This window comes from Vipera ursinii, assembly GCF_947247035.1.
Source record: "Vipera ursinii genome assembly, chromosome: 1".
Lineage (NCBI taxonomy): Eukaryota > Metazoa > Chordata > Lepidosauria > Squamata > Viperidae > Vipera > Vipera ursinii.
In genome coordinates this window covers 350679035-350823213 of record NC_139512.1, presented here as the reverse complement: position 1 = coordinate 350823213, position 144179 = coordinate 350679035, and the positions used below count along the sequence as shown (strand labels likewise).

General features: G+C 43.7%; 1 protein-coding gene across 2 annotated transcripts; it reads right to left on the bottom strand.

Moving 5' to 3' along the window:
* Window positions 1–22976: 22976 nt before the first annotated feature.
* Window positions 22977–120302, bottom strand: HNF1B (HNF1 homeobox B; the record flags this gene model as incomplete). Of its 2 annotated transcripts, none has more annotated exons than XM_083379760.1 (9): window positions 22977–22997; window positions 30332–30450; window positions 33076–33252; window positions 34361–34493; window positions 40914–41083; window positions 73349–73587; window positions 77376–77640; window positions 82857–83056; window positions 119911–120302. In XM_083379760.1, the coding sequence occupies 9 exons, from the start codon at window positions 120300–120302 to the stop codon at window positions 22977–22979; spliced, it is 1716 nt and encodes a 571-aa protein (XP_083235886.1). The 2 variants fall into 2 exon arrangements, with proteins under 2 accessions (XP_083235886.1, XP_083235887.1); XM_083379761.1 differs by having other exon boundaries at window positions 77376–77562.
* Window positions 120303–144179: the final 23877 nt, after the last annotated feature.

Sequence of the window (144179 nt, the reverse complement as noted above, 5' to 3'; positions counted from 1 at the left end):
ATTCTCCCAAGCACCTGAAAGCAGGACAAGAAGCAATGGATGGAAACTAGTCAAGGAGAGAAGCAACCTAGAACTAAGGAGAAATTTCCTGACAGTGAGAACAATTAACCAGTGGAACAACCTGCCTCCAGAAGCTATGAATGCTCCAACGCTGGAAGTTTTTAAGAAGAGACTGGACAGCCATTTGTCTGAAATGGTATAGAGCCGTGTTGGCGAACCTATGGCACAAGTGCCAGAGGTGGCACGCAGAGCCCTCTCTGTGGGTACACGTGCCATCACCCCAGTCCTAGGCTTTCAGTTGGGTTTTATAAAATCTTTTCACTTTAGGCCTCCGCCGCCGTGTGCGGGGGAAAAAAGGTTCAATCAATCAATCAATTTCAACTTCTCATGGAAAAAAAAGATCTCACAAATTTAGAATTGAGTGATTGAACTTTTTAGTCCCACCCAGTCTGCTTTTACCACTGCAGCCATGCCCACTCAATAGGCCACGCCCACCCAATGGGCCACACCCACCCAATGGGACACGCCTACCTGGCACCCAATGACACATAAGTGACTTTAGGGTTGCAGTTTGGGCACTTGGCCTTTAAAAAGTTCACCATCGCTGGTATAGGGGTTCCTGCCTGAGCAGGGGATTGGATTAGATGACCTCCAAGGTCCCTTCCAACTTTATTGTTGTTGTTATCATTTGAAGTTACAATAGCACTGGGGGAAAAAACTTATGGCCAGTCCTCACACTTATGACCGTTGCAACTTCCCCTTTGTGATGGGCAGTGGTGGGATTCAAATATGTGAATAACCGGTTCTCTGTGTGGATGCCACTTCCGGAAGTCCGTTCTGGGCCTGGGCAACAAAAAATTAGCTACCGGTTCTGCCAAACTGGTGCAAACCAGCTGAATCCCACCGCTGGTCATGGGATCAAAATTTGGGTGCTTGGCAATCAAGCATGTATTTACGATGGTTGCAGCATCCTGGGGTCATGTGATCTCCATCTGCTGGCTTCTGACAAGCAAAGTCAATGGAGGAAGCCAGATCCACTTAACGACTGCCTGATTCACTTAACCACTGAAGGGATTTGGGCAGCAGCTGTGGCAAAAAAGGTTGTAAAATCAGGCATGACTCATTTAACAACTGCCTTGCTTAGGGACAGAAATTCTGGTCTCAATTGGGCCTAGATGCAGACTCCTACCAGCTCATCTGGCTTGTGATCCACCACTCAACTTGCCTTCTATTTATTTGCAATCAAATGCAAGTTAAAGGGATCTGACAAGATGGTGCTCTAGAGGATGTGGTCAAAAAAGTTGAGAGGGTGGCCCCAATGCTGCATTGCCCATGCAAATTACCAAAGTTTGATCACAACAGGAGAGTTGCCATCCTGACATTTCTTCTTTATTCTTGCATCATTAGTATCTTATGTCTAAGTATATTTAGCCATGTAGTATGGCTGTATTACTATTGTCCTGCTCATCCTCTTTACTATTTATTTATTTATTTATTTATTTATTAGTTTTTTATAAACCGCCCTTCTCCCGAGGGACTCGGGGCGGTGTACAGAGGAAGGAAGGTATACAGATTGAACAATAAAGATAATAAGAAACACTAATGAACACAAACTGGGACCCCAATTAACGCTATCATGCCAGGCCAGCCTGCTGAAACAGGAAAGTTTTTAAGTCGCGACGGAAGGTACGGAGGTCAGGGGCCATCCGGATTTCTGTTGGTAAGGTGTTCCAGAGGGCTGGCGCACCCACTGAGAATGCCCTCCCCCTGGGGGCCACCAGCCGACATTCCTTGAGCGGTGGCACCCTGAGGAGGCCCTCTCTGTGGGAGCGCACAGGACGGTGGGGTGCTGACATCGGCAGAAGGTGCTCCCGAAGGTAGTCCGGACCCATGCCATGTAGGGCTTTGTAAGTCATCGTTAGCACCTTGAACTTCACACGGAAGGCAGCCGGAAGCCAGTGCAGCGCACGGAGGAGAGGTGTGATATGGGAGTATCGGGAGGCTCCCAAGAGTGTCCGTGCCGCCGCACTTTGCACCAGTTGAAGCTTCCGAGTGGATCTCAAGGGCAGCCCCATGTAGAGAGCGTTACAATAGTCTAGGCGAGATGTCACAAGGGCATGGGTGACTGTACGTAAGGAATCCAGGTCCAGATAAGGCCGTAGTTGGCGAATTAGCCGAACCCGGGAGAAGGCCCCCTTGGTCACAGCTCCAATGTGGTCTTCCAGGGAGAGCTGCGAGTCTAGGAGGACACCCAGGTTGCGGGCCCTATCAACAGGGGGAAGTAACTTGTCCCCAATGTTAAGCAGTGGGACGTTCTGGATCTCCTGGCTTCCCGGTACGTACAGCCATTCAGTCTTGTCCGGGTTCAGTTGAAGCCTGTTTCTCCCCATCCATTCCCGGACCGCTTTCAGGCAGCGGGACATCACGTCTAGGGCATCACTGATATTGTTTGGAGTTGAGATAAAAAGCTGGGTGTCATCAGCATACTGATGGTACCCTACTCCAAAACTGCGAATGATCTCACCCAGCGGTTTCATGTAGATGTTGAACAGGAGAGGCGAGAGGACCGACCCCTGAGGGACTCCGCAAGCGAGAGGCCTTGGGGTCGACCTCTGTCCCCCTGTCAGCACCGACTGCGAGCGACCCTGGAGAAAGGAGGAGAACCAACGCAGAACCGTGCCTCCCACTCCCAGTCCCCTGAGGCGTCGCAGCAAGATACCATGGTCGATGGTATCGAAAGCCGCCGAGAGGTCTAATAAGACTAGGACAGAGGAATGGCCCCTGTCCCGGGCTCTCCAGAGATCATTCATCAGAGCGACCAATGCCGTCTCCGTGCTGTAGCCCGGCCTGAAACCCGATTGGTACGGGTCTAGATAAACCGCTTCATCCAGGATCTGAGGAAGTTGGTGCGCCACCACGCTCTCAACAACCTTCGCAAGGAAGCGAAGATTGGAGACTGGACGAAAGTTATTCAAAGAGGATGGGTCCAAGGTGGGCTTCTTGAGGAGAGGTCTCACCACCGCCTCCTTCAAGGCGGTGGGGAAGTGACCCTCACTCAGAGAAGCAGAGATGACTGCTAGGAACCAGCCTCGTGTCGCCTCTCGAGCTGCATAGGCCAGCCAGGAAGGGCACGGGTCCAGTAAGCATGTGGAGGAGCTTAACCTTCTCATAATCCTGTCCACTTCCTTAGGAGTTACAGGATCAAATTCTTCCCAGATGACGTCGACAAGACTGTCCATGTCTTGTTCTTCCATCTCAGCCCAGTTGGAGTCCAGACCAGTTCGAATCCGAGCGATTTTATCCAGCAGATATTGACCAAATTCCTCGGCTCGACCCTGCAAGGGTTCCTCCCTCACCTCTTGGTTTAATAGGGAGCGAGTCACCCTGAACAAGGCAGCTGGGCGATTATCTGCGGACGCGATGAGGGTGGAAAAGTAGTTGGATTTTGCCACCCTTATCGCAGCGAGATAAGACCTGGTGAGGATTCTTAGTCGCAATCGGTCGGATTCGGATCGACTGGACCTCCAACGGCTCTCTAGGCCCCGTCTCCGACGCTTCATCTCCCGGAGCTCCTCGGTGAACCATGGGGCTCGCTGGGATCTGCGCCGGGTCAGAGGCCGCAAGGGTACAACTCGGTCCAGAGCCTCCGTGGCTGCCTTTTCCCAGGCTTCCACTAAGGCTTCCGCCGAGCTGTGAGCAGGGGGTGCATGCGAGTCCCTAAGCGCTGCCTGGAACTTATCAGGGTCCATTAGGCGCCTAGGGCGGTACCATCTGACTGGCACCGTGCACCCACGGTGGGGGGTGGCAAGGGGGAAGTCTAGCCGCAGGAGGTGGTGATCGGTCCATGACAGGGGCGTAACAGTTGTGGCACCCCCACCGACATCATCACGCCACCGTCCAGACAAGAACACCAAGTCTGGGTTGTGGCCTCTCTCATGAGTCGGCCCAGAAATTATTTGCAACAGGTCCATGGCCGTCATGGAAGCCATGAACTCCCGAGCCAGTTCGGACGATCCTCCCAGGGACGGTAGATTAAAGTCGCCCAAGACCATGAGTCTTGGGAATTCAACCACCAACCCTGAGAGGACATCGAGTAGCTCGGGTAGGGCCGCCGCTGCACGATTAGGTGGTAGGTACGCCAGCAGCAGACCCAGCTGCGCCCCTGGGCCGAATCTCAGTAGGAGAGACTCACACCCGACCATCTGAGGGACGGTGGTCTCTCGCGGGCTAAGGGATTCCCTGATGATAACTGCCACTCCCCCGCCCCTCCCATGAGCCCGGGGCTGGTGCAGTACCTGGAAACCTGGCGGGCAGAGGTCAACCAGAGGAACACCCCCCTCTGGGCCCAGCCAGGTTTCCGTGATGCAGGCCAGGTCCGCATGCTCACTCTCCAATAGGTCACGAATGAGGTGAGCTTTGTTGGCTGCGGACCTTGCATTCAGGTAGACCAGCCTCAGCATGGGAGGGTGCGCACCTTTGCTCCCGGGTCCTCCGGGGGAGAACAGAGGGTCGGAGCGTCTCACCGCCTTTACAGAGCGGAGATGACACTCCCGGTGACGATACGGCCCTCTGTCTGTGCACCTTCTGCCATTCCCCACCATCCTAGGGATGGGACGTTCGTCAGTACGCCACTGGGTGTTATCGGCGACTGGCCCTCGTTGTACGCCGTCGCGAACGGCCGTGGGCCTGGCATGCGTTATGGTGGTTGGAAGGTGTGCCTTTCCCGCGCAACCATAGTCTCCTCCCTCCCCCCTCCCTAACCCCACAAAAAACTTAGCTAAGAACTTAATCAGGGGCCTCTTGATGGGAATGTGCTGGAGGCCCCTGACCCTGCCCGGCCATCTCTCAGAGGCCCAGTGGTTGGGCCCGTCATCAAGATTGGATGTGATGCAGGCGGGTCGCACCCAGGAGAGTGGGGAACCCCTGAGGGCGTGCAGTGCTATGCTAGAGTATTGAACGGGCATAGTCACAGGTGGTTCCAGGAAGGCTGTCCCCTGGATGGTGAATTTGCAGGAGGGTCGAGCCGGGTAGGTGCGTATCTGGATCGTCGCCCTGCCACTGCCACTTGGCCGGGCGAACCCCCAGAAGCAGGCCACTCCTCATCCTCTCACGATGGGTTGTGTCTCTGCTTCCGGAGGTGGTCCAGAACGTACTCTGGGTGAGGCATACCCCATAGAGCTCTCACCACTATGGGGTAGCAGGTGTATGGCCCAGCCACTCTGCCACCGTGGCTAGCACCCAGGCCCGTTATGTCCTGTGGGGAAAGAATGGGCAAAGATGGGTGAGAATGGGCAGAAGGCAGGATGGAGGGATCCATTAATTGGCGTCAGCTCCGGTGGTTCAGCCGCCCCAAACAGTTCCCTCCCTGATCCTCTGGGCGTTGTTCCCGGCCGCAGTTCCATGGCCCCTATTGGTTGGGGACCGTCCAGAGCGTGGCATCTCAGAGGTACGGGAGTCCCTGGTGTCATGCCCCTGGTTTTGCCGTCTCCGATCAAGATGTTTCGAGGAGGTGGGTCGGGCCGTCGCCTCCATTGTCCAGCGTCTCCTTTGGTGCGCATCTTTCGGAGGCACCGCCGTCCAGGGGCAGCCCACGGTGGTCGAGACGCCGCACCGCTGCTCTTACCGCCGAAGATGCCGCCGCCATCCGGGAGCCGGTCAGGGGCAGAGCAGAGCCTTCGGCCCCTCCTGTATGGCTGCGAGGGCTGCCGTGGTCCAGGGTTGTTGTGGTCCAGGGGCGGTCTCTCACCTCCGGCGCCGCCGATGCCTCCGCCTCCGCCACCCAGCTGGTCCAGCTGGTCCGCGGCGTCTCCGCTGATAACCTGGAGACGCCGCCGTCGCCCGGGAGCCGGTGGGGGGGGGCCGGGGCAGAGCAGAGCCTCCGGCCCCTCCTGGATGGCTGCGACGGCTGCCGTGGTCCAGGGGCGGGTCTCTCACCTCCGGCGCCGCCGATGCCTTCGCCTCCGCCACCCAGCTGGTCCAGCTGGTCCGCGGCGTCTCCGCTGATAACCTGGAGACGCCGCCGTCGCCCGGGAGCCGGTGGGGGGGGCCGGGGCAGAGCAGAGCCTCCGGCCCCTCCTGGATGGCTGCGACGGCTGCCGTGGTCCAGGGGCGGGTCTCTCACCTCCGGCGCCGCCGATGCCTTCGCCTCCGCCACCCAGCTGGTCCAGCTGGTCCGCGGCGTCTCCGCTGATAACCTGGAGACGCCGCCGTCGCCCGGGAGCCTGTGGGGGGGCCGGGCAGAGCAGAGCCTCCGTCCCCTCCTCGATGGCCAGGGGGGGGGCCTGGAGGCGCCCCGCCGCCACCGCCATCGCCGTTGCCAGCCTCCCTGGATCCACGACCAGCCTGGGGGCTTGAAAAAAAAACCGTCGCAGCCGCTGCCATCCTTCCCGCCGGGGCCTCCGCCGCACAGCTGATCGGCGGAGGCGCCGCCCTTGCTCAGCAGTTGACGGCGGCAGAGGCAGGGCGGAGGGTGCTGGCTCCGTTATAACGGTCGCCAGCGGCCCAGGCGGCGGGGCAGGGGTGTCCTGGCACCCCTGCAGTTGTTCCGGGAGGCAGCGGGCGGCATAGATTGCCCAGCTGTTTTGCCCGAAATTCTTGCCCCACCCCAGGGGTCCATTGACGTCCCTGGGGGGCTCCTGGGGGGACGCCTTACTGTTGGGGGCTACGGAGCTCTCCCCAGCGCGTCCGCCATCTTCGGAGCCGGCAAAAAAAAAAAAAAAAAAAAAAAAAAATTAGTATCATTAGTATAATTATTATTACTTTGTTGTTTCGTATGTACACTGAGAGTTTCTACAACAGGATAAAATTCCTTAGGACGCTGAGCTTGTCGATCAGATGGTCGGCGGTTTGGCAGGTCGAATCCCGAGTGCCGCGTAACAGAGTGAGCGCCTGTTACTCGTACCAGCTTCTGCCAACCTAACAGTTCGAAAGCACGTAAAAATGCAAGTAGAAAAATAGGGACCACTACGGTAGGAAGGTAACAGCGTTCCGTGCACCTCTGGTCATGCCGGCCACATGACCACAGAGACGTCCTCGGACAAGCGCTGGCTCTTCGGCTTTGAAACGGAGATGAGCACCGGCCCCTAGAGTCGGAAATGACTAGCACACATGTGCGGGGGAACCTTTACCTTTACCTAATCACAGTTAGCCAATAAAAAATCTATTCTATTCTATTCTATTCTATTCTATTCTATTCTATTCTATTCTATTCTATTCTATTCTATTCTATTCTATTCTACAGGTAGTCCACAACTGACAGTTAGAACAATTAACCAGTGGAACAACCTGTCTCCAGAAGTGGTGAATGCTCCAACACTGGAAGTTTTTAAGAGGAGACTGGACAGCCATTTGCCTGAAATGGTATAGGGTTTCCTGTCTGAGCAGGGGGTTGGACTAGATGATCTCCAAGATCCCTTCCAACTTTATTATTATTATTATTATTATTATTATTATTATTATTATTATTATTATTATTATTATTATTATTATTTACAACAGTTCATTTAATGACTTCTAGCCATTTGTTTAATAACTGTTCAAAGTTACAACAGCACTGAAAAAAAAAGTGACTTATAACAGATTTTCACACTTATGACCGTTGCAGCATCCCCATGGTCACATGATCAAAATCCAACTGATTGGCAACTGACTCATATTTATGACGGTGGCGGTGCCCTGGCGTCAGGTGATTCCGTTTGGCACCTTCTGACAAGCAAAGTCAATAGGGGGAAGCCAGATTCACTTAGCAACCATATTACTAACCTAGCAATTGCGATGATTCACTTAACAACTGTGGCAAGAAAGGTCATAAAACAGGGCAAACTTCACTTAAGGAATGTTTCACTTAGCAACATAAATTTGGGGCTCAACTGTGGTCATAACTTGAGAATTACCTCCTATTCTATTCTAGACTATTCAAGCCTATTCTGTTCTGTTTGCCCCCAAACTGCTTTACTTCAACCAGATTCTGTCCTCAATTTAAAAAGAAGCGTTAATGTATTTAGGACCAGATTGCGACAACACGATTTGTTTCTGCATTCTTATTATTCTTCCTTCGGATGGCCCTAAGCCGATTGCCTCCGATTTTTCTCTCCATCCTGCTTTTGCTCCTCCCCAACACCCTGTTAATTGTTGTGAGTCTGTTAATTCATCTCCATTATTGCCCTGGTGACCTCTGACCCCTGCTGTGCCCCCCTCATCTCTTTACTGGTCCCTGGTCCTTGGCCCTCAATGTGTATTGATGTCCCTTCCATTCTCTTCTCGGCAAAGGAACATGCTGCCCTGTATTCACTGCTCCCTTCCTCCATGCAGTGTCCTTTGTCTTGCCCTGCTGTTTCCCTTCTTGCTAACCCATCTTGCTGCTTCTTGACCTCCTGTCCTCTCCGGAGGAGCTCAGGATCGGCTTCGCTGTGTGGGGGGGAGGAGGCGGAGGGAGGGTGGAGAAGAGACTCTTCCACTGCTCTTTTTTCATCTGCTTCAATTCCCTTTTCAAAGCATCCTCTGCTCTTAACATTCCAACTTTTCCGCCCCTTCCTTCCCTTCCTCTTCCATGTCCTCCCCCCCCTCCCTTCCTTCTTTCCCTCCATTCTTCATATCCTCTTTTTTTTTCTTTCCTTCCCTCTCATCCTCTTCCGTGACCATCTTTCCTTCCTTCCTTCCTTCCTTCTTTACTTCCTGAAGGCTGTTGACAGACTCGAACACCGGGCGCTATCTAACAAAATGAAATTCAATGGTGAGAAAAGTAAGGTTCTACATTTAGGCAAGAAAAACCAAATGCACAGGTATAGTATAGGTGGTACCTGGCTCGATAATAGTAACTGTGAGAGAGATCTCGGAGTCCTAGTGGACCATCACTTAAATAGGAGCCAGCCGTGTGCTGCAGCTGCCAAAAAAGCCAACACAGTCCTGGGCTGCATTAACAGAGGGATAGAATCAAGATCACACGAAGCGTTAATACCACTTTATAAAGCCTTAGTAAGACCAGTCTTGGTCGCCCCAATGTTAAAAAAATATTGAGACTCTAGAAAGAGTACAGAGAAGAGCAACAAAGATGATTAGGGGACTGGAAGCTAAAACATTTGAAGAACGGTGGCTGCAATTGGGAATGTCTACTTTAATGAAAAGAAGGACTAGAGGTGACATGATAGCAGTCTTCCAATATCAAAGGGGCTGCCCCAAAGAAGAGGGAGTCAAGCTATTCTCCAAAGCACCTGAAGGCAGGACAAGAAGCAATGGATGGAAACTAATCAAGGAGAGAAGCAACCTAGAACTAAGGAGAAACTTCCTGACAGTGAGAACAATGAAACAATGGGATGACCTGCCTCCAGAAGTTGTGGGTGCTCCAACACTGGAGGCTTTAAGAAAGAGTGGACAAAACCATTTGTCTGAAATAGTATAGGGTTTCCTGCTTGAGCAGAGGGTTGGACTAGAAGACCTCCCTTCAAATCTCTTGTTCTCCTTCCCTTCTTGTCACCCAGCCAGCTTCCATGCCTAAGGTGGGACTAGAACTCACAATGTCTAGTGTTTTAACCACTAGATCAAACTGTGATCCTTCATATCTATCTGTCTGTCTGTCTATCATCTATCTATCTATCTATCTATCTATCTATCTATCTATCTATCTATCTATCTATCTATCTATCTATCTGTCTGTCTTGCTCTCTATCATTCCACCTTTATTAAGCTTATATACCTAACAAAAATAATACCGCTAATATTCATACAGACATACCTAATACTCCTTCCTCCTCCTCCTATTTTCCCCAAGCATATAATATACATAAACCATGCAAAATAATGGGGTTTTTTTGGGGGGGTTGGGGGAAGGGCCATAGCAATAAATAATTCAACGTATAGCCGCAGGAATCCTGTTTGGAGAGGGCTAAGTCTAGGTGCAAAATAAGAGAAGGCAGATCCTTGTCCCAGAAAGCTGACTTTCTAAAAAAAAGCTCCCTATGCTATGAAGACAAAGCAAAGACTCTCGTGTAAAAAAGATCCCGGGGGGGGGGGGCGGGGAGGGGTGATTCAAAGGAACTCCATAGGTGCGCTGAGGCTTTAGGGGGAAACAGGGACAAAGGATTTGCGTAGTCATGTAAAAAAAGACAGCCTTGCTTCCATGCCACTTTCCTGAGCCCCAAAGAAATCTGTTGAGTAAGTGCTGAGCTGGCAAGAAAGAAAGACAGGGTTCTCTTTTTTTCACGAGAAGCATGGCCTAAAACCGGAGAGATGGGCATCGCTTGTGTCCAGGAAAGAGTGTACAAAACACAAAGGAGAAGAATAAAACAACCTTCCTCCCCTCCACACACACACACACCCCAATCCCCTTTGAAGAGACCTGAAACTTCCCCAAATTTAGATTTTATTCCTTGCCTCTCCTTAACTCTAAGATTCCCAGAACTGGGGTTGTAAATGAGATAAGAATAATTTATCTCCTTCTCCTTCTCCTTTTCCTTCTCCTTCCTCCTCCTCCTCCTCCTCCTCCTCCTCCTCCTCCTCCTCCTCCTCCTCCTCCTCCTCCTCGACAGGTAGTCCTCGACTTACGACCATTCATTTAGTGACAGTTTGAAGTTACAACGGCACTGAAAAAAGTGATTGATGACTGGTTTGTCACATTACCGTTGCAGCATTCCCCATGGTCATGTGACCAAATTCGGGCACGCAGCATCTGGCATGCATTTACAATATTTGCAGCGTTCCTGGGATTATGTGATCACCATTTATAACCTTTCCCAGCTGGCTTCTGACAAGCAAAATCAGTGGGGAAAACTGCCTTTGTTTAACGACCATATGATTCACTTAACAACTCTTGGCAACGGTGGAAAAAAAAGTGGTAAAATGGGGCAAAAATCTGGGGCTCAGTTGAGGTCGTAAGATGACGACTACCTCTAGTAAGGAATATCGATAAGGGAAGGATGAGAAGAACTCCATGAGGCCTCCAATTTCATCTCTCAATTCACTTCAAAAACCCAGCAAGGCTAGAGTACAGAAAGTCCTCGACTTACGACAACTGACCCCCCCAAAAAATTTATGTTGCTAAGCGAGACATTTGTTAAGCGAGTTTTGCTCCATTTTACAACTTTTCTTGCCACACTGATGAAGTGAATCACTGCAGTTGTAAAGTTAGTAACACGGTTGTGAAGTGAATCTGGCTTCCCCATTGACTTTGCTTATCAGACAGTCGCAAAAAGGAGATCGCATGACCCCGGGACACTGTAACGGTCATCACCCCACAAAAGCATTCCTTCCTTCTCTCCCCCCACTCCAGACCACCAAACCCGAAAAACTGGGGGAACACTGCCTGAGATGTCCTTCTCTTTCAAATCCACTTGCAAGGTTAGGAAGCCTTCCTCTTATGTGTTCCAGTTGTTTATCCAAAATGTACTTAACCCCACTGCTGTGCTCATACAAGCTGCAACTTTGATTAATTTACCTCTTTGGGGTTCCATTCACCATCTTTCTGGATATGAACCAAACACTGGACTCTATGAGGATTGGTGACTAGTGGTTAGGGAAACATGGGAATGCAGACTTTTGAGCCAAGCCCTGTTCACTGGAGAAGCAGGGAGCAGGCCTTGAAGTTTTTTTGGGGGGGTCCTTGCTGCTGTCTGAGCTTGGTTGTTTTCTTGCAGACATTTCCTTACCCATTTCCTTGGTGGAGCAGTGGGCTAATGCCTCCTTAAGTAACACCAGCTGCCTGAAATTAGTGCAGGTTCGCATCCCACCAGGCTCAAGGTTGACTCAGCCTTCCATCCTTCCGAGGTAGGTAAAATGAGGACCCAGATTGTTGGGGGCAATAAGCTGACTTTGTAAAAATGCCGCTGGGGGGGGGGCGAAAGCCCTAATAAGCAGGCATATACATAGAATGAAGGCTATTGCTAAGCACATTTGATTTGTGCTTAGATTGTAAGCCGCCCTGAGTCTTCGGAGAAGGGCGGGATATAAATGGGATTAAAATAAAATAAATAAAATAAAATTAGATAATATCAGTGCTGGTGGTTTGAGGTTGTTCCTGGGAAGTAACAATGCTGTCACAGCACCTGTTCTCTGGAAAGAGGTTTCCCCCAAAAATAACAGAGTTGGAAGGGACCTTGGAGGTCTTCTAGTCCAACCCCCTGCTCAAGCAGGAAACCTATACCATTTCAGACAAATGATTGTCCAGTCTCTCCTTAAAAACCTCCAGTGTCAGAGCACTCACAATTTTTTTTGGGGGGGGGGCAAGTCATTCCACTGAATAATTGTTCTGTCAGGAATTTTCTCCTTAGTTCTGCTTCTCCCCTTGACTAGATTCCATCCTCTGCTTCTTGTTTTACCTTCAATACTTTGGAGAATAGATTATCCACGTCTTCTTTGTGGCAACTCCTCAGATATCGCAAAATGATATGATGTAGCCGCCTAGTCCTTCTTTTTATTAAGCTAGACATACCCAATTTTCTCCTTCTTTTGTTCCTGAAATTGCCCATCACTAGTCTGATTTCCTCCTAAGCTTCCAGTTTGCACTAACATCCAACACTTCTTGGCAATGTGAAAACAGCAAAATGTCCATTTTAGTGTGTGGAGGGGGAATTAAGAAGCCTTTTACTGGGGGCAGGGTGTCCTTGGTGCTCTGTAAGCTTGGTTGTTTTCTTGCAGACATTTCATTATCAAACTAGATAACGTCATCAGTGCTAGAAGAGAGTGGGGTTTCCAATTTATTAATAGGCCAATGGCTTGCCCTGTTGGTGTTGGTGGGAATATTCTTGTTGCTTTCTTGATTAGGCTGCCAATACCTTGATTGGGGTATTGTTTACCGTGTGATTGTGTGACTAGTTTTTAATCTTGGGGTTAATCTCTGCTTACCTGGGTGTTGATTGTTAGTGAGGACATGTTGTGAACTTTTTGTTTCCTCTTAAGCTTTTTCTGCCTCTGCTATGTATTAAATGCAGCTGGACTTTCTGCAAGGGAAAGCAGCTTAACTGGGCTGCCTGCTTTTTAACCATCTTCACCCGCTTCCTCGGAGAGGAATTATACAAACACCGCGTTCCGGAATTATACAAACACAAATGGTTGACTAGACTAAAATAAGGGGCAATAATTTGTGTTTGTGTATTGTGAGAAGCAGTCTTTGCCTTAGAAAGTTTGTCTCCTTAAGCCATTATTTTAGGCAAAGAAGGTCATGTGAACATTGCAATTCTCCTCTGCTAACACAGGTTGTGGGATTAGCGGGGTCTTCAAACTTGGCTCTTTTAGGACTTCTGGATTTCAATTCCCAGAATTCCTCAGCCAGCGTGCCTAACACTAACTCCTGGCGTATTATATGAATCCTGCCCCAGGGGGAGGGCATTCTCAGTGGGTGCGCCAGCCCTCTGGAACTGCTTGCCAACTGAGATCCGGATGGCCCCCGACCTCCGCACCTTCCGGCGCGACTTGAAGACTTACCTGTTCCAGCAGTCCGGCCTGGCCTGATAGCTCTAATTGGGGTCCCAGTTTGTTTTGTTTATTGTTTTTCAGTACTGTTTCATTATGTTTGCCTACCTTACTCTGTACACCGCCCCGAGTCCCTCGGGAGAAGGGCGGTTTATAAAAATAAATAAATAAATAAATAATAATAATAATAATAATAATAATAATAATAATAATAATAATAATAATAATAAAGTTGGAAGGGACCTTGGAGGTCATCTAGTCCAACCCCCTGCTAAGGCAGGAAACCCTATACCATTTCAGACAAATGGCTGTCCAGTCTCTTCTTAAAAACTTCCAGTGTTGGAGCATTCACCACTTCTGGAGGCAGGTTGTTCCACTGGTTAGTTGTTCTAACTGTCAGGAAGTTTCTCCTTAGTTCTAGGTTGCTTCTCTCCTTGACTAGTTTCCATCCGTTGCTTCTTGTCCTGCTTTCAGGTGCTTGGGAGAATAGATTGGCTCCCTCTTCTTTGTGGCAGCCCCTGAGATATTGGAACACTGCTATCATGTCACCCCTCACCCTTCTCTTCATTAAACTACACATACCCAATTCCAGCAACCGTTCCCTATCTGTTTTAGCCTCCAGTCCCCCAATCATCTTTGTTGCTCTTCTCTGTACTCTTTCTAGAGTCTCGACATCTTTTTTACAACGTGGTGACCAAAACTGGATGCAGTATTCCAGGTGTGGCCTTACCAAGGCATTGTAAAGTGTTATTAGTACTTCATGTGATCTTGATTCTATCCCTCTGTTAATGCAGCCTAGCACTGTGTTGGCTTTTTTGGCAGCTGCAGCACACTGCTGGCTCATATTTAAGTGATTGTCCACTAGGACTCCGAGATCTCTCTCACAGTTACTACTATCGAGCAAGGTACCACCTATACTATACCTGTGCATTTGATTTTTCCTGCCTAAATGTAGAACCTTACTTTTTTCACAATTGAATTTCATTTTGTTAGATAGCGCCCAGTGTTCGAGTCTGTCCAGATCCTCCTGTATCTTAAGCCTATCTTCTGGAGTATTGGCTATTCCTGCCAGCTTGGTGTCATCTGCAAATGTGATGAGTTCCCCATCTATCCCCTCATCCAAATCGTTAATGAAGATGTTGAAGAACACTGGGCCCAGAACAGAGCCCTGGGGCACCCCACTACACACTTCCTTCCATGTAGATGCAGTTCCATTGAGGACCATACGCTGAGTACGGCCTGTCAGCCAGCTACGAATCCATCTCGTGGTGATGCTATCTAACCCACATTTTTCTATCTTATCAAGTAGTAGGTTGTGATCTACTTTATCAAATGCCTTACTGAAATCCAAGTAAATTATATCTACAGCATTTCTCTGGTCCACTAGTTTTGTCACTTGGTCAAAGAATGCAATAAGGTTTGTCTGGCATGATCTGTTTTTGACAAACCCATGTTGGCTTTTAGTGATAACTTTGTTTGCATCAAGGTGTTCGCTGATTTGTTGTTTGATTATCTTTTCCAGAATCTTCTCAGGTATTGAGGTCAGGCTGATAGGTCTGTAGTTTCCTGGATCTATTTTTTTCCCTTTTTTGAAGATGGGAACTACATCAGCTCTCTTCCAGTCCTCTGGTAGTTCCCCAGTGCTCCAGGATCTTTGAAAAATATAGTTCAGTGGTTCTGAGATCACGTCTGCCAGTTCCTTGCGAACCTTGGGGTGTAATCCATCTGGTCCTGGTGATTTGGACTCGTCTAGGCTGGACAGGTGTTCGCTTACCATTTTTTTGCCTATCTTAACTTGCGTTTCTGTTCTGTTTTTTATGGCACTGGTTTTGGTAGGTTGGACTGTTTTTTCCCTTTGTGTAAAGACAGATGCAAAAAACGAGTTACAGTAAATAGTTCTGCTTTCTCCCTGTTGCTTGTCACCTTCTTGCCACTTTCCCCGACTAATGGACCAATCATTTCCTTAACTTTTTTCTTGTTTCTTATATGTTGAAAGAAGCTTTTTTTGTTATTTTTGACTTTGGTCGTAAGCCTTAGTTCATTTTCGCAAGCCTTAGTTCATTTTAGGCAAAGCATGTCATGTAAACCCTACAATTCTCCGTCACTCACCCACGTTATGGAATTAACATACAGGTAGTCCTCATTTAGTGACCATTCAAAGTTACAATGACACTGAAAAAAGTGCCTTATGGCCATTTTTCACATTTACGACCTTGGTAGCATCCCCATGATCATGCGATCAAAATTCAGATGCTTGGCAACCGATTCATACTTATGACCGCTGCTGTGTTCCAGGGTCATGTGATCATCTTTTGCAACCTTTTGATAAGCAAAATCAAGGGGGAAGCCAGAGTCACTTAACAACCAGGATACTAACTTATCAACTGCAGGGATTCAATTATCAACAGTGGCAAGGAATGTCGTAAAATGGGGCAAAACTCACTTAACAAATGTCTCACTTTAACAACAGAAACTTTGGGCTCAGTTGTGGTCGTAAGTCGAGGACTACCTGTACTGTAATAATGTATGGATCCTACTTCAGAGTTGCTCTGAGCCTCATGGCTGATGGGCTTTGTAACTCTTCCAGATTGTTCAAAATCTTCCACGCCCACCCTGAATGTTTCCCTTTTCAGGAAAACCTTGAAGCGACTCCATTTCTTATCAAGCCATCCCAGAGAATCACCCCTTTTAGACATGCCACGTTCATTAGCATAAACTTGTCAAACAATTAAACCCCAAATGAACTGAAAAAACTCCCTTAAAGAGAGAGAGAGAGAGACAGATTGTCTTCTCCTGCTAATCTGATGTATAAATCTGACCCACTTAGCAGCCCTAGAGGTAAGCGAAGGAAAAATAGCTAAGTCATCCTGGCAGGATATTCAGATCAGCCTTAGCAGGTAAACAGAAGAGATGGGTGAGAAAGGTTTTACAAGGTTTACCCAGAAAGTCTGCCTTGTGATTTCGGGATATAATAAAATGAAGCTTAAGCGAAGGGAGTCAAGAGCTGTCCAAAGATGAGGGAAAAGATACATTTAGGAGACCAAAAAAAAAAAAAGGATGAGGCCCACAGAGTTTGGAGGAATCCAGAGGCAGGCTAGATTAGCACAAAGCAATGTCCCGATTGCTATAGAAACAGGGGTGTCAAACGGGCGGCCTGTGGGCCAGATGTGTCACATGCAGGCCACACTCACCCCGGCTTCCCAAAGGCAAAAAAGTCGCGATACGTCATGTGACGTGATCGAGTTTGACACCTTTTTTCTAGAATAGGGGTCTTCAAACTTGGCCCTTTTATGACTGGTGGACTTCAACTCCCAGAATTCTTCAGCCATGCATGCTGGCTGAGGAATTCTGGGAGTTGAAGTCCACCAGTCATAAAAGGGCCATGTTTGAAGACCCCTGTTCTAGAACATAGATTAGTAAGAGTTGGAAGGGACCTTGGAGGTTTTCTAGTCTAACCCGCTGCTTGAGCAGGAGACTCTGTACCATTTCAGACAAATGGTTGTCCAGTCTCTTTTTGAAAGCCTCCAGGGATGGAGCACTCACAACTTCTGAAAGCAAGCTATTCCATTGATTGCTCTCACCATTAGGAATTTAGTGACCATTCAAAGTTACGACAGCACTAAAAAAGTGACTTAATGCCCCGTTTTTCACACAACCACTTCAGCATCTGCATGATCACGTGATCAAAATTGGGATGCTTGGCAGCTGACTCAGATTTATGACGATTGCAGTGTCCCAGGATCATGTGATCCCCTTTTATGACTTTTGGACGAGCAAAGTCAATGGGAAAGCCAGATTCACTTAACAACTGTGTTACTAATTGAACAACTTAGTTCTAGGTTGCTTCTCTCCTTGGTTGGTTTCCATCCATCGTTCCTTGTCTTGCCTTTTCGTACTTTGGAAAATAATTTGACCTCCTGGTCTTTGTAGGAACCCCTCAAATATTGGAACACTGCTGTCATGTCTCCCCTCGTCCTTCATTTCATTAGACTTTTGTAAGATAAGGCCCAGTGTTCAAGTCTGTCAAGATCCTTTTGGATCCTGAGCTTGTCTTGTGGACGTTGGCTGTTCCTGCCAGTTTAGTGTTTTCTCTGCTTATTCCTAGCTGATCCTCTACCTTGCCATGCTGGGTCATGATAGTCTCTGACAGGGAGTCCTCAACATAGGACCACCAATTTCTGTTGCTAAGCAAAGCCGTTGTTAAGTGAATTTTGACACATTTTATGTCCTTTCTTGCCACACAGTTAAGTGAATCACCGCAGTGAATCATGTGGTCATTAAACAAAGCTGGCCTCCCCCCCCCCTTGACTTTGCTTGTCGGAAGCTGGCTGGGAAGTTTAGAAATGGCGATCACGTGACCCCAGGACAGTGCAGCTGTCATAAATACATGTGAATTGCCAAGCACCCGAACTTTGATCACGTGGGGATGCTGTGACAGTCGGAAATGCAAGGACTGCCCATAGGTCACTTTTTTCAGTGAAGTTGTGACTTTAAAAGGTCACTATACAAACAATTGCAGGTCGAGGATTACCTGTATTGTGTTCTCTCATTGTTGCCCCTATTTTACGATTTGAACGTTTGAGGCTTATGAATAAAGTTGAACTTAGCTGATAGGCTTTAATTTTTGTATTCCCCCCCCATAGTTTTAGGTTTTGCAAATTTTGTAAGGGTTTCTTTGGTTATTTACTTACTGCTTCCATGAAATGGAAGCTAAAGGGTGTAATAAGCAGACAAACAAACAGAACAATGGCCGAAGGTTTTGCAAAAACTCCCCATTGTTTTATCTCTCTTTGTAATGCACTCTGAAAAACTCCTTATTAATCCTTATCTTCGTTTCCTGAACTCATGCTGAGAAATACCCAGGAAATTCCTTGCCACTCACTTATTTTGGTATAAGGAGATCCTAACGATAATGCTTTTGGGCTAGGTCAAACAAATGACTCTTTAAATGCTACTCATCTTCCTTGGGAGAAGAAAAAACAAACAAAGAAAGGCTTACATAAATCAAGAAAATGCATATGGACTACACAGTGGTGGGATTCAGATAGGTGAACAACCGGTTCTCTGTGTGGATGCCGCTTCCGGAAGTCCATTCTGGGCCTGAGCAACAAAAAATTAGCTGCCGGTTGTGCTGAAGTGGTGCGAACCGGCTGAATCCCACCACTGGGACTACAGCAGAGGTCCCCAACCTTTTGGGCACCAGGGACTGGTTCTGTGGAGAGAGGTTTTTCCGCGGATCGGAGGGGGCGTGGTTTTGTGTACTGCCTGCATCCTGTGGATGGGGCTTTGCTTGTTTGTGCGGACCAGTTGCTGGCATGCTGCAGCCCGGTACTGGTTCACAAACCGGGGGTTGAGTACCCCTGGACTACAGCAGAGTTTCCCAACCTTTCTGGATTGGCGGCCCAGAGGGGGGAAAGAGGGAATGGTTTTGTGGGAGGAGTGTGCGTGTGCATGTGCATGCGCATGTACTCGTGCAAGTGAGGCCGAGAGCACCCGTGATGCTTGCATGAGGCCTCGAGTGCTCACACGAGTGGGCCGTGAGCACTTGTGACATTTCTGCAAGTGGGGCCGCAAGCGCTTGTGATACTCGTGTGAGAGGGGGCCCAAGTGCACGCAATGCTTGTGTGAGTGGGGCTGTGCAAGCATGTTCGCGCACCTGACAGCCACCCACACAGCCCAGTTGCAAACAGGCCATGGACCAGTAGTGGACTGCAGCCCAGGGGTTAGGGATCCCTGGACTACAGGTAGTCCTTGACTTACAACAGTTCGTTTAGTGACTATTTCAAAGTTTCAACGGCACCAGAAAAGTGACTTATGCCCTGTTTTTCACACTTACAACCACTTTAGCATCCGCATGGTCACGGGATCAAATTTGGGATGCTTGGTGACTGACTCAGATTTATGACGATTGCAGTGTCCCAGGGTCATGTGATCCCATTTTATGACTTTCGGACAAGCAAAGTCAATGGGAAAGCCAGATTCACTTAACAACTGTGTTACTAATTGAACAACTTAGTGCTAGGTTGCTTCTCTCCTTGATTAGTTTCCATCTATTGTTTCTTGTTCCTGCCTTCAGGCGCTTTGGAGAATAGGTTGACCCCCCTGTTCTTTGTGGCAGCCCCTCAAGTATTGGAAGACTGCCATCATATCACCCCTAGTCCTTCTTTTCACTAGACTGGACATACCCAACTCCTGCAACCGTCCTTCATATAGTCTTCATAACTCAACTATCTCTCTCACTCCTATCAGTTGTTTGGGATGATTGGGGTCTCCAGAAATTGGCTTGGAGACCTGATGGATACAGGGTCTCGTTTCCAAGCCTAGAGAGCTAAGTTCTAGGTTGGGAGAGGTGGTGGATAAATGGAGTGCAATTTCTGACTGATAGATAAATCTGTGGGTCTGCTCATCTGTCAAAATATTGCTGATTACAGCAGCGCTGGTGGCATTGAGCAAATGCCCTTCCTGGATAGGAAGACACGATCCTCCAGCTGTAAGCCAGAACAGAGACCACGGGGAGAGCAAAACTATACCAATTTACATTTCTCTCCATAGCTGGAAGAAGAATATGGTAACTAAGCTGGAAATAAGTGCCCTAAAATTACCATCTAACCCAGTGTTTCTCAACCTTGGCAACTCTGAGATGGGTGGACTTCAATTCCCATGGCTGGCTGGGGAATTCTAGGAGTCAAAGTCCACCCATCTTAAAATTGCTGAGATTGCAAAACTCTGTTCTAACCTATTCCTTGCATCAGTGAGAAGACAGAAGGATGAACACATGCAAAATGCCTTGTGTGAGCAAACAGGAAGGTCCAGGATCGGGCCAAATTATCTTGGAGTTTTCAGCAACAGGGACCCAAATCTGTCAACCAGGATTTGGGTCTGAGTTTGTTTGGTTTTTTTTTTGTTTTTTGTTTGGTAAAACAGGACTGTGTTTACATAGACTACTCAAAGCTGAGTTTTCTCTCCCATCACAGGAAGGGATGAGAGATCATATGAGAGTCTTTATCACGTCTGTATAGAATAGAATAAAAAGGGATGTGGTGGCTCAGTCGGTTAGGACGCTGAGCTTGTTGATCAGATGGTCGGCAGTTTGGCGGGTCAAATCCCGAGTGCCGCGTAGCAGAGTGAGCGCCTGTTACTCATCCCAGCTTCTGCCAACCTAGCAGTTCGAAAGCACATAAAAACGCAAGTAGAAAAATAGGGACCACTACAGTGGGAAGGTAACAGCGTTCCGTGCGCCTTTGGCATCTAGTCATGCCGGCCACATGACCACGGAGACGTCCTCGGACAAGCGCTGGCTCTTCGGCTTTGAAACGGAGATGAGCACCAGTCCCTAGAGTCAGAAACAACTAGCACGCATGTGCGGGGGAACCTTTACCTTTACCTTATAGAAGAGAAGAGAAGAGAAGAGAAGAGAAGAGAAGAGAAGAGAAGAGAAGAGAAGAGAAGAGAAGAGAAGAGAAGAGAAGAGAAGGTACCTTGGAGGTCTTCTAGTCCAACCCCCTGCTCAGGCAGGAAACCCTACACCATTTCAGACAAATAGTTGTCCAATCTCTTCTTTAAAACTTCCAGTGTTGGAGCATTCACAACTTCTGGAGGCAAGTCATTCCACTGATTAATTGTTCTAATTAATTAATTAAGCATAATTAGAAGACATCAACAATGATGGCTGAAATAGGGACTGACATCTTTTAGGAGCTGGTTAACACAACACACTAAGCCATAACATGTTGGCTTGGATCTTAGCTTATTGTGTAAAGTTTGTAAATGTAGCTTGTGGCATAGTTAGTACATTGTATAAGGCCACAATCAACAGATTATTCAACAAACAATGGATAAGCAAACCATGGTTTAGTGCAAAGTGTGTACCAATTCATTACTTGTGTTTAGACAATACAATTCAATAAAGACATGGTAGATTCATTAAGGCAAATACAGGTAGTCTTACAACTATTTGTTTAGTGATGGTATGGAGTTACAAAGCCACTGAAAAAAAGTGACCTCTGACTGTTTTCACATTTATGCCCATTGTAGCATTCCAATGGTCACATAATCAAAATTCAGATGTTTGGCAACTGATTCATATTTATGACGGTTTTACATGTCCCGGGGTCATGTCATCAATTTTGGTGACCTTCTGACAAGCAAAGTCAATGGGGAAACCAGATTCACTTAACTATTGCAGTGATTCACTGCTAAGTTTGTAAGCCGCCCTGAGTCTTCGGAGAAGGGCAGGATATAAATGGAATTTAAAAAAAAAAGAACTGTGGCAACAAAGGTCATAAAATGGGGCAAAATTCACTTAACAAATGTCTCACTTAGCAACATAAATGTTGGGCTCAATTGTGGTCGTAAGTTGAGGACCACCTGTATGCTAAGCTGGGGTTTGTTTGTGGCCTTCCCAGACAGCTTGGGACAAGAATGGGAGAAGCCCGATTTTCTTAACACGCAATTTAACTTAATAACTACAGTGACTCACATAACAAAATAGGTTGTAAAATTGGCTGTGATTCACTTAACAACTGACTTGCTTAGCAACAGAAACTCTGGTTCCAATTGTGGTCATAAGTTGAGGACTACCTGCATCCACTTGCCTAGCTTATGTTACGCACACTCCAAAAATGGATTACAATTTTGTAACCAGGTTAAGTGTGCAGCCATTAAATACTTATGCCTTGTTTCCAAACATCCAAATTCTGCTTCCTTTTAAAATCAGCCAGCCCAAACTTCACCCCCCCAAAAAAAGGCACTGACCGATGGGCCGAATTTATAAAATGCCGATAAATCAATGTTGCTTTGCCAAAAGATTTTGTTGTCTTTCGTTCTTCTGATTCGTCAATCCAAAGCATTGCAACTTAAACCCTGTCCTTACAAAAACGAAGAGAGAGACATAATAGGAGACTTTGTGATCCTATGTACAGGTGGGGGGTGGGTGGGGTGGGAAGAGGCATTGCACTTAATTTCTTAATACATCCATTAGATAGACAACATTCACTTTTCTTTAATATAAATCTCTGCGGAGAGGTATGGGGGAGGGGGCAGCCGGAATATGGAGCTCCTCTATATACACTTCATTTGGTTCAGTTCATCAGCACGGTTGGTTCCTCCTTTGCAACCTGACGTAACAGCCCCAAGTCCTCTCTCTGGTCCTCTTCGGGAGAAGCGTGTAACTTTATAAATACGACTGATCTCCAGCTTTCGAGGTTCTTGCCAAGCTTCTCTCGTTCAGCATCCGTTTTGTTCTTGGTGTTGCGGGCTGGAAACGAACGTCCTCCAGAAGGAAAATAACTTTGGCATTCCTTGAGGCAAAAAGTCTTGGAGAACAACTACGGGGAAACGCTTGGTGTGACGGACCCCTTTCTGGACCCCCTCCCCCCTTGAAGGAAGCCACAGCTGCTGCTGTCTTTGGAAACTTCTAATCTTCTTTCTAGGCTGAGCAGGATCTATTTGGGATCAGGCTCAGCAAGCTACTCGGGCTTTGCTTGCAGCGGCCTCACAATCTCATTCCGGTCAGGCAGGACTTTGTGGAAAAAGAATTTCCAAGTTGCTAAAGGCACAGGGGACTGGATAGAGTATCACCAGGCTTGTAACGGACACTGTGGGGGAAAAAAACAAAGAAGGTTACAGAGATTAGAATATGAGGAAGTGTCTTAGGTCAGGAGAGAATCTAATCAAACTAATCAAGGAGAGAAGCAACCTGGAATTAAGGAGAAACTTCCTAACAGTGAGGACAATTAACCAGTGGAACAGCTTGCCTCCAGAAGTCGTGGGTGCTTCATCACTGGAGGTTTTTAAGAAGAGACTGGACAGTCGCTTGTCTGAAATGGTACTGTTGTGATTCAGGGTCAGCCTGTGGGTTCGGCAGTTGGGTTGGAGGACTCAGAGGAGGAGGAGGGGGGTGTTGAAGACCTTGCTGAGGGGGTTGAAGATCTTGCTGATGAGAGCCCTCAGCCAGGCCCCTCCCACTTGGTCACCACGGAGACCCAGCTGTGTGAGCCTGACAGCGTGGATGAAGATGACCCACAGCTGGCCCTGTTCAAGGACGCCCGACGCAGGAGGCAGTCAATCAGGAGTAAACAGAGGAAGGCAATGGGGCTTCTCGGAAGGAGGCAGAGAGAAGCCACGCCCTGAACTCTATATAAGGGGAATGTGTGGGGAGGGCTGGTTTGCTGAAGGCAACGGCTTGGATAGTTCGTGTTTCTTAAAGCTCCTGTTTCTTGGTTCGTGTCTTGTTTGTTTTTGTAGCTATAAATTTGGCAGGCGTAATTCCAGCCTCTTGCCGTTTGTAAAGGGGTTGTCCCTGCCTTTTCTGCAGGGCCGGTAGCAGGCTGGTACAGAACAGGTACAGGGTCTCCCGCTTGAGAAGAGGGCTGGACTAGAAGACCTCCAAGGTCCCTTCCAGCTCTGTTCTGATTGATTCCAACTGATTTGAGGATGGACAGACTAAGGCCTTTGCGGGTGCTTGTAACTCATCAAACATTCTCTGAATTGACTGTGTTCCCCTCATTTTGAGGCAGGAAAGACAACACTGAAATATAAGATCTAACATAATACTGGTCGTCCTCGACGTACGACCACAATTGAGCCCAAATGTTCTGTTGCTAAGCAAGACAGTTTTTAAGTGAACTTTGCGCCCTTTTATGACTTTTTTTTTTCCAAGCCAGTCACTGCATTTGTTAAGTGACTCGTGTGCTGGTTAAGCGAATCAGGTTTCCCGTCATCGACTTTGCTTATCGGAAGCTGGCTGGGAAGGTTATAAATGGTGATCCCAAAGGTGCTTTTTCATGAGGCAACTGGACTTTCTTTTTTTTCTCTTTGAAGACATTTCGCTTCTCATCCGAGAAGCTTCTTTAGCTTTGTCTGGATGATGGGAAGAAGCTGAAGAAGCTTCTCGGATGAGAAGTGAAACGTCTTCAAAGAGGGGGGAAAAGCAAAATCTAGTGGCCTCGGACAGCCAGAGGGCAAAGTTCACTTAACAAGTCACTGAGAATCTCCACAGATGTTGGAAATGGTGAACACATGACCCTGGGATACTGCAACGGCTGCTGGAATTGGGTATGTCTAGCAGTTTAATGAAGAGAAGGACGAGCGGGGAATATGATAGCAGTCTTCCAATATCTCAGGGGCTGCCCCAAAGAAGAGGGAGTCAAGCTATTCTCCAAAGCGCCCGAAGGCAGGACAAGAAGCAACAGATGGAAACTAATCAAGGAGAGAAGCAACCTAGAACTAAGGAGAAACTTCCTGACAGGGAGAACAAATAACCAGTGGAACAACCTGCCTCCAGAAGCTGTGAATGCTCCAAGACTGGAAGTTTTTAAGAAGAGACTGGTCAGCCATTTGTCTGAAATGGTACAGGGCAGTGATGGCGAACCTTTTAGAGACCGAGTGCCCAAACTGCAACCCCAAACCCACTTATGTATTGCCGGGTGCCGGGTGGGCGTGGCCCATTGGGTGGGCGTGGCTGCGATGGTAACTGGAGACTGGGTGGGATTAAAAAGTTCAATCAATCAATTCCAACTTTTCAAGATCTTTTTTTTCCCACGAGAAGTTGAAATTGATTGATTGATTGAAACTTTTTTTTTTTGCACACAGCAGCAGAGGCCCAAAGCGAAAAGGTTCTATAAAACCCAGCTGAAGGCCTAGGACATGGGCAATGGCGCGTGTGCTCACAGAGAGGGCTCTGCGTGCCACGCGTGCCATAGGTTCGCCACCACGGGTATAGGGTTTCCTGCTTGAGCAGGGGGTTGGACTAGATGGCCTCCAAGGTCCCTTCCAACTTTACTATTGTGATTAGGATTATGAGCCCCAATTTGAGACACTTATTAAGTGAATTTCCCTCCATTTTATGACCTTTCTCCCACAGCGGTTAAGTGAATCCCTGCAGCTGTTAAGTTAGTAACATGTTTGTTAAATGAACCTGGCTTCCGCACCATTGACGTTGCTTGTCGGAAGCTCACCAAAAGATGACCACAGGACCCCGGGACGCTACAACCGTCATAAATATGAGTCAGTTGCCAAGCGCCTGGATTTTGATCACACGACCATGGGGATGCTACAGTGATCAAGAGTGTGAAAAACGGTCATCAGTCCCTTTTTTCCAGAGCTTTTGTAACTTTGAACAGTCACAAAATGAACGGTTGTAAGCCAAGGACTATCTGTAAGGCAAGAATTTGCCTCTTTTCCCCTCTTCAACTTTCGGTCCCATGTTGTGCCGTTGCGTTATTTTTTTTACCTTGTCAACCGGCGTGCAGAGATCTAACTCTGAGCTGACCGAAAGCCTATCTGGTGAACATCAAAGCAGAAATGCCCAAATGTTGACCGCCATCAAGATAATGACCTTTTTTTAAAAAAAAAAAAAAAGCTGAATTTTCTTCCCTGCTACTCAGGATTGCCAGCAAAGCGCAGCAAGTCGCGTCTTGCTAGGTTTTGATGAAGGAAAACGCTTCCTGAATCGAGGCAGGCTTGTTTCAACAAGCCACCATCAAAGTGAACGGGTGGCGCAGAAAGCATCATCTATCAAGGGCAAAGTTAGGGTTGAATGCATGCTAGATGAATCAGCAGGGCTTTCTAAGGAAATGAGCTCCTCCTGGAGTCTGGATGCGCGTGACTGCCTGACTGATGGAGATAGGCAGGTTAGAGGTTTCTAGTGCTCCATCCATTGGGTGAAAATATTGGATATTGCATTTACTGGATATATTACCGAGCCACCCAGAATCTACATTTTTGGGTCTGTGAGTCAGCGTCGAGTCCTGACAACTGCCTGGATGACTTCCTGTGATTTGCTTGCCAAGGTTTTTCCGAAGCGGTTTGCCATTGCTTGTTTCCTAGGGCTGAGAGAGTTGGACTGGCTCAAAGTCACCCAGCTGGCTTGGTGCCTAAGGCAGGACTAGAACTCGGAGTCTTTCAGATTCTAAACTGGTGCCTAAAACCACTAATCCAAATGTTATCTTTCTTTCCCTCTTCACATCCATATCCGTATTCTGTGGAGTCTTTGGTGCTCTCTGAGCTTGGTGGTTTTCTTGCAGACGTTTCATTACCCAACTAGGTAAGGCAATCAGTGCTAAGCGACCCCATAGTTCAGTAATCCCCCAACCTTTGCGGCTCCGTGGCCCGGCTGGCGGCGGGGGAGAGGAGAACCAGGCCTTATGAGCGGTGAGCCCGTAGGTGCATGCAGCTTGACTCACGTGACTGGCGGACCAGCATCCACACACATGCACACGCAGCTCGACTAGTTGAGCTGTGTGGACACCGGCCCTCTTCCCCCCAGTCGTGTGAGGTGCAATGTGCAAGCTGTGAGCACAGGAGTGCATGCCAGCCCACCATTTATGCTAGTCCAGCTGTGTGTGTGCATGCACACTGCCCTGCCACTCGCACAGCCCGGTTGCAAATAGACCGTGGTCTGGCAGTGAGACACAGCCCAGGGCTTGGGAACCCCTGCCATAGTTCAGCTTTGAACTACAAATGTAAAAAAGATGTTGAGACTCTAGAAAGCGTACAGAGAAGAGCAACAAAGATGATTAGGGGACTGGAGGCTAAAACATATAAGGAATGATTGCTGGAATTGGGTATGTCTAGTTTAATGAAGAGAAGGACGAGGGGGGACATGATAGCAGCCTTCCAATATCTCAGGGGTTGCCCCAAAGAAGAGGGAGTCAAGCTATTCTCCAAAGCAGGGCAAGAAGCAACGGATGGAAACTAGTCAAGGAGAGAAGCAACCTAGAACTAAGGAGAAACTTCCTGACAGTTAGAACAGTTAACCAGTGGAACAACCTGCCTCCAGAAGCGGTGAATGCTCCAACACTGGAAGTTTTTAAGAAGAGACTGGACAGCCACTTGTCTGAAATGGTATAGGGTTTCCTGCCTGAGCAGGGGGTTGGACTAGATGACCTTCAAGGTCCCTTCCAACTTCTTCTTCTTCTTCTTCTTCTTCTTCTTCTTCTTCTTCTTCTTCTTCTTCTTCTTCTTCTTCTTCTTCTTCTTCTTCTTCTTCTTCTTCTTCTTCTTCTTCTTCATCCTCCTCCTCCTCCTCCTCCTCATTATTATTATTATTATTATTATTATTATTATTATTATTATTATTATTATTATTATTATTATTATTATTATTTCGCTTCTATCCAGATCCATATTGATGTCCAAAACCCCAGTGCGAATAATGAGTCTTGGGAAGAGAATATGTTCAGTTTTACTACTCAAATCACATTTGTACTCTCCCAAGTATTGGAGGAGACAGGATGCCCAGATAACCAAATCACCCAGGATAGAGAAAAATCCATGTTTCTGAAGAAACAAATTCTCAAGAGTATTGGTCACACTGCTGTAACTGAACCTCTAATCTTTTTTTTTTTTTGGTTAATGTGTGCTGCTTCTTTCAGCAAGGAAGAAACCATAATCCAATCAAGGATGTATATGTAAATAAAAATTAAAAAAATGAGCAGAGGTTCAGTTATATCACTGTGGCCAAAGCTTCTGAGAACTTTTTCACAAATATGGATTTTTCCTATCCTGGTTAATATATATGTACAGGTAAACCTCAACTTACAACCATAATTGAGCCCCAAATTTATGTTGCTAAGTGAGAAATTTGTTAAATGAGTTTTGCCCCATTTTATGACGTTTCTTGCCACGATTTTTAAGTGAATCACTGCAGCTGTTAAGTTAGTAACACGGATTTTAAATGAATCTGGCTTCCCCATTGACTTTGCTTGTCAGAAGGTTGCAAAAGGGGATCACATGACCCCGGGATTGTCATAAATATGAGTCAATTGACAAGCATCCAAATGTAAATCACATGGCCATGGGGAAGCTGTAACGGTCGGAAGTGTGAAAAATGGTCATAAGTCACTTTTTTCTGTGTCGTTGTAACTTCGAACAGTCACTAAGCAAACTGCTGTAAGTCCTTAATTTATGGCTATAATTGAGCCTGGCGGTTAGGTTCCTAAGTTGTGATGGTCATAAAGCGGGCCACTACCCCCACTGATTTTGCTTGTTGGAAGCTGGCTGTAAAGGTTGCAAATGGTGTTCATATGACCCACGACGCTGCAACTGTTGTAAATTCACACTGGTTGCCAAGTACCCAAATTTTGATCATCTGACCGTGAGGATGCTGCAATCGTCATATGTAGGAGGACTGGTTGAAATTCACTTTTTCCAGTGCCATTGTAACTTCGAATGTTCACTAAACGTAACGGTTGTAAATTGAGGACTACCTGTTTATTGTCCACGGATACAATGACTTAAGAAAATATTGATCTGAAGCCTCTGTCATTTGTGCAGAACCTAGTTTGAGAGGTTCACAAAGGCCTCCTCACTGGATTCCTGAATTTTTAACCCATGTCTGGTAGTACTGGACTTGTACAGATAGTCCTCAACTTACAACCATTTGTTTAGTGACTGTCCAAAGTTACAAGCACTGAAAAAAGACTACTTTTTACACTTACGACCATTGCAGCATCCTCACGGTCATGTGATCGAATTTGGGATGCTTGGCAACTGGCGTGTACTTATGACGGTTGCAATGTCCCAGAGTTAAAGTCAATTGGAAAACCAGGTTCACTTTGCAACCATGTCACTACCGTAACGTAACAACTGCAGTGATTCGCTTGACAACTAGGGCAAGACAAGGTCACAGAATGGGGCAAACTCACTGAACAATAGAAAGGTTGGGCTCAGCTGTGGTCGTAAGTTGAGGACTACCTGTATCAGAATTCAGAAGTGCATTCCAAACGTTGGTGAACACACCCCATTATTACGATATTTGGCACAAGTCTCTCAAAGAGGAAAAAAAAACCCCACATGCCAGCTTATCTGTTGAGAAGTTCAAGGTTTTCTCTTCTAACTATCTAACAATCGATAGAGGCCACATATTTCCCACAGTCTGCAAAGATGCCTTTGAAAAATGAAAGAAAGGAAGGCTTTTTAAAAATCTGCTCTGCAACGATTTTTCATCGCAAAAAAAGAGAGCGGACAGGTTTACACAAAAAGGACTCTCGGGTTTATTTCTCATAGAGATGCTAAAGTGCTACAATATCAAGAAGTGTAAAAACCAGGATGTCCCAACGATGCTTTTTCGCGAGCCAACTGGACTTCCTTGTTTTTCTTTGAAGACGTTTCGCTTCTCATCCCAGAAGCTTCTTCAGCTCTGACTGGATGGTGGGGAACGGAAGGATTTATACTCCTTGCAGACAGCTGGTCATTTGCATTCTTTTAGAGCAGGGGTCCCCAACCTTTTGGGCTCCAGGGACCGGTTCCGTGGAAGGAGGTTTTTCCGCGTACCAGAGAGGGCGTGGTTTTGTGTGCTGCTTGCATCCTGTGGACGGGGCTTTGCTTGTTTATGGAGCCCATTTTCTGGCATGCCAAGGCCCGGTGCCGGTCCACGAACCAGAGGTTGTTTTAGAGAGTCATTGAGGCCACTTGGAGTTGTATCTGTGAACCCTTGGTTATAGACATTGTCCTTTCAGCAATTCCAAGAGGGCTCCACATCCACTTGCATTACTCAGGTGATGCTCAAGACACAGAGAAGCCTCCAAGTGGCCTCAACGACTCTCTAAAAGATCAACCCAAATTCTCCTTACAACTAGTCCTTGCACTTTTATAGCCATGTGATCAAAATTTGGGCGCATGGCAATTGTTTGGGCGCATGGCAAAATTTGGGCGCATGGCAATCACCATTTGCGACCTTTGCAGCCAACTTCCATCAAGCAAAGTCAATGGAGGAAGCCAGATTCGTTTAACGACCATGCAATTCACTTAACGACTGCAGCGATTTGTTTAACAATGGTGGGAAAAACAGATGTAAAATTGGGCAGTTGACTCAGTTAACAACTTAACAACCACCTCGTTTAGCAACTGAAATTACTGATCCCAATTGTGGTCGTAAGTCAAGGCCTGCCTTTTATTAATTTTCCCCAATAACATTAAATCTGTTTACCTGTTTATTGGAAGACATGTTGGTTAATGAACTGAGGCTGCTGGTATCCGTGACCACCATCGCTGAGGGGAACCGTGATGCGTGAGAATACTGAGGAGGTTCTTGCTTGTGAGCGTACACTATGGAAAAAGGTCAACAGTCATTCTTTAGTGTGTATGTGTGTTTGTGTGTGAAAGTGAGTGACAGAGAGAGAGAGAGAGAGAGAGATGGAAGAGAAAGAATGACAACAATTTTAGAGTACAGCCATAAATTGCTCTCCCACTGAATATCTTATTTCCAAGCATCACAGAACCAAATTGCCAGAACCTTCAAGGGGTAAATCAGCAACTTTTAAAAGCTTCAACTTATTTATGGCTGGCTGAGGAATTCTGGGAGTTTTATTTATTTATTTATTTTTATTACATTTATATCCCGCCCTTCTCCGAAGACTCAGGGCGGCTTACAAGCTTAGCAGTAGCCTTCATTCTATGTATATGCCTGCTTGTTAGGGCTTTCACACACACCCCAAGCGGCATTATATAAGTCCCATTAATAAATAATAAATAAATAAATAAATAAATAAATAAATTATTACAAAGTCAGCTTATTGCCCCCAACAATCTGGGTCCTCATTTTACCTACCTCGGAAGGATGGAAGGCTGAGTCAAGTCCACAAGTCATAAAGTTGCCAAATTTGGACACCCTGTCCTAATCCATTAAATGCTGAATATCCTACCAAAGGAATTTTTCCTTCCTTTCCACCTAGGGATTTCTACCTGGGCACGGGGGTGGGGGGCACTAGACTAGAAGACCTCCAATGTCCCTTCCCATTCTATAACTCTGTAATCTTAAGTCCAACCTCAGAGGCCTTTGTGCTGATAAAAGAGCTAAGCAGGAGTCAGATCAGGAATAAAGCAACTTTTATTAAGACTAAAACATTTGAAGAACAGTTGCAGGAATTTCATATCTCTAGTTTAATTAAAAGAAGGACTAGCGGTGACATTAGCAGTCTCTCAATATCTCAGGGGCTGCCCCAAAGAAGAGGGACTCAAGCTATTCTCCAAAGCACCTGAAGGCAGGACAAGAAGCCACGGATGGAAGCTAATCAAGGAGAGAAACAACCTAGAACTAAGGAGAAACTTCCTGACAGTGAGAATCAGCGGAATGGCTTGCCTTCAGAAGTTGTGAGTGCTGGAAGTTTTTAAGAAATGATTGGACAGCCATTTGTCCGGAATGATATAGGAATTTCCTGCTAGAGCAGGGTGTTGGACTAGAAGATCTCCAGGTTAACTCTGTTATTCTGTGATTTTGAGGACAGGTTCTCTCCAATAATCCAGGTTGGCATCCTTGAAATTCCCACACTTCTTTGCAACTGACCTCTGATGTTAGGCTCAGAAACAGTGATTGTTCTGAAAAAGTTTTTGTAAACTTGGGGGGGCTAAATAAGACCTGGAATCTGAGTCCCCTTGGTTTAAGTCCACTGCTCCGATCTAGCTTTCATCATACCCTTCCTGCACAGATATTTTGGACTGCAACTCCCATCCCCATCTCAAAAGAATACAGTTGGTTGTATTCAGACATACAATCTAGGTTGAAGAAAACTGCCATTTCCTGCTGTGTTTATCTCCCCATATTCTTGCCACACTGCTAGGATTTAACTTATGGTTTAAGACAGGGGTGTCAAACTCAATTTCATTGAGGGCTGCATCAGCATTGCGGTTGCCCTCAAGGGGCCGGGTGGGTATGGCCAGGGTGGGCGCGGCCTACTGGGTGGGCGTGGCTAGAGTGCGTATGGCCTACTGGGTGGGCATGGCCAGCTCTACATCGTTTGCATCAAGGGGGCCTATGGGGGCCTGGGCAGGAGTGGGACAGATCTCAGGGTCTCTAGCAGAAGGAGGGTCTCTGTGCCAGGGCCAAGGCAGTGGGGGCCGCTCCCTCACTCTTTCCAGGATGGCTTCGCAGGCCACATGAAACCACTTCGCGGGCCGGATCCGGCCCCCGGGCCTTGTGTTTGACATGTCTGGTTTAAGACATCAAGTATAACTAAAGTACTCAAGAATACTTTGCTAACTGAAAAAAAAAATTCTCCAGATAAAGAAGAAATTATGAGGAACTAAATATTGCAAGAAAGGGACGTGGTGGCTCAGTGGGTTAGGATGCTGAGCTTGTCGATCAGAAGGTCGGCAGTTTGGCGGGTCGAATCCCAAGTGCCACGTAGCAGAGTGAGCGCCTGTTACTCATCCCAGCTTCTGCCAACCTAGCAGTTCGAAAGCATGTAAAAATGCAAGTAGAAAAATAGGGACCACTACAGTGGGAAGGTAACAGCGTTCCGTGCGCCTTTGGCATCTAGTCAGGCTGGCCACATGACCATGGAGACGTCCTCGAACAAGCGCTGGCTCTTCGGCTTTGAAACGGAGATGAGCACCAGCCCCTAGAGTTGGAAACAACTAGCACGCATGTGCGGGGGAACCTTTACCGTTACCTAAATATTGCAAAATGCTGGTCCAAAATGCTCTTGGCTTACAAGCAGTCTTTTTCTCATAAATAGATGTTTGAAAAAGCAATTAAACCAATAAAACTGCCTGTGCATGAGAAAAAGGACTACAGGTACATGAGGAAAATAGATGGGGTTTGGATTGTACAGTTGCAATTATACCCTGATTGAGACAGGGACAAATATCTTGCTGTACTTATGGCCTCTGTTACTGTCGCCTCTCCCAGCTTCTGTTCTTCTGTCCCAGTCAATACCCCAAAAAGATCCTTACTGTGTGAATTCTGCAGCTGTGTCACCGCCGCCATGAACGGCTGTTGAGCCATCGGATTGGTCGACTGCTGCATGATTGACTGCTGGTGTGGGCTGTGCAGCTGTTGGGAGAACTGGACCGGTTGTAGGGCTACGCTGTTGATAACGGGGACGCTCTGGGCCTGCGAACTGTTTAGGCCTGAAAGAGAGAGAGATAATCTGAGGCCTTTGATTACAACGCTCTACAAGGTCTTTAGATTTCTTTCCCCTGTAACACCCACAGCCTCTCTACAATTTCCAAGATGAAAATTCACAACTCTTTCCATAGTCTGGAACCTGATTTTCCAGGGCATTTGTGTGATTGTCTTTTTGTTTGTTAAAGATGTTGGGTTGCTTCTGGCTAAAGATAATTAAAAGACAATCTCTCCCGCATTGGTTTTGAACCATGGTGTGACCGTTTTAACCGAGAGCCCTCTTTGAAGTTATGACAGCACTGAAAAAGTAACTGTCCTCACATTTACAACCATTGCAGCCACCCATGGTCATAGGATTGTGATTTGTGACCTTCACAACTGGCTTCTGACAGGCAAAGTCAGTGGGGAAGTCAAGTATTGTCTTTCTTTCTTTTTCTTTCTTTCTTTCTTCTTTCTTTCTTTCTTTCTTTCTTTCTTTCTTTCTTTCTTTCTTTCTTTCTTTCTTTCTTTCTTTCTTTCTTTCTCTCCTCCTTCCTTCCTTCCTTCCTTCCCTCCTTCCCTTCCTTCCTTCCTTCCTTCCTTCCTTCCTTCCTTCCTTCCTTCCTTTCTTTCTTTCTCTCTCCCTTTCTTTTTCTTTCTTCTTTTTTCGGTCTCTCTCTCTCCCTTCCCTCCCTCCCTCCCTCCCTCCCTCCCTCCCTCCCTCCCTCCCTCCCTTCCTTCCTTCCTTCCTTCCTTCCTTCCTTCCTTCCTTCCTTCCTTCCTTCCTTTCTTTCTTTCTCTTCACAAAGCCTCTTCGGATCTCATCGCTAATTCATTTTTTAATCTCATTTTTCCTTTTTGTTTTCACAGTGCACCAAAATCAATATTTCTCTCTCTCTCTTAATATTTACTGAGCAACTGGAGGCCAGCACCAATGGAAGTCAGTGCCATGCTACAACAATTGCAAGAAGAAAGGAAGAGATAGTAAATATTCTGCAAAGTCTCTCAGACAGGTTCCTGCCCTTTTGGACTCTGTAAAACTCCTTGTTTCCTGATGGTGCTATACAAGGAAAGAGGTAATCAGGAACAATTCTAAGAACAAGAAGACGTTTGTGTAACTCATTAAGCACTTACTTTGTGTGATAGCCATGACTCCTGATAAAGGCGTCATAATGAGATTCTGGGATTGTTGTGGGGCGTGATGGGAAAAGCTGTGGATGTTGGTGAGGGTACTGACTGGCGGAAGCCCACCGCCAGAAACTGTAATCTGTCAAGGGAAAAAAGAACAAAAAGTCAGAATTTAGGAATGGACCATTAACAGTGCAATATTATCAACCCATTGTAACAGTGTGCCAAAACAGAACCTATAATGATTTCGCTGCCTTCCTGACAGCGACAAATTAAAAATTATATTTCTAACTTAGATCTATGTTTGTAAACTTACTGGTAAGATTTCAAATTTTATATTCTGTGTCTTTGATTTTACCCCTGTGTTCCTTTTTACTGGTATATGATGTGAAAGTGCCATACAATAAATAAATGAATAATAAAAAAACACAATATTATCCATCTTGTGCCACTCTTGTTAATGCAGAGTAGCAAGAACCAAACTTTTTTAAATCAACAAGTATTTGATTTATTCATCCAAAATTTTCGGAGTGTGCCCGTGGGCCTCAGATCATACAGACAACTGTGCGGTGTCATCTTTGCCCTATTTACAGGAAGTCCTCAACTTACAACACTTCATTTAGTGATTATTCGAAGTTACAACGGCACTGAAAAAAGTGACTGATGGCCGTTTTTCATACTTACGACCATTGCAGCATCCTCTTGGTCGTGTCATCAAAATTCGGATGCTTGGCAACTGACTCATACTTACGATGAGACAATGGGAGAAGCCGGCTTCATTTAACAACCATGAGATTTACTTAAGGACCGTGGTGATGACCACAGCAAAAAAAGGTCTTAAAATTGGGCACGCCTTAATTAAGAATTGTTTTGCTTAGCGGCTAAAGTTCTGGTCCCAAGTGTGGTGGTAAGTCAAAGGCTACCCGTAGATCAGGGGTCCCCAAACTTGATAACCTTGAGACTTGTGGACTTCAACTCCCAGCATTCCCCAGCCAGAATGGCTGGCTGAGGAACTCTGAGGGTTGAAGTCCACGGGTCTTAAATTTGGAGATCCCTACTGTAGGTGAAAAAGGCCATCCAAACATGGCTTGCATTTTGCTTTAATTGAAACCCACCACGATATTTTGCTAAGCACGATTCTAAATTCCTTTAACTTTGTAATTCCTACAGAGGTTTCACTTGAGAAAAAAAAGACTGTCTTGAAAATATGCCTCACATTTCATTTAAGTGGGATGGTGGTGGCGGGAATCCTTGGCAACTGGCTGTCTGGAGGCCCAGCTGACCCTGGCTTCAAGAGTCAACAAATGACTTTCTGGATGGAAGGCCAGGCTGTCTCAGTCAAGAACTATGCATCCCCAACCAGGCAGAGAATAAAAAAGGAAGGCCATAAAAACCATCTAGTGTGACATGAATCAGTCAAGCTAGGCCAAGAAAAATAACCCCACCAGATGAATTGCTAAAATATCCTGAGTCTGCTGCCACTGAGGGCTGGCAGAGCCCAGACAAAGAAGGAGGAAACAGATACATTACAGGGAGTCCTCGACTTACTACCACTCATTTAGTGACCATTCATAGTTACAACGGCACTAATACTACCATTCGTTGAGTGACCGTTCAAAGTTACAACGGCATTGATGCAACCATTTGTTTACTGAGCGTTCGAAGTTAGGACGGCTCTGAAAAAAGTGACTTATGACCAGTTTTCACACTTAACGACCGTTGCAGCATCCCCATGGTCATGTGATCAAAATTTAGATGTTTGGCAACTGGCATGGATTTATTATGACAGTTGTGCTGTCCTGGGGTCATTTGATCTCCATTTGTGACCTTCCCAGCTGGCTTCCGACAAGCAAAGTCAATGGGAGAAGCCAGATTCGTTTAACGACCACCTGATTCACTTAACAAATTCAGTGATTCGCTTAACAACTGTGGCAAAAAAGAATGTAAAATGGGACAGCACTCACTTAACAACTGCTTTGCTTAGCAATGGAAATTTGGGGTTGAGGGGTGTTGGTATGTCATACAAAAGAGTTTTAAAAAATATAGATAGATAGACTTCAGATGAAGAGATAGATCAGGGGTCTTCAAGCTTGGCCCTTTTATGACTTGTGGACTTCAACTCCCAGAATTGCTTAGCCAGAGTGCCTGGCTGAGGAGTTCTGGGACTTGAAGTCCACAAGTCATAAAAGGGCCAAGTTTGAAGACCCCTGAGATAGATGTTTGAAATTGACTGTATTTTGCCAAGTGTGTTCACAGGAAAGGTTTTTAGGCCATCAGAGCATTGATTGTCCTTGTTGTCGATTCTAGCAATCTGGCACTGTGGCATCTTTCTATTTTGAAAGTACATATTTTGCTCACACAGAGGGCAACGGTCAAGGATGGGTCTCCATTCAACTTGCCAACTGGCGGATGGGAAGATCAACAGTGGTGGGAAAACTGTTTTCTAGAGAGATTCATGAGACTTGGTGCCACCAACCTCGTTGCCTCAGATTCTCCTGTTAGGCTGTAGGCCAATGTTTCTCAAGCTTGGGGACTTTAAGATAGGTAGACTTCAACTAACCAGAATTCTCTAGCCAGCAGGACTGACTGGAGAATACTGGAGGTTGAAGTTCACCCGTGTTAACGTCCCCAAGGTTGAAAAACACTGCTGTAGGCAATTCCATGATCTATCCTGCCCCCACAAAGTCTGGGTGGAAAGAACAGTTTCATAGTTCAGGCTAAGGGCTGGTGACCTGTTCCCATCTTTGTATCAAAACACACTACAAAATACTTTGCAGCAGTGTTTCTCAACCATGGTGACTTGAAGACCTTTGGACTTCAGCATAGCTGGCTGGGGAATTCTGGGAGGTGAAGTCCACAGGTCTTCAAGTTGTCATGGTTGAGAAACACTGCATTAGAAGACCAGAAGAGAGTTTTGTGCACATAAAGATCACTCTTATATATACAGTTACCAAATACTAGGCAAAAAGGCAACATCTCCTATTTGTCCTCATGTCCTCTGTCTGGCAGGCATAGCTGTAACATCAAGTCCAGATAGCCCTTGACGTATGATCCCAGTTGAGTCCAACATTCCTGTTGCTAAGTGAGGCAGTTGTTCAGTGAGTTTTGCCCCATTTTACAACCTTTCTTGCCACATTTAAGTGAATCACTACAGCTGATAAATTGGTAACACGGTTGGTAAGTGGATCTGGCTTCTCCATGGACTTTGCTTGTCAGAAGGTCTGAAAAGGAGATCACATGACCTTTGGACACTGCCACCGTCATAAATATGAACCAATTGCCAAGCGGCCGAATTTTGATCACATGACTGTGGGGAGGTTCAACAGTTGTAAGTGTGAAAAATGGTCATAAGTCACGTTTTTCAGTGCGGTTGTAACTGTGAACGGCAATTAAACAAGTGGTTGTAAGCTGAGGGCTACTTATACCTAGTAACCCTACATTCATACCAACCTCACAAAAACCTCTAAGCAAGATTGATCCAAGACATTTGCTTCCAGTGGCAATAGACAGGATGGCACTGCTTGTTTATGGGTACAAAGATTATTGACTGAAGTGAGCCCTTCAATCAACTCTGGATTTTTAGAGATCTATTGCTCTCCAAGAAGAATAGCTGAACAACCAAAGGAATGTCAACGTAATATCCACAATTTACAAGGGGAGCTGGTTGTTTCACTACACCCACTGTAGAGCTGTCTTTCTTTCTAGGAACCAAACTCCTGACCTGGGATCATGGAATTGGGTATGTCTATTTTAGTGAAAAGAAGGACTAGGGGTGACATGACAGCAGCCTTCCAATATCTCAGGGGCTGCCACAAAGAAGAGGGAGTCAAGCTGTTCTCCAAAGCACCTGAAAGCAGGACAAGAAGCAACGGATGGAAACTAATCAAGGAGAGAAGCAACCTAGAACTAAGGAGAAATTTCCTGACAGTGAGAACAATTAACCAGTGGAACCACCTGCCTCCAGAAGTTCTGGGTACTCCAACGTTGGAGGTTTTTAAGAAGAGATTGGACAGCCATTTATCTAAAATGGTATATAGGGTTTCCTGCCTGAGCAGGAGGTTGAACTAGAAGACCTCCAGGTTTTCCTTCCAACTCTGTTATTCTGATCAGACATTCATATTTCACGCCGTAAACTGCCCATAAAATGTAAAGAGAATGAAAATGTTCCTCCGCACAGAACATTGTTCCTTGTCCTCTTCCCCCAAGGAAGGAGACATTCCTCAGTTTAGCTAAGCCAGGCATGCATATATAATAAGTTGAAAAAAAATATTTGCAAAAAAGCCAGGATTAGGCTTCAGCTCATCTTGGAAAAACAATTAGGACAGAAAAAAAATGAATTAATACGGCAAGGGAGGGGAAATCACCTGACTGGGAAAGAATTTAAACCCTGTGATAAAACACTTCACAGGTCCATTATGGCATTCTCTGGAATAATGGCCCCTGAGACATGCTAGGAATTAAATAATTCATAGGTCAAATTCTGGTCTACAGTATTTACATTTTTACCTGCTATTGTATTAGGAATACATTTTAAGTGATAAGTTGTGTTTTGCTATCCCAACAGTACAACCCAAACCATATTTGCTTAGGACAGGGGTCTTCAAACTTGGCCCTTTTATGAGCTGTGGACTTCAATTCCCAGAATTCCTCAGCCAGCATGCCTGGCTGAGGAAATCTGGGAGTTGAAGTCCACAATTGAAGACCCCCCTGGCTTAGGAGAAAGTCAAATTAAATTTACTCTGAAATGAGCGTGCACAGGACAATGGTGTAAAGCGCTGTGCACGTTCACAGCTGGTTTGTGATCCTAAGTAAAAAAAATGCCTATGCAATTTTCCTCCAATTAAATCAGGGAACAGAGATTGTAGGTAAGACGCTTGCCATTAAAATACAAACAGAAAAAGCAGAAACACCTATTCACGCTGGGATTATTAAGAGGGAGAAATTGACACGTAAGCTCTGGAATCCTTTTGTGTTGATTTTGTTTCTTTTTTCAACCCTTTAACTTTATTATTAAGGCAGCAGCAAGGTTATAAACAAATCAAAATATATATGTCCTCTTCTGAAAAATAAGAAGCGAGAGAAAGGGAGAAAGTTTGCCTGAAAATGTGGGAAAAGAAGAAAATAACCGACAGAAAAGAATATTTGTAGCTCAGGGTTGAAATGAGGGGTCCTTGGTGTTCTCTGAGCTTGGTGGTTTTCTTGCAGACATTTGATTATCAAACCAGGTAACACCATCAGGACCCAGATTGTTGGGGGCAATTAAGCTGACTTTGTAATAATGCCGCTTGGGGTGTGTGTGTGTGAAAGCCCTAATAAGCAGGCATAGACATAGAATGAAGGCTACTGCTAAGCTTGTAAGCCGCCCTGAGTCTTCGGAGAAGGGCGGGATATAAATGGAATTAAAATAAAAATAAAATAAATAAATAATACTCCCTTACTAGCACTGAGGATGTTTCCCTTGCTTGGTAGTGAAACGTCTGCAAGAAAGGCACCAAGCTCAGAGAACACCAACCCTGAGGTATTTCAACCCTGAGGTAAAATACAAAACCAATGAAACCATCCTTTGGAGCTGAAGGTGTTGTAGAGAAGGCTAAACAGCTACTACTTGAGGATGGCTTCCTCTGTTTTCCTATATATCACAGAGGTGTGGGGGTGAAACCACCAGTGGTAATATCACCTAGTTTAGTAATAAAACGTCTGCAAGAAAATCACCAAGCTCAGACAGCATCAAGGACCTCACAGAAGAAAACAATTTATACTTTTATCTGCCCAATAACTAAACAGCAACTAAATAATAACTAAACTAAAGACAAAAGATATTTTTTCCTCTTTTTATTTCCTGTTTATGCAGTTCTTCAGGACAACCCTAATAAATTTGTTATTGTAAATCAGGTACCAGGCTGGGATGTCTTATAGCCCCAAACTCAACAAAACCAATTTTTCTATTATAGTAGAATATGATACGGCTTGAACAGAAGAATTCAGCCCAATCTTACAGCAAATGCTAAGTTATCAACGGCGCTATCCTAATAAAAGTATTTTTTATCACTGTATCTTTCACCCCATCTGATGTCTACATTTGTAGAACTAAAGAGAGGTGGGGGGAAAGGATGGTTGAAGCTTGCTAAATAAAATTATAAAATTTGAAGAGCTGAAGTGGAATCCGGGATGACTTAATCAAGTTTTTGTTGGGCTGGTTTAAAAAAAAAATAATAATCATGGGGAATGTCATCAGCAGCCAAGAGCAAACAGTGATCCACCCTCTTGTGCCAATTCAAGAGGCATTCGATCAATACCCTGAGAACAGTTTTTATTGGCATGTTTCAATGCCTAAGCAGGGAACGGGAAGGTCAGAAGGCTATTTTCCCTGACAGCACTCAGGCCTTTACCCTCCTCATGCCTACAAGCCTTTCATTGTTTAATGCTGGTCTTTTGGGGGGTGGGGGAAGAAGGAGAGTTTTAACATGTAGGGAAAAAAAAGAAAGTTCTGTTTGTTTTTTGCCTCCTAAGCCAACTTATCTTATCAGCACCGGAGGTACAATAGCCCAGGTGTGCTCACCATTTTGCCGTCCGGGGACAGCAGGCTGTGGCTGTGACCTGGGTCCAAACTGGCTGGAGATACTGGCTGGAGAATGGACTGGCTGCTGGTCATTATTGAGTTGTTACCATGATGGCTGATGGAAGCTGAAGAAGTGACTTCATTGCCACCTGGATGGCTGTAGCGGACCCCTGTGAAAATGCAACCACACAGAAGAAATCATGGCAGTTTTAAGGTTAAATTATACTATATAATATAACATAATGATAAAGTTGGAAGGGGCCTTGGAGGTCATCTAGTAGTCCAACCCCCTGCTCAGGCAGGAAACCCTATACCATTTCAGACAAATGGCTGTCCAGTCAATTAGGAAAAATGTAGGAGTGCATTTGTTATTTATTTATATCCCACGTTTATTACTTTTATAAGTAACTCAAGGCAGCGAACACACATAATACTTCCTCCTCGTATTTGTCCCACAACAACCCTGTGAGTTGGATTGGGCTGAGAGAAGGGGACCAGCCCCAAGTCACCCAACCAGCTTTCATGCCTATGGAGGAAACTAGAACTCACCGTCTCCTGGTGATTGGCTCAAAATCAACCACCCAACTTTCATGCCTAGGGCGGGACTAGAACTCAAGTCTCCTGATGATTAGACCAAAGTCACCCAGCTGGGTTTTATGTCTAAAGCAGAACGAGAAATCACAGGTTGCCAGCAATATGTCTCGACTTAGGACCACAACTGAGCCCAAAGTTTCTGTTGCTAAGCAAGAAAGTTGTTAAATGAATTTTCCCCATTTTATGACCTTTCCCTGCCACAGCTGTTAAGCGAATCACTGTGGTAGTTAAGTTAGTAACATGTTTGTTAATTGAATCTGGCTTTCCGACTGCATAACCGATTCTTAGGTGGGGGGGATCCAGCATTTGGGGTTCAATCCTCCAAAAGGTATTCAGAGGGGCACATAAGTGTTGTTTCACATTCTGCTGAAACCAAGATTTCCAAGGCCTGAGATCAATATATAGAATAGAATAGAAGATAGAATAGAATAACAGAGTTGGAAGGGACCTTGGAGGTCTTCTAGTCCAACCCCCTGCTCAGGCAGGAAACCCTACACCAGGGGTAGGCAACCTTGGCTCTTTTATGACTCGTGGACTTCAACTCCCAGAATTCCTGAGCCGGCTGGCTCAGGAATTCTGGGAGTTGAAGTCCACGAGTCATAAAAGAGCCAAGGTTGCCTACCCCTGCCCTGCACCATTTCAGATAAATTGTTGTCCAGTCTCTTTACATAGCAGTTGCAGGATTTAGGTTTGGCTAGTCTAGAGAAAAGAAGGACTAGGGTTGACACAATAGCAGTCTTCCAATATTTGAGGGGCTGCTACAAAGAAGACGAGGTCAACCTATTCTCCAAAGCACCATAAGGCAGGACAAGAGAAGAGAAGGGTGAGGGGTGGCATGATAGCAGTCTTCCAATATCTCAGGGGCTGCCCCAAAGAAGAGGGAGTCAAGCTATTCTCCATAGCACCAGAGAGAAGGACAAGAAACAACGGATGGAAACTAATCAAGGAGAGAAGCAACCTGGAATTAAGGAGAAACTTCCTGACAGTAAAAACAATTAACCAGTGGAACAGCTTGCCTTCAGAAGTTGTGGATGCTTCATCACTGGAGTTTTTTAAGAAGAGACTGGGCAACCACTTGTCTGAAATGGTATAGGGTCTCACTTGAGCACGGGGTTGGACAAGAATAGGGGTCTCCAACCTTGCCAACTTTAAGACTTGTGGACTTCAACTCTCAGCGTTGCTGGCTGAGGAATTCTTGGAGTTGAAGTCCACAAGTCTTAAAGTTGCCAAGGTTGGAGACCCATGAACTAGAAGACTTCCAAAGTCCTATTTTATTCTGTTCTGTTCTGTTCTGTTCTATATTTCCATTCCGTTCCATTCCATTCCATTCCATTCCATTCCATTCCATTCCATTCCATTCCATTCCATTCCATTCTATTCTATTCTATTCTATTCTATTCTATTCTATTCTATTCTATTCTATTCTATTCTATTCTATTCTATTCTACTGAATATAAATATTGCACAAATATTGCATATAAATACCGTACATCCCATACTACCTTGCACTGATTTATCTGTGTGTCTATTGATTGCTAATTTGTCTGAAAACCAAGCTGGCAGAGGTACCCAATCTTGGCAACTTTAAGACCTATGACTTCGATTCTCAGAATTCCCCAGCCAGGCAGCTTCCTTGTTTTAAGATTCCAACTTTTAAATTTGTCGCAGAGATCACAACTTTCATGTTTTGGGCAGAGTGAAATAAACATCAAATGTTTCCTCCTTCCCGAGAAAAATACTCACCAAGGTTATTTAATATTCCTTATTTGCTACATGAGTGTGGCTCCCAGTTGAGTCTGTCTTATATTTTTCAACATGCTTTATTCCTGTCTTTTCAGAAAGACTATCCTGCAAATGACTATTTTTTAACTACTTGAAACTTTATATTTCACCATTGCTTCTTTATAATCATCGTAGGATTTGCTTTCTCACAATTGGGTATATCGATATACGATGGACAGTCACTTGTCTGAGATGGTATAGGTTCTCCTGCTTGAGCGGGGGGCTAGACTAGAAGACCTCCAAGGTCCCTTTCAGTTCTATTCTATTCTATTCTATTCTATTCTATTCTATTCTATTCTATTCTATTCTACTCTACTCTACTCTACTCTACTCTACTCTACTCTACTCTACTCTACTCTAATCTATTCCTGCCTAAATTATTCTCTTTCTTTCTCCTTCTGTAACTAATCCTCAAACCAGGGATTTTAGCATCAATGGCTGTCATTTGTCCTGGATCAAGACATCCTACAATGCACTCTGAATGGCTAATTTAACTTTGTGGCACCTTCCAACAGCCCTGTGAGTTTAAGTGGGTGAATTTAGCCTTTTCTATTGTCTAAATAGGGCTTCTGCCTTTCTCTTTCCTTTTTCAATCACTTCTTCTGCAACCTTTTTCCTTGGAAAACTAAACAAGAACAGAGAATAGAATAGAATAGAATAGAATAGAATAGAATAGAATAGAATAGAATAGAATAGAATAGAATAGAATAGAATAGAATAGAATAGAATAGAATAGAATAGAATAGAACACTTAGACTTGTATACTGCTCAAAAAAATAAAGGGAACACTTAAACAACACAATGTACTGTATTTAATAGTAGGATGTCTTATTTTCTGTTCCCTTTATTTTTTTGAGCAGTACCGTATTTTCCAGTGTATAAGACGATTTTTTAACCCATGAAAATCACCTCAAAAGTTGGGGGGTCGTCTTATACGCCCAGTCGTCTTACACGCCGGAAAATATGGTATATATCACTTCACAGTACTTTAAGCCCACTCTAAGCGGTTTAGAGAGTCAGCATCTTGCCTCCAACTATCATTTTAACGCTGGCTGAGGAATTTTGGGAGTTGAAGTCCACAAGTCATAAAAGGGCCAAGTTTGTGGACCCGGTTCGAGATCTCTCTTGCCAGACGCTGAGTGGAAGCAGAATACATTCTGCAAAACGTCATATGTATTCTTTATTTGCTTAACTTATATAATACATTGGTATCTCTTCAGAGGTGGTTGCTCCATCACTGGAGGCTTTTAAGAGACTCGACAAGCCATTTGTCTGAAATGGTATAGGGTTTCTTGCTTGAGCAGAGCGTTGGACTAGAAGACCTCTAAAGTCCCTTGAAACTCTGATGATGTTCTACGTTCCATGTTGTTCTCTTCCCGTGTCACTATCGGATGCTTCTCATGAAACACATATTAAGGTTCTGCAGTCCAGCATCCTTAGACCGATTGCTCGTTGCAGCCACTAGCAATAGCGAAGAAAAACAGACATTGCCTCTCGCTCAACAGGTGCACCGAAGTAGGTATGGAATGATTCATTGCAGAGGTGTGTAACTCGGTGAAAAATAAATGTCCCAAGCCTTCAGAGACAACCCCTGGATGCCATACTGGCAAGCACATTAAGCAGATCCGAAATAATTAACCAAGGAGCTCAGCTTGAGAAACAAAACGTCTATTATCAGTTCTGGGATTCCAGAGTGATTTGTTATAAAATGCCATATCCCATCCACCAAAAATGCTGCCTGTCCGCCATCTCCGCTAATTTTGGGGAAAGCCTCGAAGAAAGCAAAATAACACAACCGTGGAAAAGGATCGTTGGCTGTGTTTAAGCAGCCAAAGCAATCAGGCCAGTCTGTGGGTCTCTGCAGAAGCTTTCTGGTTTTGTTCAGATGGTGAAAGCACCATTGAGCCACCAGCTTCACCCCCTTCACACATGCGTGACATGACCCCAGGATGCTGCAACCATTCATACATACATACATGCCAAGTTCCTGAATTTTGATCCCGGGTCCAAAGGGGATGCTGCAATAGTTGTAAATGCAACGATTAGAGGTAGACACAATTGAGCCCCAGATTTCTGTTGCTACGAAAGACATGTGTTCAGTGAGCATGGCCCCATTTTACAACCTATCTTGCCACCATTGTTGTGGGTTTAGTTAGTAGCACGTTTGTTAAGAAAATCTGGCTTCCCTCATTGACTTTGCTTGTCAGAAGGTCGCAAAAGGGGATCACATGACCCCGGGACACGGCAAGTGACATAAATTACATGGCATGGGTCCGGAGTACCTCGGGGACCACCTGCTGCCGGCGTCAACTTCCCTCCGCCCTGTGCGTGCCCACAGAGAGGGCCTCCTCAGGGTGCCTCCGGTCAGAGAATGTCAGCTGGTGGCCCCCAGGGGGAGGGCCTTCTCTGTGGGTGCTCCGGCTTTATGGAACCAACTGCCGGTTGAGCTCCGGACGGCACCGGACCTTCGCTCCTTCCGGCGCGGTCTGAAGACCCATTTATTTGAACAAGCTGGCCTGGCCTGATGGGGGATGTCAGGGTTTTTAATGGGTTTTTATATTGTTACTGTTTTATCTGGGCGATTATTTAATTCTCTTTTAATTTTTGTATTTTCTATTTATATATGCCCTGTTCACCGCCCTGAGTCCTTCGGGAGAAGGGCGGTATATAAATTTAATAAATGAAATGAAATGAAATGAAATGAAATAGGAGCCTGTTGCCAAGCATCCAAATTTTAATCACTTGGCTGTGGGAGTGCTGCATCGGTCATAAGTCTGAAAAACAGTCCTAAGTCACTTTGAACAGTCACTATATGAAGTGTTGTTAAACCAAGGACTACGTAGTTGTACGTCATTTTATTCAGTGCCATTGTACCTTCAAATAGTTGCTGGACAAATGGTTATAAATCAAGGACTACCTGTATGTCAGTCCTAATTTTAGAAAAAGGTGGAGGGCAACCTCATCAGCTGCTCCCTGGTAAATGGGACTGCCCTCATTTTTTAAAATCAATACTTTCTCATGACCTTTGATCTCCGAAATTCCTTCCAAAACTTCCATTCTATTATTCTATATCCCAACACTTTTAGGAATCATCAAATGTTTCCCAGGAGTGTGCCCATCACAAACTCTCAAACATTTCAGCGTTCCCTCTCCCTGCTCCGTTATGTATATTGCTGTAGTAGCCATCCCTTAAAGCAAGGGGATAATATTTCATTTTTATTGAATGCCACTTTCTCCTAGGTTTAATTTTCTGGGGTTTGTACGCTGGCAATGAGCCAGGACTGCATAAAGTTCTCTTTCATCCTTCTCTATTTGCCTCCCTTTTTCCTCTGTCTCCAACACCCCCCCTCCCAAAATATTATTCCATTCTGTGCAAAGGGGAAACACTGCAATTGCCAGATGTTGGGACTGCTTACTTGAAAAGGTATTTGGAAATTAAGCTAAGGGCTGCACAGAAGTAGTCAAAAAGCAGCGTATGGGGCATCCACCAAACGTATCCGTGTGCAGCCCAGTAAATCCAGTTACAAAACCCAGAGGTGCTTTTTCAGGAGGCAACTGGACTGTCTTGGTTTTTTGTTTTGTTTTTGAAGACGTTTCGCTTCTCATCTCAGAAGCTTCTTCAGCTCTGACTGGATGGTGGGAAATGGAAGGATTTATATTCCTTGCAGAGAGCTGGTCATTTGCATTTTTACAGAGTCGTTGAGGCCACTTGGAGGTTTATCTGTGTCCTGAGGGAGACCTGAGTAGTACAAATGGATGTGGAAGTGCTGAGTAGTACAAATGGATGTGGAACATCGTCTACAACCTGGAGGACAAAGATAAACCTCCAGGTGGCCTCAACGACTCTCTAAAAGAATGCAAATGACCAGCTGTCTGCAAGGAGTATAAATCCTTCCATTCCCCACCATCCATTCAGAGCTGAAGAAGCTTCTTGGATGAGAAGCGAAACGTCTTCAGAGAAAAACAAAAGAGTCCAGTTGCCTCTTGAAAAAGCACTTTTGGGACACCCTGAGCTGGATGACTGAGAATCTCCACAGAAAAATTACAAAACCAGAAAGCAGGAGAGACTCCTGCTTGGATTGGACCAGAGTGTGCTTATCTTTCATCTTCCAAGTCACCTGATGTTACAATTAAAATAAAATAGCCCTTGAGTGAGCATTTTAAAGTTTTTGGCTATCTGGAAGCAGCCGGAACAAGGACACTTTCACCTGTTTGCGAGTCTGCAATGTTTGCAGCAAGGCAAAAATCCATCGATGTGTATATTTGTTCGTTGATACAGGTAGTCCTCGACTTACGACCACAATTGGGCCCAAACGTTCTGTTGCTGGGACATTTGCTAAGTGAGCTTTGTCCCATTTTACGACCTTTCTTGCCAAAGGTGTTAAGTGGATTGCTGCAGTTGTTCAGTTAGCAATCCGGTTGTTAAGTGAATCTGGCTTCCCCACCGACTTTGCTGGTCAGAAGGTTGCAAAAGGGGATCACGTGACCCCCCGGGACACAGCAACAGTCATAAGTATGAACCTGTTGCCAAGCATCTGAATTTTGAGCATGTGACCATGGGGATGCTGCAGAGGCTGCAACTGTGAAAAACGGTCATAAGTCACTTTTTTCAGTGCCGTTGTAACTTTGAATGGTCACTAAATGAACTATTGTGTTTTTTTTATTATTAAAGAGTTTTACAAAAACAAAATTTTACAATATATCCCCAAATCCCTCCCACCCCAAACCCACCCCCTTCCCCCCCACTTCCCAGAGCTAAATACAGGATTATAGTTACAATAATCATATTCTAAATAAAAATTATGCATAATATACAATTAACCAAATTCATAATGTGCTTTAACTCCCCTTTAACATAACTACAAACAAAGTACTAAATGAACTATTGTAAGTTGAGGACGGCCTCTAGTCTGCTTCCCGCCGCCCGAGGAGCTCAAAATGGCTTTACTTGGAGCTCCCCTTCATTTCATTCTTCGTGCATGCCCCCCTACCCCCAAACAGTCCTGCTAGAAAAATTAAGCAAAAAGAGGAAGACTGGGTTCAAGATCATCTAATGATTTTTTTTATGAACTTAAACTGAGCCTCCTAGTTCTATGTCATCATTTAACCTCTACATTGCATTGGTACAATGACAAGTTTTCCCTTCCGGCCAAGAACTGAGCACAGAGATGTCTCAGCTAATCAGACCTCATTGTAAGGCAGGGGTCTTCAAACTTGGCAACTTTAAGACTCCCAGAATTCCTCAGCCAGCCACTTGGCAATTTTAAGACTTGTGGACTTCAACTCCCAGAATTCCTCAGCCAGCCACTTGGCAGCTTTAAGACTTGTGGACTTCAACTCCCAGAATTCCTCAGCCAGCCACTTGGCAATTTTAAGACTTGTGGACTTCAACTCCCAGAATTCCTCAGCCAGCCACTTGGCAATTTTAAGACTTGTGGACTTCAACTCCCAGAATTCCTCAGCCAGCCACTTGGCAATTTTAAGACTTGTGGACTTCAACTCCCAGAATTCCTCAGCCAGCCACTTGGCAGCTTTAAGACTTGTGGACTTCAACTCCCAGAATTCCTCAGCCAGCCACTTGGCAGCTTTAAGACTTGTGGACTTCAATTCCCAGAATTCCCAGAATTCCTGGCTGGCCGAGGAATTCTGGAAGTTGAAGTCCACAAGTCTTAAAATTGCCAAGTGTGAAGACTCCTGTTGTAAGGAGTATCTCATCCCCACCCCTCTTTTGCACTTACTACCAATCCTTTTATTTCCTCTCTCCATCCTCCAAAATCCCCCCAAAAGAACCATACAACCATCTTGTCCAATTCCCATGACATGGAGGGGTGTGCATACAGCCAGGCTAGCTTCCCCACTATGGCGAAATGGCCACTTCAAGTCAGTTTGGTCTAGTTAGTTAAGGTAGAAAGCGGCAGGCTGTGAGTTCAAGTCCTGACTTAGCCATGAAAGCCAGCTGGGTGACCCTGGGCGCTCTCTGTCTCAGCCCAACCCACCTCACAGGGTTGTTGTCATCGTGGGGAAACTGGGAGGAGGAAGGTGTGTTGGATATGTCCCTACATGGAGTTCTTTCTAAAAATGATAAGGGAGGGATATTAAATAAATAAATAAATAAATAATACAGGTAGTCCTCGACTTACAACGGTTCATTTAGTGACCATTCAAAGTTGCAACGGCACTGAAAAAAGTGACTTATGACCGCTTTTCACACTTACAACTCTTGCAGCATCTCCATGATCATGTGATCAAAATCTTGGCAACTGATTCATACTTATGACAGTGGCAGTGTCCCGGGTTCATGTGATCCCCTTTTGCGACCTTCGGACAAGCAAAGTCAATAGGGAAGCCAGGTTCATTTAATAATCATATTTTTAATTTAATGACTGCATTGATTCACTTGCCACAACTGTGGCAAGAAAGGTCGTAAAATGGGGCAAAACTCACTTAACAAATGTCTCGCTTAGCAATGTCAAATTTTGGGCTCAATTGTGGTCGTAAGTCGAGGACTATCAGTAAGACCAAGCCAAGCAGATAGTCCTTGACTTACGACCATTCATGAAGCAACTGTTCAAAGTTACAATGACAGTGAAAACAGACAACTGGTCCTTGAACTTACAACCTGCAGCGTCCCCATGGTTATGTGATCAACATTTGGGTGCTTGGCATCTGGCATGTATTTAGGATGGTTACAGCATCCTGGGATCATGTGATCGCCTTTTGTGATCTTTCTAATTGGCAAGCAAAGTCAGTGGGGGAAGCCAGATTCATTCAATGATTGCATGATTCACTTAGCCCTGGGCAGAGGTAGGCAACCTTGGCTCTTCTATGACTCGTGGACTTCAGCTCCCAGAATTCCTGAGCCAGCCATACTGAGGAGAAAGGGAGAGGTTTCCATGCTGAGCCATGGTGGCTCAGGAATTCTGGGAATTGAAGTCCACGAGTCATAAAAGAGCCAAGGTTGCTTACCCCTGACTTAGCCACTGTCATGATTTGCTTAACAGATGTGGCAAAAAAGTCATAAACTTAGGCACAACCCACTTAACAAGCCCCTTGTTTAGCAATGGAAATGTCGGTCCCAATGGTCGTTGCAATACGAGGACTACCAGTGCCAAGTGCCCAGCAATGGTATCAAGTGATCATCAGGAGTAATGGTTATGTTCTTGAGGTCTAATCCTACATCTTGTAATGCTAGTTGAATCGCTCCTGCCCTAGAGCAGCGGTCTCCAAACTTGGCATCTTTAAGACTTGTGGACTTCAGCTCCCAGAATGCTCCTGGGGAATTCTGGGAGTTGAAGTCCACAAGACTTACAGTTGCCAAGTTTGGAGACCCCTGCCCTAGACTTCACTGCATATGGCAGTCCATTTAAGACAGGCGTGGGCAACTGCAGCCCCTTTAGCACCTATCGACTTCAACTCCCAGAATTCCTGAGCCAGCCATGGCTCAGGAATTCTGGGAGTTGAAGTCCACAGGTCGTAAAGGGGGGGTCATAGTTGCCTGCCCCTGATCTAGGATCTAGGGCTGTTTGCATAGACCCAACCTTACAGGGTCAAAGGTCTCAAGAGGCTTTCTTCTGAAGAGGCCTTTCACTCCATTTTCCCATCCCTTCTAATGGGAAGGACACTCTTTGAAAAATGGACTCTGGCCAGGAGAAGCGGAGGTCGCAGACAGGAACAGGGTAAACATTGCTCAAGTAGAAACCTTGTCACCACATTCTTCAGCTGTATTTCTAAACTCATGCAAAGGGTGCCCAGGCTGGGGCAGGTCAGAAGAGCTGAAGCATTGTTTGAACAATGGGAGGGAAGATCATAAGAACAAAGGTGCCGAGTTTTAAGGGCCGGGCTTTTATTTTCCTTTTTAAAATAGAAACATAAATAGATGAGTAATTTATTTTGCTCCTCTCCAGCACGGGCATAGAGATTTGCCTTTGAAACGGAATGTTTAAGGAACCTTGGTTGTTTGGTGGAGAAAAATCTTTAAAAGCAGGATGTTTTAATGGCCTACAGGTAATCCTCAACTTATGACAGAGCCCAGAACTACCAATGTACAGTATGTCATTGTGGTTGTAAACTGAGGCACCTGCATAACCAATCTGATTTTATGACACTTTTTTGTGGCAATCGTTAAGCAAACACCACCTTGAAACACAAACGCTGCCGTTATTAAGTGAATGCTAAGGTTGTGAAGTAAATCCACTGTCTACAAAGGGCTTTTTTTGTGCCAGAAACCAGGAGTAAATGCTGGTTTCCAGCAAAAAAAAAACTTATAAATTGCAGTCTCTGCAAATGGTCATAAATGCAGGCCGGTTGCCAAGTGCCCAAAATGTGATCATGTGACTGCGGGCGGGAGGGGTTACATAACTTCAAATCCAGTTCATAAATACCTTCTGGGAGATTCATCATAACTTTGAATGATCACTTAAGTGAACTGGTTATAAATTGAGGACTCTCTGTATTTTGCCTTATTTATTTCATCCTGTATCGTTATTTCATTATCATATTTCTATACCCGCTAAGGAAAAAGACTCTTGGCAGCTTACACAGAATAAATTACACTATTAAAATATCCACGGTACAATCTGAAAAGCCATTATATTGGTACAGATAAATTATATTAAAACTGGCTGTATTTAGGCCTAGGGCTATACCTGTGGAACTGACTTTCCAACCTGCACACAGGAGTATATTTTGAGGTGTCCTTAAGTGATCATTTACACAGAACTGACTTACGGTTTGTTTAGTAACAGGTTAAAGTTACAACAGCATTGAAAAAAGTGACCTATGACCGCTTTTCACACTTACAATCGTTATAGCATCGCTGAGGTCACATGATCAAAATCCGGAAACTTGACAACTGGTTCATATTTATGACGGCTGCCATGTCCCGGGGTCATGTGATCCCCTTTTGCGACCTTCTAACAATGGGGAAGCCAGAGTCACTTAACAAAAGTGTCATTAAGTTAACAGCTGCAGCAATTCCCTGAAAAATTGTGGCAAGGATGGTTATAAAATGGGGCAAAACTCACCGAACAACTGTCTCACTTAGCAACAAAAATCTGGGGCTCAGCTGTGGTTGCTAGCCAAGAATTAACCGTAGTTCTGTTTAAGCACAGATTTTATTTTTTAACCATTGGATGGAGAGAGGGAGATGCAAATTGGTTTTTATCTAAATGTTTCTTCCTACTTCCTGCAGAAAAAGGTGTTTTGGGTTTTTTTTTAAAGGGTGTTATATTTCAGAACTTGGGGGGGGGAAATGGACTTCTGACCTCAAAGTTACAACCATCACATCACCTCCCCCTCCCCCACCACAGTCACATCCCTGTAATTTGAGTGCTTGGCAACCAGCTAACATTTATGACAGAGGCATAAATTGAAAATTTGGGAAGCCAGATTCGTTTAATGACCACACAGTTCCATTAACAACTCTGGTTAAAAAATGCTCATAAAATCAGGTCCAGTCACGTGGCGGTTCACTTTATGACTTTACTGACTTGCAATGGAAATTCTGTTCACAATTATGGTTGTAAGTCAAGGACTACCTGTATTCTGATTTCTCTGTTTTTTAAATTGCAATTGAAAGCTATTGTGACAGTTTTACTGCCTTGCATACTTTACTTTTTTCCTAGTGTTTAGCAACAAACCCATCATAAAACCTTTTTAAAAAAATGCGGCACCCAGAATTGGCAAGATGCTTCCTATAGATTTGGACCAGTGCAGAATAAAGTAGAACGATTACTCCCTTTGTTTCAAAAATTTATTTCAGGTAATATTGCAGTTGCTTGTTTAGCAGTCACATCACCAAGCTAGCTTCATATTCAACTAACACTGGAAGTTTTTAAGAAGAGACTGGACAGCCATTTGTCTGACATGGTACAGGGTTTCCTGCCTGAGCAGGGGGTTGGACTAGATGACCTCCAAGGTCCTTTCCAACTTTATTATTGTTGTGGTTGTTGTTATTGTTGTTGTTATTATTATCTAACAGATTGATTGCTTCATTTTAGAATGTGTGTTAGGTAAAGGTAAAGGTTCCCCCGCACATGCATGCTAGTCGTTTCCGACTCTAGGGGCCGGTGCTCATCTCCGTTTCAAAGCCGAAGAGCCAGCGCTTGTCCGAGGACGTCTCCGTGGTCATGTGGCCGGCATGACTAGACGCCAAAGGCGCACGGAACGCTGTTACCTTCCCACCGGAGTGGTCCCTATTTTTCTGCTTGCATTTTTACATGCTTTCGAACTGCTAGGTTGACAGAAGCTGGGACGAGTAACAGGCGCTCACTGTGCTACGTGGCACTCGGGATTCGACCCGCCAAACTGCCGACCTTCTGATCGACAGGCTCAGCGTCCTAACCCACTGAGCCACCGCGTCCCTGAATGTGTGTTAGCAGAGCCTTATTCCAAACAGCTTTCCATGCAAGACCAGGTGTGGAAGCTTGGAACCAACTTCTAAAAGAGGTAGTGGATCAATCATCAGTTAACTGAGTTAAAAAATGCTTTGGACAAATGCATGTCCATCATCCAACCAAAATTACGAAATAAAAAAAAATAAAATAAAAAATAAATAAAATATAACAATAGTAATTAAAATAATTAATAAATTTAAAAGAAAACAAAAAAGGAAAAACTGAAAAGGGCAGACTCAATGGACCACTAGGTTTTTTTTTTCTGCTGTCAGTTTTCTGTGTTTCTATGTTTCTATTCTCTGACCGTCATTAAGTTGTTTTTTTTCCTCCCTATTCAGAGAGCCCTCAGCATTACACCAGGTCTGGCTTGACTTTACTCATAATCTGGTTTACAAAAATGTCCATCTCCCTATTGCTGACTGTCAGTTTGATAAGCCAATTCCAAGGGATCACTTTTTGAATCTACTGCCCATCCATGTCGCTGGATCATCTTGATTTCTAGAGTGGAAGACCAAAGTTTCCTACCTGTATTTCTTCATACCATGGTATTGTATAATAAATCTGAGCAATTGATCCTCTCCTTAGTTTGCTGATTTATTTGCCATTTAGATTCTACCTTTATTCACAGAAATTTATGGCAGTATGTGCCATCCTTCCCCACTTCATTCCCCCCTCCCAATAGGGGGGGGAATAGATCAAATTTAAGGTGTAGTTTATGCAATACACTATAGCATAAATGCAGTTTACTAAGATTTGACTAGTTCTAACACACCTTAGCCATAAAAGCCAGCTGGGTGACTTTGGGCCAATCACCAGGAGACTGAGTTCTAGTCCTGCCTTAGGCATGAAAGCCAGCTGAGTGACTTTGGGCCAATCACCAGGAGACTGTGAGTTCTAGTTCCACTTTAGCCATGAAAGCCAGCTGTGTGACTTTGGGCCAATCACCAGGAGACTGTGAGTTCTAGTCCCGCCTTAGGCATGAAAGCCAGCTGAGTGACTTTGGGCCAATCACCAGGAGACCATGAGTTCTAGTTCCACTTTAGCCATGAAAGCCAGCTGGGTGACTTTGGGCCAATCACCAGGAGACTGTGAGTTCTAGTCCCGCCTTAGGCATGAAAGCCAGCTGAGTGACTTTGGGCCAATCACCAGGAGACCGTGAGTTCTAGTTCCACTTTAGCCATGAAAGCCAGCTGTGTGACTTTGGGCCAATCGCCAGGAGACAGAGAATTCTAGTCCCACCTTAGCCATGAAAGCCAGCTGGGGATTTGGGGTCAATCATCAGGAGACTCAGAGTTCTGGTCCTGCCTTAGACACGAAAGCCAGCTAGGTAACTTTGAGCTAGTCCCTCTTTCTCAGCCCAACCCACTTCACAGGGTTGTTGTTGTGGGGAAAATAGGAAAAAGAAGGAATATTAGGTATGTTTGCCGCTTTCAGTTATTATAAGAATAATAAAGATGGGATTTAAAAAATCTAATACATAAATAAATTAAACAAACAAATCGTGGTTTGCCATATGTTTATAAACCCTGGCTGAAGCTTTGTCATAGCTAACTTTGGCATTTCATAGCCAAAGGGAGTTTAAATTCAGGTCTATTTTCTCGTTAACTATTGCATGTCCATTTGGGAAGCGCGAAATCAGAACTGAATGCAAGCATTTCGCTAAAAACTCTTCACCCCAGATTTAATTAAAGGCATGAAAGTATCTGAGGTTATTTTTAATTCCTAAAAAAGTGCAAGCTGTTTTGTTTTTTTTAATCAGTTGGGAAATAATATGTTGTAGGCTGAATCCAAGTCAGTCTGTCTGGTGGGAGACAAGCTTTTTGCCTCAAAAGTCAGTCGATGAAATAAACTTTCTGTCTTCCTCATACGGTGCTTCAGGACCCCTCTGTGCCTCAAACACAACACAATTATTCAGAGACACAACAGCTGCCTATCAAAAGTGCTCGAAAGCGTTAATGTCCTTTGGGTGCACGGTGAATTGGTGAATCGTTTATGTCTATTATAAACCAGTTTATTGTGACTGCCCCTTGGCCCCCTGCAGCCACTCGGATGATGCCATAAAGCTCTAATTATCCCCCATAAAAGTCCCTAAACACCCTGTTGGCCTGGTAGAACACAATGAGGAGTAAGAAAGCATAAAATGGAAACTGTAATGAGTTTAGGACCACTGGGCATTTGAATCTGGCAAACTTTGCCTTTAGGAGGAGGAAGCCAAAATGGGCGCCCTCAAGTCCAATCTCACTGCCTGTCTCCCAGGATATGAAAATCTGAGTTTGGAGAGCCCAGAAACACATCAACATTATAGGGTCTCTTCAGTGGGTGGGGTTCAGCTGGTTCGCACCACTTTGGCAGAACCGGTAGCTAATTTTTGGTTACCCAGGCCCAGAGTGGACTTCCGGAAGCAGCATCCCCCAAGAGAACCTGTTGTTCACCTATTTGAATCCCACCACTGGGTCTCTTGCTTGAGCCTGGGGTTGGACTAGAAGGCCTCCAAGGACCCTTCCTACGCTTATTATTCTATGTTCTATGATTAAGTACAGATACACATCAATGATGCTTCTTGTCCTGCCCTCGGGTGCTTTGGAGAATAGATTGAGCCCTTCTTCTCTCTGATAGTCCTTCAAGACAGAAAGACTGCTATCATGGCACTTCTAGTCATTCTCTTTAGGAGACTACCATGTTTCCTCGAAAGTATGGCCGGGTTTTGTATTAATTTTTACTCCAAAAGACGGGCTTATATTCAGGGAAATTCGGTAATAAATGCATCGGTCTGGCTGACAGTCTTTTAACTGGGGCTTATTTTGGGGGGAGGGGCTTATATTATGAGCGTCCTGAAAAATCATGCTACGGCTTATTTTCCACTTGGTTCTTATTTTCGGGGAAACACGGTATTTCCCTTAATTGCTCATTGTACGGTTTTGCCTGCAAACCCCAAATCATCATTGTTGCTCTTCTCTGCACTTTTTCTAGAGTCCCAACATCTTTTTTATATCGTGGTGACTAAAACTGGATGCAGTATTCCAAGTGTGGTACTATCACTTCACATTATCTTGAAACTACCCTTCTGTAAATAATAAATAATAATAAATAATAATCAATAATAATAATCAATAATAATAATAATAATAATAATAATAATAATAATAATAATAATAATAATAATAAAGTTGGAAGGGACCTTGGTGGTCATCTAGTCCAACCCCTTGCTCAGGCAGGAAACCCTATACCATTTCAGACAAATGGCTGTTCTTAAAAACTTCCAGTGTTGGAGCATTTACAGCTTCTGTAGGCAGGTTATTCCACTGATTAATTGTTCTAACTGTCCCTAACCGTGATTATAATCATAATCACGATTATCCCTAATCATGGACAGTTTGTGTGCCTTTGTATGGAAAGGTCTTAGCTGCTATACTTAGGTGGTCAATAAAGCTTCATTTCAAGAAAGAGAAAGATGGTCGACTTGTGATAAAGCAAAGAAATACTGGGGTAAGATTCATATTTTAATACAGAAGATTCTCGAAGTGAATATTATTTTTATTTTATTATTTTAATTCCATTTATATCCCGCCCTTGCAGACGCAGGGCGGCTTACAAGCTTAGCAGCAATATAAATCAATCAAACCAGAGATTTTTCTTTTAGGTCTAACTTTTAAAAAATATTGGAACTTTGTTGTTATACATGTTGATTAATTTACGCTCAAAAATGGAAAGATACTCTTAATTCCCACAATGGGCTCAAAAAGCTGATGGAACTAGCAGAGATGGCCAAATTAACAGCTCCAATCAAAGAAAAGAATACATCCAACTTTGTTCGCTTCCGTATTTGTTCTTCAGATAGTGAAAAAAATGAAGCTTTGACTTTGGGATTTGCTGCTTGGACAGGTTTGTTGTTATAGAAATGGCTAGTACATATTAAGTACATAAAGGTAAAAGGTTGAGGCTGTAATGTTATTATTTTATGCTACTGTCCCCTTTATCCTACACTTCTCTCTCCCACCCTTTTCCCTTCCCCATCTTTCCACTATTTTCATCTTCAGTTGAATTTTATATTCCAATAGGTTTATTAAAAATTATTGATTAAAAACAAGAGAGAAAGATGGCTGGATAGATCACTGTTGGGAAACACCTAGTTCTCTTACCTTAAAAAAATCCCTAACTCTGGTGTCTCTTGAGTATTTATTTATTTATTTATTTATTTATTTATTTATTTACTTACTTACTTACTTACTTACTTACTTATTTATATTTCTACATTGCCCATCACACTTGTGTGCCTCTGGGTGTTTCTAGCTTTCTAACTGGTTTGTGCTGAAGAAGGAAAAAGAATGCACTTTATATTTCTTTAGAGAATCCCCTGTCTCTCTTATACAGATAGTCCTCAACTTACGAACGCAACTGAGGCCAGAATTTCTGTTGCTTAAGCAAGGCATTGGTTAAGTTAATTTTGCCCCATTTTATGACCTTTCTTGCTACCATTGTTAAGCGAATCACTGCAGTTGTTAAATTAGTAACACTGTGAAGGGAATCTGGCTTCCAGATTGACATTGTTTGTCAGCTGGTTGCAAGAGGTGATCACATGACCCCGGGACACCACAACCGTCATAAATATGGGTCAGTTGCCAAGCATCTGAGTTTTGATCGTGGGGATGCTACCACGGTTGTAAATATGAAAAACGGTCATCAACCACTTTTTCCGGTGCCATTGTAACTTTGAATGGTCACTAAATGAACTGTTGTAAATCAAGGACTGCCTGTACAACTGCACGTAGAAAGCAGATTGCTGAAACGAGAGGATTTGCAGCCCACTAGGGTGCACGATGCATTAAAAAACAGAGTTGGACAGTCCAGTTCAAATGAAGGACACCTCAGATTATCGAGAGAAGGCCCGATGCCAATCTTAAGGCTTGTCTGAATTCATAAGTAACAATGAGCCTTGATGCACAAGTCGAATGGGATTCACAAAAGGAGATCCTTCGGATGACGCGGGCTGCGATTTGCAAAAGCGGCGGGCGAGTAAGTGGGTTCATTTTTTTTAAAGGTGCCACAAATCTCTTTGTTCTTTGTTACAAACAATTCATACTCTCTTCAATGAGCTCATTAGACCTCTAGCAAGGCATTATTTCTCAGTTGCTTTCACATCATCATCACTGCCGTTCATCCCCTTATGTCCAACCTTTAGAGAAAGGTCTCGACAACACCCGAGGGGGCGTGACAGCAATGGCTCAGGGGATAAAGACAGTGAGCTTGTTAGTCAGAAAGCTGACAGTCCAGGTTTGAGACCCAAGCTCTACACAACGGGTACGTTTCCGTTACTTGCCTCAGGAAATCCCCACCTAGCGATTTGAAAGCATGCAAATGCGAGTAGATAAATAGGTACCACTTCGATGGGAAGGAAACAGCGTTCCGTGCGCTTTTGGTGTATAGCCATGCTGGCCACATGACCACAAAAATTGCCTTCTGACAATGCCTGGACAGGGAAAACCTTTACCTTTACAATACCTGAGGAGTTTCTCAACCTCAGCCAAGTCCCAGGATTTTTGGGAGCTGAAGTCCACACATCACGTTACTGAGGTTGAAAAACAGTTTTTTTAGGCAGGGGGTGTGATACAGCTCAAACACCATTGCTTTCCCTCCTCCCCCTTGAGAAAGAAGTATTAATGCACTTGGAGGAACCTGAAGGATTGTAAAAACAATCACACAGGTGATCCTGAAAGTAGCCAGCTGGGGACTCAATAGCCACAAAATGAAAAACCAAGTGGAAATCACGAGCTGATTTGCTGAAAAGTTCTTCCTCCTAAACTTTTTTAAATGTAGCAACGGATGCATTTAAAGCAGGGGTCTTCAATCTCGGCCCTTTTATGACTCATGGGCTTCAACTCCCAGAATTCCTCAACCAGGCATGCTGCCTGAGGAATTCTGGGAGTTGAAGTCCATGAGTCATAAAAGGGCTGAGTTTGAAGACCCCTGATTTAAAGCATCTAAAGTCTGTATTAGGGATTGCATGTCATGATAAATAGCACACATAAAGGCTCCAGATGCCACAAGTTATCTTAAGTTAGATCTGCACTACTACCAGTACTAGCTTTGAACCTCTGGATCTTCAGCTCCGTTTGTAAAACCAAGTCGCTAATATACTGTGGTGGTTGGAATGATAAACATAACAAAGATGGCCAGATGGCCTTTGCCGAAAATAAATGACGCCCTTCTTCCCCCCCCCCCTTGTTCTGGAGGATGCTACAAAAATGTATTAAGTATATACTGTATCAATAAAAAAAGTCCTAAAGTTTCTCCTCTGATTAAAATCTTTCTGTGTCCTGCCAATGCAGATAACTTTTAATGAGTTGCAATTGTTTGGAACGAAGGTGGGCGGAGAATCTTCTGCCAATCTACTGTTTGAGGCACGCTATTAAACTCTTAAGGAATTTAGTGCTCCAGACCAAAAAACCCCTACCAAACCAGTGCAAGGACAGTTCAGATCCCAGCATGAAGAATCATCACTGGGGTCAGAAAACAGCTGGCGTGGAGAGTTGGAAATTCACCATAGGCCCCCTCAATCAGTCCTGGTTCACATGGTGCATGTGAGGATAATTTTAACAGAATAAGAGAGTTGGAAGGGACCTTGGAGGTCTTCTAGTCCAACCCCTGCTCAAGCAGGAAACCATACCATTTCAGACAAATGGTTGTTAAAAAGTTAAAACAAACGTCCAGTGTTGCAGCAGCCACAACTTCTGCAAGCAATTTGACCCACTGATTAATTGTTCTGTCAGGAAATTTCTCCTTAGTTCTAGGTTGCTTCTCTCTTTGATTAGTTTCCATCCGCTGCTTCTTGTCTTGCCTTCAGGTGCTTTGGAGAATAGCTTGACTCCCTTCTTTGGGGGAGCCCCTCAAATACTGGAACACTGCTATCATGTCACTCCTAGTCCTTCTCTTCATTAAACTAGACATACCCAATTCCTGCAACCGTTCCTTATATGTTTTAGCCTCCTGTCCCCTAATCATCTTTGTTATTCTTCTTAAAGCTGGGGAATTTCCAGTGATGATGCTGAAAAAGTTTTCAGCAGATATCTTGAACCCCACATTTTCTGCAATGGAAATGGTGCATGCATATTACAGAGAATTACCCTTGCAATTTAGAACATTAAATCAAGGGTTTGTTCTATTCATTTATCGGGGATTTAATGGATCTATTTATTTGCAGCCCTTTTCTCGTGTGTTGGTAAAAAGAAACAAAAATGTACCAAAATTAGGAATTAAGGAAAATACCCACTGTTGTACACATTTGATTCTAAAATGCACATATGGGTGCCCCTCATGACAAGGTACACGTTTTCATATGCAATACGCATTTGTGTATTTGTGGGCCTGCGCATAGGTGTGAGAGGTTTAGCAGCCGTTAGATGCAATATTAAACTAAATAGATCAATGGTCCTTTGGCACAATATAAAGCAATAAAATAATGTCCTCATTTCCCAGAAAAAGACCATAGTACTGGCTCATATTTTCCTTGTAACGTTTATAGTGTTTCTTACCTTCAGTTGATGACTTATTCAAGAGAGTCATCAACTCTTTTGTAAATTAACTTTTGAGGCTGTACAGTCAGCAACAAAGGGTAGATGCTTGCTGACTCATGCTCTAGACCTAGATCAGGTGAAGTGTTAATACTACTCTGTAATGACTTGGTAAGACCACACTTGGAATATTGCATCCAGTTTTGGTCGCCACAGTGTAAAAAAGATGTTGAGACTCTAGAAAGAGTGCAGAGAAGAGCAACAGAGATAATTAGGGGACTGGAGGTTAAAACATAAAGAACGATTGCTGGAATTGGGTATGTCTAATTTAATGAAAAGAAGGACTAAGGGTGACATGATGGCAGTCTTCCAATATCTAAGGGGGCTGCCACAAAGAAGAGGGGGGTTGAGCTATTCTCCAAAACACCTGAAGGCAGGACAAGATGTAACAGATGGAAAATAATCAAGGAGAGAAGCAACCTAGAACTAAGGAGAGATTTGCTGACAGTTAGAGCAAGTAATCAGTCAAATGACTTGCCTACAGAAGTTGTGGGTGCTCCAACGCTGGAGATTTTTAAGAAAGAGATTGGACAACCATTTGTCTGAAATGGTGTAGGGTTTCCTGCTTGAGAAGGGGGGTTGGACTAGAAGACCTCCAAGGTCCCTTCCAACTTTGTTATTCTGTTCTATTACTCTGCTAAAGTAAAAGGGAGAGAAAGGGGGGTATAGTGGACCCAAAGGTCTAATCTTAATGCCCTTATTCTACCTCCTGTGAATCAAATGGATGTTGGTTAGCACAATCCCAGCAGCCTCTAATAGAGAAGACAAAAGAACATCCCTAGGATAACTCTATAGATGCTGAAGGAAGATAGAGGACACTTGAAAGATACCCAGGATGGTCCAAACACCCATTTTAATTGTCAGTTAAGGATGCATAACTGGGGAGAGGGGGGGGAAAACAAATCCATGACAACCCCCCAGACACCATGCTGGTGTATTATTGTAAAGCCAAGCGGGAGAAACAGTGAAAACAGCTGATTTTTGCTGACAATGTGTTCATAGGGCATCTTGTAAGCAATCAGACCTTGACAGAAGGGAGCGGGCTCCTCAGTCAGGCACTAGCATTGTCAGGACATTCCACCTCAAGGGTCATGTTGTGGTCAGTGAGAAGAGGGAACCAGATGAAGGCAAGGGCTGGGAAGCACATTCAGATGTTTATGTGGCTTCTCCAAACGAGCCCAGGCTGACTTTTGTCTGCATTTGCCAGGGTCTGATAAATCACAAGACCTATTTGTCACTTGGAAAAGGCGCTGCTAAAAGTTAGGCCAGGAGCTTTGTATTTCCTAGCTCGTCCCATAGGTGCTTTTCCAAAAGACAACTGAATGTTCTTGGGGGTTTTTTTTCCCCCTTGGAAACGTTTCCCTTCTCATCCAGAAAGCTTCTCCAGAAATGAAGAAGCTTTTTGGATGAGAAGTGAAATGTTTTCAAGGGAAAAAACAACAACCCCAAGAAAGTCTAGTGGCCTTTTGGAAAAGCACATCTGGGACAACCATGACTGAGAATCTCCATTGATGTTTCCTAGCTTATACTTCTCCTGCTTTTCCATAGTCTTAAGAAGGTGTCTCTTGGAGAAGGGAAATAAGATTGCCCTGATAACAGGGTCGTGGCTTCTAGTCTCTAGTCTAGTTTAATGAAAAGGACTAGGGGTGACATGATAGCAGTGTTCCGATATTTGAGGGGCTGCCACAAAGAAGAGGGGGTCTATTCTCCAAAGCACCTGAAGGCAGGACAAGAAGCAACGGATGAAAACGAACCAAAGAGAGAAGCAACTTAGAACTAAGAGTTTTCCTGACAGTTAGAACAATTAACCAGTGGAATGACTGGCCCACAGAAGTTGTAGGTGCTCCATCAGTGGAGGTTTTCAAGAAAAGATTGGACAACCATTTGTCTGAAATGGTATAGGATTTCTTGCCTGATCAGAGGGTTGAACTAGAACAGGGGTGTCAAACTCAATTTCATTGAGGGCCGCATCAGCATTGCGGTTGCCCTCAGGGGGCCGGGTGGGTATGGCCAGGGTGGGCGTGGCCTACTGGGTGGGCGTGGCTAGAATGTGTATGGCCTACTGGGTGGGCGTGGCCAGCTCTACACCGTTCGCATCAAGGGTGCCTATGGGGGCCTGGGCAGGAGTGGTACAGGTCTGAGGGTCTCTGGCAGAAGGAGGGTCTCTGGACCAGGGCCAAGGCAGTGGGGGCCGTTCCCTCACTGTTTCCAGGATGGCTTCGTGGGCCGCATGAAACCACTTTGTGGGCCGCATCCGGCCCCCGGGCCTTGTGTTTGACATGTCTGAAGTAGAAGATGTCCATGGTCCCTTCCAGCTCTGTTATTCTGTTATTCTACTACATGCCTACAAATTAATATCCATGTATCTTGGATTGGTTTACATATTTGTGCAGTTTCTACAGTTGTGCATCTCAATCAATGACTTTAGCAAAACAGATTATATTTAATACCGGTAGTAATCTTAATAATCTTACTTGCTAGCCTTCTCTAAACTACTACTTTCATATGTGCTGGATCTTGTTGAATGAATCACTACAGTTATTCAGTTAGTAACACATGGTTGTTAAGTGAACCTGGCTTCCCCATTGACTTTGCATGTCAGAAGGCCGCAGATAGTGGTCACACAACCCCCGGGACACTGCAACCGTCATAAATATGAGTCAGTTGCCAAGGGTCTGAATTTTGTTCATGTGACCATGGGTGTGCTGCAACAGTCATAAGTGTGAAAAACGGTCATAAGTCCCTTTTTCAGTGCCGTTGTAACTCTGAACAGTCACAAGCTATTATAAGTCTAGGACTACCTGTATTTTTTTCTCACTGATGGTCACATCATACAAGGACAATCTCAAGGTGAATAAAATCTGTAGACATTATCACCTTTACCTTGGAGAGGATCAGAACTGAGTAGCGGCAAAGGCAGCCGAGACTGGATAAGGATTGACAATGGGGTCAGCACACCATTTTTTATGCTAGTATTCTTTTTGGCAGACTCCATCAGTGAGAAATACCTAAAGACAAATGGAGCACCAGGCTGGTTGGATCCAACTTGATGTTCTGTGTAGTTTTCCTCAAAGAAAGTAAGTTCTTTGAGTCCATAAAAACTTATGCCACTATTGGCATAAGGAATTGTTGAGTCTGTCATTTGCACCTCTATAACTATCTGAGTTGGCACTGCAACCAAACAAGATAGACAAAGACTTCAATGTATAATTAAGGTAAAGTTTCCCCCGCACGTGCGTGCTAGTCGTTTCCAACTCTAGGGGCCGGTGCTCATCTCCGTTTCAAAGCCGAAGAGCCAGCGCTTGTCCGAGGACCTCTCCGTGGTCATGTGGCCGGCATGACTAGATGCCAGAGGCGCACGGAACGGTGTTACCTTCCCACCATAGTGGTCACTATTTTTCTACTTGCATTTTTACGTGCTTTCGAACTGCTAGGTTGGCAGAAGCTGGGACGAGTAACAGGTGCTCACTCTGCTACGCGGCACTCGGGATTCAACCCGCCAAACTGCCGACCTTCTGATCGACAAGCTCAGTGTCCTAACCCACTGAGCCACCGCGTCAATGGATAATTACAACTGCTGAAAAAACAATTGCAACCGACCTGCCTTCCTGTGGGCGACCTGTACAATGCACAAGTCAGAAAGAGGGCTGTGAAAATATCTAAAGACCCCTCACATCCTGGACATAAACTGTTTCAACGTCTTCCCTCAAGACAACACTATTGCACACCAAAACAACTAGACACAAGGATAGTTTTCCCCCCCCACGCTGTCACTCTGCTAAACAACTAATTCCCACAACATTGTCAAACTACCTAGTAGGGCTGTATTACTATTATTCTTCTCATCTTTTCTATTACCTATTTCCTTATCCTCTTATGACTATAACTTCGTTGCTTATATCTTATGATTTATGTTGTTTTATTCAGTATCCTAGTATGATTTATGCTGATTGATTATTTAGTATCCTATAACTATCACTAAGTGTTGTATCTTATGGTTTCTGATTAATGAATCTTATGGTGATTATGATCATGATTCATCACTAGTTGCTTATATGTACACTGAGAGCTTATGCACTGGAGACAAATTCCTTTTGTGTCCAATCACACTTGACCAATAAAGAATTCTATTCTATTCTATTCTATTCTATTCTATTCTATTCTATTCTATTCTATTCTATTCTATTCTATTCTATTCTATTCTATTCTAGTCTAGTCTAGTCTAGTCTAGTCTAGTCTAGTCTAGTCTATTTCTTCTTTTCTTTAGACTAGCCAAACCCAATTTCCACAGCTGTTCTTCCTATGATTCAGTCTCCAGGCCTTTGATCATCTTAGTTGTTCTTCTTCTCTGAATTTTTTCCAAAGTCTCAATTAGTTGAGGTTTATTGTTTAAAATTATTTTATATGGTGTTATTTTCCTTCAGTTTTTTCATTGTGAGGCACCATGAGTTGGTTGAAAGAAGGGCAGCTATATAAATCTTTTAAATCAATTTTTAAAAAAGTAAATAAATTTGAGGATGGCAGCCCTGTAAAGGAATTTTGCATCACTTCGAGCCTGTCTGGTGGCCTCCGGTTCCAAGTTAGGGTTGGCTTGCATGCCTGGCCTTTCCCTCCACCCCCTTTTAAAGAGGGTGGGGCCCTCAGGGGATGCTTCATTGTTTAAGGAGTCAGTGGTGGAAGCCGACATGAAAAGGCTGGTGACCCCACACTGACCCCCTTTCAACCCTAGTGCTTGTCAGAGGGCTGATTTTGCTTTCGCTCAGGGACTTTGGTGTGTAGATTACAGGTAGAAGAACAATGCGGATTGTTCTTTGCAACAATGCTGGGTGCTGCACACCACTCCTTGCAGATAGCTGCTCTCCAGATTAAGCTGAGTCCTGCCTTTGTCCTTTTTACTGTATCTAACTTAGCTGGGCCAGCAGTCCTTCGAGACAAGCCTCTCGGGTCCAAAGGAGAAAAATGTTATCGTGCATACGGGACCCTCCGGTTATTTCGTTCCCCTCTCGAAGGAAAAATACTTGCGCCCAGCAAAAGAAACGATTTCATTCCAACAGGTACTCTTACCACTTCTAGGGCAGACCTGAAGTACGGGTATTCCTTGACTTACAACCTTTCGTACGAAGTTACAGCGGCACTGAAAAAAGTGACTTAGGACCATCTTTCACGCTTACGACCGTTGCGGTGTCCCCATGGTCGTGTGATCAAAATTTGGACGCTTGCCAACTGGCTCAGACTTACGATGCTTGCCATGTCCCGGGGTTATGCGATTGCTTTTTGCGACCTTCTGACAAGCAAAGTCAAGGGCGAAGCCAGATTCACTTTACAAGCAGGTGGCTAACTTAACAATTGCAGTGATTTGCTTAATAACTCTGGCAAGAAAGGTTGTGTACTGGGGAAAACCCGTTTACTAACTGTCTCGCTTAGCAATGGATGGAAACTAATCAAGGAGAGAAATGGTATAGGGTTTCCTGCCTGAGCAAGGGGTTGGACTAGAAGACCTCCAAGGTCCCTTCCAATTCTGCTATTCTATTCTACTCTACTCTACTCTACTCTACTCTACTCTACTCTACTCTACTCTACTCTACTCTACTCTATTCTATTCTATTCTATTCTATTCTATTCTATTCTATTCTATTCCATTATTACACTACTCTACTTCTATTATATTCTATTTTGGTCACCATATCACAAAAAAGATGTTGAGATTTTGGCAAAAATTCAGAGAAGAGCAACAAAGATGATCAAAGGCCTGGAGACTAAAACACATGAAGAACAGCCACAGGACTTGGGTTTGGCTAGTCTAAAGGAAAGAAAGAATAGGGGAGACATGATAGCAGTGTTCCAGTATCTGAGGGGCTGCCACAAGGAAGAAGGGGCCAGGTTGTTCACCAAAGACAAGAAACAATGGTTGGAAACTGATCAAGGAGAGAAGCAACCTGGAATTAAGGAGAAACTTCCTGACAAGTGAGGACAATTAACCAGTGGAACAGCTTGCCTCCAGAAATCATGGACACTTCATCACTGGAGATATTTAAGAAGAGACTAGACATTCACCTGTCTGAGATGATATAGGTTCTTCTGCTTGAGCAGGGGGCTGGACTAGAAGACCTCCAAGGTCCCTTCCAGATTCTATTCTATTCTATTCTATTCTATTCTATTCTATTCTATTCTATTCTATTCTATTCTATTCTATTCTATTCTACTCTACTCTACTCTACTCTACTCTACTCTACTCTACTCTACTCTACTCTACTCTACTCTACTCTACTCTAGCCTAGCCTAGCCTAGCCTAGCCTAGCCTATTGGAAATTGTGGGCTCAGTTGTGGATGTAAAGTGAAGGAGTACCTATATCTGTTATTCTGTATTCTGACAAGACCAAGGGGTTACAGCAGTTCTGATCAGTGTAGCTCTAGATTATTGATTGGTTATACTTTCTCCTGTAGCTCAGTGTTTCTGAACCTAATCAAGTTTAAGATGAGGAGAAAAATAAAGTTTACGTCTCTGCTAAATGATAAAGCTGACTGGATGCCTTGGGCTACTTATTCTTTGGCAGCATTGATACAACACGCTCAACCTGATTGACTCAAAGGTTCTTCTTCAGATGAGAGAAGAAGCTTCTTGGATGAGAAGCTAAAAATCTTCAAGGAAAAGCAAAATTGCCTTCTGAAAAAGCCCACCATGACCTGGATGACTGAGAATCATCAGAGAAGCTCAACTTGATTATTGCATTGATCTAAATTTCTGGCTTGCTCTACACAACTTTAAATCATAACTTAGCAGAGAATACATGCCAAGTTACAAAACAAGCTAATCACAAGGAATATAATGTACACTTAGCGTGCTATGAGAATGCAACCACCAATATTTAGTTTATCTGAGTGAACCTATTGTGTGAATGCAGCCACTTTGTTCCCACGACACATTTAACTGAGGCAATGTGTTGTAGACAATGGCATCCACACTAGACCTTAAAAAAAAGTTAAAATGACAATAAGGACCAGGGACAGCACCCAATTTCTGATCATGTGACTATGAGGATCCTGCAAAAGTCATAGCAATAGCACTTAGACCAGGGGTAGGCAACCTCGGCTCTTTTATGACTCATGGACTTCAACTCCCAGAATTCCTGAGTCAGCTGACTCAGGAATTCTGGGAGTTGAAGTCCATGAGTCATAAAAGAGCCGAGGTTGCCTACCCCTGACTTAGACTTACATACCACTTCTTTCTGCTTCACAGCCTTCTCTAAGCGGTTTTACAAAGTCAGCATTATTGCCCCCAACAATCTGGGCCCTCACATTACTGACCTCAGAAGGATGGAAGGCTGAGGCAATCTTGAGCTGGTCAGGATCGAACTCCTGGCTGTGGGCAGTGAATTAGCCTGCAGTGCTGCATTCTAACCATTTCGCCACCGTGGCACAGTCTGTGGACCAGTTGTAGATTTTTTTTTTCCAGTGACACTTTGGTCACTAAACAAATATTGTAAGTGGAGGAGTACCTGCAATCAAACCCCACCCCTTCTTTATACAGATTGTTATATTTTACAGTACTTCTGAATGGATGCCAATGATTGTAGGAACGCCAAAACTAGACAACTAGTTCATCTCAACTAGACTCCTTCATGCACTGAGGTAATTAAGTCTGTCCAGACAATTGTTTGCAAGAACATCTAAACTCGGTCGATTAAATCCATTGTGTCCACACTGTTGAAAGAGTAAGAGATGAAGAGAAGGTCTATTCCTAGCACTGATTGGTTGCGGTGGCTCAAATGCCACTCACTATTGGCTGCTTGATACCATGAAGTCTTACCCGGAATCTTATGGTACAAATGCTCATTAGAAACCAGATAGAGCTACAAAATCCAGACAATCACTAAATGGCAGCAAAGGGGGCTGGAAAATTCACAATTCCTGCTATTGGTTTTGATTATGTAGATTTTTGAAGCCTACAGCATTAAGGGTAGGCACTTCCTAAAACTGGAGGACTCTTATGTCCAGAATTGTAGTTCTTTGCTCAGTTTGAGAGAGGGTGGGCCATCACAACCACCAAGAATGAACAAAGAACACAGAATAATAGATTTGGAAGGGGCCTCGGTGGTGGCTAATTGCTCTCACCATCAGGAAATGGAGAAGTTGCCACAAAGAGGAGGGGGTTCAACTTATTTTCCAAAGCACCAGAGAGAAGGACAAGAAACAATGGATGGAAACTAATCAAGGAGAGAAGCAACCTGGAGTTAAGGAGCAACTTCCTGACAGTGAGAACATTTAACCACTTGAACAGCTTGCCATCAGAGGTTGTGGGTGCTTCATCACAAGAAGTTTTTAAAAAGAGACTGGACAATCACTTGTCTGAAATAGAATAGGGTCTCCTGCTTGAGCAGAGGGTTGGAGCAGAAGACCTCCAAAGTCCCTATTCTGATTCTGATTCAGCTACGCTATTTCTTTAAAAAAATTCTCCTTAGTTCTAAGTTGCTTCTCTCCTTGATTAGTTTCCATCCATTGTTTCTTGTCTTGCCTTCAGGTGCTTTGGGAAATAGTTTGACCCCCTGAACTTTGTAGGAGTCCTTCAGATATTGAAACAGTGCCATCATGTCTCCCCTGGTCCTTCTTTTCACTAGACTAAGGTAAAGGTAAAGGTAAAGGTTCCCCCGCACATACGTGCTAGTCGTTTCCAACTCTAGGGGCCAGTGCTCATCTCCGTTTCAAAGCCGAAGAGCCAGCGCTTGTCCAAGGACGTCTCCGTGGTCGTGTGGCCGGCATGACTAGACGCCAAAGGTGCATGGAACGCTGTTATCTTCCCACCGTAGTAGTCCCTATTTTTCTACTTGCATTTTTACGTGCTTTTGAACTGCTAGGTTGGCAGAAGCTGGGACGAGTAACAGGCGCTCACTCTGCTACGCGGCACTCGGGATTCGACCCACCAAACTGCCGATCTTCTGATTGACAAGCTCAGCGTCCTAACCCACTGAGCCACTGTGTCCCTTTTTCACTAGACTAGACAAACACAATTCCTGTAACCATTCTTCATATGTTTTAGTCTCCACCCCACTAATCATTTTTGTTGCTTCTCTGCACTCTTTCCAGAGTCTCAACACCTTTTTTTACATTGTGGTGACCAGAACTGGATGCAATAGTCCAGGTGTGGTCTTACTAAGGCTTTGTAAAGTGCTACTAGAGCTTCATGTGATCTTGATTCTGTCTCTCTATTAATGGAAATGCAGCTGGTTAGGGGATGACTGGATGGTGTGTATTGTCGGAAGAGGGCCATTGTCTCACACCTCACTGAGCTGCCATAGGATAAAATAGTGTGACTGGAAGACAATATATGTCACTAAGCTCCTTGAAAGTGGGAGATAACAGTTACAAAGAAATAACAATGCAAACCAAGTTGTATTCTCCATTCCTTCTTATTTCTGCATTGTTTGGGTTGTAAAATGAACGTAGATAGGAAAATAGCCCCTTACAATCTCTTCCTTTCTAGACTGAAAACCTCAAATGTCACATTCTGTCATCATAGGAAAGCTGTTCCAGCCACTCAATCATCTTAGTTGATCTCCTCTCTAGCTCCACAGTCTCCTTTTGGAGGTGCAGTAGCTAAAAGTGCACGCAATACAGACATGGCTTATGACGGTAAGGGAGTCTACCCATTACATTTGTAAGTCATGATACAAAAATCATTAATGTCAATAGCACTTAGACTTATATACCACTTCATAGTTCTTCATTGCCCTCTCTAAGCAGTTTACAGAGTCCACCTGTGACCCCCAACAATCTCACTCCTCATTTTACTGACCTCAGAAGGATGGAAGGCAGAATTAACTTTGAGTCGGTCAGGATCGAACTCCTGGCAGTAGGCAGAGTTTGCCTACAATACTGCATTCTAACCACGGATCCACCATGGCTTCATTAAGTGAATGTCATGGTCCTTAAGCAAAACAATGGCTCAGCAGGGGCATGGTTTTGCTGAAAACCCGAAGGAAATGTTGGTTTTAGGAAAACTATCATAAAACGCGCTCGCGTGAACGTGAGACACTGCAAACAGCTATGAATGTGGTCACGTCACTGAATGCCCAAAGTTCAGTCACAAGATTGGGGGTGGGTGGGAGAAGAGGGCGAGTACAGCAACCATCAGAACCTCAGGTCCGTCATAACTTTGAGCAGTCAAAGTTGGTCATAGGTGGAGGGCTACCTGTATTCCAGATGTGGTCATACAACAAATGCCATATCTCTTCTCCCTAACATGCTGTTGGCTATTTTTGTAGCTGGCTGTTTTTATACAGCCTGTGTTGACTCTTCATTCAACTGTTTACCATTATGTCAAAATCTCTTTCTTCAACAATCACCGAAAAAGAAGGGAAACGTCAGAAGTTGGTTGGGGATACAATTTCCAAGAAAAACAACGATATCTTTAAGGGGGAAAAACTAAAGAGGAGAAGAAAGCTTCCGAGCTGGTGAACACCTCAGTAGAGAGAGAATGAACTAGAAATCATGGGTAGGCAACCTTGGCTCTTTTATGACTCGTGGACTTCAACTCCCAGAATTCCTGAGCCAGCATGGCTCAGCATGGAAACCTCTCCCTTTCTCCTCAGCATGGCTGGCTCAGGAATTCTGGGAGTTGAAGTCCACGAGTCATAAAAGAGCCAAGGTTGCCTACCCCCGAACTAGATGCTAGAACAGAGGTTCTCCACATAATAGAGGCAGTTCTCAACTTGCAACAGTTCATTTAGTGACTGTTCAAAGTTACAACAGCACTGAAAAAAGTGATGTATGACCAGTTTTTACACTTGTGACCGCTGCAGCATCCCCATGGTCACCTGATCAGAATTCGGATGCTTGGCAACTGGCTCATACCTATGATCGTTGCTGTGTCCTAAGGTCATGTGATCCCCTTTTGTGACCTTCTGACAATCAAAGTCAATGGAGAAGCCAGATTCACTTAACAATTGTGATACTCTCTACATGGGGCTGCCCTTGAAGACCACTCGGAGGCTTCAACTGGTGCAGAATGCGGCCGCGCGAGTTGTAATGGGGGTTTCCCGATACTCCCATGTAACACCTCTACTCCGCGAGCTCCATTGGCTTCCGGTTGCCCTCCGGGTGAAATTCAAGGTGCTGGTTATCACCTATAAAGCCCTACATGGCCTGGGTCCGGGATATTTGAGGGAACACCTGCTGCCGGCATCAAACGCCCTTCGCCCAGTGCGCTCCCACAGGGAGGGTCTGCTCAGGGTTCCGCCGGTGAGAGATTGCCGGCGGGTGACACCCAGGGATAGGGCCTTCTCAGTGGGAGCGCCTGCCCTGTGGAACCAGCTGCCGGTGGAGCTGAGGACTGCCCCCGACCTCCGATCATTCCGCCGGGGCCTGAAGACCTGGCTCTTCGAGCTCTCGGGCCCAGGCTGAGGAGAAAATTTTAACTGGGGTTTTTAAGTGTACAGGGTGAATTTAATATTTTTTAACTGGTTTTTAACTTTTGTATGTTTTGATTTTTAATTCCCTGTAAACCGCCCTGAGTCCTCAGGGAAAGGGCGGTATACAAATGTAATAAAATAAAATAAAAATAAAATAATACTATCTTAACAACTGCCATGATTCGCTTAACAACTGTGGCAAGAAAGGTTGTAAAATGAGGCAAAATTCACTTAACAACAGTCTTACTTAGCTTCATTTTGGTTGTAAGCTGAGGACTACCTGTACAGGTAGTTGTTAAATGATTCCCCCCCCCCCATTTTATGACCTTTCTTGCCACAGTTGTTAAGTTAGGAACATGGTTCTTGAGTGAATCTGGCTTCCCCCCCATTGACTTTGCTTGTCAGGTCACAAAAGGGGATCCCATCACCCTGGAACACGGCAGCCGTCATAAATGTGAGACAGTTGCCAGGCATCCGAATTTTGATCACGTGGCCATGGGGATGCTACAACAGTCGTAAGTACGAAAAACAGTCATGTCACTTTTTCCAGTGCCGTTGTAACTGTGAACGGTCACAAAATGAACTGCTGTATGTCGAGGACTGCCTGCAATGTGTTCTAGCATCTGCCCCTTGTAAAATGTGTAATCACGTCTGACCTCTTTTGCAAACAGGAGATACTAACTCTGACTTACCTGGCATTTTGCTGGGCGGAGAAGAGCTGGGTTGAGCATGGTGCGGTGACCCATGGGACAGCAAGAGGTTCATGGTGTGAGGCTGACCTGTACTGTAGGCATCCATTGCAAGCTTTTGCCGAAAAGCTTCTTCTTTCCTCCGGTTTGCAAACCAGTTGTAGACGCGGACTTCTGTGACCAGATTTGAACCCAAGCCGTGTGCTTTAGAGGGTGACACACCACGCTGGAGGCATTCTGCCCTAGAGGAGAGAATTAAGCAAATTCCTAGAGAAAGCTTGGTTGGACCCCTATGTTGGACTAACACAGGAGAAGAACTTGCTAAGAACATAACCAGGTTAAAAATTGGTCTAACTAGCTCAATATTAATAAGAATAGGATAGGATAGGATAGGATAGGATAGGATAGGATAGGATAGGATAGGATAGGATAGGATAGGATAGGGTAGGGTAGGGTAGGGTAGGGTAGGGTAGGGTAGGGTAGGGTAGGGTAGGGTAGACTAGACTAGACTAGACTAGACTAGACTAGACTAGACTAGACTAGACTAGACTAGAATAGAATAGAATAGAATAGAATAGAATAGAATAGAATAGAATAGAAATCTTTATTGTCACTTTAAATATACACTAATCAGCATACATTAAAATGAAATTTTGTTGCTGAGGAATTCTGGGAGTTGAAGTCCACAAGTCATAAAAGGGCCACGTTTGAAGACCCCTTATCTAAGAGATGATGCCCACATTAGGGTTTAACAACAGGCTCCAACAATGGCCAGATTCCCACAATACACTCAGCTGAAAATCACCCAAATCCCATTTTAAGCTACATTTTGTGCAAACCTAGCCTCATTTGACGCTAAGGACCACAGGCATTAAGCCAATTAAAGTATGCTAATTATTTAATGTTGCAAATCAATGTTGCAAGTATCAGATGAATTTAGCTGGAGAAATCAGTTTGACTGTGACTTTCACATTCTGACATTTGACTAGAAACATTTCTGAATTTCTTTTGGGTTTAAATCAGTGGAGAAAGTCACAAAAAGACCAAGATTGCAATAAATTCCAGAAAACAGATTTTTTTGTCTCTACCTGCTGCATTCCTCTCAGGCATAAGAGGAAGTTTAAGCATAAGTGTGAAGTTTAATTTACAGGCTGCTTTTCTTGCTGTTGATTCTGTCCTGCGTTGTGGGTATTTAAGATCCATCCTTTCTAAGGTAGTGGGATACCGGTACTTATTTACAACAGCTCATTTAATGACTTACAACAGTCCATTTAATGACCGCTCAAAGTTACAATGGCACTGAAAGAAGTGACTTAGGACATTTCTTCACACTTATGACCGTTGCAGCATCCCCATGGTCACATAATCAAAATTCAGATACTTGGCAACAGTCTCATATTTATGATGCTTGCAGTGTCCCGGGGTCATGTGATCCCCTTTTGCGACCTTCTGACAAGCAAAGTCAATGGGAAAACCAGATTCACTTAATAACCTCGTAACTAATTTAAGAACTGCAGTAATTCACTTAACAAATGTGGCGAGGAAAGTTGTAAAATGGGGCAAAATTCACTTAACAAATTTCTCACTTAACAACATAAATTGTTGGCTCAGTTGTGGTCATACGTTGAGGAGTACCTCTATCTCTGAGAAGATTAAATTCTAAACCCCTGCCCACAGCCAGGAGTTCGATCCTGACCAGCTCAAGGTTGACTCAGCCTTCCATCCTTCCAAGGTCGGTAAAATGAGGACCCAGATTGTTGGGGAGCAATAGGCTGACTCTGTAAACCATTTACAGGGGCTGTAAAGCACTGTGAAGCGGTATATAAGTCTATGTACTAAGTTTGGACCGTTTTGGGATCCTTTTATCAGGATTGTTTGATCAAGCAAAGCAGAGCAGGAATTTATTTTTTAAAAATGAACTTAAAAATAACATCCAGAAAACTCGAATGGAATCTCAAATAGATGGCAGCCAAATCATACGTGAATTAGAACTTGCAAGGAATGATTAAAAAAAAATGTTAAGATGACGGTTTTGACAAGTAGTTGAGGCTCACGTTTTTTTTTATCTGCGTGGTGGTGACACATATTAAAGGCGAGAGGGGTCAGCTACGTGATTGTGATTACCATCTTGACATTTTTTGACTCCCCCTACAAATGCCCCCCCCAAAAAAACCCCTTCCCTTACTAAAGGCATGTGGCCTCAATCTTAATCAAAGCTGGTCAAATTCATTTAATACAGGGATGTCAAACTCAATTTCATTGAGGGCCGCATCAGCATTGTGGTTGCCCTCAAGGGGCCGGGTGGGTGTGGCCTGGGTGGGCGTGGCCTACTGGGTGGGCGTGGCTAGAGTGCATATGGCCTACTGGGTGGGCGTGGCCAGCTCTACATTGTTCGCATCAAGGGTGCCTATGGGGGCCTGGGAAGGAGTGGGACAGATCTGAGGGTCTCTGGCAGAAGGAGGGTCTCTGGGCCAGGGCCAAGGCAGTGGGGGCCATTCCCTCACTGTTTCCAGGATGGTTTTGTGGGCCACATAAAACCACTTCGCCGGCCGAATCCGGCCCCCGGGCCTTGTGTTTGACATGTCTGATTTAATCAGTCCTTGCACTTACTTTATGGTACATTAGCTGCTTCTTTTAAAGCAGGACCTTTAAATCAGTTGCTCTAAGATGTGGAATAATCTCCTAGGCGATACACACACACACACACACACACACACACACACACAGTCCTCACACTTAACAACTATGAGTAGTGTGTATGGAGATTCTCAGTCATGCAGGTCATGGTTGTCCCAAAGGTGCTTTTTCAGGAGGCAACTGGACTTTCTTGTTTTTCTTTGAAGATGTTTCACTTTTCATCCAAGAAGCTTCTTCAGCTCTGACTTTCCCACCATCCAGTCAGAAGCTTCTTGGATGACAAGAGAAAAAAGAGGGAAAAAAGAAAGTCCAGTTGCCTCCTGAAAAAGCACCTTTGGGACAACTATGAGTAAGAGGTAGGTTTTGGCAAAACTCGTAAAATGCACTCATGTGATTGTGGGATGGTGCAAACAATCATAAATCTGGCTGTTTTGCCATGTGCCCAAAATTCAGTCACCTGACTCTGGAAGGAACCCAAATGTCTGAACTTTGGAACTAGGCCCTAGGTAGCCCTAAGGTAGATCCAGTGCGACTTCAAATGGTCTTATCATGTCAAGGATTAACTGTACTCAAAGCTTGCACAAATTGTGACCACCATATTGAACAAATTCAGTGAAGCAATTATTCTCTTGAATCTTGTTAAACTTCCATGGATGTTGGGAAACTGTCAGCTAGGCTGGAAGGAGGAGTCAAGTGAGGGCCTAGCTTAGAGTCCTTGCACAGCTGCAAGTGGTATAAACGTGACCTCCCCCAAGAACCACAAAGCCTATCTGGTCATTCCCAGGGGAAGGCAAGCAGTCTGGGGAGATTCTTGTAACATAGGTAGAAGCCAATAGAGTTGTTTACTTCAGCTATTTGCAAGTGAACAACTGATTGCTCGTGCGTGGTAGTGTTATGCTTCCTTTAATGGCAAGTGCAGACTCAAATTGTGCTGGCCTCTTACACACAGAGAGAGAGAGAAAGAGAGAGAGAGAAAGAGAGAGACAGAGAGAGAGAGAGAGAGAGAGAAAGACAGAGAGAGAGGGGAGGACAGAGAAAGATAGAGAAAGACAGAGAGAGACACAGAGAGAGAGAGAGAGAGAGAGAGAGGGACAGAGAAAGATAGAGAAAGACACAGAGGGAGAGAGACAAAGTGTGTGTGTGTGTGTGTGTGTGTGTGTGTGTGAGAGAGAGAGAGAGAGAGAGAGAGAGAGAGAGAGAGAGAGAGAGAGAGAGAGAGAATATTGTTTGCTTAGTTAGATGGTGAGGATAGCAGGGTTTTTTTCCTTTGACCCAGAACACGCTAGACCCTTCACACAATAGAGATTTTGGTTTAGAACAACAAAAGCTGCATTCTCTGCCAACAAGCTGGAGCGGCAGAAGGAAAAAAAATCTTTTGTCCAGAGTTTTTTACCTGTTGCATTCCTCTACCAAAGCTTCCCTCTCTTCCTTGCTGGGGTTCTTTTGCCGGTCGTAGGCCTGGTACAAGATCTGCTGGGAAGCAGGACCCCACTTAAAGCGATTGCGTCTCATCTTCTTGCTGGGTGTTTCAGCACAAGAGTCGTCTATCTGGCCCACACCCTGGTTTTGCTGGTTAAATTCTGGAAAGAGAAACAGCAGCTGATCTTGACTGCCTTTTTCTGTCATATTTCCAGAACCCTGGACTGTCTGGTTGAATTCTGAAAGAGAAAGGAGTAGATTTTTCATTGGGCCTGTTGGTCGGGCTGTGCAACACACACACCTGTAGGAAGAGAGTCAGTTGACTTTAAGGAATGTCTCGGGGCAAGAGAACCAGGTTTCTTTGCCTGTATGGTTGGGTTCAGTCAGAGGCCTTCAAACTTGGCCCTTTAATGACTTGTGGACTTCAACTCCCAGAAGTCCTCAGCCAGTGTGCTTGGCTGAGGAATTCTGGGAGTTGAAGTCCACAAGTCATAAAAGGGCCAAGTTTGAAGACCCCTGGGTTCAACCATCCGCTAGGCCAGGGTTCCCCAACCTGTGGCCTATTGGGAACTGGGCCACGGAAGAGGTGGGCCGTTGCACACGGGCGCTCACACAGCTCGATTTGCATGAGCGCCGGGCTGGCTCATGTGCACATGCACACACAGTGTGCCAGCCCATCGCTCACATGGCCCAGTTCCCCTCTCAGCTCCCCCCCCCAGTGGGGAGCCAAGCTGCAAAGGTTGGGACTGCTGCTCTAGGCCAGGGATCCCCAACCCCCGGTCTTTGGACTGGTACTAGGCCGCAGCATACCAGCAACTGGGCCACGCAAACAAGCAAAACCCCATCCACGAGATGCAGGCAGCACACAAAACCATACCCCCTCCTGTCCGCGGAAAAACCTCTCTCTGTGTAACCGGTCCCTGGTGCCTAAAAGGTTGGCAACCTCTACTCTAGCCTGTCTTTTCCATGCCTGTTTTTTAAGGTTGCACTATCTGGGGTGCAAAAATCTGGACCGTCATGAGATGGGAGCCAAGCATTAGAGGTTTCTACCTCTCTTTGGTTTTTCATCTAGAAGTTGTTTAGATTTTGTTGCCATGATGAGAGACGTTGGCAATTGCCTCAATAGGGGGATGACTTTCTCTCAGTGCAAACAAATGTCAACCAGGAAGCGAGCGGAAATAGCCACTGGAGTCTCGAAAAAGTCAATAAAGGGAGTCTTTGATTTACAACCATTCGTTTAGTGTTGAAATACTTATTCCAGCATGCCAAATTCAAGTAGGGGAGTCTGAATCCATGTGGTTGTTAAGTGAATCTGGCTTCCTCCATTGATTTTTACTTGTCAGAATTTGGCTGGGAAGGTTGCAAATGGCAATCACATGACCCCAAAACAGTGCAACTGTCATAAGTACATGCCTGTTGGCAAGCACAGAAATTTTGATCATGTGACTCCAGGGATGCTGCAATGGTCGTAAGTATGAGGGCTGGACATAAGTCACGTTTTCCAGTGCCATTGTAACTAGATCCCGTTTGGAATAATAATAATAATAATAATAATAATAATAATAATAATAATAATAATAATAATAATAATAATAATAAAAAGTTGGAAGGGACCTTGGAGATCATCTAGTACAACCCCCTGCTCAGGCAGGAGACCCTATACCATTTAATAATAATAATAATAATAATAATAATAATAATAATAATAATAATAATAAGAAGAAGAAGAAGAAGAAGAAGAAGAAGAAGAAGAAGAAGAAGAAGAAGAAGAAGAAGAAGAAGAAGAAGAAGAAGAAGAAGAAGAAGAAGAAGAAGAAGAAGAAGTTGGAAGGGACCTTGGAGGTCATCTAGTCCAACCCCCTGCTCAGGCAGGAATTTCAGACAAATGACTGTCCAATCTCTTCTTACAAACTTCCAGTGTTGGAGCATTCACAGCTTCTGGAGGCAGGTTGTTCCACTGATTAATTGTTCTTTCAGGAAATTTCTCCTTAGTTCTAGGTTGCTTCTCTCTTTGGTTACTTTAGTGACAGCAGGTTTGGTCTAGTGGTTAAGGCACCAGGCTAGAAAGCAGGGGACTGTGAGTTCAAGTCCTGCCGTAGCCACGAAAGCCAGCTGGATGACTTTGGGCCAATCACCAGGAGATTGAAAATTCTAGTCCCAGTTTAGGCTTGTAAGTGAGCTGGATGACTTTGGCCTGTCAGTCCAAATTTTGATCACATGACCGTCCATGGGGATGCTGTGACAATTGCCAGTGTGGGAGGACGAGTTGTAAGTTGCTTTTTCAGAGTTGTTATAACTTTGAATAGTCACTAAATGAATGGTTGTAAGTCAAGGACCACTGGAACTGTTTTACAGTTAAAAACTCTTAAGACTAACATATTAGAAAGGAAAACAGTGATCAAAAAATCTGCGATATTCTCCAGTGTTAGAGAGAAAGGGAAATCCACAACACAACAAACCAATAAAAACCACATAACACAGACTAATAAGCTGCCTTCAGTGATACTCTGAATGAATAATACAGAATGTCAGATTTGGTAAAAAAGCAAGCTCCTGTATAGAGAGTGAGAAACACCCATATGACTGTCTCTAATCATAACTTAGAGCAGGGGTCTTCAAACATGGCCCTTTTATGACTTGTGGACTTCAACTCCCAGAATTCCTCAGCCAGGCACCCCTGACCTAGAGCCATTTTGGTCTAGTGGTGAAGGCACCAGGCTAGAAACCAGGACACGGTGAGTTCTAGTTCTGCCTTTGGCAGGAAGCCATCTGGGCAGCCTTAGGCCAGTCAGTCTCCCTCAGCCCAAGGAAGGATACAAGGGTACATCACTTCTGAATTCTTGCCAAGTAAACTGCAGGGATTTTAAAAACTTATTTATTTGAACAATCTGGCCTGGTTTGATGGGTTTGGGGTTGGATCTAATTTTAACATAGTTTTAATCATTGTATTATATTGGGCATGATTATTTAATTCTTTTAACTTTTGTATTTATATTCTGATATTTATTGCCCTGTACACCGCCCTGAGTCCTTCGGGAGAAGGGTGGTATAAAAATTTAATAAAACTAATAAAATTTCACCAGGCACTTGCCAGGAGTCAACACTGAGTCAAAGACAGACAGACAGACAGACAGACACACACACACACACACACTTCAAATGGGAGAGAAAAGTATCAGCTGAATCTAAGAAAATGATTACAGGTAATCCTTGACTTACAATTGTTTGCTTAGTGGCTACAGTATTTGAAGTTACAACAGTAGCTGCCCAGAACTCACTCTCTCTCTCTCTCTCTCTCTCTCTCTCTCTCTCTCTCTCTCTCTCTCTCTCTCTCTCTCTCTCTCTCTCTCTCTCTCTCTCTCTCTCTCTCTCTCACACACACACACACACACACACACACACACACACACACACACACACGTCATGCGATCACATTTGAGGCACTCATCAACCAGACTGCATTTAGCATTGTTTGCAGAGTTTCAGTCATGTGACCGTGATTTAGGATCCTTTTGCCCGGAAACCAACCTTTTATCGGCAGTCCTCGACTTATCACAATTAATTTAGTGACTGTTCAAAGTTACAGTGGCTCTGATAAGTGACTTCTCTCCCTTCCCTTCTCTTCCCTTCCCTCCCTTCCTTATTCTCCTTCCTTCCCCCTCCCTTCCCTCCCCTCCCTCCCTTTCCTCCTTGTACTCTCCTTCCTTCCTTCCTTCCTTCCTTCCTTCCTTCCTTCCTTCCCTACTGTTCCCTTCCTCTTCCTTTTTCTCCTTCCTTACCCCTCCCTCCCTTCCTTTCCCTCCCTTTCCTCTTTGTATTTTCCTTCCTTCCTTCCTTCCTTCCTTTTCTTCCTTCCTTCCTTCCTTCCTTCCTTCCTTCCTTCCTTCCTTCCTTCCTTCCTTCCTTCCTTCCTTCCTTCCTTCTCTCTGCTTCCAATCTCTTCTTTCTCTCTGCCTGGCCTCTTCTCCCTTCCTTTCCCCTCCCCTCCCCTCTCCAACTGACCTAAGAATACCCCAGAGATTCAACAGAAAAGCTTCTTTGGGAAAAGAAAATTGCACTTGTGGGGGAAAGCTGACATTTCTAAATTCACCTTTTCTGCTGCTGATAAAAACCAAGAAGCTGGTTTACAAAAGGGAGGGGGGGAACTGGCTGGGAGGCGGAGAGCTGATACGTGCAACCCTACCTCAAACTCATCCATCAAAGCAGTGATAATTAGAGTATGCAACACCTTGTGGTATCTCACACTCCGCTTAAATCCTACACCATAAAAAAAAGTCAACAAGTTTATCTTGGGATGTGCAAGACTGTGGCCAGCTCACTGGATCACTTTGTCCTGACCACATTGTTCCCCCCAAGGAGAGCCAACTGCATTGCATTTGACACAATAGCCCATTCGGCTTTATCCATAATTTGGAGACAAATTTCTAAGAAGGAAATCTCCTTTCTACTATTCTGCAAGGTAGGAAAAGAAATAGGAAAAAGGATAGGGAGCAAATGACAGCTTCCAAAGTTAAACCATCTCTAAGTTACAAAGAATTGAGGGTCAGTTTGATGTACAGGTAATCCTCGATTTATGACAGTTCATTTAAATGTAACTTGGAAGTTACAACGGCACTGAAAAAACGTCACTTATAGCTATTTTTCACACTTATGACCATTGCAGCATTCCCAGGGCCATGTGATCAAAATTCAGACGCTTGGCAACTGGCTCATATTTATGACGGTGGCAGCACCCCAGAGTCATGTGATCCCCTTCTGCAAACCTCTGACAAAAAAATGCAATGGGGAAGCCAGATTCATCCCAAAACCATGTTATTGACTTAACAACTGCAGTGATCCTCTTAACAACTGTGGCGACAAAAGCCATAGAACGGGGCTAGGCTCACTTAACAACTGTGTTGCTTTGCAACAGAAATTTTGGGCGGTCGTAAGTCGGGGACTCCATGTAAAAGCAACTTCAGAGTTCAATTTTTGAGGACATCCATCGGAAGAGACTGACAGGGGATCTGTGCCCACAAATACGTAGAGGTAGTCCTCCACTTACGACAGTTCATTTAGTGACCATTCAGAGTTACAACAGCCCTGGAAAATGTGACATATGACCATTTTTCACACTTAACGACCGTTGCAGCATCCCCATGATCAAAGTTTGGACTTTTAGCAACTGGAATGTATTTAAGATGGTCACGGTGTCCTGGGATCATGTGATCAACTTTTGCAACCTTCTGACCAGCAACGTCAATGGGAAGCCAGATTCACTTAATGACCAGGTTACTAACTTAGCAACTGCAGTGGTTCATTTAACAACTGTGGCAAGAAAAGTCGTAAAATGGGGCAAAACCCGCTTAACACATGTCTCGCTTAACAACAGATATTTGGGGCTCAATTGTGGTCGTAAGTCAAGAACTATCTGTACAACATCCATCCCAACCTGTCAAACCGTAGTGCTACTTACGCCGGAGGATCTCTCTCTGTTTCCGGACATACCACGTATAGAGGGCTGCCCGCTTCTGCGTTTTCATCGGCGTCCCCTTGTTGAGATGCTGGGAAAGGTGCGACTGATTCAGTCCAGTGACATCCACCACCTCCCTTTGGGGGATGTTGTGTTGTTGCATGTAACCCTTGATCATCTTTGCAGCTCGCCAAGGGTCTTCACTAAAAGGAAGGAAAGAGTTCTAATTAGTGTTTAGTCAAGGAGAGATGTAGAAGGAACAGGACACTGAAGCATGTCAGACAACTGGAAAACTAGGAGGAGGGGATTAGAGACATGGAAGGGGAATTAAAGTTGCTTCTTCTATTCTTCCATCCATGAAAAGTATATGTGTGTGTGTGTGTGTGTGTGTGTGTGTGTGTGTGTGTGTGTGTGTGTGTGTGTACATTTATTTGAAAATGACTACAGAGTCATAGAATCAGAGACAGACACTTTGATCTAGTAGTGGTTAAGGCACCAGGCTAGGAACCAGGAGACTCTGAGTTCTAGTCCTGCTCCAGCCCTGAAAGCCTGCCAGGTAATCCTGGGCCAATCACCAGGAGACGGTGAGTTCTAGTTCTACTTTAGCACCTTGGAAAGAGAGCAGAGAAGAGCAACAAAGATGATTATGGGACTGGAGGCCAAAAACATATAAAGAACGGTTGCTGGAGTTGGGTATGTCTATTCTAGTGAAAAGAAGGACTAGGGGTGACATGATAGCCATTTTCCAATATCTGAAGGGCTGCTACAGAGAAGAGGGGATCAACCTATTCACCAAAGCACCTGAAGGGAGGACAAGAAGCAGTGAAAGGGAAATAATCAAAGAGAGAACTAAGGAAGAATTTCCTGACAGTCAGAACAATTAATCAGTGGAAAGACTTGCCTCCAGAAGTTGTGGGTGCTCCATCGCTAGAGGTTTTAAGAAGAAACTGGACAGCCATTTGTATGGATTGATATAGGGCAGGGGTAGGCAACCTCGGCTCTTTTATGACTCATGGACTTCAACTCCCAGAATTCCTGAGTCAGCACTCTGGGAGTTGAAGTCCATGAGTCATAAAAGAGCCGAGGTTGCCTACCCCTGGTATAGAGTTTCCTGCCTGAGTAGGGGGTTGGACTACAAGACCTCCAAGCTCCCTTCAAACTTAGTTATTCTGTTATTCTTAGCGATAAAAGCTAGTTGGGTGACTTTGGGCCAGTCCCTCTCAGCCCAACCCACCTCATAGGGTTGTTGTGGGGAAAATAAGAGGAAGAAGGTCCGTTGGATATGTTCCCCTTTGAGTTATTTGTAAATAAATAAATACATAAATGCATAAAAATAAAGGCAGAATACAAATGAATAAATATGGTTGGAAGGGACCTTGGAAGTCCTCTAATCTAACCCCTGCTCAGGGCAGAAGACCAGGCAAATTGTGGTCCAATCTTCAGTGACGGAGCACCCACACCTTCAGAAGGCAAGCTGTTTCACTGATTCCATGTCCTTGCTGTCAGGAAATTCCACTTTGGTTCCAGCTTCCACCCACTGTTTCTTGTCCTGCCTGCAGGTGCTCTGGGTAATAAATTATGAGGGCCTTGGAATAAAATTACTTACAACCTGTACTTGCACTTAAAACTCTTGCACCACCCCCACAATCATGGGATTGCAAGCCAGACAAATGCAAGCCAGCTCACATTTTATGACTGCTTGCAGCAGCCTGTGGTCACATGATTGCAATTTACAACCTGGTTTCCAGAAAAAAAAGCATCCATTTAGGAAGCTGGATTTGCTTAACAACCATATTATTTGTCTAACCATCATGATATCAACTGTTGTAAAATCAGATCCAACTGATTGCATGCAAAATAAACGTACAACAGAAATTATGGTCCCAGTTGTAGGAGATTACCTGTATAATGGAAGTTCATGGACAAAATCTATGTATGTCTAGATCTACTAAATCTGCTAATCTACTAAATCTAATTCTATTACATCTACTAAAATCTACAAAGATCTAGAATCTTACTATTCCTATGAATAATACTAGATCTAAGATCTAGCTCTGTTAAAAACTGCTAAGAGTCAATACCAACTTGATGGTGCATAATCTATCAGTGATGGAATCCACCATGAAGGACAAATTTATAATCTACAAACTCAGGGCACTAAAAGACAAAGCAAAGCAAAAATTCATTTGATATTGGTTAGAGTTTGTGCAGTGTGCAAGTCCTATTACAAAGTAATTTGGGTATTAAATTTTGTATCATTAAACATAGCACTACATGGATAAATGGCTTTAGATTTATGTCTCTAATTAAAATGAATATCAGTTAATTTTTATTAAACTAAATATTTAATTAAATAATTAAATTTAAATTTAATTAAATATTTAATTAATTTTTGTCTAACAAGTTGATGGGCCACCCAGCTCCATCATGGCTCTGTGCTGAGTACAGCATGAAAGAATAAAAATAAAATAATATAAACCAGGGAGGGAGGGAGGGAGGGAGGGGGGGAGGAAGGAAGGGAGGGAGGAAGGAAGGAAGGAAGGAAGGAAGGAAGAACATAGGAGGGGAACTGTTGGAGTGAGGAAGGCAGGAAGGGAGGCAAAAAGAAATGAAGGAGAAATAAAAGGGAAGAAAGACAGGAAAGGAAAGGAAAGGAAAGGAAAGGAAAGGAAAGGAAAGGAAAGGAAAGGAAAGGAAAGGAAAGGAAAGGAAAGGAAAGGAAAGGAAAGGAAAGGAAAGGGGGAAGGGAAGGGAAGAAGGAAAGGAAAGGAAAGGAAAGGAAAGGAAAGGAAAGGAAAGGAAAGGAAAGGAAAGGAAAGGAAAGGAAAGGAAAGGAAAGGAAAGGAAAGGAAAGGAAAGGAAAGGAAACCCAAATACCACACATACATCAATAATAAAAACCAACAACAGAATTTTATATTTGCAGCTTTTATTGAAATGCCTTAAAACAGGGGTGTCAAACTCAATTTCATGGAGGGCCGCATCAGCATTGTGGTTGCCCTCAAGGGGCCGGGTGGGTGTGGCCAGGGTGGGTGTGGCCTACTGGGTGGACGTGGCTAGAGTGCGTATGGCCTACTGGGTGGGTGTGGCCAGTTCTACATCATTCACATCAAGGGTGCCTATGGGGGCCTGGGCAGGAGTGGGACAGATCTGAGGGTCTCTGGCAGAAGGAGGGTCTCTGGGCCAGGGCCAAGGCAGTGGGGGCCGTTCCCTCACTGTTTCCAGGATGGCTTCGCGGGCCGCATGAAACCACTTCGCGGGCTGGATCTGGCCCCCGGGCCTTGTGTTTGACATGTCTGCCTTAAAATGAAGGCAAAGAGGCAAACATGCCTCCATCTCTGAGGAAGGGGACTAGTGCAGAGGTCCACAACTTTTTGGGCACCAGGGACCGGTTCTATGGAGAGAGGTTTTTTCGTGGACTGGAAGGGGTGTGGTTTTGTGTGCTGCCTGCATCTCGTGGATGGGGCTTTGCTTGTTTATGCAGACCAGTTGCTGGCACGCCACGGCCCCAGTACTGGTCCATGGACCGGGGATTGGGGACCCCTGGACTAGAGCACAGGTAGGCAAGCTGTATCCGGAGGCCTCCTGTGACCCCCAACCATCACTTTCAGCATCCCTGAAGCATCCCCACCTTTTCTATTTTTCCCTTTTGCTGTGGGGAGCCACGTGGATCAAGAGCCAAAAGGAAAAGTTTAAGGCTGTAATTTCACACTTCCGTTTCTCTCTCTCTCTCTCTCTCTCTCTCTCTCTCTCTAATCACCCCCAAAATTTAGTCCTACTTTCTCCATTAATGTCACAATTTCTGTGATTCATCACTTGACTGACACTCTAGGACAGGGGTAGGCAACCTTGGCTCTTTTATGACTCGTGGACTTCAACTCCCAGAATTCCTGAGCCAACATGGCTCAGCTTCGAAACCTCTCCCTTTCCCCTCAGCGTGGCTGGCTCAAGAATTCTGGGAGTTGAAGTCCATGAGTCATAAAAGACCCAAGGTTGCCTACCCCTGCTCTAGGAGGAGTGGCAAAGAAATCAAGGGTGTCTGATAGGTAGCCCCTTTTCTGAATAATACATTTTATTAAAAGCATAAACTTCCATGTGCTCAGGTAATACTGGGCATCATTTGTTTTTTGACTTCACTGAAGCTTTCTGAAGCAAAATACTACCTAAATATCTTTGTACATCCGTCCGTCCACCCATCCATCCATCCATCCATTGAAAGTATCTATTAACAGTCCATTTATCCATCTATCTAATTTAACTTCTATCAATCAACAGCATCATCTATCCATCTCTCTCTCTTTCTCTCTCTTTCAAATTTATTTGCTTCTTATCTCACCCTGGGGCTACTCTAGGCAGCCTGTAACAATAAAAAGGAAAAAATGAAAAGAATGTGAACAGAAGTAAGCTAATAGAGCAATAAAAATCAATGAAAAAGAACACAATATTTATAAAACTGTCATCTATCAAAAGTATATATTATCTATCCATCCATCCATCCATCCATCCATCCATCCATCCATCCATCATCAACAGTCTATCTATCTATCTATCTATCTATCTATCTATCTATCTATCTATCTATCTATCTATCTATCTATATCTATCTAGCTCCCAAACTTTCTAAGCATTGTTCTTAGCTAAATGAGAGGCAGCAACTATTTACTCCCAGTATCTGTCTTGCCATATAAGAATTAACTCAATTAATGCTCTGGCATCGTTTGTCACCTCCCACTCCCTCTCCCCAAAATGAGCAAACAAAATCTCCTGTCACAATGGATGTATTAGTCATCGATAGAGGCACAACATTCTTGTGTTGCTGTTGTTGCCACATATTAGTATGTCTGCTCTTCACTCAGCCATGTGTGGGCTCGGAGAGGAGATGGGAAGAAATGACAGGCCAGGTCCCCATCTGAGCACAAAACCAGGGTCAACACCTCCTGTGGCCCAGGTTAGACTGTGTCCTTTTTAAAAAAACACAATGGTTGCCTTTCTTGCATATAAGTAGTCAGTCCCCAACTTACAACAGTTCATTTGCAGTAGTCCTCGACTTGCAACAGTTCGCTTAGTGACTGTTTGAAGCTACAGCAAAACTGGAAAAAAAGTGACTTATAACCATTTTTTACACTTATGACCATTGCAGCATCCCCGTGATCACGTGATCAAAACTGAGGTGCTTGGCAACATTTATGATGGTTGCAGTGTCCCGGAGTCACATGATCTCCTTTTGCCACGTTCTGCCAAGCAAAGTCAGATTCACTTAACGACCGTGTTACTAACTTAACTGCGGCAAGAAAGATCATAAAATGGTGCAACACTCACTTAACAACTATCTCACTTAGCAACTGTGGTCATAAGTCAAGAACTACTTGTACTCAGAGTCCTGGATCAAAGTTAGATGTTTGCTGAGTCACCAAGACACATGTTTGCTTGCATGCTCAGTGTCACAAAAACACAAAAAACGGTCTTTCGAAAATGTCCCTTTCAGTACTTTTTTTGTAAAACAAAAAGGTGCCGGAACTCACACATGTTATACAACCTGCCTTGCTTACCCTACAAGGTTCCATCCAAAAAAGGTGCCGGAACTCCGTTCTGGGCGTTCTATGAGAAAAAAAGCCCTGGTCCCTTTGGTGTGGAAGTTTACCTGGTCCCCTCTTCCCCTCTCCATTCAACCATCCTTGGAACAGTGGGTAAATAAAAACTGAGTAACATCCTCTGAGAAGTATGCCAAGAATTTATTCTCTTGGATTATAAAACCAGTGAAAACAAACAATCTAATCTGTACCTCTCTGTACACACACAAAGGCGATTCTGCTAGGCCCCAAATGGCCCACCCACTTCACCTGCCTGCTTCCAGGGTCCTGTTTCCCCATAACTTGCATGCATCTAGGGACAAAAAAGTTAGCTTCTGTGTTGTGCCATCAGGTTCTGACCAGTGCTACAGCAGGGGTGTCCAACCTTGGCAACTTTAAGACTTGTGGACTTCAACTCCCAGAATTCCCTAGCTGGCAAAGGTAATCAGAGTAAGCAGAAAGCATCTAAGGAAGTTCTCTTTGATTAAAGGTTCTCTCTCCGTGATTGGTTTCCATTCATTGCTTCTTATCTTGCCTTCAGGTGCTTTGGAGAATAGGTTGAGCCCCTTGCTACAAAGAAGAGCAGGGTGGGGTCAATCTATTCTCCCAAGCACCTGAAGGCAGGACAAGAAGCAACAGATGGAAAGTAATCAAGGAGAGAAGCAACCTAGAACTAAGGAAGAATTTAACCAGTGGAATGGCTTGCCTCCAGAACCTGTGGGTGCTCCATCACTGGAAGTTTTTAAGAAAAGATTGGACAACCATTTACCTGAAATGGTGTAGGGTTTCCTGCCTGAGCAGGGAGTTGGACTAGATGACCTCCAAGGTCCCTTCCAACTCTGTTATTCTGAAGCAAGAGAAAGAAATAGGAAGCTCATTTTGTTGTTTTTTAAGAAATGTTTTCTTGATTTTTTACAATAACAATCCTTAGTGCCTAGTGTACAGCGTGTTGCCTTGGTTCAAACAATAGTAGTTAATTAACAGTCAATAATAATTTTTGTAATTCCATAATTAGTATATTAATTGATAATGTATTTCTTTGATCTTCCCTTCTCCCAATAGTATTCTCCTTCTTCAACCTTAAACTAATATCAATATTTTCAATGCATAAATGGTTAAATATAAACATTGTTTCATGTTTGTACAAATAACAATAATGTCCATGTATCAGTGGCGTAGCGTGGGTTGTCAGCACCCGGGGCAAGGCAAGTAATTTGCGCCCCCTAACCCGTGGATTTTAGCACTCGAGTCTCTTCCACTAGATTAGTTAAAGAAACCCTTACCCCCTAAGCACATGTATTGTTTGTTATGAAAATACTGATGTAATTAAAGTAAAATGCATCTAATGCGCCCCCCCAGATGTTGCGCCCGGTGCGGCCGGCCCCCCCTGCACCCCCCACGCTACGCCACTGCCATGTATAACATTTTTTCTTATCAACTTGTGTTATTTTTATAAAAATCATCTTATTAGTTCACCATGTATCCTATTCTCATAGTTCTTATTTAAGCTTAAAAGTAAAGGTAAAGGTTCCCCTGCACATGCGTGCTAGTCGTTTCCAACTCTAGGGGCCGGTGCTCATCTCTGTTTCAAAGCCGAGGAGCCAGCGCTTGTCCAAGAACGTCTCCATGGTCATGTGGCCGGCATGACTAGACGCCAAAGGTGTTACCTTCCCACCATAGTGGTCCCTATTTTTCTACTTGCATTTTTACGTGCTTTCGAACTGCTAGGTTGGCAGAAGCTGGGATGAGTAAAAGGTGCTCACTCTGTAATACGGCACTCGGGATTCGACCCACCAAACTGCCGACCTTCTGATCGACAAGCTCAGCGTCCTAACCCACTGAGCCACTGTGTCCCTTTATTTAAGCTTAATTTCCCCTTAATATTCAAACAATTCTTATCAGTCATAATTTGCTCAATATTAATTATCTAAATATCTAGATTTTCCACTTAGATACACCATCCCAATGTTTTCATATTTCATGCATTATAAAAATACTATACTGCTTATCTAACTTATGACATCTACCTATAACATCTTCTCTGATCAGTTTATATTACACTTATATTTGTAAAAGTTAATTTGTTAAATCACTATATATCTTATTTTCAAAGTTCTTATTTAATCTTAATTTCTCCTCAGTATTTCAGTTATTCCTTAGCTTAATTTACCTTTAAATTTCAAACTTTTCATTCACATATATCTTCCTAATATTTTTACATTTTATATATTATGAAAAATACTATATTACTTATGTCTCTTACCCCTCTTGTTGTAAGGCCCCTTTATATCCAAAGTTATCTGTTCTTTTAACCGTATTCAAACAAGTGTTAGCTCATGTAATACCCCATCTGGTAGGGCAAGTCAAATCTCTTGAATCTGTCTCTGGCCTTCTTTTGCCAAGTAGCTTTCCAGGTTGATATATTCTGCTTGCCAGGAAGTTCTTGTATTTTTCTAAGTATTGTTGGGAGTGGAGAAGACAGAGTGGGTAGGATATATGCTTTTTGTCTCCCGCACTCTAATGATTCTCCTGGCAGTTCTATAGTCTATTTTGTTAAATCTTTTTTTCCTATCCTCAGGTTTATTTTGACATTCTGATGAATAAAGTATCTTATTCATTTTTATTGTTGTGTCAAAGTCTTGTAGGTTTTTCCTATTTGTGTTAAATTATAATTCTCTTAATTTGTAGCTTTTCTGATTAAGTCATTTTCTTTTCATTTATATTCTGTTATCTGATTTGTTTGTTCATCCTTTACCATCATTTTCTGAGTGTTTTTCGATCATGGGTTTAGATTAGAGATGTGCTCATTTATGTTGTCAAAGTTATTTTTGATCTCCTTGTGGTTTGAAGCTATTGTCATTTGTATCTGTTGTGGCATTACATATGTTTCCTCCTGGAAAGTATTTGTCTTATCTTGAAATGTTGCTTCAGGCTAGGTCCTTCAGGAGTAAGTATTAAATGTGGTTTTCTATCATTTTTTGATAAGTATGCAATATCCATATTGTCTGCCCCTTTCAAATAATCCTTCATCAGTGCCATAGTCTTTATAACTAGCTTTATCAAACCAGCCAAACTCAGAATCCAAACAGTCCAATTTTGTATAGTTCTTATCTTTATATATAGATTTATAATCCACTGTATTTCCAGTTGTCAAGGGATCAGTAAAATCAGTATTTTATAACAGTTCTTTTATTCAAGGGTGAGTTGTCAACTAGTCAAAATTGCAATTCAGTATATTTAGCCACCTTGAATCCTTCCTGTAGATTCCCCGCTAAAAGATTAGCCCAGAGTCAAAGTTTTTCTTTTTCTGTAAACAATTCTTGAGTTTAGACAACAGTCAGAGTATTTCTTTTCCTTCAGACACTTTTTAATCTTATGGCTGGCCCAGTATGTATTCTTTCTTTGTTCCCACTCAGCTGTCTTCTGAGGGTTATTAAAGTTCAAGGGAACACATTATTCTTTTTTTGGCCATATTGACAATTTCTGAGTCAGTGTTGTTAATGTTCTATGTTCTAGTTCTCCACTAGGTGTTAGTAGTTGTTTGTTTTCCAGCTTTTTCAGACAAAAATATTATTATTTATTATTTTTATAGTTTCATCAAAACCCTTTAAAGTATAATCTTAGGATGTTTTGTATTTCTAGATTTATCCAGACTGTAGTATTTTAAATTTGATTTCAATATATTTCTTTCCCCCTTAAAGGTTAATTCGCTGCTTCCATCTATGGGGGAGTGGGGGTGTAGTCCCCTCCCTTCACTTTCAGAGGTTTTCTTACTTTGGAGATCTTTCCCAAGGACTTAGTTACAGAGGAGAGAAGAGAAGATCGATACTTTCACCAGTTCCAATCACCCTGTCACTGTTGTTCTTGTTCGTGCTCTTGGACTTCAGCTGCAAGTAGCTTGGGCTAGACGCTGGTGTACAGCTAGCCTTTCTCCTGTCGGGTTAGAGGGCTCCCCCCAGATTTAACAGAATGTCTGCCATCATTCTGTGATCATTGGGGCACCCCTCTTTCTTTGTTGCCTCTCCAGGGCAACTTCAGACCCATGTAGGGTTCCCTGGCAGGACGAAATCAGCTGTGGAATGCACAGCTCTGCAATCCCACAGCCGTGCGCTACGGCGCAAAAACACCTTTATGATTTTTATTTGGAATCTCCCAGAGACGTTGGGAATTGGGGAGTATACAAATAAAATTAAATTAATTAATAACTGAAACCTCTTAAAAGATATCTAATTGCTTTGAAGACAAAAGGCTTTCCCAAACAAGGTTTTAGTTTGATACAGGTGGTCCTCTACTTACAAGTTCATTAAGTGATCATTCGATGTTACCACAGCACTGAAAAAAGTGACTTCTGACCAATTTTCACACGACCGTTGCAGCATCCCCATGGTCACGTGATCAAAATTTGGACGCTTGGTAACTGGTTCATATTTATGACGGTTGCCCTGTCCCAGAGTCATGTGATCAACTTCTGAGACCTTCTGACAAGCAAAGTCAATGGGTAAGCCAGATTCATTCAACAACCCTTGTTACTAACTGAACAATTGCAGTGATTCACTTAACAACTGTGGCAAGAAATGGGGCAAAATTCACTAAGCAAATGTCTCGCTTAGCAACAGAAAATTCGGGATGAGTTGTGGTCATAAGTCAAGGACTCCCTATAATATCCTTGAATAACCGTCCCTTATAATAAACTGAGGCACGCAGTGTCTACATTTTACACCAGCGATTCTGTAACTCTTAAATATAATTCTGTGAAAACATCTTCACCGGGGGACAGTACTAGGAAATATTGGGATATCATACTCAATCGTGTTTAGTTTTTTTCAAAATAAATACAAGCATGGCCTTGTACCCATGGGCAATGTTCCTCCAGGCCTTCCTGTCCTCTACCATCTTCTGGAGTCCATTTAAGCTCACGCCTACTGCTTCTGTGACTCCATCCAGCCACCTCATTCTCTGTCGTTCCCTTCTTCTCTTGCCCTCAATCTTTCCCAGCATGAGGCTCTTCTCCAGCGAGTCCTTCCTTCTCATGAGGTGGCCAAAGTATCTAAGTTTCAGCTTCAGGATCTGGCCTTCTAAAGAGCAGTCAGGGTTGATCTCCTCTAGGACTGACCGGTTTGATCGCCTTGCAGCATAAGAAATAGAAACCATTTCCGGATTGAGAGTGGCCGAGAAAGGAATGTTGGTTTAGAAGTAGAAAACAGATTCTAGGCAGATTTTTTTTTTTACATACCTGGAGTCAAATTGGAAACCAACCAAGCCTTTGATCTTCCTGCCAGTCTATTTTAAGAAACATTTTTTTTTTTGGTTTGGCTATTTGAGCCACTCCTGAGAAGTCTAGCTATGTTATTAATAATAGTAGACAAATAAGAGTGGCTGCCTGCGCTCTTACAATTAACCCATTCTCAAGATTCAGATAAAACATTAAATCCAAATCCACCTAACGGGCTGTGCTAATATAACAGCCACCACTGAGCCCCAAAACTTCCATTGCTAAATGAGACGGTTATTAAGCGAGCTTTGCCCCATTTTACGACCTTTCTTGCCACAATTGTTAAGGGGATCCCTGGAGTTGTTAAGTTAGTTTGTTAAGCAAATTTGTCTGCTCCATTTGCTTTTCTTGACAGGAGGTCACAAAAGGGGACCAGGGGACCCCGCGACACGGCAACCGTCATAAATACATGGCAGTTGCCAAGCATCCGAATTTTCATCGAGTGATCATGGGGAGGCTGGAACGGTCATAAACGTGAAAAAAACAGTCATAAGTCACATTTTCAGTGCTGTCGTAACTTCGAAAAGTCACTAAATGAACAGTTGTAAGTTAAGGAGTACCTATATATTGGGGACATAGAGTTACTTAATGTTTATCTGACCTGATTAAGGCAGAGGTCCCCAACCTTTTGGGCACCAGGGACTGGTTACGTGGAGAAAGGTTTTTCCGCGGACCGGAGGGTGCATGGTTTTGTGTGCTGCCTGGATCCCGTGGATGGGGCTTTGCTTATTTGTGAGGACTGGTTGCTGGCATGCCGTGGCTCAGTACTAGTCCACATACCAGGGGTTGGGGACCTCTGGATTAAGGCACTCCATGTGGGACTACAGCTAGTCCTCGACTTACGACAGTTCGCTTAGTGACCATTCAAAGTTACAACAGCACTGAAAAAAGTAACTTATGGCCATTTTTCACACTTATGACCATTGCAGCATCCCCATAGTCATGTGATTTGCATTTGGGTGCTTGGCAACTGACTCATATTTCTGACAGTTGCAGGGTCTGGGTTCATACGATCCCCTTTTGCAACCTTTTGACCAGCAAAGTCAATGGGGGAAGCCAGATTCATTCGTTTAACAATTGTGTTGCTAATTTAACAACTGCAGTGATTCCCTTAAGAAATGTGGCAAGAAAAGTCATAAAATAGGGCAAAACCTACTTAACAAATTTCCCACTTAGCAACATACATTTTGGATTCAATTGTAGTCGTAAATCAAGGACTACCTGTACCTTCAGAGACAATTTGGGAGCTGTCAAATAGTCCAGATTGCTGATAGAGCAGCCCCATCAGTGTTCTGGTTGTCCCCGACATACAACCATTCAAAGTTATAACTGCACTGAAAAAAGTGCCCTACAACCTGCCTCTCCAAAAAACGAGCATGTGCTGAACTTGTCAAGTAGAAATAGCAATAGCACTTAGACCACAGGTCTGCAACCCACGGCTCCGGAGCCGCACGCGGCTCTTTCAGCCGTCTCCTGCGGCTCCCAGTCCTCTGCCATGTGCAGTTCAAAAAAAAAAAAAGTGGGACTAAAAAAGTTCAACCAATCAATTCAAATATGCATAGTAGGTGCATATCTCGCCTTGGCTCCACTCTTCAGTCAAACCCTGTTCTGTGCCTGCGCGCATGTACGCACATGTGCACACATTTTTTGCGGCTCCCAGTTTTTCCTTTTGTGAGTGGCTCTTTCACTGTTTCAGGTTGCTGACCCCTGACTTAGACTGATATACCACTTCATAGTGTTTCACAGCCCTCTCTAAGCGGTTTACAGCGTCAGCCTATTGCCCTCCAACAGTCTGGGTCCTCATTTTACCAACTTCAGAAGGATGGAAGGCTGAGTCAGCCTTGAGCCAGTCAAGATCGAACTCCTGGCAGTGGGCAGTGAGTTAGCCTGCAGTGCTGCATTCTAGCTACTGTACCACCATGGCGCAGTGTGTGCACCAGTTGTAGTAAGGGAGGACACCTGACTAAAGATTCACAAAAGCTTCTGCCTTCTAACAAAATGTGTTATATGTAGTTCTCAACTTACAACAGTTCGTTTAGTGACCATTCAAATTATAACAGCACTGAAATAAGAAACCTATGACCGTTTTTCGGACTTACGACTGTTGCAGCATCCACATGGTCATGTAATCCAAATTCAGATGCTTTGCAACTGACTTGTATTTAATAACAACAACAACAACAACGTTGGAAGGTACCTTGGAGGTCATCTAGTCCAACCCCCCGCTCAGGCAGGAAACCCTATACCATTTCAGACAAATGGCTGTCCAGTCTCTTCTTAAAAACTTCCAGTGTTGCAGCATTCACAGCTTCTGCAGGCAGGTAGTTCCACTGGTTAATTGTTCTGTCAGGAAATTTTTCCTCAGTTCCAGGTTGCTTCTTTCCTTGATTAGTTTCCATCCGTTGCTTCTTGTCCTGCCTTCAGAGGCTTTGGAGAATGGGTTGACCCCCTCTTCTTTGGGGCAGCCCCTGAGATATTGGATCACGGCTATCATGTCCCCCCTCGTCCTTCTCTTCATTAAACTGGACATACCCAATTCCAGCCACTGTTCCTTATATGTTTTAGCCCCCAGTCCTCGGATCATCTTTGTTACTCTTCTCTGTGCTCTTTCTAGAGTCTCAGCAACTTTTTTACATCGTGGTGACCACGATTTATGACAGTTGCAGTGTCCTAGAGTCATGTGCGACCTTCTGACCAGCAAAGTCAAGGGGAAAGCCAGATTCACTTAACAAACATGTTACTAATAAATGCAGTGATTCACTTAAACAGCTGTGTCAAGAAAGGTCATAAAATGGGGCAAGACTCATTTAACAAAATTCTGGGCTCAGTTGTGGTCGTAAGTCGAGGACTGTCTGTAGTCTCAAAAAGTGACACCTGATCCCTGCTGGCTAAGTGAAACATTTCCTCTCTTTCTGTCTTCTCTTCCCCTCTCCTCACCCCTCAAGTTAAAGTTTGCATTTATTTATTTACAGAAGGGAAATCTAACTTGTCCTTCAACGGATTCAACAAAGGGAAGGTGAAAGTCACTCTAAACAGATTAAAGCAAACTGCAAAAAGCAGGCAGGAATGGGAGGCCGGACCTTTGCAGCAGAAAAAGACCCATCCGCTCAGCAGCATGGCAAAATCATTTAAAGAACGAGCAGGGAAATTTTAAAAATAGGTCCTTGGTCTTTATTTATTTATTAAGTTTACGTGCCACCTATCTCACCAGTATCCGAAGTATGTCCTTATAGATGGCAATGAGACTTATTTTTTCCCCTTACTCCAAAGTACCGTAATATGTAGCAGTTAGGGTACCATTCTCACACATTCAAAAGCTGTTTTCCGTTTGGGGATAGATCTCTGCCTAGCATCAGGATACATTACTTATTGATCATTCTTGATGATGATAGATAAATAGGTGATAGATGGATGATAGATAGATAGATAGATAGATAGATAGATAGATAGATAGATAGATAGATAGATAGATAGATAGATAGATAGATGGATGGATGGATAGATAGATGGAAGGATGATAGGGATAGATAGATAGATAGATAGATAGATAGATAGATAGATAGATAGATAGATAGATAGATAGATAGATAGATAGATAGATAGATAGGTAGGTAGGTAGGTAGGTAGGTAGGTAGGTAGGTAGATAGATAGATAGATAGATAGATAGATAGATAGATAGATAGATAGGTAGATAGATAGACAGACAGACTACAGACAGACAGATATAGTGGTAAAGGGTGTATATATATATATATATATATATATATATATATATATATATATATATAGAGAGAGAGAGAGAGAGAGAGAGAGAGAGAGAGACAGAGACAGAGAGAGAGACAGACAGAGAGAGAGACAGAGAGACAGAGAGACAGAGAGACAGAGAGACAGAGAGACAGAGACAGAGACAGAGACAGAGACAGAGATAGCTCTTGGGGTAAATAAAGTTAAGAATAAATCAAAAAGAGGGATTTACTTTTTAAGATTAAAAATCCAAAATTATCACCCAGCATAAATGTCTGCACTATAGCCAGTGAAGCTTTTTAATGTAACTTTTTCTCAGAAATTTTAAAACAAAAGCATGCAAGCCAGAGGGAGGTAAAACATAAAAATTGTGATTTGATTATTCATTGCAGATTCCAAAGCACCTGAAAGCAGGACAAGAAGCAACGGATGGAAACTAGTCAAGGAGAGAAGCAACCTAGAACTAAGGAGAAACTTCCTGACAAGTTAGAACAACTAACCAGTGGAACAACCTGCCTCCAGAAGCTATGAATGCTCCAACACTGGAAGGTATTAAGAAGAGACTGGACAGCCATTTGTCTGAAATGGTATAGGGTTTCCTGCCTGAGCAGGGGGTTGGACTAGATGACCTCCAAGGTACCCTCCAACTACTTCTTCTTATTATTATTATTATTATTATTATTATTATTATTATTATTATTATTATTATTACTCCTCTTCTTGCTTATTCCAACATTTGTTTCCAGTACTAACACTGACGATGTTACCTAATTACCTAATGGAACAGCTGCAAGAAAACAACCAAGCTCAGAGAGCATCCAAGAGTCCTCCTAACTTTATTTCCTCAGCATAATTTAAGAACAGCAGCTTTTTTTTCCTGCTATGGTGTTTTTTTTTTAAATGGAGCAGAAATCTTGGCTAAACTGCTGCAAACTGACTAGATAAATAGATTAATTCTGTGGGCCAGCATTCTCTTTTGCTGTTCCTGACGTCTGTTTATTTACCCTGGATTCACATGTTATGCTTTTGATCAACATCGCATTGAGTAAGGGCGATGGGCAAGGCATCCAATTGTGACTAAAATCGTAAAACAGTCTACCAAACGACATTTTGCTCATTTTGCACCAGCTACTAAAAAAAGAGTCTCCAGCCACTTTGGATCTGGTGGGACCTATTTGAAATGTTTATTTATTTATTTTATTTTATTTTATTACATTTATATACCGCCCTTTCCCGAAGGACTCAGGGCGGTTTACAGGGTAATTAAAAACCAGATACAAAAGTTAAAAACAAGTTTAAAAAAATTACATTTGTCCCTGTATAAATAAAACCCCAGTTAAAATAAGATTAATCCTCAGCCTAGGCCAGAGAGCTCGAAGAGCCAGGTCTTCAGGTCCCGGCGGAATGAACGGAGGTCAGGGGCAGTCCTCAGCTCCACTGGCAGCTGGTTTTTAAAGGGCAGGTGCCCCCACTGAGAAGGCCCTATCCCTGGGTGTCGTCCGCCGGCAATCTCTTACCGGTGGCACCCTGAGAAGACCCTCCCTGTGGGAGCGCACTGGACAAAGGGAACTTGATGCCGGCAGCAGGTGTTCCCTCAGATATCCCGGACCCAAGCCATGTAGGGCTTTATAGGTCAACACATGTTGATCATGTGTTCTGGGTATTCTTGCAGAATGTAGCTGGGTCTTGTCAGTTTTGAGAAGGTAAGACAGGGGTCTTCAGACTTGGCCCTTTTTTGACTTGTGGACTTCAACTCCCAGAATTCCTCAGCTGGCTGAGGAATTCTGGGAGTTGAAGTCCACAAGTTATAAAAGGGCCAAGTTTGAAGACCCCTGATGTTAAGAAATACAAACAGAATAACAGAGTTAGAAGGGACCTTGGAGGCCTTCTAGTCCAACCTCCTGCTCAAGCAGGAAATCCTATACCATTTCAGACAAGTGGTTTGCCATTCTCTTCTTAAAAAGCTCCAGGATTGGAGCAGCCACAACATCTTCCATTGACTAATTGTTAGAACTGTCAGGAAATTTCTTCTTACGCTGCTTCTCTCCTTGATCAATTTCCATCCGTTGCTTCTTGTCCTGCCTTCAGGGCCTTTGGAGAATAGCTTGACTCCCTCTTCTTTGGGGCAGCCCCTGAGATATTAGAACACGGCTATCATGTCACCCTTAGTCCTTCTCTTCATTAAACTAGACAAACCCAGTTCCTAGCAAACCATGGCTTAACTATGAGCCAGCAGTGGGCTGCAGCTGCCAAAAAAGCCAATATAATCCTGGGCTGTATCAAAACAGAGGGATAGAATCAAGATCAGGAGAAGTGATGATCCTGCTTTACACTGCACTAGTCAGGCCACACTTGGAATTCTGAATCTAGTTTTATTTACCACGATACAAAAAAGACTGCAGAGGAAGCCTAAGCCATCTTACTAGAACAGAGTAGAGTTCTGTATTGGCCAAGCGTGGTTGGACACAGAAGGAATTTGTCTCCGGTGCATAAGCTCTCAGTGTACGTACAAGCAATAATGATAAATCATGATCATAATCAACATAAAAATGCATTCATCATAAATCGTAAGATGCAACACTTAGTCATAGGGTACTAGCTAAGCAGACAACATAAATCACATTAGGATAATAAATAAAACTGTATAAATTGTCAGATACAAGCAACAAAGTTATAGCCATAAGAAGATAAGGAGATAGGCAATAAGAAAGGTGAGAAGAAGAATAGTAATATACAGCTTTGCTAAGTAGTTTGACAGTGTTGTAGGAATTAGCAGAGTGACGGCATGGGGGGGGGAACTGTTCTTGTGTCTAGTTCAGACATGTCAAACACAAGGCCAGATCCAGCCCGCGATGTGGTTTCATGTGGCCCCCGAAGCCATCCTGGAAACAGTGAGGGAACGGCTCCCACTGCCTTGGCCCTGGCCCAGAGACCCTCCTTCTGCCAGAGATCCCCAGATCTGTCCCACTCCTGCCCAGGCCCCCATAGGCACCCTTGATGCCAACGATGTAGAGCTGGCCACGCCCACCCAGTAGGCCATACGCACTCCAGCCACACCCACCCAGTAGGCCACGCCCACCCTGGCCATACCCCCCCGCCCCCCCCCCCGAGGGCAACCACAATGCTGATGTGGCCCTCAATGAAATTGAGTTTGACACCCCCGGTCTAGTTGTTTTGGTGTGCAATGCCAAGGAGGTAAAAAGAGAAAAAGAAGTGCAAACAGAACACACTTTCATATACTGGCGCCTAATCAGGTTATCCTAGATTTGTTAAAAAGATTTTTTAAGATTTTTTAAACAAGAGGCTAGATCAGTGGTAGGCAACCTCGGCTCTTTGATGACTCATGGACTTCAATTCCCAGAATTCCTGAGCCAGCTGGAATTCCTGGCTCAGGAATTCTGGGAGTTGAAGTCCATGAGTCATAAAAGAGCCGAGGTCGCCTACCCCGGGCTAGACAGTCACTTATCTGAGATGGATGGTTCTCCTGCTTAAGAGGGGGGTCTGGATTAGAAGACCTCCAAGGTCCCTTCCAGCTTTATTCTATTATTATTGTTGTTGTTGTTGTCAAAAACATCTCCTCCTCTCCAATGGAAAGAAATCAAGTGTGGGTCTGCACGGATTAATCCATTCATTCTGGATTTCCTGGCATTGCCCACCTCAGACAAACCTGGTCCGTGACTGTCAGAAGGCGCCTGAGCAAACCAATGTGGCAGGAGGGAAGGAACGGTTGCCATGTTATTCCTCGCGGCATTACAGCCAGGCTAGGAAAATGCTATACGTAGTCCTTGATTTATGACACCCAATTGGGAGCAGAATTTCTGTTGCTAAGCAAAGTGGTTCTTAAGTGAGTCGCACCTGATTTCATGCCCTTTTCTGCCCCGGTTGTTAAGCAAATCACTGCGGTTGTTAAGTGAATCGTGTGGTTGTTAAGCGAATCCAGCTTCTCCCAGTGATTGCTTGAAGGAAGCTGGCTGGGAAGGTTGCAAATGGCAATGATGTAACTCTGGAACACTCCAACAATCATAAATAAGTGCCAATTGCCTTGCCCCTCTTCTCCTTCCTCTTTTCTCCTTCTCTCCTTCCTCCCTCTCCTCCTTCTCCTTCTCTTTTCCCTTCTCCTTCTTTCCTTTCCTCCTCCTCCTCTTCTTCTCCTTCCTCTTTTCTGCTTCTTCCTCTCTCTCTCTCTTTCTCCTTCTCTCTTCCCTTTTCCTTCCCCTTCTCCTCCTCCTCGATTGGCTTTTGTTCTTAATCTGTACAATCTTTGCAATCCAGGGTCACTGTGCATTTGAAGGCCTTATAAATTTAATAAATAACGTTATCGTCTAACAACCAGGGAACTGTAGCAATTGTTTGCAATTCGCCAACGCTTTCGGCATGCAAAGACTCCGGCATATCCCATCAGAACTGCAATTCGAAAATGATAGGCATGCTGTTTTGTTTTGATTTTTAAAACTTGGGTTTTCTGGAAGGAATCATACATTCACTGGCTTACTCACAGCCAGGCACTGCAGTGGTGGATGCAAAGATCATATGAAGGCTGTGGAGGACTTGAGATTTAATTCCAGAACAGTGTTTAGGGACATGAACATAGCACCTGTCTAGAAGTCTTTAAAGCTGGCACCTGCTTTATGGAATGGAACCTAAAGCATTATACAGGCCTAAAATAACTCTCTCAATAGGCTACAGCAGTCTACAAGCCCAACAGGGATAATATTTAAACCACCAAACTTGCTAATCAAATTTCTGCCTTAAGGCAACACCATTGAGAGCTTGTTCAGAAGTTGGATCCACTTCCTTCAAAGAATATAGGATAAAGTTTTTTCATACTGCCTTGTTTACCGCTGTGGAAACTGGTTACAGTCACCCAGCATGTTTACCCTGGTTCCTTAAGGAACCCAATTCCTTTTTTTCTTGGTTTCTGATTCTTGGAGATTGCTTAGACCAGGGATCTTCAAACTTAGCCCTTTTATGACTTGTGGACTTCAAGTCCCAGAATTTCTCAGCCTGGCATGCTGGCTGAGGAATCCTGGGAGTTGAAGTCCACAAAGTCATAAAAGGGCCAAATTTGAAGACCCCTGGCCTAGACAAAATCCCTGCAGTTTTCATGGCAAGGTTTTTTTCAGAAAAGGTTTGCCATTGTTTCCTTACTAGGGCTGAGAAGAGAGTGGCTGGCTCAAGGTCGTTCACTAAAGCAGAGTTAGAACTATGATCTCCCTGCTTCTAGCCTGATGCCTTAATTGCTACTTCAGAGAAAATGACATAATGCATTGAACTGTATACTAATCAAATTGCTTGGAGTCACACAATGCATTAAAGAACACATACGGACACACATACACACAAATAGAACAGAGAATCATAGGGCTGGAAAGGATCTAGAGATCCTCTAGTAGATGCATTTCAGTTAAGAACTACACATCAAGTGTGGTTTGTCAGCCGCTTACAGATCCATCTAATGGTGATGCTGTCTAATCCACATATTTTTAGCCTTCCAGGAAGTAGATTATGGTCTACTTTGTCAAATGCCTTACTGAAATCCAAGTATAATATGTCCCCTGTATTTCGCTGGTCCACTAATTTAGTCACTCTGTCAAGGAATGAAATGAAATTTGTTTGGCATGATGTGTTTTTGACAAAATCTACTCGAGGAGGGTGGCATTGGGGTATAATTACAAAGAATTGAAAGTGAAGCAGGAATTCTTTGATTAAAAACACGTATTTGCCAGGAAGATTAAGGTACAGTGGCATGAGCAAGGGGGAAAAGGTAATTTTAACAAAATATCACTTGAAAGAATTCCGTTGGTCCAGAGAGCAGAGCCTGTCAAATCACAATTTCTTTCAGAAATGAGAAGAAAGCAACATTCAGGAAAAGATTAGATGAAATGCACAAATATTACAAATTACAGCTAGTCCTCGACTTACGACCACAATTGAGTCCAACATTTCTGTTGTTAAGTGAGACATTTGTTAAGAATTTTTTTTTTCAGTGCTGTAACTTTGTACCGTCACTAAGTGAACTGTTGTAAGTCAAGGATTACCTGTACTTGATTGTACAGGTAGTCCTCAACTTACAACTTACAGTCATTCGATTAGTGACCATTCAAAGTTGGTACTGAAAAAGGTGTTTTATGACTGTTGCAGCATCCATTTGGTCACATAATCAAAATTCAGATACTTGACAACTGGTTCATATTTATGACGGTTGCAGCATCCCGGGGTCATGTGATCTCCTTTTGCAACCTTCTGACAGGCAAAGTCAACGGGGAAGCCAGATTCACTTAACAAACCATGTTGCTAACTTAACAACTGCAGTGATTCACATAACAACTGTGGCAAGAAAGATTGCAAAATGGGGGCAAAACTCTCTTAACAACTGTCTTGCATAGCAACAGACATTTTGGGCTCAATTGTGGTCCCAAGTTGAAGATTACCTATAGCAGACGGCCTCATTTGCAGCAACAGTGATGCCAAAACCCAGGCTGCATCCTGGGCTGTTCATCCTGCATTGAATACTATTGCATAGGGCAGGGGTTTTCAAACTTGGCCCTTTAATGACTTGTGGACTTCAACTCCCAGAATCCCTCAGCCAGGCATGCTAGCTGAGGAATTCTGGGAGTTGAAGCCCACAAGTCATAAAAGAGCCAAGTTTGAAGACCCCTAGCATAGGGGGTTGGGCTAGATGAACTCTAGGGTCCCACTCAAATCTCAAATGGACCATTCTACAATGTAGAATGTACAATGGGTTGCCAGACGCCTTAAGTTTCACTTGAATGCTCTTACACTAAAGGATAGTTCCTCTGAAATGCATTATTTTAATAGCAATGGAGTTAAATCAATATGCTTCAGGCTACAAACTGATTGTAAATTTCCATTATGGAGCTTTGATGGTAACATGCAATGAACGAGCCTTTGGCAGGTCTCTGAATTCCGCAGGAACTGAACTGCATTTAATTTTGTTGGAAATAAAAGGAGGGGATTGCTTATTTATTTGTATCCCACCTTTATTATTTTTACAAATAAACTGACAAGCATATCCAATACACACCTTCCTCCTATTTTCCCCAAAACAACAACATTGTGTGGTGGGTTGGGTGTGAGAGTGACTGACCCAAAGTCACTCAGTTAGCTTTCATGCCTAAGGTGGGACTAGAACTCACAGTCTCCTGGTGATTGGCCCATAGTCATTCAGCTGGCTTTCACACCTAAGGCAGAACTAGAATTCACAGTCTCCTGGTGATTGGCCCAAAGTCACTCAGCCGGCTTTCATGCCTAAGGCAGAACTAGAACTCACAGTCTGCTGGTGATTGGCCCAAAGTCACTCAGATGGCTTTCATGCCTAAGGCGGGACTAGAACTCACAGTCTCCTAGTTTCTAGCCTGGTTTCTTAAGCCACACTGATGAACTGACAGAGATACTGGAAGGAAGTTTTTAAAAGTGCAGCATTTATCTAGGTTTTAGATAAGCAATCACGATCCACAAATGGAGAACAACAAATGAACACACACTCCCATTGCTTCCTATGGAGCTATCCTATGTAATTGCATTGACTACAGTAGAAAACTTTAGTGTCTACTCAGCCTCAAACATGTATACAAGATGCCTAAAGTTTTCTAGTGCCTGAAATTAAAACCTGGTTCATGCATGCTGCTCAATTTAACCATCATTTATGGAACAAACCACAATTGGCAGGTAACTTATTAAGCAAAAATAAACCAGTGAGGTGTATAGACCCAAAACTGGATACTCAGTTGCAAAGAAGGAAGTCAGATTTTGGTTAGCCCAGATACCGGTAAGTAACCGGATTAGCAATAACTACCTCTTTGAAAAGTGTAGTTAGACAAGTAGCCAGATGAATACAGGTAATACTTGACTTTATAACACAATTGGGACTAGAATTTCTGTTGTTAAGCAAGGCATTCGTTAAGCAAGTCTTGCCTAATTTCACAGCCTTTCATGCCACTGTTATTAAGTGAGTCATTGCAGTTGTTAAGTGAATCAGGCAATTTTTAAGAATACCCAGCTTCCCTCAGGCCTGTGGGACGCCTGTTAGGAAGCTTAGTGATCTAATGACTCCAGGACACCACAGCCATCCTAAACACACACCAGTTGCCAAGCACCTAAATTTTGAGCATGTTTGTGTGAGATGTACATTGCTTGTAAGTTTGAATACAGGTATCCTTGACTTACAATATAATACATTGCTTGAATGCAGGTATCCTTGACTTATAATCATTCATTTACTGACTGACTGTTTGAAGTTAACACCATGGAAAAAAGTGATGTATGACTAGTTCATCCCTTTTTTCAGCGACACTGTAACTTCAAACAGTCACTATTTGTCTGAAATGTATAGGGTTTCCTGCAGGGGGTTGGATTAGATGACCTCCAAGGTCCCTTCCATCTTTATTATTATTATTATTATTATTATTATTATTATTATTATTATTATTATTATTATTAATCATCGCACAGTCACCCAGATGTTCAGACTGGATTTGGCATTTTTGTCTACCTATCGAGTCCTTCCCAAGGACCTGGGATAGGCAGATGTGGGTGTTTGATGGTATTATAGATATTATTGCAGGATTATTATTATTATTATTATTATTATTATTATTATTATTATTATTATTATTATTATTATTATTATTATTATATAATAGTAATAATAGTAATAGTAATAGTAATAGTAATAGTAATAATAATAATAATAATAATAATAATAATAATAAGAAGAAGAAGAAGAAGAAGAAGAAGAAGAAGAGGAAGAAGAAGAAGAAGAAGAAGAAGAAGAAGAAGAAGAAGAAGAAGAAGAAGAAGAAGAAGAAGAAGAAGAAGAAGAAGAAGAAGAAGAAGAAGAGACCTTTGAGGTCATCTAGTCCAACCCCCTGCTCAGGCAGGAAACCCTATACCATTTCAGACAAATGGCTGTCCAGTCTCTTCTTAAAAACGTCCAGTGTTGGAGCATTCACAGCTTCTGGAGGGAGGAAGTTTCTCCTTATTCTAATTTGCTTCTCTCTTTGGTTAGTTTCCATCCGTTGCTTCTTGTCCTGCCTTCAGGCGCTTTGGAGAACAGCTTGACTCCCTCTTCTTTGTGGCAGCCCCTGAGATATTGGAACACTGCTATCATGTCACCCTCATCACCCCTTCATTAAACTAGACATACCCAATTCCAGCAACCGTTCCCTATATGTTTTAGCCTCCAGTCCACTAATCCACTAATCCACTTTGTTGCTCTTCTTTGTACTCTTTTAGAGTCTCAACATCTTTTTTACATCGTGGTGACCAAAACTAGTTGCAGTATTCCAAGTGTGGCCTTACCAAGGCATTGTAAAGTGGTATTAACACTTCACGTGATCTTGATTCTATCCCTCTGTTAATGCAGCCTAGCACTGTGTTGGCTTTTCTGGCAGCTGCAGCACACGGCTGGCTCCTATTTAAGTGATGGTCCACTAGGACTCTTAGATCCCTCTCACAGTTGCTACTATTGAGCAAGTTACCTCCTATACTATACCTGTGCATTTGGCTTTTCTTGCCTAAATGTAGAACCTTACTATTTATGACGGTTTCAGTGTCCCGGGGATCATGTGATCAACCTTTGTGACTTTTTAACAAGCAAAATCAACGGGGAAACCCGATTCACTTTACAGCCATGTTACTGACTTTAACTACTACAGTGATTCAGTTAACAACCATGGCAAGAAAGGTCACAAAATGGGGCAAAACTCACTTAACAACTGCCTTGCTTGGCAAGGGAAATGTTGGGCTGAATTGTGGTCATTAAGTTGAGGACTACCTGTAAATCTATTGTAGCATTCATTGAGAACCCTACTCTGTCTGATCCATTTGCAAGAAATCCATCTGTCTGAAATGGTATAGGGCAGGGGTATCAAACTCAATTTCATTGAGGGCTGCATCAGCATTGCAGTTGCTCTCAGGGGGCCGGATGGGTATGGCCAGGGTGGGCGTGGCCTACTGGGTGGGCGTGGCTAGAGTGTGTATGGTCTGCTGGATGGGCGTGGCCAGCTCTACATCATTCTCATCAAGGGTGCCTATGGGGTCCTGGGCAGGAGTGGGACAGATCTGAGGGTCTCTGGCGGAAGGAGGGTCTCTGGGCCAGGGCCAAGGCAGTGGGGGCCGTTCCCTCACTGTTTCCAGGATGGCTTCACGGGCCGCATGAAACCACTTAGCGGGCCGGATCCAGCCCCCGGGTCTTGTGTTTGACATGTCTGCATTAGGGTTTCGTGCCTGAGCAGGAAGTTGGACTAGATGACCTCCCAGGTCCCTTCCAACTTTATTTTCATCATCATCATCATTATTATTACTATTATTATTATTATTATAACAGTCCTGAGTATCCTCAAACATTGATTCAAAGCAACTTACGGAGGAGGAGAATCAACATTTGCAACTCCGAGTAGAACATGGGCTTTTGATAGTCAGTTCACACCAAGGCCCACCGGGACAGTCTAAGAATAGCTATTAACGGGATTCAGATGAGGGCAAATCAGTCTTTGATCTGCATCTCCTATTTCTACTCCTCTGTATTATTTGCTTGCTTTGCAACATGGCTGCCTAAGACATAGCAGTTCTCTCCTATCTAGAGTGTAAGGAACATAATGAACTGATCTGTCCTGCTACCGAAAAGGCTGTTCCTTAGGCGCAGCATGCAAGTTTCATCACAGCAGCCAAACCTCAACATTCAGGCACTCTTAAGCAAACTGGGGATGTGTGAAGCTGCCAAGAAAGGGAAAAAAAAGTAGAGGAAGTCCTTAAGTTACAACTGGAATGGAGCCTGCCCGTTATGATCGTGAAGTCATAGTGGGTTAGTCATGTGATCCACCTGATTTATGACTTTTTGTTGTGGTGGTGGTTGTTAATCAAATGTGGCGGTCGTTAAGCACGGTTGTGGCACGGTTTGGCTGAAAACTGGAAGTGCCGCAAAACCAGGATCCATGAGCCACGGTACACTGCCAATGTCCACAAATGTGGCTGTGTTGCTGAGCTCCTGAAGTACAGTCACATGACTGCTGAGTGTGTGTGTGGGGGGGGCGGAAACTGTCAGAACTTTGGTTATCCAGGGCATAAATCCCCCTTTTTCCAGTAGGTTGTAACTTTGAATGCTCACTAACTGAGTGGCTGTAAGTCAAAGACTGCCCATAGTACCAGTTGCTGAAAAGCCTTAGCTCCTCAATACAATGGTGCTCTCTGAGTTTGGTTGTTTTCTTGCAGATATTTCATTACCCAAGAAAAACCAAATGATTCAGGCAAGAGAACCCAAATGCACAGGTATAATATAGGACAGGAGTCGGCAACCTTGGCTCTTTTATGACTCGTGGACTTCAACTCCCAGAATTCCTGAGCCAGCATGGCTCAGCATGGAAACCTCTCCCTTTCCCCTCAGCTTTGCTGGCTCAGGAATTCTGGGAGTTGAAGTCCACGAGTCATAAAAGAGCCAAGGTTGCCTACCCATGGGATAGGAGGTACCTTGCTTAATAGTAGCAACTGTGAGAGGGATCTCAGAGCCCTAGTGGACAATCACTTAAATATGAACCAGCCGTGTGCTGCAGCTGCCAAAAAAGCCAACACAGTGCTAGGCTGCATGAACAGAAGGATAGAATCAAGATTACGTGAAGGGTTAATACCACTTTACAATGCCTTGGTAAGGCCACACTTGGAATACTGCATCCAGTTTTAGTCACCACGATGTAAAAAAGATGTTGAGACTCCAGAAAGAGTACAGAGAAGAGCAACAAAGATGATTGGGGGACCGGAGGCTAAAACATATAAGGAACGGTTGATGGAACTGGGTATGTCTCGTTTAATGAAGAGAAGGACCTGGGGTGACATGATAGCAATGTTCCAATATCTCAGGGGCTGCCCCAAAGAAGAGGGAGTCAAGCTATTCTCCAAAGCACCCGAAGGCAGGAAAAGAAGCAACAGATGGAAACTAGTCAAGGAGAGAAGCAACCTAGAACTAAGGAGAAACTTCCTGACAGTTAGAAGAACAATTAACCAGTGGAACAACCTGCCTCCAGAAGCAGTGAATGCTCCAACACTGGAGGTTTTTAAGAAGAGACTGGGCAGCCATTTGTCTGAAATGGTATAGGGTTTCCTGCCTGAGCAGGGGGTTGGACTAGATGACCTTCAAGGTCCCTTCCAACATTATATCATCATCATCATCATCATCATCATCATCATTATTATTATTGTTGTTGTTGTTTGTTGTTGTTGTTATTATTGTTATTTATTGTTATTTATTGTTATTTATTTTTATTTTAATTCCATTTATATCCCGCCCTTCTCCGAAGACTCAGGGCGGCTTACAAGCTTAGCAGTAGCCTTCATTCTATGTATATGCCTGCTTATTAGGGCTTTCGCCCCCCCAAGCAGCATTATTACAAAGTCAGCTTATTGCCCCCAATAATCTGGGTCCTCATTTTACCTACCTCGGAAGGATGGAAGGCTGAGTCAACCTTGAGCCTGGTGGGACTCGAACCTGCACTGATTGCAGGCAGCTGGTGTTACTTAAGGAGGCATTAGCCCACTAATGTTATTGTTATTATATTATTATTATTATTATTTTATTATTATTATTATTATTCCAAGTAACAACATCAGTTCACTGATAACGTTACCTAGTGTGCTAACGAAACGTCTGCAAGAAAACAACCACGCTCAGAGAGCACCAAGGACCCCTCCCAAGCTACAATATTCTCCTTTATTGGATGAACAAGTGGTCTGACTCAGCCTAAGGCAGCACCTTTGTGCCCCCGCTACACATGCTATTCTATGAGGGCATCCCTTTTTTCTAACAGGGGCAGAAAGTTCACTTAAGGCGAAGGCCATTTCTACCACCTATTTATTTATTTGTTTATTTATTTGTTTATTTGTTTATTTGTTTATTTGTTTATTTGTTTATTTATTTATTTATTTATTTATTTATTTATTTATTTATTTATACTTCTTAACTGCCCATTCTCCCTCAGAGAGGAGTTTTGGCTGGGTGTACAATATAATCAATAAAATCAGAATGATTTAAGTTTAAAATGAGCAAAAATCACATTGTAAAATTTCCAAAAGTGAAAAAATTCCAAGGTGGGGTGGGGGTGGGTGGGGGTTTAGCCATTGTTGATACAGGTGTGGGGATGATTGTTATGGAGCTGGCCAGCTCTATGGTTGTGTAGGCCTTTGTATCACCCTAACCCAAGGCTGCACAGCCACAGTTGCGGAAGGCTAACAGATTGTAGCATTTGTCACCTTTGAGGGCAGGATGTTCCACAAGGCAGAGGCAGCCTCATTAATACAAAATAAGGGATTTTCATAGAATGCTACACAATAACATGGATTTTAGAGCCCAGATCTGTTGCATAAATAACACAAAGCTGGAAATGCAAAGAGATCCCCTAGAAACGATCTGTAGATCTGTACACCCAGCAGATTTCAAGAGCAACAGGTTTACAGATCCCAGTTTGGCTTCAGACACCAGGATCAAATAAACTTAAGAGGACAGGAAGCAATCAGAATACAGGTGGTCCTCGACTTACGACCAAAATGGAGCCCAAAATTTCTGTTGCTAAGTGAAACATTTGTTAAGTCAGTTTTGCCCCGTTTTGTGACCTTTCTTGTCTTGGTTGTTAGTGAAGCACTGCCGTTGATTGACCTTGCTTGTCAGAAGGTACAAAAGGGGATCACATGGCCCCGGGACGCTGCAACCGTCATAAATATGAATCAGATCCTTGGCACCTCCTAAATCTGTTGCAGATTTCGTTCCTTTTGGCCAACTTAACTTTCTGGTATACAAGATTCCTCCAATCCTTGGAGTTTGGCAGAATTCTATATCATCCTAAATCAGGGGTCTTCAAACGTGGCCCTTTTATGACTTGTGGACTTCAACTCCCAGAATTCCTCAGCCAGGCACGCTGGCTGAGGAATTCTGGGAGTTGAAGCCCACAAGTCATAAAAGGGCCAACTCTGAAGACCCCTGCCCTAAATATTAAAGGAAATGGGAAGAAAAAAAACACTTTTAACTAGTTGAAGGGTTCTGCAGTAGAGATAGTCCTTGACTTACAACAGTTCGATTAGTGACCATTCTAAGTTACAGCAGCACTGAAAAAAAAAGTGACTTATGACTTGTTTTTCACACTTCCGACCGTTGCAGCATCCCCATGGTCATGTGATTTGGATGCTTGGCAACCGGTTCATATTTATGACAACTGCAGTTTCTCGTGGTCACATGATCATCTTTTGCAATCTTCTGACAAGCAAAGTCAATGGGGAAGCCAGATTCATTTAACAACCGTGTATTTATTAATATATTTGTTTGTTTATTTATTTTGAAGTTTTTTGGCTGCCCACCTCACATCCAACCACTCTTACTAACTTAACTGCAGTGATTCACTCAAGAACTGTGGCAAAAAAGTTCATGAACTGGGGAAAAGCTCCCTTAACAGCTGTCTTCACTTAGCAACAGAAATTTTTGGCTCAATTATGATCGTAAGTGGGGAATTACCTGTACTCAAAAACTTACTTCTTGTGGGTTAGATTTTTATGAATTGAGGCACCGGTCGTAGGAATTCAGGATGATTTTCATCTAAATCAATATGTCAACCTTTGCTTTGTGGCTTGCAATATATATATTTATTTAACCAAAAAGCCTTTTCTGATATCCTCGGATGTTGCTATTTAAAGAGTTCTCTCATTTCCCTAGAAAATAATAATAGAATAGAATAGAATAGAATAGAATAGAATAGAATAGAATAGAATAGAATAGAATAGAATAGAATAGAATAGAATAGAATAGAATAGAATAGAATCTGGAGGGGATCTTGGAGGTCTTCTAGTCCAGCCCCCTGCTCAAGCAGGAGGACCTATACCATCTCAGACAAGTGATTGTCCAGTCTCTTCTTAAAAATCTCCAGTGATGGAGTGCCCACGATTTCTGAAGGCAAGCTGTTCCACTGGTTGATTGTCCTCACTGTCAGGAAGTTTCTCCTTAATTCTAGGTTGCTTCTCTCTCTTTGATCAGTTTCCAACCATTGTTTCTCATCCTTCCCTCTGGTGCTCTGGTGAACAACCTGGCCCCCTCTGCCTTGTGGCAGCCCCTCAGATACTGGAAGACTGCTATCATGTCTCCCCTATTTCTTCTTTCCTTTAGACCAGCTAGCCAAACCCAAGTCCTGCAGCTGTTCTTCGTACATTTTGGTCTCCAGGCCTTTGATCATCTTAAATTGAGTGTCCTTTGGTCAGGTCCTTGAATTCCAGTCCAGACCTGATGCATGCCTGTACTTTTCTACCACCTGGATTAAGTATTAATTACATGGTAATTTTTCTACCTTGGGAAAACATGGCTAGAATCTGAGACAATATTTGAGAGAAATTCCCAGCAGAATAAGTACCAACGATGACCGCATTTTTGCTTTTTTATCGAAGACTAAAAAGGGGGGAAAATATCTTTCTTTGTAGTTTTATTTTTCAGCTGAGTTCTGACACGCGTAAACATGCACACCTATATACATCTTCTGGTTGGTTTGGATTTACAACTTTGCAAATGAATTGTTCACCTTAAAAAAGCACAAGTTTTTGTGTATCTTTCTGTTGATGATTTATAGAAATAAATTAATAACAGCCAGCGTCCCACGTGCTGGAAGTTTATACGGTGCAGTTCAAGTATACAAGAGACAGATTTACTTCTTAAACACTTACTTGTAAGCAGGCAATTAGCCAAGTTACTCACATCTGAACATAAGCATATACTGCCTTTGATTTTCGGATGTTGAAAGAAACAGGCTGGGTTAATTAAATAAACCGCAGTTGAATTAACTAAGGGAAAGCACAGTACCGCTTTATAAAGCCTTACTAAGGCCACGCTTTAGAATACTGCATCCAGTTTTGGTCACCATATTATAAAAAAAGATGTAGAGACTCTGGAAAGAGTGCAGAGAAGAGCAACAAAGATGATCAGGGGACTGGGGGCTAAAACACACAAAGAATGGTTGCAGGAATTGGGTATGTCTAGTTTAATGAAGAGAAGGACTAGGGGTGACATGAAAGCAGTCTTCAAATATCTCAGGGGCTGCCACAAAGAACGGGGAGGTCAACCTATTTTCCAAAGCACCAGAAGGCAAGACAAGAAATAGTAGATGGAAACTAATCAAGGAGAGAAGCAACCTAGAACTAAGGAGACATTTCCTGACAGAACAATTAATCAGTGAAAGAGTTTGCCTCCAGAAGTTGTGGGTGCTCCATCACTGAAGGCTTTTAAGAAGAGACTGGACAGTCATTTGTCTGAAAAGGTATAGGGTCTCCTGCTTGAACAGGGGGTTGGACTAGAGGACCTCCAAGGTCCCTTCCAACTCTATTATTCTGTTATTTCGTGAGTGTCTGAAACCCTTCCCACCCCACCCCCCTCCTAAATTTATCTTCTCTTTGCATACTTTCATACCATTTGGGGAGCCTTTCACATTATGGAGGCACAGGATTAAAATGGTTAATATAAATGCATATTTTATTATGTTTTTATTTTGCTCTTTTTGGTCAGTAGCTTTGTTGGGGGGAAAAAAAGACATACTGAAAGCTCCAATAAAAATATACCTGAAGTTGTCCAAGGAAGTAAATACTTCTGCAGAAGTACATATTGTTTAATTACTCTTTAACAGATCCTTAGTATGATTTTTATTTATTTCCCCCCCCCCTATTCTTCAACTTTCCACCCATTATATTATTTATCTCCCGTTTGTAACAGCACATTTATTGTCTGTATTTTTTTTAGGGAATATAAATAGCAAAAGGGAAGGAAGTTATAAACCTTACGAGTTCATTATAGGAAGAATCAAAACAAAATAAGACGAATCAGGGATTTCGAGGAACAGAGAAATTTCAAGATTGAAGAGACGAAACTAAATAGATCATTAATCCATTGCTCATATTGTAGGCTGGGATAAGATTCAAAAATAGGTTTAGGGTCCAACCCTTTAAGTATTTTTGGCTTTAAAAGGCAGCGCCAACTGGATTTTCGTCAAGGAATTTCTTTGCACGGATTTATAAAGCAAAGATATTATTCAGACCAATACATGAAATCCAGGTTAATTCCAGTAAAACAGTTGAACAGATTTAATTCAAACAAGCGCAGTTGGTACATACTTCTATTCTAAACCCATGAGAGACAATTTTCAATTTATAGGAAGCACAACCTAATCCAGCTGGGTTTATACAACTCATTAAGCCACAAAAAGACAAACCAAGCTAAGAAGAAGGAAAAGGAGAAAAAAAAAGCGCCAAACGTAACCAAACTGCACACTGGGGCAAATTGCACCTGGTTGAACCTTTTTGTGACCACCACCAACTCGAATTTTCAACTAGATTCACCTCTCTGAAGCTTTTCCATTCTACTTTCCTGGGTTGCAGACCGTCCTGTACAAACAAACGCTCTAGTCCCTTTGATCTCAATGGGGTTTACTTTTGAGTTGACCTACCTAAGAGTGTGCTGAAAGGTACAGAGGCTGCCAGAGAACCCTTGGGAAGAAAGGTAAGGGAAATCAGCCAGGTAAATAAGGTTAGAGAGTTCATCAAAGTGGCTGCAAACAAACAAACAATTTAAAAAAAAAACCCGGAAAAACCACCCAGCCTTTTGCACCAGGTCATCGCTACCTCTATTCAGAAATCAAACTTCATCGAATTAGCCCACCGCGGGGGAAAAATGACCCGCGCGAGGTTTCCACAGACTCTTTGCATTACTTTAGAGGGCCCTTCCCACCTCGTCACGGATGGCGCCGGTAGGGGCGGATGGATGTTGTAGTCCCAAACCAGCCCAGAAGTTTCTCCAATGACTCCATCCCGAAAGGTGTGACCGGATCCGAGTCGCCTTGAATTCGTATTCGTATCTTGATTTTATTTTATTATTTTTTGAAACTTTAAGGGGACGGTGTAAACGGAGGAAATGAAAAGTAAGTCTGAGTGTGTGTGAGTGTGTGTGTGTGTGTGTAGGGGGGGAAGTGTCTTTTCAGAAGTTTTTCCACTTAGCAAGTCCTAGAAAATTTCAAGGGGCCCTTCCAGACGATTTATAGTCCGTGCCTTCACTCCGTTTAAGGTGTTTGGACTAATCCGGAGGGAACCGGATTGAGAAAGGAGTTTACTTGTTTTTCTTATTTTTTTTTAATTCTCTCCTCCATCCCTCCATCTCTTCCCCCCTTCCCCCGAACGAGGGACTTTAAAGGCGTTAAAATCAGGGAAATTTTTCTTTCGGGGGTGTGTGTGTGTATGGGGGGGGGAGTTTTATCTGAACGATTAGGCTGTCTCCACTGAATAAACCAATTTGAGACAGACAGACAGACAGAGACCTGTTGAAGGAAACCGGTTTTGAACAAAAAAAAATAAATCTAAATATTTCTACAGCCTTTCAGAACAGATGTAGAAGGAATACTGACAAAGGAGGATATTCAGAGTTGAAACGAGGGGTCCTTAGCTTGTTTTCTTGCAGACGTTTCATGACTTAAACCGGGACTAGATGTTACCTAGTTTGGATAACGAAACGTCTGCAAGAAAACGGCTAAGCTCAGAGAGCACCAAGGAGAGGGAATAAGAAGAAGAAGGAGATTATTATGGTTCGTCGCGCAGTCTGGTTATCTAGAGATGGATCTGGCATTTTATCCACCTACCAACTCCTTCCCAAGGACCTGGGAGACAGGCAGATGTTGGGCAAAGTCTACACACGAAGTCATTGAGAAGGCCACCCTGTGCCCAGCTTGGGGATTTAATTCCGACGGCCGCAAGGCTCCGGGGTCGCACCGCGCTGAACAGAAACAACGGAGAGACTGGCACCCTCCTTCTGTTGGTTCCCGGCTCTGGACTGGGGGGGGGAAGGGGGGGGATCCCTAAATCGCAAGCCCTCGGAGCTAGCCTTGTTCAAGGCCTGCCACAGGATCGCGGTGGCAGACCTCCCTCCCCAGGCGCCGCAACGAGGAAATACTCCCGAGTAGACCCGTTCTGTCCCCCCCACCTTTTTTTTCCTCCAGACTCCCGATCCTGCCCGGGTTTGCGCTGAAGCGCACCTCGTTCCCCAAATCAAGGGGCCAAAACTTGGGAGCCGCGCACGGTCCCCAAAGCAACTCGGTAGCAAAAAAAAAAAAAAAAGAGAGAGAGGCCCAAGAACGAAAGAGATGGGCGGTTGATAAGAAATAAGAAACGATATATAACTAAATAAAAGCCAGTTTCGATCCTTAAACAATCCCCCCTCCCTTGGGGAAAAAAAACCCAGTACCCTCTCCCCGATTGCAAGCCGGTTTTAGTAAACGAAGTCAGAAAATAATCAGATATTTCTCCCAGACTCTCTTAAAGTTTAAGATCCGCCTGAGTCCCGAAGCTCGTTTCTGGAGAAGCTAAACCTTTTTTTTTCCTTTATACCAAAGTATTTAGTTTCTCCTAAATGGGCTGAATCCTAAAAACCCCTCTCAGCTTTCAATTTCAGCTCCTCAATGGGAAGAGTTCGGAAGAGAGATTCGTTCTGCTTCTCTCTTATCTTCCTAACCACCACCCCCCCTCAAAAACAAGTTATTTTAATCGGCGCTTCAGTAAATAGGATCCACCAGGAAACGTCTATTCTAGAGAGACACAAAAAGTGACCTTTCGTTTTCGCAAAAACCAAAAAAAGCCCCCCCCCCAAGCGCCATTTTTCGACCGGCGGCTTCCTTTTATAAACTGATTTGCGAAGAAACGGGAACAAATCCCCAAGCAGCCGGTCTTTAAAAAAACGGAGCGGCAGGTTAATAAATAGCAGTTTATTTAGTTGATATTTTGCTAAAAAAAAAGAGGGAAGGACGGGAGGAAAAAAAAAGCGCCGTAAAACCACGAGGGATAATTAGTAACCAACTTGTCAAAAAGCCGCGCGACTCTTTAAGTTGGAAGACACGTATGTATATGTGCGTGTGCTCCGGCATTTTTACACACCCAACAAACATAGGCGGGGGCACACACACACGTTTAGCACCTTACCGAACACACATACAAAATTAGAGGGTGTTTTCGCATTGGCAAATGAACAGCTGATGAAAGTTTTTCACTGGACAAAAGATATTAGAAGGCGGAGGGAAATAATCTTAGGAAGTGGAAAAGGTTTACCCGGAGTTAATTATTGCTAGATTCCTTTTCATCAAATTCACACCTTTCTCTCCACAAAGCCTATCTCTAGAAATTGATAGGTTAACGGACATAACTATTACTACTGCTGCTGCTATTATTACTACTCTGGACACAATGATTCTTGGCATCTTGGCTGGAGGTGATATTTGGGGGGGGGGGAGAGAGAGAGAAAGAACTACATAGATGAATGGCCCTGCCCTCAAAATGTTCCTTGGAAATCACCCCCCCCTTTCCTCCCCATCACTGCAATTAATCATTGTAATTTTATTCATTTACTTAACACCAGGGAAGCCCACGGTTCCATTAAGCGGGATCGTGTGGGAATGCAAATTAATTTCAATAAAGGAGAATATTTGCAGCGCAGGGTTGAAATGGGGAGGGGTCCTTGGTGCTCCCTGAGCTTGGTTGTTTTCTTGCAGACGTTTCATTACCCAACTAGGTAACATCATCAGTGTTGCAAGGGAGCGGGGTTTGCTCTCATGATATTTTAGCACTGATGATGTTGCCTATTCCGGGTAATGAAACGTCTGCAAGAAAACAACCTAGCCCAGAGGGCAACAAGGACACCTTGCAAATTAACTCTCCCTTAGTTTTATACTTTAAGCTTTAAGTTATTTGAAGGAAAAAGACAACACTGCTTGAGCTTCCATCTGATACCCACCTCCTAGCTATTACTTCCTAGAGTGTGTGGAACCATCACACACACACACTGAGGATAGTACAAAATTAAACCTCCTCGGACACCCTGGAATATGTGGCCTGTTAACATAGCTTTAGGAACGTCTGAATTGTACGACGGTTATAAATTAATCCGTGTCAAAGCCTCAGCGCAATCAACCCTGTGTTCGCACGTGTTAGGTCTGAAGGGTAGAATAAGGCGTGATTGCTTTCCACCAGTCCCGAGATTGATCTGGCTCGGCGGGGGATAAGTTAATACAACCCCAAAGCGGCAAAATTCAGTTCGACTCATATTCGAAGTCATTTTGTGGCATGGAATATTTAATATACACGCTTCTCCACCGATCTTATTTATTGCTCTAAAATATTGTAGTAATGGTACTTTCATGCATTTCTACATAGACATAGGAAAGGGATGTTTCCCGCCTATATTTCAAATCTTGTTTCCAAGGCTGTCCCTCCACTTACTTGATCTTTACCTTAGGGAATTTATATAGGCAGTTTCTAATGGAATTTTTGTCTCAAGGTAACAGTATAAAAATTCTAAGTTTAGGTAAAAAAATAAAGAAACGTAAAAACTCCGCAGAGTTTTTTTTTAAAAAAGCACCACTCTTAGGGATCACACTTTTAGTGACTCTAAAATTTCAGCGTTCATTCTACGAAACTGTATTTTGCCCCCAAGTTCTTCACCTTTTCCTTACAAAACCTCTTTCGTTCCCGTTTAGTAAAATGAAAATAAAAACAAAGCAAAAGACCAAACAAAACCAACCACTATACTATGACCCATTTCCAGCGCTGCTGCATTCTTAATTTTGTTATTTAACCTCGCACTGGTGATTAGCGTTAGGAAACATGAAAAGCGCCACGTTCTCTGTCAGGGGACAGTTGCAATCCTTAAAGTCCTTAAAAGGATTGCGCTGCTCCCGAGAGACCAAAAAAAAAACCTGATTTCGTTTTGCTGGGATTATTTTAATCAGTTAAAAAGAAATTTATCTCCGCGCTATGTCCTTTTTTTTTTTAAAGAAAAAAAAACTTGTCCTTGATTGTGGGTGTGCGAGAGAGAGAGAGAGAGATAAAAATCGATTGAAACTCTCACGTGGCTCCGTCATCCTATCCCACCACCCCCCGCAGCACAACGACAAGGGGACAGCGGACAAAGTTGTGTAAACGACTTGTGTACTTTTGTATTACACACGCACGCCAACACAGAGCCATTCATTCTTGTAATGGGAAGGCGCAGAGCGCAGGGGGAGAAAACGTTTGGAGACAAACCTGAGCGGCGGTTCGTTGCGTGTGCGTGTGTGTGTATGTGTTTTAAACCCACCCGCGGTATTATTCGGCGAAGGGTGGCCCAGCCCGAGGCGGGGAGGGCTGCGAAAAACGCATCTTTGCAAACCAGGTCGTGCATAATAAAATAAATAAATAAATAAATTCAGTCACCGGAACATTCTCTATCCAGTGTAACCGGAACGTTCCATTCCTTTTATCCCAACGTTCTCTTCCGAACGTTCCACTCCGAACGTTCCATCCCCCTTTCGAACCACCTCCCATCACTTTCCCACGACACCCCGGACGCGCTGGAGGGGGCCCCCGCTGCCTCTACGGGACCTTTTTTTTTTTTTGGTCTTCCCCTCCGCAGCCCCCTCCTCAACTTTACCTGATCATCCTCTCCACTTCGGCCCTCTGCTCCACCGCCTCCTCGGTGTTGAGCGCCTGCAACTCCCGGAGGATCTGCGGGGTGTCAAAGTCATCTCCGTCGTCCGAGCCCTCGTCCCCGGAGAGCCGGCCTTTGCTGTGCCCGTTGGTCAGGGTGTGGAAGATGGGCTTGCTGTCCGCCTCCGTCCCGCTGCCGCCGCCGCCTCCCCCGGGCGACAGCTGCAAGTTTTCCAGTTTCACCCCGTAGCCTCCACCCGGAGCTGGCGGAGCGTTGGGGCTGCCGGCGGAAGGCATCAGTTCCTCCAGAGCTTGGATCAGGACCTCTTTGGCGACGCCCGAGGTGAGCAGAGCGTTGAGCAGCTCGTGTTGCAAAGCGCTGAGTTTGGACACCATTTTAAGCCCGGAGGGAGGGAGGGAAGGAAGGAAAGGAAAGGAAAGGGAAGGAGAGAGGGAAGGAGAGAGAGAGAGAGAGAGAGAGAGAGAGAGAGAGAGAGAGAGAGGCAGAAAAAAAGAAAAAGGGGAGGGGGAGGATAGGGAGAGGGGGAAGGAAAGCCCCCCCCAAAAAACACCAAACCTCCCTCCCCAAACCCCCCGCGTTGGGCTTGCAACGGGAAGCCCCAGAGCTCTCTCGGCTGACACCTGTTTCTGCGGCGGGCTGTGCGGTGCAAATGCCTCGGCCGGCCTTTTACTCCCTCTTGATGCTCTCCATTAGGCCATATAAGATATGCAAATGAGGTGGGCAGGCGGGGGCCTCCGCGCGGGATGCAAATGCTGAGCTGGGAGGGAGGGAGGGGGGGCACCGACGGGCGCGGAGGGGGCGTCCAGACTCCCGAGCTTGGGCTCTCTTCGCCTGGCTGGCGGGACGAGGACTCCGCGTTCAGCCTTTAGGTCAGGAGCCTGTGTGTGTGTGTGTGTGTGTGTCTGGGGGGGCGATTTGTCTCTAGAGATCGCCGGGTTTCCCCCCCCCCTTCCTTCCTTCCTTCCTTCCTTCTTCACTGCACTTTGAACCTGTTTAGGCAGCCGGTTGTGGAGTGGAGTGGGGGGGGGCTGTTCCCGCCAGGGCTGGGCGTCTCGCCTATCCGACGAACTTTGTATATCCCTGGTCAGAAGTAGAAACCAACGTGAAGAACTTCAGCCGGTTTTCGCATTAGAACAGAATCGAATAGAGCCGGAAGGGACCTGAGAGGTCATCTAGTCCAGCCCCCGGCTCAATTGCCTTCCTTTCTCCAGACGCAAAGAATTCGGCTGCTCTTCTTCTTCTTCTTCTTCTTCTTCTTCTTCTTCTTCTTCTTCTTCTTCTTCTTCTTCTTCTTCTTCTTCTTCTTCTTCTTCTTCTTCTTCTTCTTCTTCTTCTTCTTCTTCTTCTTCTTCTTCTTCTTCTTCTTCTTCTTCTTCTTCTTCTTCTTCTTCTTCTTCTTCTTCTTCTTCTTCTTCTTCTTCTTCTTCTTCTTCTTCTTCTTCTTCTTCTTCCCCACTCCATAGAAAACTAATTCTAACTCTGCAAGAAAAAGTCCCATTTCGATTATGGTTATCCGGGCTTTATTTATTCATTTGCAACACACGCCGAGAGAGTTCGGAAACGGTTCGGCGGCGAGAATTGGTTATTTTCACTTTCTGTGTTTATGCCTGGCGTTTCGCTCCCCTCCCCTCCCTTCCATTTCTTTCCCTCTTCCCATTTTTTTCCTTTCCCCTGGATAAAACGGGAGATGGGTCTTTTTTTCGATTGATTTATTTAACTTGCTCTCTTTCAGTTTCCTGGTTTCGTGGGGAGACGAGGGGGGGCGCTGAATCGAGGACTAGACTTAATTCGATAAGATCGGAATCGAATATACTGATCTGGTAATACTTTTCTACAGACGGAAACTTTGAACTCGGATAGGAAGCATGGCTGAAAAAAGGATCCCAGTTTTTTATTTACCGGATCATTGGATCTGTCAGCCCTTTCCCCCTAATCCAATCTGATCTCTCTCTCTCTCTCTCTCTCTCTCTCTCTCTCTCTCTCTCTCTCTCTCTCTCTCTCTCTCTCTCTCTCTCTCTCTCCTCTTTTGTTCTAAAAAACTAGAAAATGGATTTGGAGTACTACTCTAAAATTAAAATTATTCAGAGGTCAGGGAGTGGAATATGTGGGATGTTCCCGTTTTTTTTTTTCTTTAAGTAACACTTTTTATTCGGGGAGCAAAAAAATATTTTTGATTTTGGAGGAAAAAAAATACCACTCACGTGGGCAGATTTTAATGCTGATCTTCTGGATTTTTTGTTTCCTTTTGCCCAAATATTTGGGGTCACAGTCTGTTTAAATTGTTAAAAGTTTTTACTATTTAAATGGGAGGGGGGGAATTAAAAATCAGATATGTATAGTTCCTGAAGTCCCTTTGAAGTAAACATGAAAGAAATGAAGCATGGTTAAAAATCCTCTGTCAGTTCACATGAGAATTCGTCCCATTTATGAATTTATGAATTTATTTATGAATTCAGTACACTCAATTTTTCTCTTATTGAAATTGGCAAAAGTCACTGCGCCAAAGTAGGTTTCAGTAGATTCCACTGCAATTCAAGGTGTGTGTATGTGTATATGCACATTAAAACATTGGAAATATTAAAATAGTTGAGCTTTGATTGGACCATGCCTTTTAATTTTAGATTTCTTTGCTCTGAATGTGTGACATTAAAAAATGTGGTTATTATTAAGTTGTTGTTGTTATGGTCATTGACAATTATTTTTGTTCACTTCAGCTGCTTATCTAGAAAACAAGGATAAATCAAAAGCTCAGCCTTCCATGTGGCCACGGATGGCAGGGTCATTTCCCGGGGTGAAGAGGCAATGGGCGTGCCTAACAGGTTCACCACAACATGTGAACGGCTGCCAAGCTGCTTTTAAAGGTTGTGTACAGACTTCACATTCAACTCAGAAGCCACTCCAAAAGCTACTTCCTTGAAAGCAAATTGGGCTGCAGGACTAGGAAATCAAATGTTACACCTTGAGCAGCAATTGCTGAGTATAATATCCAGGATATGTCATAGGTATAATATGCAACAAACAGTATGTAACCTATTATATTATTTATATGATATATAACAGACACATCCTAGAAGATGACAAAGATCCGGTTTGTTCTAGTATAGGGGTCTTCCAACTTGGCCCTTTTATGACTTGTGGACTTCAACTCCCAGAATTCCTCAGCCAGCATGCCTGGCTGAGGAATTCTGGGAGTTGAAGTCCACAAATCATAAAAGGGCCAAGTTGGAAGACCTCTGGTCTAGTAGTTAAAGTACCAGGCTAAAAAGCAGGAGGTCATGAGTTCAAGTCCTGTCTTAACTATGAAAGCCAGTTTGGGTGAATTTGGGCCAGTCACGCACACACTCTCTTTCACCCCTACCCACTCACAGGGTTGTTGTTGTTATTGGGAAGAAAAATAGGAGGAGGAAGTAGTGTTGGATATGTTTGCCGCTTTGGGTTATTTGTAAAAATAATAAAGACAGAAAATAATAAATAAATAAAATAAAATAAAATACATACATACATACCAATAGGCAATCTATTTTTTTATTGTTGTCAAGAAATCTAATGGGTGACTCCATGAATTCACCAAGAGTAGAATTCAAATCAAAAACTTGCAAATTTTTACAGTCTGGATCTGTTAACAAAGCATCAGAGATTAATTGAGACATCCAAAGAAAACCGTTTAGTACTTAAATATAAGACTTTTTTTTAAAATGAAAGACAGCGACTGACTATCTCTTTCAGCATTAATTTTTATTTTTATTTTTTTATTTTAATTCCATTTATATCCCGCCCTTCTCCGATGACTCAGGGCGGCTTACAAGCTCAGCAGTAGCCTTCATTCTATGTATATGCCTGCTTATTAGGGCTTTCACACACACCCCAAGCGGCATTATTACAAAGTCAGCTTAATTGCCCCCAACAATCTGGGTCCTCATTTTACCTACCTCGGAAGGATGGAAGGCTGAGTCAACCTTGAGCCTGGTGGGACTCGAACCTGCACTAATTGCAGGCAGCTGGTGTTACTTAAGGAGGCATTAGCCCACTGCTCCACCAAGGCTGTGTATTTTCTATACATAAAAAGCATGGATTTGTTTGGGTTTTTTTTTTTTTGTTTGCTTCTGCATGGTTATGGTACTGAACGTTGGCTGAACGTATGGCTGAACGTTTGCACATTTTTATTGCAATCAGGTGCACTCATTGAGGGAATAAATGTTTTTCACCTCAGTGGTTGGGTTCACACAACCTGTCAAGCTAGGTTAAAGTAAGGCTGAGTTGTTTGTAGTTTAGCCATTGCCTTCACCTGTTCTGGGCATCCCACCCTGACGCTGACCTATAATACAGTTTGTTGCTGTGTTTTGTAAACTTCGGTTTAACGATAAGCAAGTTGCGTGAACTCACAGCCAGGAGAACTTAGGCTTCTGAAACACCTTGGATCAATTTCTTTTGAAAGAATTAGAATTTGAGCAATAAGACATTAGTAGGCACCCAGCTCTTACTGAGATCCCAAGAGGCAATGTTCAAGATACTACAGATGGTCCTCAACATATGACCACAATTGAGCCCAAAATTTCTGTTGCTAAGTGAGTCATTTGTTAAGTGAATTTTTGCCCCATTTTATGATCTTCCTTGCCAAAGTTGTTAAGCGAATCATGGCAGATGCTGAATTACTAACACGGTTGTTAAGTAAATCTGGCTTCCCCGTTGACTTTGCTTGTCAGAAGGTCGCCGAAGGTGATCACGTGACCCCAGGACACTGCGACCGTCATAAATACGAGTCAGTTGCCAAGTGTCTGAATTTTGATCACGTGACCCTGGGGACACTGCAAGAGTCTTAAGTAGGAAAATTGGTCATAAATCAAATTTTTTTAGTGCCATGGTAACTTCAAATGGTCACTAAACAGTCGTAGGTCGAAGACTAACTATATATTCTCCACCAGGTGGATAAGGAAGAAGCGGCTGAAAATTAATTTAATCCAGATAAAACAGAGGCCCTGTTGATGAGTAAGAAGATGTACTTGGGGTAGAGATTCAGTCCACATGAGATGGGACGTCATTCCCTCTAAAAGGGCAAATCTGTACTTTAGAAGTATAAGTAGTCCTCGAATTACAACTATTCATTTAGTGACCGTCCAAAGCTGCAACAGCGCTGAAAGAAGTGACCTACGACTGGTCCGTACACTTATGACCATCGCAGCATTCCCATGGTCATGTGATCAAAATTTAGACACTTGGCAACTGGCAGGTATTTACGAAGGTTGCAGAGTTCTGGGGTTACAGGTAGTCCTTGACTTACAACAGTTTGAAGTTACAACATCATTGGGAAAAAATGACTTATGACAATTTTTCAACTTACAACCCTTACAGCATCCCCAGGGTCATACGATCAAAATTCAGATGCGGGGCAACTGACTCATATTTATGAGAGTTGCAGTGTCCCGGAATCAGGTGATCACCTTTTTACGGCCTTCTGACTCACAAAGTCAATGGGAAATGCAGATTCACCGGCCTCGGAAGGATGGAAAGCTGAGTCAACCTTGAGCCAGTGAGAATCGAACTGTCGAACTGCCAACTGTCAGCAGAATTAGCCTGCACTACTGCACTCTGGCCACTGCGCCACCACGGCTCTTTGGCCTGTGAGTGCAAAAAAGTCTGTTTTCTCCTCTCACCAATACCCGTAGTTCCCAGAGACATTTAAAAAAAAGAAAGGCCACACATTTAGCCTTTGATTAGAAAGCACTTATTTTTGGAAAGGAGATTCAATTTGCCAATTCTAGAATTGAAAAAGGATTTTCTTTTCTTTCTTTCTTTCTTTCTTTCTTTCTTTCTTTCTTTCTTTCTTTCTTTCTTTCTTTCTTTCTTTCTTTCTTTCTTTTTCCTACCTTCCTCATCTCTTTCTTTCTTTCTTTCTTTCTTTCTTTCTTTCTTTCTTTCTTTCTTTCTTTCTTTCTTTCTTTTTCTTTCTTTCTTTCTTTCTTTCTTTCTTTCTTTCTTTCTTTCTTTCTTTCTTTCTTTCTCTTTTTCCTACCTTCTCTTTCTTTCTTTCTTTCTTTCTTTCTTTCTTTCTTTCTTTCTTTCTTTCTTTCTTTCTTTCTTTCTTTCTTTGCCAGAGACCCCTGCAAATTTGCAAAGCCACCAATGAATTTCTGTTGGCTTCAGGTATGTTTACTTACCTAGCCTAAAAGGGGGAAACATTAGGTGGGCATAGCTATTTCAAGGCCATTCAGCAGAGCAAAGAATCTGAAAGGGATTGTTTAAATGCTTTTCAGTCTTAATTTCAGGTTTATCTGAAGGCAGGGACCAGGGTAGGAACCGGTGGGAAGAAAGGAAACCATCTAACAGCACGAACTGGTCATGAATCTTGAAACTATAAGTCTGTTTTCTCCCAGAAAGCAAGTTTTAACTCCACAGAGTGATCCGTCATTGTTTCAAGGCAGAATGACACGAAAAGCAAGTTCAAAAATGATTCTTTGAAAACAATGCTGCAGTTTCTGGTCACCATAATGTTAGAAAGTTGCTGAGATTCTAGGAAGAGTACAGAGAAAGAAGAGCAACAAGGATGGACTGGAGGATAAACCATATGAAGAACAGCTGCGGGAAATAAATAAATAGGAATATGAGGGTGAAGGTTCGTTCTCCGAGCTCATGGGTTGGTTTCCGAATGTTTCGTTACCAGGCTAGGTAACACCCTTCAGCGGAGTTTAGAGGATCCCCTATTCACCGCTATTGCAAAAGGGAACGTCTCTTTTACCCAAGTCTTGATTTCGGGTGATTTCACAAGAGATCTCTGCGTTGCTTTGGGGGGGGGGGAGAAGGAATAAATGTGTTTTGGCCATTGCCCATGCCATGATGGGCTTTAAACTTCCCAGTCTAGCTGAAAATGCTTAATCTCCCTGGAGCCTTCGGATGCCTATTCTTGTCTAGCGAGATATTCCAACCGAAGGGAAGTCACAACAAGCCACGGTGACTCAGACACGGCTCTAAATTCTTTCACCCTGTCACGTGCATAGGTTTATCAAATTTAAGAGCAATGTAGGTGAAGAAGGCTAGGAGCCAGGAGACTGGAATTCTAGTTCCACTTTAGGCATGAAAGCCAGTGGTGTGACTTTGGGCCAATCACCAGGAGACTGCGAGTTCTAATCCCATAAAAGTCATGAAAGCCAGCTGAGTGACCTTGGGCCAGTCACCCTCAACCCAGGATGTGGAAAAAAAAATAGGAGGGGGAAGGAGTATTGCTTGCCACCTTGAGTTATATATAAACATAATAAAGGAGGGATAGAAATAAATCAGTAGAATATATATGTGGTGGCTAGAAGTTGAATGACAGAGTTGAAAGGGACCTTGGAGGTCTTCGTCCAACCTCCTGCTCAGCCAGGAAACCCTATAGTACCATTTCAAACAAATGGCTGTCCAATCTCGTCTTAAAAACCTCCAGTGTTGGAGCATTCACAGCTTCTGGATTAATTGTTCTACCTGTCAAGAAATTTCTCCTTAGTTCTAGGTTGCTTCTCTCCTTTCATTAGTTTCCATCCACTGGTTCTTGTCCTACCTTCAGGTGCTTTGGAGAATAGGTTTTATTTTTATTTTTATGTTTATGCCATTTATATCCTGCCCTTCTCCGAAGACTCAGGGCGGCTTACAATCTAAGCACAAATCAAATGTGCTTAGCAGTAGCCTTCATTCTATGTATATGCCTGCTTATTAGGGCTTTCGCCCCCCCCCCCAGCGGCATTATTACAAAGTCAGCTTATTGCCCCCAACAATCTGGGTCCTCATTTTACCTACCTCAGAAGGATGGAAGGCTGAGTCAACCTTGAGCCTGGTGGGATGCGAACCTGCACTAATTGCAGGCAGCTGGTGAACGCCCTCTTCTTTGAAAATGACTTGATGGCAGGTATCAATCAATTTGAAGACACTATATTTTTATATTCACATATTTAGATACGTACTCTAGATTCATAGAGATGTAGTCAGCTGAAATTCTCCCACAGGTGCTTTTCCAAGAGGCAACTGGACTTTCTGGTTTTTCTTTGAAGGCTTTTTGCTTCTCATCCAAGAAGCTTCTTCAGCTCCAATTGCCTCTTGAAAAAGCACCTTTGGGACAACCATGACCAGGATGGCTGAGAATCTCCACGGACGTCCGGCTGAAATGCTACAACATGGAATCTAGTGAACAAGCTAGAACATTTCCTGTTCCTGAAGAAAAGAACTTTATTACCTTATTGCTTTATGGAATGCATTTGTATATCCACCTATCTGTCAACCAACTCTAACTAACTTTAGTCCAACCAGCAGGCATAATCAATCTGTTATCCATTCAAGTGCCATAAGGACATCCCATTGTTTCTCCTCGACAAAGACTTCTGTGGAATGTGAAAGCTTGCAGAATAGAGAATAATCAGGGTGAGAAATGTACCTTGATCAGCTTCTGAAGCGCAAAACACACATTCCAAGTAACCAGAGCACCAGCTTTCCCCCCTTCCTTTGTTTATCAGTGGATCCTCAGATCTCCCTTTCTTTGTGGCTTCATCTGGGGATTTGATCTCCATCATCAACACTGAGATTACAAGATCCTAAGGGTGCAAGACCCTGTTTGGTTGGTTGCTTGCTTATGTCTAAATCGCCGGATGCAGTTTATAATCTAACGCGGGGTTATTGCTATTATTTGATAATATGCAATGCCCAAGCATTGTCTGGGTTTGTTGGATTCCTGTAACTTTGGGATCTAGAGATGATAGAGCAATGATGCACAAACAGACTCTCCATTTTTAGGAACAATTTATCTGAGGCATCCACAGAGGAAAGTAGTAAAGGTTGGATTAAGTGAGGAACTACTTCATTTCTTCTCAAGTTTGGACACTTTTACAGGGGTAGGCAACCTTGGCTCTTTTATGACTTGTGGACTTCAACTCCCAGAATTCCTGAGCCAGCATGGCTCAGCTTAGAAACCCTTCCCTTTCCCCTCAGCATGGCTGGCTCAGGAATTCTGGGAGTTGAAGTCCACGAGTCATAAAAGAGCCAAGGTTGCCTACCCCTGGTATAGGAGGTACCTTGCTCAATAGTAGTAACTGTGAGAGGGGTCTCGGAGTCCTAGTGGACAATCACTTAAATATGAGCCAGCAGTGTGCTGCAGCTGCCAAAAAAGCCAACCCAGTCCTGGGCTGCATTAACAGAGGGACAGAATCAAGATCACGTGAAGTGCTAATACCACTTTACAATGCCTTGGTAAGGCCACACTTGGAATACTGCATCCAGTTTTAGTCACCACGATGTAAAAAAGATGTTGAGACTCCAGAAAGAGTACAGAGAAGAGCAACAAAGATGATTAGGGGACTGGAGGCTAAACCTTATAAGGAACAGTTGCTGGAATTGGGTATGTTTAGTTTAATGAAGAGAAGGACGAGGGGTAGCTGGCTCAGGAATTCTGGGAGTTGAAGTCCATGAGTCATAAAAGAGCCAAGGTTGCCTCCCCTGCAAGACATGTGGATGTCGAGTCCCAGAATTCTCCAGCCAGCATGCCAAAGTGGCCAAACTTGAGAAATATTGAGATATATTATCCATAGATTCCATAGAAAATAACCAAAAGTCTATTTCTTAAAAAAGAGCCACCCAGAAAAACCACAAATGAAAGTTAACAACAACCAACTTTTACACGCTGTGCAAACACAGCCCCTATATCTTTAACTGCATTGGTTCAACAGCTTACAGGAACTCAGTAAAAGCTTATGAAATAGCTATCAGCCACCAAGCAAAATATAGGCGGTCCTCGACTTACGACCATAACTGAGCTCCAAATTTCTGTTACTAAGCAAGACATTTGTTAAATGACTTTTGCCCCATTGTACGACCTTTCTTGCCATAGTTGTTAAGTGAATCATTGCAGTGGTTAAGGTTAGTAATACTGTTGTTAAGTGAATCTGGCTTCCCTATTGATTTTGTTTGTCAGGAGGGCGCCAAAGGGAATCAAATTGCGTGACTTCAGGACATTGCAACCGTCATATGTACGAGTCAGTTGCCAATCCTCCGAATTTTGATCACGTGACCGCGGGGATGCTGCAACAATTGTGTGAAAAATGGTCATGAGTCACTTTTTCCAGTGTCGTTGTAACTTTGAATGGTCACTAAATGAACTGTTGTAAATCGAGGACTACCTGTAGAACCAATGGACAAAGTCCAGCTGCATTTCAAACAACAAATCAACATACCTGCCAGGCTGAGTAAATATGACCCTTCCCATGTCATTGCAGTGTATCTTTGAATACCAGAATAGCAGAAGAATAAATAAATGGAAAGAGCTTTAGAAAAATTTGCAAGAATAGGCCTCTTGGCTTTATTTTTTTTAAAAAAAATTAAATAAATAAAAATATAAATAAAAAGAGACTGCATCGAATATTTTTCTCCAAGTTTGGAAGAGATATGAGAAATCAGCAAAGTAGCTAGAGTTGAGAGTTGAGAGAGAGGAAGGGAGGGGGAGAGAAAAATTAAGAGATAACCATACAATGGAATCTCCAAATCATGTTGTTCCTCCACCAAATTATCAAATCAAAGCGGTCACAGGGGGGAAAAAAAACAAGGCCTTTTTAATCAAGATCAACTGCAAGATTGGCTTTCTGTCTCCCGACTTAAGTCGGGGAAGGGGGTTAGAAAAGAGTCTTCCTGGGGTCAGCAAATATTGGTGCTTTAAAGCAAGGACCAATTCATAGCAGAGGGGTGTTTACACAGGTCAAGAGTGGATAAGGGGGAGAAAGGTTTCCCCCCCCCCTTCCCCAACATGGTGCCATCCAGACAGAAAAAGTCAGCCCTCACCATTCTCCCACCCATTTCAAAGATACAGGACGTCCTCGACTTACAATCATTCGTTGAGTGACCGTTCCAGGTTACAACGGCACTGGAAAAAATTGACATTTTTTCACCCTTATGACAGTTGCAGCATCTCCACGGCCACCTGATCAAAATTCAGCAGCTTGGCCACTGACTCGTATTTATGACGGTCGCAGTGTCCCGGGTTCATGTGATCCCCTTTTGCGACTTTCCGACAAGCTAAGTCAGTGGGGAAGCCATTGATTCACTTAACAACCAGGTTACCAACTTAACAACTGCAGTGATTCACTTCACAGCGGTGGCACGGAAGGTCATAAAATGGGGCAAAACTCACTGAACAATGTCTTGCTTAGCAATGGAAATTTTGGGCTCAGTTGGGGTCATAAGTCGAGGACTACCTGTCCAATGGTCAGAGCTGAAGTCCTCACACTTGGATGACACCACGTTGGGGAATGCCACGTGGGGGAGGACACTTGGAATCTGGGAAGGATTTCTTTGTTGTTTTAGAATAGAATATAACAGAGTTGGAAGGGACCTCGGGGGTCATCTAGTCCAACCCCCTGCTCAGGCAGGAAACCCTATACCGTTTCAGACAAATGGTTGTCCAGTCTCTTCTTTAAAAACTTCCAGCATTGGAACATTCTCAACTCCTGCAGGCAGGTTGTACCACTGATTAATTGTTCCGACTGTCAGGAAATTTCTTCTCTCCTCGATTAGGTTCTATCCATAGCTTGTTTTTCCTGTATTCCTGTGAGTAGACATAGAGAATAGCTGCAAGGGAGGTATAGAACATAGCACAAGAAAATGGAGACACAGGAATTCAAGAGGGATGTTAAGAAAAAGGAGAAGCAGATGTGCTAAAATCTACTTTTCATAAATATCAGTCACCTTTTTTAAAAAAATAATAATAATTTATCCTTTGCTGGAGGAGACAGTAGTGGATCAAATAAACCAGTGTTAGTTTAATGGTTAGGTTGCTGTTGCATTTCTCTGCCAGGAGCTCAAGGCATTAGATGTGTGAGTGTCTTTGCCACCGGAGCAAACTAGGCTGGGCTAAGAGAACAGGATTGCTCCAAAAGCTCTGAGGAAGCTTATGGAGCCAATGGGGAAACAAAATCTGATTCTCCATTCCCAGTCCAGCATGATTTTCATCGGCTCAAGGTTGACTCAGCCTTGAAAAAAGCAATTTATGACCGGTTTTCACGCTTACAACTATTGCATTATCCCCCCATGGTGATGTGATCAAAATTCGGGCCCTGGGCAACTGGCATGTATTTATGACCATGTGATTGCCACTTGTAATCTTCCCAGCTGGCTTCCAAAAAGCAAAGTCAATGGGGGAAGCCAGATTCATTTAAAGACCACATGATTCATTTAACAACAGCAACGACTCATTTCACCACCACTCATTGGCAACAATGTTTTTTTTTAACTTTTTATTGTTGTGAGCTGCCCTGAGTCCTTAGGGAGAAGGGTGGCATATAAATGTAATCAATTCAATTCAATTCAATTCAACAAAGGTCATGAAATGGGGCAAAACTCACTTTGCAACTGGCTTGCTGAGCAGTGGAAATTGTGGGGTCAGTCGGGGTCATAAGTCAAGGATTACCTTGACTCCAAGAGCCAGTCCAGCATACTCACCACCGCACCATCTGCTTGTAAGAACGACACAGCACAAATGGTTTGCCACTGCCTTTTTCCAGGATAATAATCCTAAATTTTCTGTGTAATTTACAGTCTTCCGTCCAGGGAAAAAAACAGGTCTGAAATAATGACTACAGCGCATGAAATGTTATCAAGTCTCCCTTGAGTCATACTCAATTCCTGGAGATTTCATGGCACATTCAAGGACTCTTCCTGGCAACAATATGGAAGTAGTTTTCCAATGTCTTCTGTTGTGACGTGTTTTGACTTTGCCTCTTCAGATTTTTGTATTGGTCTCCTATCCGTGCTAGCCAGTTCTCACCCTGCATAGTTTTTGAAGCCAGATGTTAGGCGCTACATCGATTAAGATTTATAATCAAATTAGATACATGAGTTTGCAGCAATCATATTTTGTTTATAGAATAGAATAGAATAACAGAGTTGGAAGGGACCTTGGAGGTCATCTAGTCCAACCCCCTGCTCAGGCAGGAAACCCTATACCATTTCAGACAAATGGCTGTCAAGTCTCTTCTTAAAAACTTCCAATGTTGGAGCATTCACAGCTTCTGGAGGCAGGTTGTTCCACTGGTTAATTGTTCTCACTGTCAGGAAATTCCTCCTTAGTTCTAGGTTGCTTCTCTCTTTGATTAGTTTCCATCTGTTGCTTCTTGTCCTGCCTTCAGGCGCTTTGGAGAATAGCTTGACTCCCTCTTCTTTGGGGCAGCCCCTGAGATATTGGAACATTGCTATCATCTCACCCTCATCCTTCTCTTCATTAAACTAGACATACCCAATTCTAGCAACCGTTCCTTATATATTTTAGGCTCCAGTCCCCTAATCATCTTTGTTGCCCTTCTCGGCACTCTTTCTAGAATCTCAACATCTTTTTTATATTGTGATGACCAAAACTGGATGCAGAATTCCAAGTGTGGCCTTACCAAGGCATAGTAAAGTGGTATTAACAGTTCACGTGATCTTGATTTATGTCAGAAGTGGATTTGTTAAGGTCTTCAATTTAGTCTAAATCAGTGCTTTTCAACCTTAGCAGCTTTATGATGAGTGGCATTTAACTCCCAGATGTCCCCAGTCATTCTCCATGTTGTCAACTCATCTTACAGTTGCTAAGGTTGAGAAATGTTAAAACACCCTGCACTGAAGGCTGGGTGCAACCAGGGTTGTTAAGGTTAAGGTTAAACAGTGGGCACAGGAAAGTTGTGGTTGGGTCAGGAACAGGAGCAGATTATGTAAGATTTTCTAATTAATTTGGCAACATGGGTGCACTACAGAGGTTTGGTTAAGGAGCGCTGTGCTAAATTAGGGCAAAATGGGGTTGCAGGAATATAGCACATTGTAGGAATGCAACCTTGTCGTAAAGTGTTGCGGGAATCAGCAATCACAATGATCTGAATGGTGTGATCCAAATAACATGGTGGCCCGTGTTATTATCAACCACCCATTGCCCAGACCTCTGTGCTGAGCCCTCCTATGAAATATTTATCTGGGCTTGGCCTGTTCGGTGAACACAGCAATGGAGATTGTTAAGTCAGGTATAGGATGAACATGTTTTGTGAATCTAAGTTGCAGTTCTTTTCGAGTCGGAAGCACTGGGGTTGAAAGACTCAGACGGTGAGATCACCATTGCCCAAGGGACACTTGGTTGGGGGGGGCTCCTTTCATGTCCCTATTAATGTGCCCACCACAGCGGTAGCTATTTATCTACTCGCGTTTGCATGCTTTCAAATTGCTAGGTGGTAGGAGCTGGAGCGAGTGGTAGGAGCTCATCCCATCACACAGCAACACTCGGGACTCGAACATGGCCTTGCAGATGGTTTGCCCAGTGTTTTGACCACATGAGCGACCACAGCCAGGTTAGCCTCTGCTACCGTCAACCCTTCCAGCAACTCATCATTTTCCACCCTTTGGGGAGAACCTCAAAACTCACAAAAATAAAACTGCCATATTCTGTACAAAGATAAAAATAAAGGATCTCTATTTTCAAAGCTGCATTTCTGAGGTGTATACAGGTAGTCCTTGGCTTACGGCCACAACTGAGCCCCAAATTTGCTGCTAAGCAAAGCAGTTGTTAAGTGAGTTTTGCCCCCATTTTACAATCTTTCTTCCCACAGTTGTTAACTGAATCACTGCAGTTGATAAATTAGTAATCTGGTTAAGTGAATCTGGCTTCCCCATTGCTTGTCAGAAAGTCGCAAAAGGTGATCCCGTGATCCCAGGATAGATAGATAGATAGATAGATAGATAGATAGATAGATAGATAGATAGATAGATAGATAGATAGATAGATAGACAGACAGACAGACAGACAGACAGACAGACAGACAGACAATAGATAATAATAGATAGACAGATAGATAGACAGATGATAGATAAGACAGACAGATAGATACTGCAGATAGATAATAGATAATACTGTAGGTAGATAGGTAGATGATAGACAGACAGATGATAAGACAGACAGACTGACAGATAGATAGAAACTGTAGATAGATGATAGACAGACAGACAGATAGATAGATAGATGATAGATAGATAGATAGATAGATAGATAGATAGATAGATAGATAGATAGATAGATAGAGTAGATACATACTGTAGATCGAATGAGAGGGAGAGAGATGCAGAAAGAAGACAATCTAATGCCTCTGCTGAACTTTTCCTGTGCAAAAAGGGCAGCCAAGTGTTGAGGGGAACATGTGAAAGGCAAGCAAAGAGCCCCTGGATTTGGCCTTTGAGCAAACTCCGTGGTGTGTCATTAGAATAAATGTTCTGTCACACTTGGGGAACCTGGACCTTGGCCGCGATCCACACTTGGGGCAATGCGAAGCTCATTAAAGGGGTATTGTTTTCTTGCCTTGTTGCTATTCCCCTCCGTTACATTTCGGCGTAGCCCTCCCAGCCCCCCCCCTCTCACACTCTGGCCCTTAATCAGCCAGCATGTCAGAAAGGACCACTGTGGAGGGGGGGTGTGAGTAGATGGTTTCCCCCCCACCCTCCTCGGGCCTGAGCACTGTCCTACACGACCCATTAATTCTTCTCAGCCAAAGATCACGGCTATCCAGTTGGCCAAGCCAAGCCATTATTTCTCACAGGTTTTGACCTCTATCGGTTTGGAAATGGGGTCATGGGAAGAGAGGAGCAAGGAGCCAATCTTTTAGTGGGTTTTTGTGAAATGGGGATTTTTGGGTAAGCCGGTCCTGGTTTATTCAGGAAAGGGTGCCAGTGGGAAGCTTTGAAGCAGGTGAAGTATTACTACTGCTTTATAAAGCCTTAGTAAGACCACACTTAGAATATTGCATCCAGTTTTATCAATCAACATCAATCAGAGTTGAGCTGGAAGGGTCCTTGGAGGTCTTCTAGTCCAAGCCCCTGCTCAAGCAGGAGACCCTATAACATTTCAGACAAGTGACTGTCCAGTTTCTTCTTAAAAATCTCCAGTGACGGAGCACCCAAAACGTCTGGAGGCAAGTAGTTCCACTGGTTAATTGTCCTCACTGTTAGGAAGTTACTCCTTAATTCCAGGCTGCTTCTCTCCTTGATTAGTTTCCATCCGTTGTTTCTTCTCCTGCCTTCTGGTGCTTTGGAAAATAAGTTGATCCCCCTCTTCTTTGTGGCAGCCCCTCAAATACTGGAATACTGTTTTCATACCCCCCCACTCAGACCTTCATTTCTTTAGACTGGCTGCTGCTGTTATTACTATTACCACTGGGCTAGTGAGAGCCACTTTGGTGGTAATAATAATAATAATAATAATAATAATAATAATAATAATAATAATAATAATATCAAACATCCACATCTACCTATCCCAGGTCCTTAGGAAGGACTGGATAGGTGGAGAAAAATGCCAAATCCGGTCTGAACATCTGGCTGATTGTGCAATTAATAATAATAATAATAATTAATAATAATTAATAATAATAATAATAATAATAATAATAATTAATAATAATAATGTTGGAAGGGACCTTGGAGGTCTTCTAGTCCAACCCCCTGCTCAAGCAGGAAACCACATACCTGGGATAGGTAGATGTGGATGTTTGATATTATTATTATTATTATTATTATTATTATTATTATTATTATTATTATTATTTATTTTATTTTTTATTTTATTTTAATTCCATTTATATCCCGCCCTTCTCCGAAGACTCAGGGCGGCTTACAAACTTAGCAGTAGCCTTCATTCTATGTATATGCCTGCTTATTAGGGCTTTCACACACACCCCAAGCGGCATTATTACAAAGTCAGCTTAATTGCCCCCAACAATCTGGGTCCTCATTTTACCTACCTCGGAAGGATGGAAGGCTGAGTCAACCTTGAGCCTGGTGGGATGCGAACCTGCACTAATTGCAGGCAGCTGGTGTTACTTAAGGAGGCATTAGCCCACTGCTCCACCAAGGATAATTATTATTATTATTATTGGAAAAATTATGAAATACTGCGACCTGGCCATCAAAACTGCACGATTATAGATGAAACGTGTAACAGTGATACCCATTGTCATCGGGGCACTGGGAACTATGTCCCAAAACTTTGCAAAACACATCAAGAAATTGCAGCTTCCTGCAATAACTCCAGCAAAGCTACAAAAAACTGCACCACTCGGAACATCTTACATTTTAAGGAGATACCTGGTTGATACCTAGGATGCTGGCAGCAGCCCATGTCAACCATTAGTGCCAGTCAATTTGAGTGTTCAGTTGACCGAGTTTCATGTTTTATGAATAAAAGTTTTATAATAATAATAATAATAATAATAATAATAATAATAATAATAATAATAATAATAATAATAATAATAATAAAAAGTTGGAAGGGACCTTGGAGGTCTTCTAGTCCAACCCCTGCTCAAGCAGGAAACCCTATACCATTTCAGACAAATGGTTGTCCACTCTCTTCTTAAAAACCTCCAGTTTTGGGGCATTCACCGCTTCTGGAGGCAGGTTGTTCCACTGATTGATTGTTCTAACTGTCAGGAAGTTTCTCCTTAGTTCTAGGTTGCTTCTCTCCTTGACTAGTTTCCATCCGTTGCTTCTTGTCCTGCTTTCAGGTGCTTTGGAGAATAGCTTGACTCCCTCTTCTTTGGGGCAGCCCCATAGATATTGGAACACTGCTATCATGTCACCCCTCGTCCTTCTCTTCATTAAACTAGACATACCCAATTCCAGCAACACTTCTTTGTATTTGTTGGCTATATTCGTTGTTTGAGCTTGTTGGTGTCAGTTGCCTTGTGACACACTATCCTTATGGGAAAATTTTCTTTGGTACTCATCATTTTTGCTACTTGTCATGCCTCCCAGAATCAATTAATGAGGAGTACCAAGGTACCACCGTAGGAGAAAGGAGTATTAGGTGTGTTCGCTCCCTTGAGTTATCTGTAAAAAATAGTAAGGGCGGAATACAAATAAATATTTATTTAAATATCCCAGTGGCATCAGGATATTGTGGACTGGGCATTGCCAACTTTTCAATGTCACTTCAAATAAAGTGTCTTATGACCATGTCCCACATTTATGACCATTGAAGCATCCCCACAGACACATAACTGGTGCTTGGTAACCAGCGTGTATTTCCGATTTGCGAGGGTTGCAGCGTCCTGGGGTCCTGGGATTGTCACTTGCAACCTTCCCAGGATGCTTCTGACAAGCAAAGTCACAATCTGGAGTTCGATCCTGACAGGCTCCAGGTTGACTCGGCCTTCCAGCCTTCCGAGGTTGGTAAAATGAGGACCCAAATTGTTGTTGGGGGGGGGGGCGAGACGCTTACTCTGTAAACCGCTTAGAGAGGGCTGTAAAGCACTGTGACGTGGGATATAAGTCTAAGTATTGTTGCTTTTGCTATTGCTATTGCTAAAGTCAATTAATTCACTTAATCAAAGACAATATGATCCACTTAACTACTGTAGTGATTTGCTTAGCAACCATGGCAAAGAAAAGGTAATAAAATGAAGCAACACTCACTTAACAATTGCCTTGCTTAGCAATAGAAATTTGGGCCTCAGTTGTGGTTGTTGAGTCGAGGACTGCCTGTATATTGCTTCTGAATATGGAGGTTCTACAATTCTTAATAAATGTTGTTGGGTTCATCAGGCCTTCTTAAGCGTGGCTGCTAACCCACCTTAGGATAAATGAATTTCACCAGCTCAGGCCCCCCACCCCCACCCCAGTCCCCTTCCTCTTCCTCGTTCCTCCTCCTCCTCCGTATCACGATCACCATCAAGAGACCTGACTGGTTTTCTGGAAATCTGGCAAAGATCTGGTTGGGAACAGCTCCTGCAGGAAGACATCCGGGGGTGGGAGAGAAAAACCACGTTGAACCCAAAGCGAGCAATTAAAAAGCCTCCGCGCTCGTTTCTATTCAGCCAAGACGAGAAGGCGAAGAAGGAACACGCCATTAAGAGAAGGAGAAAAAAAATGGAAAGAAAACAAAGGTTCCATTTTACAATTTCTCTTTACGCTTGGGTGCACCCCCGAAAGTGCACTCCTGGCTTGTAGGTGAGAGGTGTTTCTCGCAAACAAGGCCATTAAAGCGCCGGTGGAATTTCTTACCTGGTCCTCAGCCACCAAAGTGCCTTCGCTTTCCCCCTTGCCATTCCCCTCTCCAGCCCAAATGTGCGCGCACACACACAAACACACACACACACACACACACACACACAGAGTGATGTAAGAGGACCCGCTCTTTTCCCTGTGTTTCATCCCCACCTTTGCTAAATATGACCTACATTTGATCCCTAGTTCTTTGGCTGACGGGGAAGCTGTGGTTTCTATAAGAAAGGGGCCGACATCAGAGAGAGAGAGAGTGTGCCTTTTATACATTTTTTTTTCATTTCTTCATTTTTTGGCCTCCAGGCTTGGTCAACAGGCATGCCTGGGAGACGTTTCCACTTGCTAGGAGAAACTTTTAGTCCTAATATTGACAGTCTGAACTGTGGTAGGGCTAGAGAAGCAAAAATGTATTTCCTTACGTATCCATCAACCAATGGGAATAAGATTTGGAAGGGACCTTGGAGGTCTTCTAGTCCAACCCCCTACTCAGGCAGGAGACCCTAATTACATTACAGACAAATGGTTGTCCAGTCTCTTCTTAAAAACCTCCAGTGTTGGAGCATTCACCACTTCTGGAGGCAGGTTGTTCCACTGGTTAATTGTTCTAACTGTCAGGAAGTTTCTCCTTAGTTCTAGGTTGCTTCTCTCCTTGATGAGTTTCCATCCATTGCTTCTTGTCCTGCCTTCAGGCGCTTTGGAGAATAGCTTGACTCCCTCTTCTTTGGGGCAGCCCCTGAGATATTGGAACACTCCTGTTATATTACTCCTAGACCTTCTTTTCTCTAGACTGGCCATGCCCAATTCCTGCAACCGTTCTTCATATGTTTTAGTTTCCAGGCCTTTAATCATCTTAGTTGCTCTTCTTTGCACTTTTTCTGAAGTCTCAACATCTTTTTTGCAATGTGCTGACCAAAACTGGATGCAATATTACAGGTGCGGCCTTACCAAGGCTTTGTAAAGCGGTACTAATACTTCACATGATTTTGACTCTATGCCTCTGTTTATACAACCAAGGATTGTATTATCTTTTTTGGATGCTGCCACACACTGCTGGCTCATGATTAAGTAATCGTCCACTAGGATGTCCTGGGGAGGTTTGGAACATCATTGCTCGCCGAGGATTTTTCTGTGAGATGAAAGGGAAATGAAAGCTATCGTGGCTTGATGATGATGATGATGACATACAGGTAGTTCTCAACTTACAACCATTTGTTTAGTGACTATTCGAAGTTAACGGTTCTTGGGAACATTTCTTGTGAACAGTTCTCACACTTACGACTGTTACAGCTTCTGCATTATCACGTGATCAAAATTTGAGCGCAAGGCAACTGACCTGTATTTATGATGTTCACAGTGTCCTGGGGTCATGTGATCCCTTTTGCGACCTTCTGACAAGCCCAGTCAATGAGAGGAGCTGGATTTGCTTGACGACCACATGATACAGTTAACAACAACATGGTTCACTTAAGAGCTATGGCAAGAAGGGTCGTAAAATGAAGCATGAACTTACTTAACAATGGCTTTGCATAGAGATGGGAATTCTGGTTCCAGTTATGTTCATATGTGGAAGGACTACCTATATCTCAGTTTAGGACAGGGGTAGGCAACCTTGGCTCTTTTATGACTCGTGGACTTCAACTCCCAGAATTCCTGAGCCAGCCATGCTGAGGAGAAAGGGAGAGGTTTCCATGCTGAGCCATGCTGGCTCAGGAATTCTGGGAGTTGAAGTCCACGAGTCATAAAAGAGCCAAGGTTGCCTACCCCCGGTTTAGGACAATTTTATAAATTGTACTGAAATCTCCTCATCCACTCACTGATTATATATGATTTCTTGTTGCTGTAGCCCCCCCCCCCACCAATCATCTGGAGTTCATCCAAAACTGAGGAACAACAGATTAGATTCTGAATACAAGAAGTTCTCGACTTACGACCAATCGTTTAGTGACTGTTCAACATTACAACGGCCCCGAAAACAGTGACTTTTGACTGTTTTTCACACTTTCGACCATTGCAGCATGACCGTGGTCATGTGATCAAAATTTGGGCTCCTGGCAACTAGCATGTACAGGCAATCGACTTACCACCACAACTGAGCCCAAACTTTCTGTTGCTAAGTGAAACACTTGTTGAGTTTTGCCCCAGTTTACGACCTTTCTTGCCACAGTTTTTAAGTGAATCACTGCAGTTGGTAAGTTAGGAACAGGGTCATTAAGTGAATCTGGCTTCCCCACTGGCTTTGATTGTCAAAAGGTCGTAAAAGGGGATGACGTGATTTCGGACACCGCAACCGTCATAAAAATGAGTCAGTTGCCAAGCATCTGAATTTTGGTTACGTGACCATGGGGGATGCGGCAAAAGTGGTAAGTGTGAAAAATGGTCATAAGTCACTTTTTTCAGTTGTAACTTCGAACAGTCGCTAAATGAACTGTTGTAAGTTGAGGACTACCTGTATTTATGAAGGGTGCACTGTCCCAGGGTCATGTGAACACCATTTATAAGCGCCCCAGCTGGCTTCTGACAAGCAAAGTCAATGGAGGAAGCCAGATTCACTTAATGACTGCATGATTCGCTTAACAGCTACAGTGATTGGCTTAACGACCAAATGGTTGTAAAGTGGGGCCTGGCTCACTTAACAATGCCTTGCTTAGCAATGGAAATTTTGGGCTCAATTGTGTTCATAAGTCCAGGATTGCCATTCTAAGATGGCGGCGCCTGGAATGGCTGCGGCTGCATTGGCTCTTGAAGGCGAATAGTTTTGGGAGGGATAGTAAGGGCTATAGGCCACATGATCAGGAAGATTTTAACGTGTTTGAGCAACATGGTGGAACTAAGGTAACATACGACATACGACCGACAATCTTTGCTGGCCTGGCGAGTTTCTAGTTGTTTTGGAACTGTTGGTGAGACCGTTAAAAGTCGTTGGCACTTTTTGAATTTGTTCTGCCAGCAGCAAGATCTGACTGCTGGCCCAGTGATGGATTCTATTGCAAATCAGGGCTGTTTCCAAAGGAGGCAGAGGAGGAGAGGACCTGGAGCTTATGGAGCGAAGGAACTGGATGAGGCTGTCGGCAGGCCCAGAGGAAGAGAGAGAGGCTTTTGGAGGAGTTGGTGGTGGTGGCAGCAGCGTGCTCCAGGGGCGAAAAGAAGCAAGGCCTCTTTAAGGAAAGGGTGGAAGAGTCAGGATCAGAAAAAGGAAAGAAGGCGAGGTTGTCAGAATATAAGCAAATTTGAGGGCTAATCCACATGGAGCCCCATTTCCATCTGTCCTGTTTGCCATCATTCACTCCCTAGAGACTAAAATGGACAATGTGAAATTTGAGCGGGCCACGAACAAGGAGTATATATCAGAGGTGGTGACCCTTTGAGAGCTGTATGCAACGAAATTTCATTTTGATGTATGCCGATTGGTGTACATTCAAAGTGACAATAAAGTTATCATCATCAACAATAAAGTTATCATTATAACATTCTCTCCTCCACTTTTTCCTCACAACAACCTTAGGAGGTAGATCAGGGCTGAGAAACAGTGGTAGTCCGAGAGCTTCAAAAGCAATGGATGGCCCTGAATTTGGGACTTTGCTGTCCTACCCTTCTTAATCCCTACATCACAGATCTGAAATGGTATAGGGTTTCCTGCCTAAGCAGGAGGTTGGACTAGATGACCTCCAAGATCCCTTCCAACTTATTATTATTATTAAATAAAACTTTTATTCATAAAACATGAAACTCAGTCAACTGAACACTCAAAGTGACTGGCACTAATGATTGACACGGGCTGCTGCCAGCATCCTAGGTATCAACCAGGTATCTCCTTAAAATGTAACATGTTCGAGTAGCGCAGTTTTTTGTAGCTTTGCTGGAGTTATTGCAGGAAGCTGCAATTTCTTGATGTGTTTTGCAAAGTTTTTGGTCATAGTTCCCAGTGGCCCGATGACAATGGGTATCACTGTTACACATTTCATCCATAATCGTGCAGTTTCTATGGCCAGGTCGCGGTATTTCATAATTTTTTCCAGTTCTTTTTCTTCGACTCTGGCATCTCCTGGTACAGTGATATCAATCAACTGTACGCTTCGGTTCTCTACAACTGCGATGATGATGATGATGATAATGATGATGATGATTATCATCATCATCATATTTGCCCCTAGCCTTTTTAAAAAAAAATTCCCAAAACTCTTGTTCCACCGATTGAAAAAAGGTGATGCTCACAATCTTATCGATTTCAGAAGTTGTCCGAGCAGTTTCTCAAATAAAAAGCTGACACTTGTACAAAACAAGGTCAAAGCCATTTTCCAAATGAGCTGAGCCACTCTAAAAATACAATAATGATTTAATTGGTTTAATTCTGCCAGGCCCAAATGTTCTTATGCCCACCCTTTCCCCGGCTGTATATTGTCCTGCCTGTGCCAAAAAAGAAAAAAAAAGAATTAAAGTACAGGCTGTGGGAGACTAAGATGTTAAGGAACTTTGATCACATAAAGAATTGTCCTACACCTGCAACTTAAAAGCACTTTTGAAGGTATTCTGCGACTTTTTCAAATAAAGCCATTGCAACTCACCTCCCACAGTCTTGGTGTAATTAAAATCAATTCTGTACAAGCAGCATTTTAAAGCTAGGCCTAAGGAGAGCGCCCTTAGCTGTTTAAGATTCCAGATGAAAATGAGATCTTGTGGATTAAAAGCAGTAGGCCAGCGATGATCTGAGGATGAGTTAGGTTTTTAAAATCAAGGGGTCTCTTTTGTGGCACAGAATCCCTTTTAAATCATACTTGGTTGATCGGGTCATTACAAACAGTGGAACAACTTGCCTCCATAAGCTGTGAATGCTGCAACACTGGAAGTTTTTAAGAAGAGACTGGACAGCCATTTGTCTAAAATAGTATAGGGTTTCCTGTCTAAGCAGGGGGTTGGACCAGATGACCTCCAAGGTCCCTTCCAACATCATCATCATCATCATCATCATCATCATCATCATCATCATCATCATCATCATTATACGTCTACTATTTCGTGTACAGCCCACCAACACCAACATAGAATGCCATCTCTAATGATTGACAAAAGACCCAAATTTCAGCCATACAACTTTGAATCCGGTTTTAGAGTCAGTCTGTTTTTCATTAGGAAAAATGGGATTATCCTGAGCCGTTGCAGAAAAGATGACCCAGTCCTGAGGTTAAAGGAATCATGAGGAAGAAACTGAAAATAATAAGAATAGAATAGAATAGAATAGA